This window comes from Artemia sp. Qi Xiang Cuo, chromosome 17 (genome assembly GCF_049724085.1).
Source record: "Artemia sp. Qi Xiang Cuo chromosome 17, ASM4972408v1, whole genome shotgun sequence".
NCBI lineage: Eukaryota > Metazoa > Arthropoda > Branchiopoda > Anostraca > Artemiidae > Artemia > Artemia sp. Qi Xiang Cuo.
The window spans coordinates 3,590,938-3,715,575 of NC_142810.1; the positions used below are offsets into that span (position 1 = coordinate 3,590,938).

At 34.7% G+C, this 124,638-nt stretch overlaps 2 protein-coding genes and 1 pseudogene across 2 annotated transcripts; 2 read left to right on the forward strand and 1 right to left on the reverse strand.

Moving 5' to 3' along the window:
• The first annotated feature begins 21,168 nt into the window (after window positions 1–21,168).
• LOC148941808 (uncharacterized) lies at window positions 21,169–118,944 on the forward strand. Its single transcript, XM_089103632.1, has 6 exons — window positions 21,169–21,302; window positions 27,453–27,628; window positions 40,725–41,009; window positions 82,470–82,656; window positions 114,304–114,485; window positions 118,805–118,944. The coding sequence occupies exons 3-6, from the start codon at window positions 40,943–40,945 to the stop codon at window positions 118,942–118,944; spliced, it is 576 nt and encodes a 191-aa protein (XP_088959758.1). The 5' UTR covers window positions 21,169–21,302; window positions 27,453–27,628; window positions 40,725–40,942.
• On the reverse strand, window positions 33,471–33,878 carry LOC148941809 (uncharacterized). The gene has a single exon (XM_089103630.1). It carries the CDS (start codon window positions 33,876–33,878, stop codon window positions 33,471–33,473), a length of 408 nt encoding a protein of 135 aa, XP_088959756.1.
• Window positions 47,589–48,323, forward strand: LOC148941810 (uncharacterized; annotated as a pseudogene).
• Window positions 118,945–124,638: the final 5,694 nt, after the last annotated feature.

Here is a 124,638-nt window from a genome sequence, read left to right on the forward strand (position 1 = left end):
TAGATTTTATCTAATTCTCTCTTTCTCAAATTTGTTAATTTTTCAATCCTTTCACTCTGACTGCTGACTCTAGACTGACCCAGATTCGTTAGTCCTATCCAGAAGAGAAAGGGAACATTTTCGATTTCGAAACCATTTTATTGAATAATTACAACAATAATAATACTACGCATGTATATTGTGTGTGAGTTTTTATTGTTGTCAATTTATTCCACCATAGGAATTAACGAAAGTTAATGTCTACTGGTACGTGCTATATCTACTTTAGCGGTAAAGTAAGGTCAATACGCTTTATTAAATTTGCTAAAGGTTATCACATATCTCTATCATATTGTATCCCATTCCAGACGAAGCCGCGATCCTTTCGTAATTACCACCGGAATGTTTGGTGTTCTTGTATTATTACCATCAACTCCGCTATCAACTTCTAATAGGGTAAACATTCCACTTGACGTCAACACAAACATATATCCAAATGAGTAAAGTCAAAACTGTTCTTCTCACTCCTTTGAATTCTATTCACAGACTAATAAAACTATAGCAAAAATCCTTTCCTTATATTCCCTCCGGCGCTAATATGTATCCGACTCGCTGATTGGCTGAGAAGGAAACACATGATCTAACTGTTTCCTGAAAACTCATAACATTTGCCTCGAGCATACAACAACAAATACTATTTCTGGATCATAACATTTGCCTCGAGCTTAAAACAACAAATACTCTTTCCTGCATCATAACATTCTCCCCTAGCGGGCACTTGGCCAAAAACAACAACTACTCTTTTCTGGATCATAACATTCTCCCCTAGCATACAACAACAAATACTCTTTCCTAGATCATAACATTCACCTCGAGCGTTCTTAAACACCCCTGGAGAAAGAGGTCATTGACTCTGTCCCCATTAAACTATATAAAAAAGTTGTAGGTGGCAGCAGGGGTGAGCGATCGGAAATATTAGGGCATCTCTACTCATATAAGGTTTTTATAGAAGGGTGTTGTCGTAGAAACTTCAAAAAAGGCTCTTTTGATTGGAAATTCTAAGGGCTAGTGCCCTTTTCAATAGTCGAAAGTGATTGGAGGGTAACTAGCCCCCTCCCCACGCCCATCATTTTCCCAAATACATCCAATAAAAATTTTAAGATAGACATTTTGTTCGGCGTAATTGATTTCAATATAGAAAATATCTCTTTGAGGAGGACACTCCCCCACAACTCTCTGCGCAGGGGTCTTAAGGTATGCCCTGGGGGCATATAGGGCTTTTATAGAAGGCGTTGTCGTAGAAATTTCAAAAAAAATGCTCATTCGATTGGAAATTCAAAGGGCTAGTGCACTTTTTAATAGTCGACAGTGATTGGAGGGAAACTAGCCCCCCCCACGCCCATCATTTCCCCAAACACATCCAATCAAAATTTTGAGATAGCAATTTTGTTCAACGTAGTTGATTTCCAGATAGAAAATAATTCTTTTTGTGGAGGACACTCCCCCACAACCCTCGGGGCAAGGGTTTTAAGTTTATGCCCTGGGGGCATATAAGGTTTTATAGAAGCTCTTGTCGCAGAAACTTCAAAAAGGCTCATTCGATTGGAAATTCAAAGGGCTATTGCCCTTTTTAATTGTCGAAAGTAATTGGAGGGCAACTGGCCCCCTTCCCCCTCTTGCCCATCATTCTCCCAAATACATCCAATAAAAATTTTGAGATAGCCATTTTGTTCAGCGTAGTTGATTTTCAGATAGAAAATATTTTTTGGAGGAGGACACTCCCCCACAACTCTCTGGGCAAGGGTTTTAAGTTATGCCCTGAGAGCATATAAGGTTTTTATTGAAGGGCGTTTTCGTAGAAAATTAAAAAAAGGCTCATTCAATTGGAAATTCAAACGGCTACACCCCGTTTTAATAGTCGAAAGTGATTGGAGGGCAACTAGCCCCCCCGTGCCCATCATTCCCCCAAGCATATCCAATCAAAATTTTGAGATAGCCATTTTGTTCAGCGTAGTTGATTTCCGTATTGAAAATATGTTTTTGAGGAGGACACTCCTCTAAAACCCTCGGGGCAAGGGTTTTGAGTTATGCCCTGGGGGCATATAAGGTTTTTATAGAAGGTGTTGTCGTAGAAACTTAAAGAAAGAGTCATTCGATTGAAAATTTAAAGGACTAGGGCGCTTTTTTAAAGTCGAAAGTGATTGGAGGGCAACTAGCCCCCCCCCCCAACGCACATCATTCCTCCAAGCACATCCAATCAAAATTTTGAGATAGCAATTTTGTTCAGTGTAGTGGATTTCCAGATAGAAAATATCTTTCCAGATAGAAAATAACCCTCGGGGCAAGGAATTTAAGTTATGCCCTGGGAGCATATAAGGTTTTTATAGAAGGCTTTGTCGTAGAAACTTCAACGACAGAAAATATGTTTTTGAGGAGGACATTCCCTCACATCCTCGGGGCAAGGGTTTTAATTTAAGGCCTGGGGACATATCAGGTTTTTATAGAAGGCGTTGTCATAGAAACTTGAAAAAAGGCTCATTTGATTGGAAATTCAAAGGGCTAGTGCCCTTTTTAATAGTTGAAAGTGATTGGACTGTAACTAACCCCCCTCTCAGGCCCACCTTTTCATAGGCAGCGCGCTAGTGCTGCATAAGTAAAGAACAATGTGGGCACAATGTGTTGTTTTTTGGGCTTTTTTTTCTCCATACCCGGGCATTTTGTATCGAAGGAGTCGTCGTAGAAACTTCGAAAAGGGCTCACTCGATTGGAAATTGGAGTGGATAGTGCCCTCTTTAATAGTCCAAAGTGATTGGAGGGCAACTAGCCACCCTCCCCCCACGCCCATCATTCCCCCAAACACATCCAATCAAAATTTTGAGATAGCCATTTTGTTCAGTGTAGTTGATTTCCAGATAGAAAATATGTTTTTGAGGAGGACACTCCCCCACAACCCTCAGTACAAGGGTTTTAAGTTATGCCCTGGGGGCATATAAGGTTTTATAGAAGGCTTTGTCGTAGAAACTTCAAAACAGGCCCATTCGATTGGAAATTCAAAGGGCTAGAACCCTTTTTGATAGTCTAAAGTGATTGGAGGGCAATTAGTCCCCCCCCACGACCAGCCTTCCCCCAAAACCATCCAATCAAATTTTGAGATAGCCATTTTGTTCAGTGTAGTTGATTTTCGGATAGAAAATATTTTTTTGAGGAGGACACTCCCCCACAACCCTCAGGGCCAGGGTTTTAAGTTATGCCCTGGGGGCATATAAGGATTTTTATAGAAGGCGGTGTTGTAGAAACTTCAGAACAGGCTCATTCGATTGGAAATTCAAAGGGCTATTTCCATTCTTAATAGTCGAAAGTGATTGGAGGGCAACTAGCCCCCCCCCATGCCCATCATTCCCCCAAACACTTCCCATCAAAATTTTGAGATAGCCATTTTGTTCAGCGTAGTGGATTTCCAGATAAGAAAATATCTTTTTGATAGGACACTTCCCCACAACCCTCGGGGCAAGGAATTTAAGTTATGCCCTGGGAGCATATAAGGTTTTTATAGAAGGCTTTGTCGTAGTAACTTCAAAAAGGCTCATTCGATTGGAAATTCAAAGGGCACTAGTGCCCTTTTTAATAGTCGAAAGTGATTGGAGGGCAACTAGCCCCCCCCCCCCTTACGCCAATCATTCCCCAAACACATCCAATAGAAATTATGAGAAAGCCATTTTGTTCAGGGTAGTTGATTTACAGAAAGTAGATATGTTTTTGAGGAGGATAATCCGCCACAGACCTCAGGGCAAGGGTTTTAAGTTACGCCCTGGGGGCATATAAGGTTTTTATAGAAGACGTTGTCGTAGAAACTTCATAAAAGGGCTCATTCGATTTGAATATCATAGGGCTAGTGCCCTTTTTAGCAGTCGAAAGTGATTAGTAATATTTTTTGTTGTTGTTTTTGTTTAGACCAGGGCACTTCGTATCGAAGGAGTTGTTTAGGGAACTTCAAAAGAGGCTCATTCGATTGAAAAAAGAAAGGGCTAATGCCCTTTTTCATAGTCGAAAGTGATTGGAGGGCAACTAATCCCCCTTTCACTCCCATTTGCCCATTATGTTTAAAAACTAAATGTTGCCTTAAGATTAAATCAAAATGCACTGTGATAATGCTAATTCCCAATATGGCATCTCAGCAGTATCCCAAGAACGACTGAGGGTATTATGTTCAAACTTTTGAGGCTACTTCTGCTCTTAAAATTTAACCAAATCAAAATAGTGTAAGTGTATCAAAGCTATCAAAGAAAGTAAACAGATTTTTTTGCGAATGATATCAATTTTTCCATTTCAGGTCAACTGGAGGAGGTATGAAACTAAGTTAAACAGTACTATTTATGTCCAGATTTTTAAAATGATGTATGTTGTTAAAAATTGCTGAAAATTTTTCTCAAGCATACAAATAGCAGGCCAAACTATAAAGTCTTAAAAAACGAAAAGATTTAAAGTGTTATTTTCTTTTTCCCTGAAAAGACTATGTCAATATAAAACGAAAAGAAATTAATTAAAAAAACTTTTTCCACAAAATAAGTTTTTCAAAGAACAGTAAAGAAATCAATTAAACAAAAAATGAGCAAAAATAAAATCAAATAATCTACCAAGCTCGAAACTACCACAAATAAGAATCGATAAATAAATGAAACCCAAAACGAACAGAAATTAAAATAAATAACCGAGTCAAACTCAAAACGAGCAGAAATTAACTTAAGTTGGGCTCAAAACCCCTATGCCTTCTCAAGGCCAGATCATAATTTGCACTTTACTGAAAAAAAATATAAATGTTGTTACTTTTATAACTTTAATACATCAAATAATATTAAGATTTTGATTACTAGATATCAGTATATGTATATTAAACTGACAATGCACATTCATTTGTATTTTTTTTTTCAGTAAAGTGCAAATTATGATCTGGCCATGGTAAGGCATAGGGGTTTTTAGCCCAACTTATGTTAATTTCTGCTCGTTTTGAGTTTGACTCGGTTATTTATTATAATTTCTGTTCGTTTTGGGTTTCGTTTATTTATCGATGCGGATTTGTGGTAGTTTCGAGCTTGGTAGATTATTTGATTGTATTTTTGCTCATTTTTTGTTTAAAGGAGTTCTTTACTTTTCTTTGAAAAACTTATTTTGTGCAAAAAGTTTTATAATTAATTGACAATTAAAGATGCCCTAAAACCATACTGCAGAAAAGTAGAAGTGTACCCGATATCCTCTGAAATGATATCCTACGCTAAGTCTGGGAGAATGGCTTACGAGAGGTGCCTGGAAAGCTTAGCAGCTAGAAAATCCGAAGAGGAAAAAGAAGAAGAGTAAAACAGTACGAAAAAAAAGAGCGTCTGGCGTTGACCAAGGGGATTGACAAAGATAAGGAATCAATAGATGCTTTCGAAAAGAAAGATGAGCCTTCCGTTCATGATGAAAAAATTTCTGACTCTTCTGGAAGAAGCTGCTAGAAAGCTGGATAGTGCCGTCAAATAAATCGACCTGATTGGACTAGAAGTTGCCAAAGCTATGCTAGATAGTCTGAAAGTCCAGCATGATAAAGATAAAGAGTTGAAAGCTGTCTTGGACAAAGTTGGGTCGACAGTTAGGAAATTGAACCTCATCTCAGATGTGTCAAAAAAAATCCCTATGAAGGGACCTTAAAAATTACTGCCACGCCTATTGTTTTCATTGTTCGTTTTGTTTTTTGATGTGTGAACTTTTGTATTTGAAATATTTGCAAGTTACATAAATGATACTGCATAAACTTTAATGGCGACTTTGTCCAGGTGTAATGTTTACACGTCTAAGTTGGCTGCTAATGACTGTTAAGTGTTATCATTGTATGCGTTGTGGCTTTGATCTTATCTAACCGAAGGAAAACGTCTGCTGAGTCATGGCTCAACTTTAAAGCGGGCGTATTGACTTTCTGTTTATTCTTTTACCAAATCCCCCATACCCGAATTTGCATTATTGAATTTATTATTATTTTTAAGCGTCGCGGAGGGTGAGGAGGCTCAGCCACTTAGTCAATTAAGTTTGACGAGTAAGATCGAAAAATAAGCTGTACGGCTGTAAAATTTTATTAAAAAAAATATCAACGTGTCATTAACGTAACACTAGCACAGCCACTTGCCAGCAATTTGCCACTAAACTACTACGTTAGGACTCTGCGCACTACTTTTCACACGATTGGTTACCCCAGGGACAAGTATTAGCTATTGAGAATACATGCGCAAGAAAAAAATACATTTGAACGTCGGTTAAAATTTCTTGAAACGCCAAATTGGCCCAAGTGGTCATTGAGAAAAATTTTCAACATAATGTTGAAAAAAAAAATTTCGGTTGCAGAGCACTAAGTTAGTGTTATTCTGTTTTATAAGATTCGGTTGAGGATAATCCAAATATTCGACCTGATGGTTTGAAATCGTGAAAGGGGGAAGTAAATTGTGGGAAAAAGAACTACATGTCTGGATATCTACTTTAAAGATGCCTGAAACCGTATCCCATACAGGTAACAGCAAACACAGATTTTTTCAGTAGCTTTAAAACTTGTTCACTATTGGACTGCTCGAGAAGCTGCTATGGTTAAAAAAATGCAGTACAATAGACTGTTAGAACAGCAGCGACAAGGCAGTCTTTATCAACTGCTTGACTAAACAAGTTAGTCTGTATAGCGGTGTTTAGCTTCTTCTGTGAGCTTCCAAGGATTATTGACTTATGGTTTCTTTTATGTTAACTAGAAGGTCATGACAGGTACTGTTCTTTCGTGTGCTAACCTGGTTACTGAAATGCCGTCCCGATCTGGTCCCTATTTCGGTCTTAGGAAGGTCCCTAAGTCCCTAATTTTGGACGTTGCTGACTGTACGACCCTTGAGACAGTCATTACTAAGTTCATATCGCCTTTGGAAGTGTACAGACTATCATTTCTTAGGTCATAACGCTGTTCGTAGTGCTAGCTACCGCTGGCACCACTTATTGGGGTGTATGTGCGGGGTCACCACTTTTAAAGGCAAAAATGGCGCAAAAAAGGTTGCTATGCCACTTACTCGAAGGGGAGAACCCCTTGTCGGCCCAAATGTTAGTGAGATTCCCGCTCTTACCTTAACGGTTCTGCAAATATCGGGTTTGGTATTACCCTATTTACAGTATACCCTGTCCCAGGGTATGATAATACGATCGAGTGGTCAAATGACCACTTTCTAAAGCCAAATGTACCCACCTTGGGTTACGGCTAGAAAATCTCTACTCTCTCCTTGGAGGTAATAACCCTCCCTGTCAATATAATAATGACAGTGCCTTGTAGCTCTATTCCTACCCTGCCTGGGCTAAGGAAAATAGTACACAGTTTGTAGAAAGTACCTTACTTGTATTCTTCCAAAAGGGTCACAAATACCACAAAAATATATATATCCCCGACTGGGGTCAGAACGCGGACTAATATATAATAATAATTTGTACGGTACTGTTTGTATGGGTGGACCGTCAATTGGCCCAGCCAATCAACTACCTCCTCATTCAAACCCAATTTTACCTCTTAGATTTATCTTTCAATGACTCCCAAACCAGGAAGTATATAAATAACCTTGCTTCAAAGCTTCCCTATTGGAAAACCGCTATCGCTTAGTAACGGGAATTTTACCTGCCTTTTTAAATTATACTATAAGCGAATGTAATTAAAGAAACGAAATTAGGTCATTTATCTGCAAGTAAAAGAAGCAGGGGTCGAACCTCAACACTTCCCCCCGTAAGATGAATGACCGCCCATGAGCTACCTTGGTCCACCTTTAGAAACATAAACACTTAACTTCAACTTTACAAAATCCATTTGCCATCTCTCTTCCACCAGTGTCTGTGCTCCTACATCCACCACTTGGCACTGGAACGGTCGTCCTCGCCACGTGTCTACTGTAGGACCACGATGGTCTAAATCGTATAGCATCCGCCTTAGATTTTGCAAGTTCAAGTCTTCAAGATTCATAGATAATGATTGTGTGCAGCACAATTCAAAACAAAAAATTTTATCGCTCTAACGAATTTAAATTGCAGAGGAGCAGAGAATCAGTTCTTGGCACCGATGATGATGCCAGCCATCATGAAAAATGGGCTGCACTCACCTCTTGATTTCCATCTGTGAAAACAACCCCATCTCTCAATCAAAAAGTAATTTGCTCCTTGGCATAATTTCAAATAATCCAAGGCCGAAAATACACAGGCCAGTGAAAAAGATAAGGGTACTGGAAATGAAGTAAAATTTTTCGCGAACCATGATTCGCCTTTTTTCTGGGTTCCCTCCCCTGTGATAATTAACTTAAGAATATACGTTGATGCTAATTGAAGATGAAACTTAGATACATCTCCCACTGAATACAATTTGCCGGAATTAATTGTCAATTCCCATGAAGAATAACAGCTATGAAAAGGGTTACTGGACAAAGGTTTGGGTGAAGTATGAAGTGACTGAGAGAGAGAGTATCCCCCAAGGACTCCAGATCAGAAAGGCAAAATCTCGGTAAAGGGATCAAAACTTGTCCACCAGTTGTGCATTGAGGAAAATGGCTATCTTTTGCGAGTTCCCGCAGGGGATCTTCCCCAAGGGATTCCTTCCCCTCATAAAGAAACAAACAATCTTCTGCGTCGATAAAACCGATATCAGAGTCCTTTCCAAAACTTTCAAATCCGACTCAACATTTAATATCTCCCAACTGTCCCCCACCCTGGTGTATGTCCTTCATCTCTATTTTGTATCCATCTTGTATTATTCCCGATGTGTCTTTGACCTTTTTTTCCTCCTTATTATTTATGTTTTCAAGGCACAGCCCCTCTAACATTTTATTTTCCCCCCTCTTATTTATGGTATCAAGGCCAAGTCCATCCAACATTTTTTTATTTTTCGCCACTGCAGGCTGAATCTCCAAATTTTGTCTCTTCTTTGCAGTCCTCTTTTCGTCTCTACTTTTCTCAATTCTGTCATTCGTGCAAAATAATAAATCATCGTTAAATCTGATTTTGACTCCAGTGTCCATTACCTTTGACTGCATTAATTCATTGTAGCTCCATTTGATATTTATTTCCTCTCGTCTAGTCTTCTTTATTTTTACCGCAGTAACACATAGTTCGTTATCAAATTGGAACTGAACTCCGACATTTGGTTTTTCATATTTTACCAAAATTTCTCGAATTTTCCTAGGAAAAGAGCGTACAATAAATTTCGTCTCCTTAATCGCTAGTACGATCAGTGCTTTATTCTGGCTAAAGTTTTTTCGCGTCTCACTCTCGTTAAAGGTATTCTCAAGTTTTCCATTTTCCGAGAATTCGGATTTCCGATAACCGATATCTCCAAAGTCTCCGCCTACTAAAACATCAACTGCTAGATGTACTAAGCCCATTTTTATAGTTTTTCTCTGGACCGTACCGCTGTACCTTGCACCTTCTAATCTAACCGATGCATATGGGCATTGGTGCTTATCTCCGTAATAACATAATTTTGCAATATTACTTTTATGGTCTTTTTCTGTCTTTTTAATTAGGTCCATTCGCACAAAAGTTTGCTCACTCCCTGAGTCAATTACCATTTCGGTCAATTTTCCGTTTAATTTTCCTTCTATTTTATGTGATTTCACAAACTCATCCACATTTTCCTGGTTGTGTGCTATAGTCCAATTCGATCTTTTATAGGTTACTTTCTTTTCTTTATTATGGCAATTTTCAGAAAAAGGCTCCGAGAAATCAATTTTTACCAGATTATCATCATTTTGACTATCAAGGATTTCTTTTTTCCGGTAGGACGGCACAGCCTTCCAATTTGTTTTATGGGCCGGTTCGCCTCCCCCCGTAGTTAACGGAGTTTTATATTTTCTCGTAAAAGTGTTTAATGTTTGCTAATTTTTGTTTTCTCCCAATTGATTCTTAGACAAATTATTATGGCTATCTGACAGCCTAGAAGTTAGTTGTGATAAAATCTCACTTTTTGGAATTAGACCTATCATGGTTCTTTTAAACTCTTGAAATATTTCTCCTTTCTCTCTAGCTATTTTATCATTCTCCTTTTTTCGTTCTCTGGCTATTCTATCAGCCTCTTCCTTTCGTTCTCTGGCTATTCTATCAGCCTCTTTCTTTTGTTCTCTATCTATCCTTTCTTTCTCTCTACCTTGTCTATCTTTCTCGTCTATCTTTTTCAATTTTGTCCATACGGGCCTGATGAAGTATTTCATTGGCTTGCCTATCTTTTTCAATTTGATCTATCCTTTCTTGTCTATCTTTCTCTCTTTGTTCCTTTTTTTCTATCTCTTTCGTCATCTTGTTCTTTCACTTCCTTCATGAAATTTAATATTTGTTGTCTCATATCTTTTTCCCTTTCTTTTCTATCTCTCTTTCTTTTTATTCTATGGGCTTCACTCGCCCTTTTAATCTCATCTCTGTCCGACATAATTTCAAAATTTCGTTTGTCATTATTTCTTCTCAATTCCTTTTCTGAATTCCTTTGTTCCATATCTGTACTATCTCTATCCGTATTTTCTTTTATTCGTAATTCCCCGTCCTTTGGCAAAGCCTCTGAGGGGTTATTTTGTTTTGTTTTTTCATATATTCTTCCTAAGTTTTTTTTATATTTGTCTAACAAGGCTATAGCCCATTATAGACCTTCTTATTAATTAATTGCGTATTTTTCTCTTTTTATATGCCACCACAATAGGCTACTGTCTAGGCCAAATTAATCGTCTCTTCGAAAGCGCAAAATTCTTTTATTATCAACTCTGTTAATAATTCCTTTTCTTGCTGCCACCAATGTTCGTAGTGCTAGCTACCGCTGGCACCACTTATTGGGGTGTGTGTGCGGGGTCACCGCTTTTAAAGGCAAAAATGGCGCAAAAAAGGTTGCTATGCCACTTACTCGAAGGGGAAAACCCCTTGTCGGCCCAAATATTAGTGGGAGTCCCGCTCTTGCCCCAACAGTTCTGCAAATATCGGGTTAGGTACTACCCTAGTTAAAGTATATCCTGTTCCAGGGTATGATAATGCGATCGAGTGGTCAAATATCCTGTTTCTTATGCCAGATATACCCGCCTTGGGGTACAGCTAGACAATCTTTACTCACTCCTTTGAGGTAACAACCCTCCCTGTCAATATAATAATGACGGTACCTTGTAGCTCTATTCCTACCCTGCCTGGGTTACGGTAAAATAGTAAACAGTTTGTAGAAAATACCTTACTTGTATTCTTCCAAAAGGGTCACAAATACCACAAAAATATATATATCCCCGACTGGGGTCAGAATGCAGACTAAAACATAATAATAATTTTTACAGCACTGTTTGTATGGGTGGACCGTCACTTGGCCCAGCCAATCAGCTACCTCCTCATTCAAACCCAATTTTATCTCTTAGATTTATGTTTCAGTGACTCCCAACCAGCAAGTATATAAATAACCTTGCTTCACAGCTTACCTATTGCAAAACCACTATCGCTTAGTAACGGGAATTTAACCTGTCTTTTGAAATTATACTATAAGCAAATGTAATTAAAGAAACGAAAATAGGTCATTTATCTGAAAGGAAAAGAAACAGGGGTGGAACCCCAACAAATGCCTTTTGATTGTACCGGCAGGGTCGGATTTACAGCTTTGACACTTCTAGACCCAAGTGTTTTCGTCGCTCCGTTGTTACGAGATTTTCAGGGACATCCATGAAAAATTGGGGGCAGTGGAAGCACTGAACAGAACGCAACTAATGAGCTAAAAGTAATGAAAGAGAGAGGTGATACCGACCTATCACCTGCCATACTTCAGAGACACAAGAAACTTTATAAGTGCCTACGGAAGTCCTGTGTTGTTTTAAAATCAACCCTTTTGTTTTATAAATTCTCTGTGAATAGGCTGCGTGGCGGCAGAGTGCACCTCGTACTTCGATGATAAATTGCATCAGTCCAGTTTCGTTAAGAAACGATCACTCAGTAAAAATTCTTGTGCCCCCTGGGATTATGCGCCCCTAGGACCGGACCTATTAGTAAATCTAGCCCGGTGTACAGACCGTCATTTCGAAGTACATAACGCCTTTGGAGGGCACAGACTAAATACTAAGGTCTTTCCACCTTCAGAGCGTACAGACCACCGTTTCGAAGGCATTACACTTAGGGCGTATTACCCCGTTTTGGCAAAGAGTAAGTTGGTTCTGGCGACTGTTATGAGGATCAGTCTCGATACCTAATTTTGAAAAAAATCCTTTGTACTGATAAAAAAATTATTTTTGTAAAACAATACTCAAAACGCTGTTTTGGAAATGTAACAAAATTACAAAACGAAATGGAAAGTATGAAGTCACAGATTGTCATTGCCAAATTATGAAATTTCTGAGTTCATTCACATCTCCAAAACTAACCTGAGCGAGGACCTCTCAACAATATATACTACTACTGCTAAACTCGCCGCAGCACCGAGACAAACACAGCTGCGCAAGCTCCCCTTCCATCCCAATTGATTCAAATCCTTCCCCTTTACTCCCTCCCAGAAAGTTCTCATTTCCTCTAAGTCTTTCTTTATGAAATCTTCCCACCCAACCGCGGGCGACCTGCTTTCTATTTATCCTTAGACAGCTGTGCCGAAATGGACAATTTTTGGCAGTCTTTCATCCTTCATCCGCAGAACCTGCCCGAGATATCTTATCATTTCTCTCATTGTAGCCCTAAAAAGTGGGATTGAACCACAATTTTCGTAAAACCTACTGTTTGAAATACGGTCTATCAGCCGGGTACCCAGAACAATCAGTAAGCAATTTCCCTGGAAAACATCTGGCAAATCTTTTTCCGCTTTTTGGAACGCCCTTACTTCAGAGCCATATTTGACCACTTGTCATCTCTGTAGCTTCCAATATTCAAATCTTGGTTTGCAGACCTATCTTCCTATTCTTCAAGATAAATTAAATTTTGAGAAAGCACCTCGAGCCTTGGTTATTTCACTTTTAGCATCGTCACTACTCCCACCGTCTTTACTAATAAAACTACCAAGGTAAGTAAAGCTGTCCACCTGATCAATATTTTCGTTGCCCAACGTCATCCTTTCATCCTCACTTATTCCTAACCTTAGTGACTTAGTCTTCTTAACATAAATTTTCAAACCTATTCTAGCACCCTGAACTCGCAAAACCTCTAAAAGTTCTTTCATTTTTCCTCACATTTTCGTCTAGAACGCTTAAATCATCAGCATAATGTAAGTCCAGGAGAGTTTTTTCTCGCCATTTCATTCCATGGTCTTCCATTTCCTTTCCTGTGCTCCTGAAGACAGAGTCCATAAAAATGGTCCTTAAAAAGAGGGATAGAACACAGCCTAGCTTAAATCCTGATTTAATACGAAACCAGCTGCTAACATCATTTCCTACCTTAACTGCAGCAGTTTTATTCTTGTACATAAGCACTATCACGTTAATGTATTTGTCTGGTATACTATACAAGGATAAGACCTTCACTAAAGCTCTTCTATCAACAGAATCGAACGCCTGCCCATAATCTATAAAATCGAAGACTAAATGTGTCTGATGATTCAGGCACTTCTCATTTATTAACCTAAGAGTGAAAATTTTACCGACATATCTACCTTTTCTAAAACAGCACATTTCTAGTCTTATAACTGTCTAGCGTCTCTCAGTCTAAATAGTATCATGTTACTAAGAAATTTACTACCTACTGAGACCTGACTAATGCCTCAATAAATCACCACCCTCACTTTTTTCATATTTATTATACAGTGGTTTAATTGAGGTTTTCCAAAAATCTCTAGGTACTTCCCCTTTTTTCAAAATCATGTTCATAATCTTCAGCAACTTATTTCTAACCTCAGAGCCACCATATTTAAGAAACTCATTTTCCACACCATCAGCACCTGGAGCCTTATTGTTTTTCAATCCTTCTAGTATTGTTGCTAATTATACCTCACAAAACAAATATTCTGTCAGATCCAAAGTATCGCAAACTTTTTCATTTTCCTCTATATCTTTTCCTGTAACTGTATCCCAGTTTAGGAAATTCTTAAAATGCTTTACCCTTCTCTGTTTACCACTTTACTTATCACTAATTGTGCCTCTGTTCCTATCTTTAACTGGGACAAGTCCAAATTGACTTCTCCCTCTTGATTTATTAACATACCAGTACAATATTTTACTAATACTGTTCTAGTCTTATAACCGTCTAGCGTCTCTCAGTCTAAATAGTATCATGTTACTAAGAAATTCACTACCTACTGAGACCAGACTAATGCCTCAATAAATTACCACCCTCACTTTTATCATCTTTATTATACAGTGGTTTAATTAAGGTTTTCCTAAAATCTCTAGGTACTTCCCCTTTTTTCAAAATCATGTTCATAATCTTCAGCAACATATTTCTAACCTCAGAGCCACCATATTTAAGAAACTCATTTTCCACACCATCAGCCCCTGGAGCCTTATTGTTTTTCAATCCTTATAGTATTGTTGCTAATTCTACCTCACAAAACAACTATTCCGTCTCATCCAAGGTATCACAAACTTTTTCATTTTCCTCTATATCTTTTCCTGTAACTTTATCTCAGTTTAACACATTCTCAAAATGTTCTGCCCATCTCTCTTCAACTCTTTCCTAATCATTAATTGTGGCCCCGTTCCTATCTTTAACTGGAAAAAGTCCAAATTGACTTCTCCCTCTTAATTTATTAGCATACCAGTACAATATTTTACTAATATGCCGTCTAGCTTCATCTTCCAGATCCGCGGCTATTTCATCCCTGGCCGTCACTCACACCTCCTTAGTTCATATTTTAATGCTTTTTTCTACTTTCTTTAAGTTCCTTTTATTTTCATATGATTTATCACTCCGATAATTCTTGTACTAGGCCCTTCTCCTCTCTATTAAACATAAATCCTTTGCACTAACATTACTAGCTGTGATCCTAAATTTCTTCCATAAGACAATATAAGCAAAACATGGAGTGAATAACTTTTTATGCTCATTAATTTGAACTATATATCAATGGATAATGTTAAGCACATTCTAAAACTTCTGATTAAATTTTAGATTGCTTATATGAGCACAATAAAGCCATTTGTGTGTACTAGCAGTAGAAATAGTATAAAAAAAGTTGGTAGCTGACATGAACAGTGTTGCTGTGTTATATTATTTCTCGTGAATGTGCTGTTGGTTTTTTTTGTCAAATAATTACATTCAATGTTTTCCCAAGCATGGGGGAACCAGACTTTTCTAGTTTTTTTTTTTTTTAAATCTTCTATATTAAACTGATGATTCATTACGGTTGAACCCAATCCCTCCTCAATAGGTTAAAAACGGGTTCCATCATGAGAATCCTACTGGCAATGAGCATAGGAGTACTACTACTACTACTAACAACTCATCGCAGCACAAAGCCGCCTGAGGCCAACACAGCTACGCACGCTCCTCCTCCACCCCAATCTATTCAAAGCCTCCCTTTTTACACCCGCCCACGAAGTTCCCATTTCCTTTAAATCTTTCTTTATGACGTCCTCCCAACCCAGACGGGGACGACCTGCTTTCCGTTTAGCCCTAGATGGTTGGCCGAAAAGAACAATCTTCGGCAATCTGTCATCCTTCATCCGAACAACATGCCCTAACCACCTCAACCTTTCTTTCATTATAGACCTAGAAAGCGGTACTGAACCACATTTTTCGTATAGTCTATTGTTTGAAATACGGTCAGTCAGCCGGGTACCCAGAACAATACTTAAGCAATTTCTCTGGAAAACATCTAGCAAATCTTCATCCGCTTTTCGGAGTGTCCAGGCTTCAGAGCCATATTTGACCACTGTCATCACTGTAGCTTCTAAGATTCTAATCTTGGTTTGCAGACTTATCTTCCTATTCTTCCAGACTTTTTTTAACTGTGAAAAAACACCCTGAGCCTTGGCTATGCTATTTTTAACATCTTCACTGCTCCCACCATCTTTACTAATAATACTACCAAGGTAAGTGAAGCTGCCCACCTGATCAATCTTTTCATTACCCAACGTCACCTTTTCATCTTCACTTATTCCTAGCCTTAGTGACTTAGTCTTTCTAACATTAATTTTCAAACCATTCTAGCACCCTGAACTCGTAAAACCTCTAAGACTTCATTCATTTTGCTCACACTTTCATCTAGGATGCATAAATCATCAGCATAATTTAAGTCAAGGAGACTGTGTCCTCCCCATTTGATTCCGTGGTCTCCCATTGCCTTTCCTGTGCTCCTTAAAACAAAGTCCATCAAAATAATCCATATAAAGGGGGATAGAACACAACCCTGCTTAACTCCTGATTTAATACAAAACCAGCTGCTAACCTCATTTCCTACCTTAACCGCAGCAGTGTTATTCTCGTACATAGCACTAATCACTTTAATGTATTTGTCTGGTATACCATACAAGGATAAAACCTTTACTAAAGCTCCTCTATCAACAGAATCGAACGCTTGCTCATAATCTATAAAACTGAGGACCAAAGATGTTTGAAAACTTAGGTACTTCTCAATTATTAACCTAAGAGTGAAAATTTGGTCAACACATCCTCTACCTTTTCTAAAACCCTACTGCTCTTCTCTTAAAACTTTGTCTACGGCATCTCTCAGTCTAAAAAGTATCATATTGCTAAGCAATTTGCTACCTACAGAGACCAGACTAATACCTCGCTAATTACCACACTCACTTTTATCACCTTTCTTATAAAGTGGCTTAATTAAGGTTTTCCTAAAATCATTAGGTACTTCCCCTTTTTCAAAAATCATATTCATAATCTCCAATAACTTATTTCTAACCTCAGAGCCACCATATTTAAGAAACTCATTTACTACCCTATCAGCACCTGGAGCTTTATTATTCTGTAATCCTTTTAGTACTGTTGCTAATTCCTCCTCACAAAACAAATCTCCCTTCACATCCAAGGTATCACAAACTTTTTCATTTTCCTCTATATTTTTTCCTGCAACTCTATCACGGTTAAGCAAAGTCTTAAAATGTTTGGCCCATCTTTCTTTAGCTTTTGTCTTATCGCTAATTGCCACCCCAGTCCTATCTTTAACTGGGACAAGTCCGGATTGACTCCTACCTCTCAATTTGTTAACGTGCCAGTACAATATTTTGCTATTATGCCGTCTAGCTGCATCTTCTAAATCCTCTGCAATTTTATCAATGGCCTCCACTTCACACCTCCTTAGTTCATATTTCAATGCTTTCTACACTTTCTTTAAATTTCTTTTTTTTTCATGTGATCTATCACTCAGATAATTCTTGTACAAGTCATTTCTCCTTTCTATTAAACTTAAAGCTTTTTCACTAATATTCTTAGCTGCAGTTCTAGCTTTCTTCCCTAATACACCTTCAGCAACTTCACAAATTATTTTTCTAAAATTATTCCAACCATCTTCCACATTATCGAATTTTAAACTCTCAAGTTTAGTATTCAACTGTTCCTGGAAAGTTTCTCTCAAATTCTCATCCTGGAGTCTACTAACATCATAACATCCCGGGAGGTAATTACCCTTCCGATTTTTCAGCTTTAAATTAACCCTTGACACTACTAGATGGTGATCTTTACTTTTAACATCAATAACAGCACTCCTGTATACCCTAGTATCTTGTATTGATCCAACCAGTCTTCGATTTACTATAACATAATCAATAAGGTTTGCTGTCTTACCATCACGTGAATACCATGTTAGCTTATGAGCCATTTTATGACCAAACACCGTATTGGTTATAACTAGATTGTTATACCTACAAAATTGAAAAAGTCTGTATCCATTACTGTTTTCTTTTCCTACACCAAATTTACCTAAGCTGGGATACCATCTATCCTTATTTCTACCAACATGGGCGTTAAAATCTCCCAGCAATAAAATCATATTTCTACGTGGGACCTTGTCTTTTTGCTCCTGTAACTGTAAGTAGAATTCATCTGAGTAACTAGTATCTCCATCAGTCGGTTCTACAGGGGCGTATACTACTATAACTGATACCTTGAACTTTCTAGTCATAAAATGAGCAATTAGTATTCCATTATTAATACCTTCCCAGCCTAAACAAGACTTAGCAGCTTCCTTATTCATCATTAGCCCTACTCCCTGTCTATGTAACCCATCCTTCCTGCCTGAGTAAACAAATTCTATATCACCTATTTTCATGCTTCCTACCCCTGGGATATGAGTTTCTGAAACTCCTAATAGATCTAGTTCGAATCGTCTGAATTCGTCAGTCAAAATGTCGATACGATAGTCATTTTTTAATGTCGTAACATTCCAAGTTCCAATTTTCATGTTCTTTAAATCATTGAAATTTTTTTTGCCTCAGGAAAAGTAATGATCCCGGATACCAGTGCAGGACGGGTATCACATATCTTCTCAAGTCTACACCGAAGTACTTAAGCTGGTTTAGAACCCGAAAGTAAGAAGTCCCTGGGACGTCCTTGAAGTGAGGTTTTGTGCAATCCTGGGTGCATCTTGGTCACAACATTGTTTTCAGCCCTTGGCGATGCTCTTCCATCAACAAGAGTCGAAAATCCTGCACAGACAATCTCAAGCCTATTACCTCCTACTCATTATATATTCATGCCTACAAATATTATGCTACTATGGGGAGGCAGCCCATAATAGATACATTGGCTAGGAAGAGGTTTTTCAGCCCAAAGACGCCCATAAAAACATACCAAGCCCAGAAGAATTGTCCATTAGTCAGAATCCCACGCGAATGCTGTGTCATTTACTAGGCTATAATTTCCTCGAGGGGCGCCACTCCTCAATTGGGAATAGAGTTGACCGCAAGGTCCCAAGTCTTGCAGGTACCCCAAAAAGGTCGAGGCAGCCCTTTGCAGAGGCCGTTGTCCATAGATCTGGATCTTACTCCCTGCCGCAGTTGTCCTCCTATCGGGGATCCTCCCGCGATGGCGTTCTGCATCACCTTGCAATTTAACCCATTATAGGGAGAAGGTTTGCAAATCATGAAACTTGTGGATAAACAAGTGGGCCCTTTTGAGTGTACATTTGAGGGGCCTTCTTCCCCCTCCGCCTGTATTTATGACCCCGGGCAAGGGTGCCCCAGATTCTATTATGGACCCCCAGGGACAAGGTCCCCCCTTGGTCCATGCCTCCTATGGAGGTAACCTACATATATGTAGAGCGGTCCCCTATCGCCACCTGGGGACATACTGAATGGCCTGGGGGAGGCCAGACAAAATGATCACTTTTATTTTGCATAGGCAATAACTCAGTGACATATTTAACCTACTACTTATAAATATACATAACTCACTGACTAGGCTTATATACGTTATATACAGAAATATATAACTCAGTGACATATTTAGCATACTACTTAAAATATGTCTAACTCACTGACTAGGCCTATATAAGTTATATACAGAAATATATAACTCAATGACACATTAAACCTACTACTTATAAATATCTAGCCTAATTTAATGATTCACTTCAACTAATATCTAATATCTTCAACTAATAAACTAATATCTAGCCTAATTTATTTATTTACTTCAACATTAGCTTGCAAAACTAATGTAAAACCAATATCTAGCCTAATTTAATGATTCACTTCAACTAATATCTAATATCTTCAACTAATAAACTAATATCTAGCCTAATTTATTAAAAACTAATGTAAAAGAAATGGCAGATTTTTTGCTACTGTTTTGCAATGTTTGAAGATGATATGGCGTTAGTAGCAGATTCAAAGAACAAGATACAGCATCTTATTGATAAGACAAGCATGTATTTAGGAAGAAGTGCTTGAGTCTGGATTTGAAAAATTAAGTGTTGGTAGTGTCTAAGAACGGAGGAAAGGTGAAAAAAGAGAAGGGTTGAGTCCGAGGATATGCGTCTGAGACTTAAGGAATAGTTTATAAATTTGGGTTGTAATTTGACTGCAGAGGGTAAGTTTTTAAGTCATTAGGTCGGTTTTTAAAAGCTAAGCGAGTCTCTCATGTCTTAACTGCGAGCCAGGTAGCTATCATTAATGATACTAAGATGTATCAACAAATTATTTGCTAAAATAACTTAAGCAATGCATTAAGTGTACGAAATATGGGATATGAAATTACTACTACATTGAAGATCGTTCAGATGGACAATTTTAAATGAGTTCAATGGCTAAATAGATTTTATAATTTGGAGGGCCATAGGTCTCTTGTCATTGAAAAGTGTAAGACTGGAGGTTAGTACCAGACTGTTAGAAAAGCTCCTGCAGATGCTAGATTTCTGTCTCACAAAAGCAAAATATATATTTAAACGCCCTATATAAGGTTAAGACTAGTTCATGGCTAAGTGCAATAAAAAGCGTATTGGATGAATGTGGCCTGAATGGTCTCTGGAACGAAAGTTTGGGTACGATTTGATAGCAAAGAGAGCAAAGAAAATGTTGCAGGACCAGGAGAACCAAATATGGCAAGAGGAAATTGTGAATTCCCGGTTACTAGATCTATATGCAGCGGACAGAGATTTGATGGGGAGGAGATTTATTTTAGGCCGAGTTGATGAATTTGGCTGTTTGGTAAGTGTGAGACTAAATGCATTACCAGATGGTGAAAGAAGAAAATATATTGATCAAGGAAAACTTGCAATGTAAATTAAGCTGTCAACTTGATTGATATTTTGTTATCCAGTATCACCTGTTGAACACCACTTATTTACAGTCTTAGCTACTTCGTTATCTTGAAATTAAGTTTCAATAATATTATTGCACTTAGAACTTTAAAATTTTCCAAAAATTCATTCAATTTTTCATTATAATTTTTGAGAAAAATGATAGTCCCGGTCTTTGAAACATCAGTGCAAAGATTGCACATCTAAAACATTAAATTTTCTGCATTATCGATTTTTTTTTCTTTATCAAAGGACTTAAATCTTATAGCTTACTGCCAAACAGAATATTAGCTAGATAAAGTCCTTATCAGAGTCCTCAAACCGCTGATCAAAGTATAAAAAAGAAATATTTGCAGGAAAATAACATGAGAAGTCAAATTAAGGTCCTCAAATATTCTTTAAATCCTTTCTTGCCAAAAGAAGGGACATTTTAGCAGCTTGATAAGTCAAAAAAATGTTGTCCGCTAATAATAAATGTAGCCTGAAAACTATGTCACCTATAGTGCACCATAAATAGATGGCATGATTTGCAAAGTAGTCATCTTCAGGAAACTAAAAATTTAGGTTCTGTCAAATTTTGATTAAGAAATAAGACTGACAGACCTACTTCCTTGATTTTTTTCTCATTTTGTACTGGAATTCACTCAATTAATTATATTTATAGGTGTAGGCATTAAATGTAAGTTTCAGTAGTCCTTCATAAAGACTATACATAGACCTACTTCTGAGAAATAAGCCCTATAAATTAGGGTGGAAGACCTACAATTGAATTCCCTATATAATACTTTAAATCTGATCTCCCCTTACCTTTACAGTTGGGCCCTCTTCCCTGATTTGTCTAGATATAGCCCTAAATAATATATAAGCTTGTGTTTTTAGGGTCAATGTAGCCTATTTACACTTCCATAACTGACATACATTGGGACAGTGGCAGATCCAGAGGGGAGGGGGGGGGCACGCTCCCCCTAACGTAGTCTAAAGTATATATATGCTATAAGCCTATGTTAGTATATATAAGCCTATATATAAATAGCCTATATATAAAGTATATATAAGCCTATGTTAGGCCAAGCCTAACATAGGCTAGGCCTATTACCCAAAAAATATAATTGATCATATTTGGGAGACATCATAGACAATAAAGAGAAATATTTGGTATAAATTTATAACCATTCCAGTACACAAGGAGACATGTTAAGAAAACAATTCTTACTTCATAATTAATTAAAAAAAACTTTCTGAAAAATAAGTTTTTTAAAGAAAAGTAAAGGCCATTTTAAACTTAACCTCAGGAGATACAAATACCTGTTAAAAATCAAACTCAAAACAACCAGAAATTACTATTAAAGAATAAATGAAACCCAAGACGAACAGAAATTAAATAAACAATCATAACTAAAAACATACAACAAGTAATAATATAAATGAATAAATAGATCTTAAAGCAAGTAATGCTTGGATTGAATATGAAATTCTAGCTTAAAACGGAAACAAATATTTTGCTATTAAAGTATAAATGAAACTTAAAACAAACAGAAATTAAATAAACATTCAATGTAAAAAAAACATACAATATATATTAATGTAAATGAATAAATAAATCTTAAAACAAATGAAACTTAAATTGAATATGCAAATCAAGTTTGAATTGAATAAAAATAACTACAAACAAGAGTTTAGGTATCATCTCACTGCAGAAGCCTAAAACCTACTGCGTCGTTGGCACTTTACTGAAAACCATTCTTTGAAATATTTTCACTTTTGTAACTTTAAGAAATCAAAAATTAATTAAGATTTTAGGGAATAAATATCAGCATATGTATATTAAATTGGCAATGCGTTTTTTTTTCAGTAAACTCATTTGAATTTTTTTTCAGTAAAGTACAAATTATATTCTGGCTTTTAGAAAGCACAGGGGTTTTGAAGCCTACTCACATTAATTTATGCTCATTTTGAGTTTGACTCTAATATTTATTTTAGTTTTTGTTTGTTTTGGGTTTCATTTATTTATTGATACTGATTTGGGGTAGTTGTATGCTTGGTAGATTATATGATAGTCTGGACGCCAGGTGTTGAAAATGTGAACCATACCATGACGGAATGGGGCTGCTACAAGAATTAGCCTACCCTCCACCCCCTAAAATGACCATGCAGATTCAAAAATACCAATGGCACTTGCTTGCAAGTGATGGAACACTCTAAAACTTGCCATTTAATTATATTTTGGTGTTTCATGCAAGAAAATACAGGTTCCACAAAGTTTGAGGTGCAGTTTTTTGCTCAAATAGAAATTCCTAGAAGCCATAGAATATTTTCATAACAAACTAACACGATTAGTTAAAAAAATGGCACAGTTAAAAAAAAATGGCAAAACTTTATGAATCTTGAACAGTCTTGGAAAGTATAAACAAAATCAAATTGAATATTAGATATATAATGATATTAATTGTTGAAAGATCAATCAGTTCAAGTTTTTTTTCACTGTAATTTTTATTTTCATTTTCAATGCTGTAAGAACTAGAAAATAACAAATTTGTAATATATGAGTAATTCATTTTCAGTGAAGCACCAATGATGCAGAAGGGGGCAGTATCCAAATTTAGCTTGTAGTGAAACTATATTTGTCTTGGCCAATCTTAGAAAGAACTAATAAATTAAACTGAATATTTGATGCATAATGATATTAATTGCTGAAATCTCATCAGTTCAAAATTTTACAGTAATTTTAATATTTATTTTCAATATTAAGTATAAAACAAAAGATTTGTAATATAATTTGTTTTCAGTAATGATGTTTTGCCAATGATGCAGTAGGTTTTAGGCTTCTGCAGTGAGACAATATCCAAACTCTTGTTTGTAGTTATTTTTATTCAATTCAAACTTGATTTGCATATTCAATTTAAGTTTCACTCGTTTTAAGATTTATTTATTCATTTACATTAATATATATTGTATGTTTGTTCGCATTGATTGTTTATTTAATTTCTGTTCGTTTTAAGTTTCATTTATACTTTAATAGCAAAATATTTGTTTTTGTTTTAAGCTTGATTTTCATATTCAATCCAAGCATTACTTACTTTAAGATCTATTTATTCATTTATATTATTACTTGTTGTATGTTTTTGCTATGATTGTTTATTTAATTTCCGTTCGTTTTGGGTTTCATTTATTCTTTAATAGTAATTTTTGGTCATTTTGAGTTTGAATTTTAACAGGTATTTGTATATCCTGAGGTTAAGTTTAAAATGGCCTTTACTTTTCTTTGAAAAAATTATTTTTCGGAAATTTTTTTTTAAATTAATTTTTGTTCGTTTTTATTGCAAAAATTTTCAAGTTTTTTTGGCATGGGGGGGGTGCTTACTGTCCGATTATTCTTGACTTTTAAAAACGGATCTAGAGCTTTCAATTTAAATCGAATGAGGCTTTTATCAAAGTCTATACGATTACCTCTTTGATAAAAACCTTATATATGAACAATAGACAGCGTGCATAACTTGTGGACAGCGATTGACAACTATGAATTTATTGAAAAAATAGCTCCAATAAGGGGGTTTAGACCATTTCACTTGCTGACACAAAGGTATCATTGCTGTTTGGAATTGACCTTAATAGGATTTTGTATGCCAAAGCAATTTTGCATCTACCACAGAGTATGTATTTTAACCTTATAATTGGATAATTATAATAGATTTCCTATGTGTTCTTCCCATACAAAACCCCTTCCCATAAGTTATAAACCCCCCTTGATAAGTTACAGTATGCCCTAGGGCATAACTTACAACACCTACCCCTGGGCCTTGGTGGGCTGTGTTGACACCAGAGTTTTTGTTATCAGAACTTTGAAACTATTTTAGCAAAATGTCCATCTCAAAATTTTTATCTGATGCATTGAGGGCGTGGAGGAGGGAGAGGGTCTAGTTGCCCTTCAGTCTCTTTTGACTCTTAAAAAGTGAACAAGAACTTTCAATTTCCAATCAAATGAGCCCTCTCTAAACTTTATACGAGCATCCTTCCATAAGAAATAATATGAAGGATTCTGAGAATCCTTAAATTACAACCCTTGCCCTGAGGGCTTTGGGGGAGTTGTAATTCTCAAAGACCTAATTTTCAGAACTTAAAACTACGTTTAATAAAATGGCTGTCTTAAAATTTTGATTGGATGTGTTAGGGGAAAAGGTGGGCGTGAGAGGGGGGTTAGTTGCCCTCCAATCACTTTCGACTATTAAAAAGGGCACTACCCCTCGGCATTTCCAATAAAATGAGGCTTTTTTGAAGTTTCTATGACACCACCTTCTATAAAAACCTTATGTGCTCGCTGGGCATAAATTAAAACCCTTGCCGCGAGGGTTGTGTGGGTGTGTCTTTCACAAAAAAATTTTTTCTATTTTGAAATCAAACTACGATGAACAAAATGACTATTTCAAAATTGTGATTGGATTTGTTTGGGGGAATGATGGGCGTGGGGGGGGGGGAGGGCTAGTTGCCCTCAAATCACTTTTGACTATTAAAAAGGCCACTAGCCCTTTAAATTTCCAATTGAATGTGCCTGTTTTGAAGTTTGTACAACAACACCTATAAAAATCTTATATGCCCCAAGGCATGACTTAACTGAGGGTTAAGTTAAAGGGCAAACTCCTGCTGAGGGTTGTGGGGGAGTGTCTTCTTCAAAAACATATTTTCTCTCTGGAAATCAGCTGACCTGAACACCCGTGTGAACTACCCCTTTTTAGTGAAGGTTTGGGGGGAAAGTAGGGGCGTCGGGGGGCGGGCTATGTGCCCTACAATAACTATTGACTGTTAACAACGACACTATCCCTTTGAACTTCTAATCCAATGAACGGTTTTTGAATTTTATACGACAACACCTTCTAAAAAACCTTATATTCCCCCAGGGCATAACTTAGAACCCTTGCCCTGAAGGTTCTGGGGGAGTGTCCTCCTAAAAAACATATTTTCTATCTGGAAATCAGCTACACTGAACAAAATGGCTATCTCAAAAGTTTGATTGGATGTGTTTGGGAAAATGATGGGCATGGGGGGGGGCTAGCTGCCCTCCAATCACTTTCGACTATTAAAAATGGCACTACCACTTTAATTTCCAATCGAATAAGCCTGTTTTGAAGTTTCTACGACAATGTGTTTTATAAAAACCCTTAATGCCCCCAGGGCATAACTTAAAACCTTTGTCCTGAGGGTTGTGGGGGAGTATCCTCCTCAAAAATAATTTTCTATCTGGAAATCAACTACGCTGAACAAAATGGCTATCTCAAAATTTTGATTGGATGCATGTGGGGGATTGACGGGCGGGGGGGGGGGGGTCTAGTTGCCCTCCAATCATTTTGGACTATTAAAAAGGGCAATAGCCCTTTAATTTCCAATCGTTTGAGCCTGCTTTGAAGTTTCTATGACAATACCCTCTATAAAAACCTTATATGCCCCCAGGGCATAACTTAAAACCGTTGCCCTGAGGGTTGTGAGGGAGTGTCCACCTCAAAAATATATTTTCTATCTGGAAATCAACTATGCTGAACAAAATGGCTATCTCAAAATTTTGATTGGATGTGTTTGGGGAAATGATGGGCGTGGGGGGGGGGAGGGGGCTAGTTACACTCCAATCACTTTCAACTATTAAAAAGGGTACTAGCCCTTCAATTTCCAATTGAATGAGCCAGTTTTGAAGTTTCTACGACAACACCTTATATACAAACCTTATATGCCCCCAGGGCATAACTGAAAACCCTTGCCCTGAGGGTTGTGAGGAGGTGTCCTCCTCAAAAACATATTTTCTATCTGGAAATCCACTGCGCTGAACAAAATGGCTAACTCAAAATTTTGATTGGATGTGTTTGGGGGAATGATGGGTGGGGGGGGGGCTAGTTACACTCCAATCACTTTAGACTATTAAAAAGGGCACTAGCTCTTTAATTTCCAATTGAATGAGATTGTTTTGAAGTTTCTACAACAATGCCTTCTATAAAAACCTTATATGCCCCCAGGGCATAACTTAAAACCCTTGCCCTGAGGGTTGTGGGGGGGTATCCTCCTAAAAAAAATATTTTCTGACTGGATATCAACTATTCTGAACAAAATGGCTATCTAAAATTTTTGATTGGATGCGTTTGGGGAACTGAGGGTCGTGGGGGGGGCTAGTTGCCCTCCTATCACTGTTGACTCTTAAAAAGGGCACTAGAACTCTCGATTTCCAATCGAGTGAGCCCACATTGAAGTTTCTACGATGACCCCTTCCATATGATGTGCCTCTGGGAAAAAAAAAAAAAAATAATAAAACATTGGAGCCGTATAGCCTTTACTATAGGCAACGCTACAGCGTTTCCTCTGATATGTAAAATAATCCTTATACAACATATTTTCTATGGGGAGAACCTTTATCCTCACTGTTTTTCTTGTTTTTCTAGTTTTTCAATCACATTTTTCAATATTAGTGTCTATTCTGCAAGTCTTGAAAATTGTTTGTAAAACAGATGCCAAAGAACTATCTAGCTAATCTCACCAGTACTTATGTATTAAACAGACTCTTCTATATAATGCAATGAAACCAGTCAGGAAAAACCCACTAAAGACAGGTTAATTCAAGAGACTCCTATAAAGTCACGCAATGCAAAGCATGGTTTTCATTGTGTTTACAATATTTAAACTGTTGTTTTTTGGGGTTTAGGAGGGGGGGGAGAAGGTACCTAGTTTAGGTTATGTTATGTATTTAATATATGGTATGCTTTTACTTAAGTTTAACTTCATGCTTTCAACTGCATCAAGACACAATCAGGTTTGAGTTAATTCAAAAGAATCACTGTAGCTTGTGTATTTTTAGGGATTTTGTGCTTCTACTCACCTCTGTAATACTGGAGTATTCTATCCCAGTGTTGTTGCAAGTAGAATAAATTTGATAAGCAGTATTTATTTGATTGAGAGGCTTTATTATGGACATGCCTCAAATTCCAGTGGCTGAAGATGTCACCCCTTCTGGAGTTTGTGCTGTTAAGAATGGTAAGTTTTTCAATTAAACTTACAGTAACACAATGAAATTAAAGCTACATTTGCATTAGTAAAAAATTCCTTGTGTTCTTTTGCTTATTAAGTATTGTTCAGGAAAAAAGTTAAAAACTAATATGCAACTGCATATACCCCTGTATCAAACCCGTAAGACCTAAGGTAGATTAAAGTGTTTTGTTATGCAAAGCAAATCAAAGCTTAAAATATTAACTGTAATTTTGTATGTTTGAGGAGCCAATATAACATTTGGCAGAAGAATTTTCTCTTTTTTTAATGCAGGTATGATAAAAAAAAAAGAAAATTACAACCAAAATTGGAGGTTGTTATGTGGCAGCTATATTATTTATCTGAATGATCAACTTATTTTACCAGTCATAATTTTTTTATACTGTTTTTGAAAATTGTGTATAAAGGTGTTTTGTAACTGGCCAAGCCAAACATAAAAAAAAGAACACAATTATATAGTACCTACAAATCAAAGATATACAAACCTTGATAAAATATATTAAAGGGTGCCTTGTTAGAATGAAACAATTATATTTTAATGCAATTTTATAAAAATATGTTAATCTATATACAAAATTAATTAAAAAAAACTTTCCACAAAATAAGTTTTTCAAAGAAAAGTAAAAAACTCCATTAAGCTAAAAATTAGCAAAAATAAAATCAAATAATCTACCAAGCATGAAACAACCCCAAATCAGCATTGATAAATAAATGAAACCCAAAATAAACAGAAATTACAACAAATAACCAAGTCAAACACAAAACAAGCAGAAATTAACATGAGTAGGATTCAAAACCTCTGTGCTTTCCCAAGGCCAGAACATAATTTGCACTTTACTGAAAAAATATAAATGTTTCTACTATTTTCTAATTTCTAATTTTCATTATATTTAATCTTAAGGCAACATTTAGTTTTTAAACATAATGGACAAATAGGAGGGTGGGATTGGGAGGGGGATTAGTTGCCCTCCAATCACTGTCGACTATTAAAAAGGGCATTAACCCTTTCTACTTTCAATCAAATGAGCCCTTTTCGAAGTTACTACAACAACTCCTTTGATATGAAGTGCCCTGGTCTAAAAGAAAAACAAAAACATTTGATGAGATGGATGGATGGAGAGGATGGATGGAGAGGATGAACCGAAAACAGATGGCGAAAGGTGGCCTTGCCCTGTATATTGCCGATCATCTTGTATATAATTTCCGAAGTGATTTGAGTAGAAATGAGGAAGGAATCTTTGAATCCCTTTTTATTGAGATTAATTCAGGTTGTAAGAATTTAGTTGTTGGTTTGGCTATACAGATCCCCTAGTGGATATATTCATTCGTTTATGAAAATTCTAGAAGAGTTTTTGGACTTAGTCCAAAAGCATTATTGCGAACAAATCCTTATGGGGGATTTCAACATTAACCTGCTGGATCAAAATTCTGCTTCGGCTGCAGATTTTTTGTCAATGATGCTTTCTGCGGGAGCTCTACCTTCAGTTTGTATACCAACCCGAGTTACTGAGATGCATGCATCACTTATTGATAATGTTTTTTCATCACTAGATGTCTTAGATAATTCGGTGATGATTAGTGATATTTCTGATCATTTCCCTGCTATTTCAGGGTATAGGACTGCTAATCGATCGCAGCGTAAAGTTTCGCCCATCTAATCTCTCATTTTTCCGTTTTGGTGTCAGTGAGATCAGTTTACTTAAATCTCGTTTGACTGATCAGTCACGGGATAGTTTGGATTCTGAATCGGATTTTAACCGCTCTTTTGATTTCTTTTATGATTCAGTAAAAGAAGGTATCCTAGAAGTTTGCCACTAGAATCCAAAGCCTCATACCTCGAAAAGGATAGTACTGCTGAATCCGTGGATGACTCCAGGTCTCCATAAAAGCTGGAAAAGGAAAAATTATCTGTGGAAACTATAAGGCTTCGTCATCTGCTTCTCATCATCAGCGGTTCAAGGCCTATAGGAATATATTTAATTCTCTGTGTCGGAAGGCCAAGTCTCAGTATTATCACAGGAAATTTTCTGAGTGTGGAAAGGATGTTGGGAAGACATGGAAAATTATTAATTCTGTACTTAAACCTCCTCCCCCTCCGCCTTCAGATCCAACAACGCTTATAGTTGACGGCAAAACTGTCCATGGAGAATAAATTTTTCAGCTAGAGCTTTCTTATTTTTTTGATAATATAGTAAAAGCGACTGCTTCATCTGTGAGCTCTACAACTCCTCGTTGCGATTTCAGAGCCTATCTTTGACCCCCATGTTTAAAGTCAATGGTCTTGAACTCTGTTTCTGAGTTTGAGGTAGCTTAAATCGTTAAAGCACTCAATGATTCATCATCTTCAGGGCCACACAGGATTCATGCAAGGTTTATCCGTGCCGTTCTTCTTACTATTCTGTCCCCTTTGACTAAGCTCGTCAATCTGTCTTTCGTGAATGGAATTTTCCCTGAATCACTTAAGCGAGCTAAGGTTATAGCGCTGTATAAAGGTGGGTCCCGGAGTGATCCTGCTAATTATAGGCCAATTTCTCATCTATCTGTTTTCAGCAAAATTTTTGAGAAGGCTCTGCTATCCAGGCTTCTTAGTTTTCTGGATCTCGAAAAATTTTTCCATGATTTCCAGTTCGGATTCCGAGCGAATCACTCTACAGAGCATGCTTGCGCATCTCTCTTGAATTTCAGTCATTCGGCAATAGATTTTGGTCTTGTTCCGGCAGCTATATTTTTGGATGTTCTTAAAGTCTTTTGATTCCTTGACTCATCATATTCTTCTTTGGAATTTATAGCATATTGGTATAAGATCAAATGTTTCCTCTTGGTTTTAATAATATCTTTCTGGTAGACTTATTTCAATTGATCCGCTTTTTGAAGCCCTTCTGAAGTAGAATATGGTGTCCCCCAGGGATCTGTTCTTGGCCCCGTTTTATTTATGATTTATGTCAATGATCTGATTTCAGCAGTCAAGATCACCAGTCCTCTGGTATGCTGCAATCTGTGTCATCCGGATGTTCCTTCGTGTTCCAATGCTACTTCTAATGAAGATTGCCTCGTTGCTTTTGCTGACGACAGCACTTTTGGGACTCTAGGGAGGACGGAATGTGATGTCAGGTCTAATCTGGTGGCAATATTTGAGAGAGTAGTTTCATGGTTTGAGGCGAAGTACTTGGCCTTGAATGTTACCAAGTCACATTTTCTTATTTTTTCTCGAATTGGTGTAGCTTTCCCTCAAGTGACACAGCTTCAGGTGTCACAAGGCTTCTTGTGTAGACCAAAGAATCGGTTGGTCCGATTTCTTGGTATCCTGCTTGATGAGAACCTTTCGTTTAGACACAATATAGCCATGATTAGGGTTAAGGTCTCACAGAGTTTGGGTGTCATTCGAAAAACTCAAACACACCTTTCCTGGATCTATTCTGAAGCTTCTTTTTTTCTGCCTTGTCCAGTCATATGTCTCTTATTGTCCCATAGTGTGGATGTCTACTTTTCCTTCTAAACGGCGGTAATTTTCTATCATGTATTATAAAACACGGCGTCTGGTTATGGACACAAACCGTTCTTCACCAAGACCGCTTCAAAATCTACAGTCTATCTACATTCTTTCTTGTGTTTCTTTTGTTTTTCATCAGCTTCATGGCAATCTTCCAAAATCTCTTCAAAAAACTCCTCAGTTTATTTCTGATTCAGCTCCATATAACCTTCGTTCGTCACATAATATCTGCAGTCCTCCTACTCCCACTGTGCGGTCAGATTTCAATCCCCTCATCGCTTGTCATCAGGTTTGGAACTCCCTGCCTTCTTCAGTACAGAAATGCCACTCGTTTGGCACTTTCAAGAGGATTCTTAAGGACCATTTAGTTAAGAATCAAACTGAATAATTTTTTTTTTTTTTTTTTTTTTTTTTTTTTTTTTTTTTTTGTGGAGTTGATGTCCCCTGAATGGTTAGTTTGTTTTATGGTGGTTTTCTCTGCGCTATGACTCCCAGGCCTCAGGTATGATTATCATTTTTTATTGGTGAAACTTGTATAGTTCACTAAGGAGTAGCATTCATGAAGATAGGTTAACTTTTATTGCTTTCGCACCATTTTATTACAGTCTAATAATTACAGTCTGTTTCGACGACAGGAATTCGCTTATAGTAATTTTTTTTTTTTTTTTTTTTTTTTTTTTTTTTTTTTTTTTTTTGAGTCTATTTAATATAATTAATTAATTTAGTTTATTTATTCTAATTTTTTCTATAGTTTCTATTTTATTTATATTTTCTTTTCTTCTCCTTCATATGTGAGTAAGTGATCATTTTAAATTTTCTTTTGTTTTTTATCCTTGAGTATGTAATTCATATTGAGTATGTTTTTTATCCTTGAGTATGTAATTCATATGTCTTCCCTCTTTGTACAGGCCAATGAGCCTTTGAGGGATTTATAACATCTAATATTGTATGTGTATTTAATGAAGAATAAAACTTATCTTATCTTATCTTCCAATTGCTTTCGACTATTAAAAAGGGCACTAGCCCTTTCAATTTCCAATCGAATGAGCCCTTTTTGAAGTCTCTACAAAAACGCTTTCTATAAAAAAAATTGTATGCCCAGGGCATAACTTAAAACCCTTGCCCTGAGGGCTGTGAGGGGGTTGTTATCCTCAGACATAATTCCAGACCTTTCAACTACATTGAATAAAATAGTTATCTCAAAATTTTGATTGGATGTGTTTGGGGAAATGGTGGGTGTGAGAGGGGGTTACTTGCCCTCCAATTACTTTTGACTATTAATAAAGGCACTAGCTGTTTCAATTTTCAATCAAATGTCTCCTTTTTGAAGTTTCTACGACAACGTTCTCTATAAAAAAAAACCTTATATTCCCCCAGGGCATAATTTACAAACCTTGCCCTGAGGTCAGTGGGGGGAGTGTCATCCTCAAAAAAATAATTCCTAGACTTTTTAACTACGTCGAACAAAATGGCTATCTCAAAATTTTGCTTGGTTGTGTTTGGGGACTGGTGGGTGTAAGGGGTGTTAGTTATCCTCCTATCACTTTTGACAATTAAAAAGGGCACAAGCCCTTCTAATTTCCAATTGAATGAGCCCTTTTTGAAGTTTCTACAACATCACTATCTATAAAAACCTTATTTATTATTATTATTATTTATTGAAAACCTGTCTTATTACAAAAAGGAAATGACAGAGCACTAAAAAAAAGCAAAAGATCACTATGCGACTTTTACGATGTAACTACTATTGAAGGATTTGGTTCCAAGCATGTTTTAACTACAAAAATGACGGAGCACTAAAAAAAACAGAAGGGCACTATACTCTCTGGGACAAAAGACAATTAGAAAACACAGAAATAATGAAGAAAACAGGCACTTGTAACAAAAATTAAGACGATGAGCTATGACAATATATATAGATGTGGCTAGTGTAAAAGGAGTTGTTTCCAAGCGTGGTTTGAAATCTTTTGGTTGTATTTTTCTATGAGCTTAACAAAAGCTATAGTAGGATCTCCTATGTGAAGTCCAGCTTAACAACACCTATGTGAAGAAGAGCTTAACAACACCTATAGTAGGATCTCCTATGTGAAGTCCATTGATGAGCTTTGAATTGCGTGTCCAAATTGGATATCTTAGTAAATATTTTGCTAAACGGAAGAAAGTTGAACGGATTTTGAATTTATCAATATGTTTAAGAACCTTCGAGAAGGGTGCAATATAGAGGATGTGGGGGAGAGCAACAGTGTTGTATAGGGTTGGCAGATAACGGCGATTAAAACGAAGCTTAGCAGACACTATGGAAGCGTATGAAGCTGATATACAGCGTTTGATGTGTTCTGTTTAAAGATGACAAGTTTGAGAAATTGTATTTCCAATGGGAATGCCGAGATAAATGATTTGGTTAGACGGGTAGATCTGTGAATTTCCAAGTACAATTTCATCAGGAAGTGGGCCTTTCCAATTAAAAAGGACTACACCAGTTTTTTTAGCGTTGAATTCAAGACCAGATTTTAAATGCTCGGTGTGCAGTTTTTGAAATGTTTCAGGAATTTTGTCTAGAGTTTGGCTAAGGTTAAAAATGTCATCAGCATAAGTGACTAAGGAGATATTATGACCAGAAAGAACATATGACATCTGACACAGATCTTGAGCCTCAAGGACGTAGTTATTGAAATAACAAGGTGAGGCAATGACATCTTGCCTTGCTCCTTTCTTAACTGGCACGGTTCTATCCTGTGGCTTTGCCATTTCATCTTTCTCAAGGGGGATTTAAAGTCGGACTCGTAGCTTGGTATACATATCCCTTTGAGCTCTGATGATAGCCGGACTTTCTCCTCTTTTAGCCTCCATATATGCCCCCAGGGAATAACTTACCACCCTTGCCTCTGAGGGTATTATCATCCTAAAGACCCAATTTCTAAAATATTTAACTACGTTGAACAAAATGGCTATCTAAAAATTTTGATTGGATGTGTTTGGGAAAAGGTGGGCGTGAGAGGGGGGTTAGTTGCCCTCCAATCACTTTTGACTATTAAAAAGGGCACTAACCCTTTGAGTTTCCAATTGAATGAGCCCTTTTTCAAGTTTCTACGACAAAGCTTTAAATAAAAACCTTATATGTCCCCAAGGCATAACTTACAACCCCAAGGGCTGTGGGGGGATTGTCATCCTCAAAGATATAATTTCTAGACCTTTTAACTACTTTGAACAAAATGGCTATCGCAAAATTTTGATTGGATGTGTTCGGATAAATGGTGGGCATGAAAGGGGTGTTAGTTGCCTTCTAATGACTTTTGACTATTAAAAAGGGTACTAGCCATTTAAATTTCCAATCGAATGAGCCCTTTTTGAAGTTTCTACAACAAAGCTTTCTATAAAAACCTTATACGCCCCCAGGGTATAACTTACAACCATTGTCCTGAGGGCTGTGGGGGGGGGGGGGGGGTGTCATTCTCAAAGACCTAATTTCCAGAACTTTCAACTACGTTTAACAAAATAGCCATCTCAAAATTTTGATTGGATGTGTTTGGGGACAAGGTGGACGTGAGAGGTGGGTTAGTTGGCCTCCAATCACTTTCGACTATTAAAATTGGCACTAGCTCTTTGAATTTCTAATCGAATGAGACCTTTTTGAAGTTTCTACGACAAAGCTTTCTATAAAAAACTTATATGCCCCAAGGGCACAACTTACAACTCTTGCCCTGAGGACTGTGGGGGGCGGGGGGGGGGCTGGTATTCTCAAAGACCTAATTTCCAGAACTTTCAACTACGTTGAACAAAATAGCTATCTCAAAATTTTGATTGGGTGTGTTTGCAGAAAAGGTGGGCGTGAGAGGGGGGTTAGTTGCCCTCCAATCACTTTCGACTATTAAAAATGGCACTAGCCCTTTGAGTTTCCAATCGAATGAGCCCTTTTTGAAGTTTCTACGACAAAGCTTTCTATAAAAACCTCATATGCCCCCAGGGCATAACTTACAACCCTTGCCCTGAGGGCTTTGAGGGAGTGTCCTCCTCAAAAACATAATTTCTATCTGGAAATCAACTGCGCTGAACAAAAAGGCTATCTCAAAATTTTCATTGGATTTGTTTGGGGAAATGGTGGGCGCGGAGGGGGTGTTAGTTGCCATCCAATAACTTTTGACTATTAAAAAGGGCACTGGCCATTCCAATTTCCAATCGAATGAGCCCTTTTCAAAGTTTTTACGACAACTCCTTCGATACGAAGTGCCCTGGTCTAAAGGGGAAAGAAAACTAATACTTAGTACCAACATCGTTCTTTACTTAGGCAGCGCGATTGCGCTGCCCATGATTTTCAACCTTAATTTCCCTTGGATTATGCTATATTATTCTGTTTTCAGTTTGTTTTTTTTTTTGAAAGCTGTATCCAGGAAGAGGAAGGGGGTTTAAACCCTCTCCCTCCCCCTCTGAAATGTTTGTCTGACTCTTAAACGCGTAGAAATACATGTAAGTAATTGTTGATGCACTTTTTTAAGTTTTTGTAACTGGCTTAGTTATGGGGGTTAAATAGTAGTAGCTACAAATAATAGATTATAGATTAATAGATTATAGATTAATAGATTAAATAGAAGCTACAAATAATAGATGCAGAAGCTTGCTAAAATGTGTTAAAGGGTGCTTTGTTAAAATTGAACAACTATGTTTTAATGCAATTTAATCAAAATTTCATAATATAAATGCAAAATTTTCAAGCTTAATATCCCTTTGAGTTGGCTCTTAGGTTTTCCCTTCCATTCCCCAAGTCTTTTTTGAAAGTTTGCCGTAATGCCTTTTAATCAATTTGTATTAAGTGCTTTTTTACTGTATGCTTGTATGAAATGTGGTTCGTTCATTTTCTATAGACTTTTGCTTCAATCAGAACTTTAGGGAAGACACTTGCCCTGGGTGCAGAAATTTCAGTGGCAAAAAATTTCAAACAAATACTGTAGCATTCATAATTGTTTTAGTTTTGAAATTGATTTTTTTTTTAATAATTCAGAAGGTACAGTTGGCAGTATAAGCAAATTGATTCCAAAATTTTTATTTTCCCATATCTGTTCCCATATAAAGTAAGAAAAGCTCAGATTTAAGTAAATAAAGTGTTTTTCTGTCAAATGAAAATTCTGTTAAAATTCGAATTTATTACTTTTGGGAAACTAATCAAGAGGGGGGTCTAATCAAGATTTTGCCTAGGCACAAGACAGGCCAGAACCACGACTGGTTTCAATTCATCTTTTTTTTTTTTTTTTGTTTTTTAGCTGTTGGTCCATTTTTGTCTAAAAATCTATTGAATTTATTAAAACAAATTATAAACAATGTTTCTAAAAGACAACAGCCTCAGCTCTTTCTAGAAAAATTAAAATCTGTGGCCATAACTGTTTAGCCCAAGATAATTTCTAACACCCTTCAAAACTTCTCATCTTTTCCAGCAAAGTTCCTGGAAAGAAGCAACATGTCCCAATAATATTGAGGATTGAAATTATTTATTACTAGAGGGAAACTTATTTGAAACCAAAATAAAACAAAGAGTTTCAAAGAGCTAAAAAAAAGTTTTTTTTTGGTTTGCAGAATTTTCAATCCTGTTTTATTTTTGCATATTAAATTCATTCAAAAATATAAATGTTTTTACTTTTATAACTTTAATTAATCAAATAATATTAACATCTTGATTACTAAATATCAGTATATGTATATTAAACTGACAATGCACATTCATTTGTATTTTTTCAGCAAAGTGGAAATTATGTTCTGGCCTTGGGAAGCCATAGGGGTTTTGAGCCCAACTCATGTTAATGAGTTGTGACAATATACCCCCGGGGCATAACTTACAACCCTGGGGCTGGGGGGGGGGGTGTCATCCTCAAAGACCTAATTTTCAGTACTTTCTACTACGTTTAACAAAATGGCTTTCTGAAAATTTTGATTGGATGTGTTTGGGGGAATGGTGGTTGTGAAAGGGGGATTAGTTACCCTCCAATCACTTTCTAATCACTTGGAGTGGCTTAATTTTCTGATTTGTTTGGTTTATTGAGTTTTAATTTGTACACATTTGTTCCTGTTTCTGTATGTTTTTTTTTTCTTTCCTTTTCTTTCTTTTTGTTATATTCCATTGTCATGCTTTGTATTTTTGATGGGTTATAAAATAAATATATATATATATATATATATATATATATATATATATATATATATATATATATATATATATATATATATATATATATATATATATATATATATATATATATATATATATATATATATATATATATATATATATATATATATATATATATATATATATATATATATATATATATATATATATATATATATATATATATATATATATATATATATATATATATATATATATATATATATATATATATATATATATATATATATATATATATATATATATATATATATATATATATATATATATATATATATATATATATATATATATATATATATATATATATATATATATATATATATATATATATATATATATATATATATATATATATATATATATATATATATATATATATATATATATATAATTAACCGGATGGATTACAAAACATTAGATATTGAAACCATTATGTGACTTGTTTGGCTTTGCAATAGATATTCCTTATATTTTCGGCACAGTAATCAATTTTTCACCCAAATAAATGGCCTCCCAATGGGTAAGAGCCTTTCACCTTTTTTGGCCACTTTTTGCATGGAATTTATTGAAACCTCTCCTTTGAATACCTTTTCTCTGAAACACCGGTTCTGGGGCCAGTTTTGTCGATGATGTTATCTCTGTGTGGAATCACGGAGGGATAGAACTTAACACTTTTTAGTCTTATCTTAACAGTTTTGATTCCAACTTTCAGTTCACCTTGGAACTGGAAGACAATCATAAACTGCCTTAATAGAAGTCTTAATCTTCAATAAATCACTCAGCCTTGAATATTCGATTTATAGAAAACCTACACATAATTATAGGTATTTCCTTTTCTCTTCCAACCACCCTCCTTGTGTAAAAAGAGGAGTAGTTATATCTTTAGTTGATCATGTTATAAGAATTTGTTCAAAAGCTCATATAATCCCAGAATTGAATTATCTGAAGGACATTTTTTATTGCAATGGATATCCCATCAAGTTACTGGAATCCATCATAGAAAAAAGACAAAAAAAGGCAGAAAAGGATTCATCATCTCCACAACCTCCAACGGATATCATCCCTTTAGTGGGTGATAAGAAAGTCTTTACTGTTTCAGCCTATTTTCCCAAATAAGGTGACAAACTGCAAAGAATTCTAAAAAAACATAACTTAAATGTCACCTTCAAAAATTCTATTAAAATTCAGAACTATTTTAACAGCGACACAGATAAAACGTGCCCTATTTTGTGCAGTGGTGTATATAGGGTTCCCTCTTCTTGGAGCTGTTTCTATGTTGAAAGAACCCACCAGCAATTGAGGGAAAAATTGTTGGAACACAGGTCCTCAATCGACAAAGCTATGGATCTACGTCAAAGGCCTGAGACTTTTGATTCCGCCTTGGCTCAACATGTGTATGACAACCCGCACCATGTCGTTTCATTTGATAACACCTCCATTATTGCCCTGTTAAAGGTCTCATCCAAGTTTTAAGGGAGGCAGTCGAGATAAAAAGTACATTCACCAAAAGGTGGCTCTCAATAGAGACACTGGAGAAATCTATTTAAGTCCCAATTATAATGAACTAATTAATCCTAATCGTTTTTACTTAAATAAAAAAAAATCACATTTTGCATCCTAACCTAATCTTTGATGATGTTTCACCTGGAAAGTGTTTAGTTTTTTAAAAATGTTCTGTATAAATTAAAACATTGAATTCCCATTCAGTACTGTGTTGTTTTATTCAGTTACTCTTTCACCATTACATGGAAAGGGTTGTCAAATTTTAATTGTGCTTTGTTTTATGGTTTGAAATTTTTTTTTATAGTATCCTTGGATTTGTATTAGTAATTTTTATGTTATTATCATGCATTGAGGACAGTCAAGCGGAGGTCTTGACCAAAATATTTGCATTTTAGTCCACATTTTTCACTGGCCTCTATAATCCTTGTTTTTCTCTGTTTTACCATTTTTTGTTTCCTGATTAGCCAGTTGGGCGTCAGAAATTATTTGCTTGCCAAAGTCAATAATATGGCACTTGGTAACATTTAATTCAAGAAGCCAGGCCTCAGCCCATTGACCCTGCAGTTGAAGATTATTTGTAGCAGGGCATGGTCTTCACTGGAAAAAACTTGTCCAAGAAGCTTTAGGTTGTCTGGAAAAGTTGATTTACTGCTGATAATGGAAGGAGCATCATTGATGAAGATATTAAATAGTGTAGGGCCCAAAACACTTCCCTGAGGAACTTCACTCAGAATATACATAGGGGGAAAATGAATACAATTACCAGAGTCATCAAATAACTGCACCTATTGAGATTGCAAATAAAGTAAATCAAGGATTCAGAGGAGGGATTTTTCTTCAAGCTTGACTGTACGTAATTTAATTGCAAGTTGCTTGTGACAAACTTTGTCGAAAACTTTAGAAAAGTCAAGCAGAATCATCTCAGCCGGTCCCCAATATCAATTAACTTGGTGATGTGATCACACAGTTCAAGGAGATTGGTGTCAACCCATCTTTCTGAACAAAAGCCATGTTGTGAACTGTGTAAAACATTATTTGCATCAAGGTGTTTAACAACTGCAGAATTTATTATTCTTTCAAGAACCTTAACAACTTCTGATATCATGCTAATTGGTCAATAATTTTCAGCAAGGTCGTATATACCTTTTTAAATCTAGGAATGATATGTGCAGTTTTCCACATCAGAGGGGAAAGATTTAATGACAACTTGAACAGCAGGGAAAGAGGTTGACACAAAATTGTACAACATTCATGTAGGATACACGGGTAAATGCCATCTGGACTGGAAGATTTATTCAATTTCAGGAGGGTAAGTTCCTTTAGAACCAATGTATCAGTAATCAGAATTGGTCCCTTCTTATGTGATACATCATATAAAGAAGGTGTGGGATAGACTACTGGAATTGAAGGAAAAAACAGATCAGAAATATTGGTTGAAAAATTCAGCTCAGGATCAGCAACTGATTGACTGTTGTGCCGGATAGCTGGGACTGTGTGTCTGCTAATACATTTTTAAGTTGCATAACATATGTAAAAGAAGAGTCGAGTTGCAGCAAAACCAGAGAATATCTTTCTTGGTTCTGGTGTAGATTTCGAATTGGATTCGGAAAGTGGCACTTTTCCTAGTTGATAAAAGTGTTTATTCTGTAATTTTATTACAGAATTATTTATTACAGAATATTATTTTAGAATATCCACTAAATTTTTAAGGTAAAAAATTCAAATATGCTGTTTTAATTTGGATTTTGGTTACAAGTTAAATTCCAAACTTACCTTAATTGGCACTTTGGAGCAAAATTAAGGTCCATACTGGATCTGTTGTACTACAATTTATTTCAGTTAGATAAGGCGACAGTCTTTAAATTTTAGCTTGCTCTTAATTAAAAAAAAATTCATAACTAATCATATTTCAGATCCTATTGGCTGCTGAAGAAGTTTAAATTATGCTTTCAACTGCATCAAGGCACAATCAGCATTGAGTTAATTCAAAGGAGTCAATTTAGCTTGTGTATTTTTAAGGACTTTGTGCTTCTGCTCCCCCCTGTACTACTGGAGTATTCTATCCAAGTGTTATTGCTAGTACGTATTGTAAATTTGATAAGCAGTATTTACTTTATTCAGAGGGTCTATTATGGAATCGCCTCGAATTCCAATGGCTGGAGGTGTCACCTTTTCTGAAGGTTGTGCTGTTAAGAATGGTAAGTTATTCAATTAAAATTACTCTAAAAGAATAAAATTACAGCTTAATTTGCTTTAGTAAATAATTTCTTGTGTTCTCTTGCTTATTAATTACTGTTCAGGAAAAAAGTTACAAATAAATATGTAACTGCATATACCCTCCTATCAAACCCATAAGAGTTAAGGTAGATTAAAGTGTTTTGTTATACAAAACAAATAAAAGCTTAAAATTTTAACTGTGATTTTGTATGTTTGAGAAGGCAATATTACATCAGGCAGAAGAATTTTCTCTTTCTTGAATGCAGGCATGATAAAAAAAAAATTACATCCAAAAGTGAAGGTTGTTTTGTGGCAGCCATAATATTTATCTGAATGATCAACTTATTTTACTAGTCGTAATTCTTTTATACTATTTTTTTAAATAGTGTATTTAGGTGTTTTGTAACTGGCTTAACCAAGCATTAAAAAAAGAAAACAATTATATAGCAGGTATAAATCAAAGATACAGATCCCTGCTAAAATGTATTAAAGGATGCCTTGTTAGAATTAGACAACAATATTTTAATGCAATAAAATATCTTAATCTATATACAAAATTTTCAACCTAAATTTCCCTTGAATTTGGCTATATTATTCTGTTTTTCTTTTTTTTTTTTTTTTTTGAAAAGCTGTATCCAGGAAAAGGGAGGGGACTTTTCTCTTATCTTATTCCATTATGCACCGGTTTTGAATTATGCTTTCTTTCCTGAATTATGCTAGATTTGAATTATGCTTTCTTTCCTGAATTATGCTAGATTAGGACAAATTTTAGAATTCATTTTGTTCCATTGAATTAAAAAGATTTTAGTTTGCATGTCAAATTATTCGTTTTGCAATATAATATTAGATGTGCGTAAGAAGTCCTATTGGGCTTCAATAATAGAGACGAAAGTCAGTTTTTGTGTTACATACGAAATTCTATTGAGACCCACAGGGTATAAACCCTCCTAGAATTAGAAATATAATTCTTTTGGGGCATTTGAAAACCGGATTTGTCTAGTACTTTTTAGTGACAAAAACTGAAAGAAAACAAAAAACAAAGAGCTGAGGCCATTCCAGTGCAAACATAATTCAAACCAGTTTAAACTAAATCAATCATTTTCAAGTCCCCACGCCCGTATTTGCTCTTCTGAAAATTTACAATTATGGAGATACGTCCTTTTGGTAACCGACTGACGATATGCTGTGTGTGGTACTTTACCAAAAATAATTCCTCTCGCGTTCAAGTATTTGGTGATTAACGGAAAGCTCTACTATGACTACCTCTAACGGCAACTACTAACTATTTTGTGTAATGTGTTAACAAGTTTTCTTAATAACGTATATACAGATAGCCCTTAATCCCTTAGTTCTATTATTGATTTATAGAACTAATCTTCCCTCCCCAGAAACTCAGAAAGAGACAGAAAGTCCTATTGAGCTTCAATAATAGAGACAAAAGTCAGTTTTTGTGTTAGATGTGAAATTCAATGGAGATCCCGGGGGCATAAACCGTCCTAAATTTAGAAAAATGCCTCTTTTGGGTCTTTTGAAAAATGGATTTCTAGTATTTTTTTTTTTAACAAAAATTTTAAAGAATTACTACTTCCCCCTCCCCATGTTTTGGTTTGGTTTTTACTCTTGAAAACAAATTAGATTTATGTTTCCTAGGCACCGTGAAGTGTTGTAGCAACCCCTTTTGGCCAGGAATCCAAGGAAGGAATTAAGAAATAATATGAAGAAATTGAAATCAGTTGCAATTATCGTTTTGTGTCTGCCCCTCATCCTAAAAGATAATGACGGATTAAACAAAAACAGACTAATAAAATGTATATGTTGAATTTGTAACCAGTTATATACTATTCTTTGTATAAAGTGTTTAATTAGCATGTAAGGTGTGTAATTATCTATAAGTACATAGCATGTGTAATATCAAATAATAGTATTGCGTGTGTAATTATCTATCCCCAACTTTCAGGATCATGTTGCTGCAACTACTCTTTGCTCAAATACTTGCAAAACTATTGTATTGTGATTTAATATTTTATATATTGTATTGTGATTTTATCTACATCTATATGTATATAAGACAAATTTTCTTGCCCTCAAATGAATCAAAGAAAATGCAGAAAATATATTTGTCTTAGCCTAAAATGCACATAAGGATTCACTATTAGGAAGGCAGACTAGAAAAAATTGCAATGCTGGTTTTTAATATGTTATTACTGGGTGCTAGTAATCTTCATATGCAAAGTCTCTCATTTCATGGAATTAATTTTAAAAAAAGTTTTCCACAAGACGAGTTTTCAAAGAAAAGTAAAGAGCTCCATTAAGCCAAGAATGAGTAAAATTAAGTCAAATAATCTTCCAAGCGTAAAACTACCACAAACCACTATCAATAAATAAATGAAAATAAAAACGAACAGAAATTACAAAAAAAATAACCGAGTCAAACTCAAAACAAGCAAAAGTTAACATGAGTAGGGCTGATAACCACTATGCCTTCTCAAGACCAGTTAACAATTTGTGCTTCACTTAAAAAAAAAAAAAAACAAACAAATGACCGTGGATTGTCAGTTAAATTGACATATACTGACATTTCTTCGTTAAGGTTTTGATAATTTTTCATTTATGAAAGTAAGAAAGGTGAAAATATTTCTAACGTATTTTTTTTTAAGTAAAGCGCAAATTGTGTTCTGGTCTTTTTCTGGCAAATTGTGAAGGCTCTGGATGATTGTCATCCTCAAAGATGTAATTTTCAGGTCATGGTGTTTCATGGTGTTTCAAGTTTCAGGTTATGGTGAACAAAATAAATTTTTAGCTAACTAAAAATTTTAATCAGATGTATTTCGGGATAATACGAGGTATGGGGAGGGGGTATCCACCCTCTGATCACTTTGAATCTTAAAAAAGGCACTAGAACTTCTGATCACTAATCCAATGAGCCCCCTCCGAAGTTTATTCTATCACCCTATCTATATATATGCCTAATATACCCCCTGGGCATAACTTACAACCCTTGCCCTGAGGGCTCTGGTGAGGTTATCATCCTCAAAGACATTATTTCCGGAACTTTCAATTACGTTGAACAAAATAGCTATCTAAAAATTTGGATTGGATGGGTTTGGTGAAATGATGGGCATGGGATGGGTGGTTAGTTGCCCTCCAATCACTTTCGACCATTAAAAAGGGCACTAGCCCTTTCCATTTCCAATCGAATGAGCTCTTTTTGAAGTTTCTGAGACAACAAATGGGTCACATCAAGATTTCTATCAGATGCATTTCGGGAAACCATGATGTGTTGGGGAGAATCCACCCTCCAATCACTCTGAATCTTAAAAAGGGGACTAGAAATTCTGATTACCAATCCAATAAGCCCCTTCCGAAGTATATACGATCACACTATCTATATATTCCTTTTATGCAGCCTGGGCATAACTTACAACCCTTGCCTTGAGGGCTGTAGGGGGGTTGTCATCCTTAAGAACATAATTTCCGGACCTTTCAACTACGTTGAACAAAATGGCTATCTCAAAATTTTTACTGAATGTGTGGGGAAATGGTGGGCATGGGAGGGGGGTTAGTTGCCCTCCAATCACTTTCGACTATTAAAAATGGTATTAGCAGTTTGAATTTGCAATCGAATGAGCACTTTTCGAAGTTTATGACAAGTCCTTCGATACGAAGTGCGCCTAGCATAAGACAAAAAAATTTAAAATAAATAATACATTGTGTCCACAGCGCTGTTTACTTAGGCAGCGCTATAGCACTGCCCAAGATTACTTCCACCTAAAACCCTAATATGATTGGACTAATATAAATCTTTTTTGAATCTCTTTGAGTTTGTTAATACTATACATAACACTTATGCTTTAATTAAACCATTAAACTAAAATTAATTTCCAACGTTATCATCTACTTTGATTTTTATTGTTGTGTATGGGCGTCAAAAATAGCTTTGGTTAATCTAAAAATAATAAATTAATATTTGTCAAATAAAATGTTTTATGAAACAAAGGAATTTTAATGTAGGCTACTGCTATGACTGAATCCAAAAAAATAAAAGAAGAGTTAAATTTTTTTTCCGTAATTTCTCTGCTTTTGTCTATTAAAAAAATTCGGCAAACAAAAACAAACTCCTGGAAGTTTCTCTGCTTGGAACAAACAATGTCTTTTAGATCTATTCATTTGAACTATAGTGTGATTAATTGCAATTTCAAATTTTCTTCTTTTTTCCTTAACAGATGAACGCTTTTTAAATTATTTCAATTTTAAAGTTGGTAAAAAAGGTGGTAATTAACAAAAATTTATTGATGTAATCTTTAGATTATCACTCTTGAGTTTGTTCAAGGCTCTTGTTTTACTGCCCTTTTAAATTTTGCTATCTATTTTTGTTTTTGTTGCTTTCTTGGGTTTGGGAGCTTCTTTGTTTCAGAGTAATTTGTTGAGATTGTATTTTTATAGCATTTTAGGGTTTCTTTTCCTTGTTATATTTATTTGTTATTGTAGGTGTTGAAGGTCCTTCAATAAGTGCTGCTGCAACCCTAATGGAAACCTCAAATTCTTCTCTATAACCAGGACATCAAATTCTCTCTGAGGGTGTTTCACCCAGGATGTCCACAAAACTTCTAGAATTTGACTCCCAGGAAGTGGGTATCGACGACGCAGGTATAATTAAACAAATAATGTTTCTGAATTAGTTGTTTTTAATCAGAAATTTTTTTTCTTTTTTTTTTGCTAAGATAAAGCATGAAACATTACATAAAGCTTTAAATAGCGCTATTGAAAGATTTTACTTCCATAAAAAGTGTTACTAAAAGCGTTAAACACAAAGCGATTGTAAGATTTAACGTTGAGAGCATTATTTAAGTAGGCTAAAGTTGCAATGTTGGCAAAGTGCCGATTGATTTGCCATTCTAGTCTTTATTGAGTGAGTATAAATATGTTTCTATTCATAAAAATTAACTACTAACTACTTGATATGAAAATCTGTGAATAAAACTCTAAATTTGCGAAATCAGTTTCGTAACAATCAAGTTTATCACTCTTAAATTTGTTCCGACCTCTTGTTATGTCTAGTTTTATAAGTTTGTAGACTGGTGAATTATTCAGACAATCTTATTGTTCATTCATCTTCTATTTGTTAATTCTTTTTATTTTGTAGAAGCTGAAGCTGCTTCAGCAATTGATACTGAAACGATGAGAGAAACTTCTAGTTATGTTCTGTCATCTGAGCATCAAAATCGACCTTTGGGTATTTCATTGAATATATCATCTGAATGAGACTTACAGGAACTGGATAGAAATGATGAAGGTATATTTGAAATTATTAGTTGTACTTTAAAATTAAGGATAATTTTGTTGAAAGTTTTTTCCTACCTAACAAACGTTCTTCACGTTTTTAGTATTTAAATAGTATTGCCAAAAGTATTTTCATCATTAAAATAGGTAATTAAATAGTATTCCCAAAAGTCTATAGTAAGACTTAGTTTGTATTTCGGCTCGTAGGCAAGTGCATCAAAGAAATTTAAATGCACAATACTGAAACAGTGTAAGAAAAAAGTAGGTCTTGGGCCTCTCAACATTTTTTTTTTTTTTAAGTTTTCTCAACATTAATCTAAAAACTTTCTTTTTAAGTAACTAGAGTAGAGTACAGTTTGTTTTTTTACTTTGCTCATTTTTTTAAAAATTTTCTGTGCAACACCAATTTTCTGCCGAACATGATGTAGCTTAAGAGAAATAACTTCACTTTTAATTCTATTTCTGAACAGGAATAGTTGAAGCCATTTTCGTTTGGAATAGTTCAAGACTATTTAAGTTACAACTATGGGATATAACTGTAGACTGGTTTAAGGGAATACAAAGACATCAAAAAAGAAGAAAGACAAAATTGAAATGAAAGATAAAAGAGAAAATAAATGAAAGAAGGACAAAATCAAAACTCAAATGCTGTTCATATTCTTGCTCCCATTTTCAGCTCATCTGAGGTTAAAAGCTCCTGGCAGTTATTGCAGCTCTCCATGGCAGTTATTGTGCTCTCTTTCGTCGATTTTTATCCCAAGCGAACGCATAGTTTTTGAAAAGGCTGGGGGGGGGGTGTAAACCACATCACTGAACATTGGTTTTCAGAGTTATTACATGCCCATGGTAATAATTCTTTCATAATTGTATTTTTTAAGTAAAATTGTCATACAAACTTGTACAGAAAGAATTAAAGGAAATGGGAACTTCCTGTGAGGGTGTAAAGAGGGAGGCTTTCAAGAGATTGAGATGACGGAAGAGCCTCTGTAGCTGTTGGCCTCAGGCAGCACAGCTGTGTTGGCCTCAGGCTGTGTTGGCCTGCGGTGAGATATTAGTAGTAGTACTCTAGTAGACTCAGAAAATTACATATATCACGTTTGTAAGTCTTTCTTATAACTGACTTATAAGCCTCTTCCTTATAAGCCGATAATGACTCTGGCCCTCATATCGGTCTGATAATGTTGTTCGGGCCCTAATTGTTATAATGCCATTTTCTTTGTTTTTCTTATTTTATTAATTTGAGTAAAGAAATTTAATTCTTTTTTTTCACTACAGGGGTGATGCATTCTACTTTGTGCAGCTCTGATGGTGTGAGTCATCCAATACTCTTAGGCCCAAAACCAATCGTTATGAGTAAAAAAAACTGACAGAGAAGGCTATTGAAGAACTTACAGTTGGAATCTGGCGATGCGGCTCCTGTGGAAAAGCAGAGAAATCTCTTTTGATTCTAGATCTTCACATTGAAACAGGTTGTGAAGAGCTTTCACCAAAAGAGTGTGATATCTGCCCAGCAGTAGTTTGGGAGTACAGTAATTTTGTTGTTCATTTCATAGAACACCAAATGGGAGGGACAAGGAGATGTGCCATTTGTTTAAGAGAATGTATTGATGATATGAGACAACATCTAGAGTTACAAGGTCACTTTTTGCGAAAAATGTCTGAACTAGACCTGCAGGAAAATGAATCGCTAGTCGTTTCACAGAATTCGTCAGCAAGCCACTACTCAAATTCATTAAAATCGGAATCTGATGAAAAAAGTTTAGACGATCAGAAAACATACTTGCTCAGTAAAAAGAATATAAAATTAGAAAGACATAAAAGTATACAGACAGAAAAAAAATATATGAGTGTAACCTATGTAAGAAAGGCTTTTCGTTTCCAAGCTCTTTGAAAAAGCATCAAATAGTGCATACAGATGAGAGACCATTTGAATGTGATATATGTAAGAAATGCTTTCCTTCACAAAGCCATTTGAAAACGCATCAAATAATGCATGCAGATGAGAGGCCATTTGAATGTGAGACATGTAGGAAATCCTTTCCTTCACCAAGCCATTTGAAAAATCATCAAATAGTGCATACAGGTGAGAGGCCATTTAAATGTGAGGTATGTAAGAAATACTTTTCTTCATCAAGCAATTTGAAACAGCACCTAATACTCCTTACAGATGAGAGGCCATTTGAATGTGAAATATGTAGGAAATCCTTTCCTTCACCAAGCAATTTGAAAGTGCATCAAATAATGCAAAAAGATGAGAGACCATTTGAATGTGATATATGTTGGAAATGCTTTCTTTGACCAGGCAATTTGAAATCGTATCAAATAGTGCATACAGGTGAGAGCCGATTTAAATGTGATAGATGTAATAAATGCTTTTCTTTGTCAAGCTATTTGAATATCCATCGAAGACTTCATACAGGTGAGAAAACATTCAAATGTAATTTATGCAAAAGAACATTTTCAGATAAGTCAGCTCTGAATTAACACCTAACAACCCATTCTAGGAAGAAGTGTGATAGTTAATAGTTAACAATAAAAAATTTGGATGGAATCATGATTTTTGTAGACAGAAGTTGAGATAGACGTTGAAGAATTAAAGCTGTTCCATGCAAGCTAATTCTCAGATCTGAACTAAATCTTTGCTCTATGCATCAGTGAAAATCCTCTGGTTTTTCTTATTATTTGCCAAGTAAGGCTTGATCTCCGAGAAATCTTGTATTTGTAAAACTACAGAAGCAGAGCCAGTGCCTATTTTCTTCTTCCTTAGTGCCTATTTTGCCTTCTAATTTCTAGTGCCTGGGAAATTATCTATTTAAATGGGTAATTTCAACTTAAATAGAATTCTTCAGTGCTCAAAACGCATGATTACTGCGTTTGAGTAACGCAAGAGTACGGTCTGAATGATCTCCAGGACGGAAGGGAGGGTTCGGTGTGATAGATGAGAGAACAAAGGTAAGGTCACAGGGCCAGGAGATTCAAAAGTGGCAAGAGGAGATGGCAAATTCCCGGCTTCTAGATCTATATGCACAGGTCAGAGAGGTACAGGAAGGAGATTTATTTTAGGACCAAGAGGGCGAATTGGGCTGTTTGGTAAGTGTGAGAGCGGATGCGTTACCTGATGGGGAGAGACGGAAGTACATGGATCAGGTAAAACTACCAAGGTAAATGAGGCTGTTAACTTGATCGATCTTTTCGTTATACAACATCACCTCTTCACCTTCACTTAATCCCAGTCTTAGAGAATTAGTCTTCTTGACATTAAGTTTCAAACATATTCTTGCACTTTGAACTCCAAAATCCTCCAAAAATTAATTTGTTTCTCCATTATAAATATTGGAGAAATCTATAATCCTGTTCTTGGATCCATTAAAGCGCAAAGATCGCACATATGAGATTTTACCTTTTCTGCATAGATTATTGTTTTTTCTTGATTAAAGTACCTTACAGTTTAATGCCACAGAATATTAGTGAAAGATTTCTTTCAGACATTCACTTTCTTTCAAGAAGTCAAACAGCACGTTCTAGAGTTCTAATCTCAAGAGCGCTGGTTTAGTATGGTTGATGTAACTAAAAGCTAGTGCAAACTGCATTCAATTAAAAAATAGAAAAACCAGTGCTTTCGGTTGTTATTAGAAAACAGATCAATTTTATGTTGAAACCACTGTCAGTGCCAAAAAAAATCGTACAGAAGACAATAACGATATCTTGTATTTTCTATATTCCTTGTAATCAAATATTCTATACTTCGTAGTCGATGGAATAATTTCAGAGCAGACAAAGGTTGGGAAAAAGCTTCTTGGTTATCATGGGTGCATGCACAGTATTAGACATTGTACATGATTTCTCTGTATTATCTATCAAGGAGTTGACCACAGACTCAGAACTAGCCATTGCAAAATCTTATGCACAGAGTAAAAAGCCGGAAAGCCAGTTGAAAGCTCTTGTTTCTAATACTTAAAATAAAAACAGCTCCAAATAAGTATTGTTTTCAGTAAAGTACAAATTATATTCTGGTCTTTAGAAGTCATGAGCATGGATGGAGGTGTCCCATTTTGATGTAGAATGGGCACTTATTTTGAAAACAGATAGGTTTTTCACTTTTTTGTATATTTGTCGCCTAGGTGTATGTTTCAAACAATTGGATAAAAAAAAAATATATCAGCAAATCTTTGGGAGCCCCCTCTCAAATAAAATTTGGTGTCCACTTGGCCAGTTGATACTAAAAATTTTAGGCTGGTCCAGAAAATAGACTTTTTAGTTGCAGTTGTAAAACTGCATTGAGATGAAGTTTTGTAGTTAAACATTATTTTGTTGTCAACAAAGCAAAAAAATTCTTTTTTTCTGCTTAAAAAAGTGACCTTGGATTCACTAAGATGTTACCTTAAGTGACCTGGCATCTTAAATAATTAAATCTGCTAGAATAATAATTACTGCTTAAAATTGCTTTCGATACTTAAAATATTTAATAGTATATTAACTAGTCTTAGCAAAGATCCGACGTTTAAGATTGAGAATATTTAAAAAAAAAAAAAAAAAAAAATCAAAATTACTCATGGTTCTTCCTTCACTGTTTGTAAGGACTCAGTTCAACTCAGCTTAACCTGACTTCCTTGTGGACGAGATGACAAAAATTTACCATGCACTTTCAACTGAATTGTTTAATGTCCGACTTTTGCCTTTACATCCTTCCCCCCCAAGTAGATAGATAGAATGAAATTCGATGATATAACAAGACTCAAGTGTTGAGTCTTGTGAAATAATAAATATTGTGGGACAAAAATAGTCGAATATTAAGTCAAATTAATATACTACACGATCCACTTACGCCCTCTTAAGGATAGTGTATTTGTTGAGACCATTTTGAGATTTCTTAAATTTTTCGTGGAGCAAGAAACTGCTAAGTGTTTTGAAACGAATACGAAAACAACACCGAAACAACAACTTTTCATTTCTTTTTATTATGTGCTAAGGTAAGAACCATGTCCCACAGGACCTTATTTTTCTTGTTAAATGGTCGGATACTTCAAAATCCTGATAATCATGCGTTTTGAGCTCTGGAGAATTCTATTTGAGTTGAAATTACCCATTTAAATAGATATTTTACCAGGCACTAGAAATTAGAAGGCAAAATAGGCACTAAGACAGAAGAAAATAGACACTGGCTCTGCTTTTGTAGCTTTACAATTGCAAGAGTTCTCAGATAAAGATCGAGCCTTACTTGTCAGAGAATAAGAAAAACCAGAGAATTTTTATTGATACATATAGCAAAGACTGATTCATATCTAAGAATTAGCTTGTAAGGAACAGCTCTACTTCTTCAACGTCTATCTCAACTTCTGTCTACAAAAATAACTGTTCCATCCAAAGTTTTAATTCTTAACTATCAGACTTCTTCCTAGAATGGGTTGTTAGTTGATGTTTCAGGGCTGACTTCGCTGAGAATGCTCTCTTGCATAAATTACATTTGAATGGTTTCTCACCTGTATGGACTCTTTGATGGATATTCAAATGGCTTGGACGAGAAAAGCATTTCTTACGTTAATCACATTTAAATGGGCTCTCACCTGCATGCACCATTTGATGCTCCTTCAAATTGCTTGATCTAAAAAAGCATTTCTTACATATATCACATTCAAATGGCCTCTCATCTGTATGCACTGTTTGGTGCTTTTTCAACTTTCTTTGCGTGGGGAAGCATTTAATACATATATCACATTCAACTTGGCTCTCGTCTGTCTGTATAGTATGGTGCTGATTTAATTTAACTTGTGTAACAAAGCCTTTCATGTACGTTTTACATTCATAATGCCTCTCACCTGTATGTATAATTTGGTGCGCTTTTAAATGGCTTGATCTAGAAAAGCATTTCATACAAATTTCACATTTAAATGGTTTCTCACCTGTATGCACTATTTGATGCTGTTTCAAATGGCTTGAAGAAGGAAAAGATTTCATACATATCTCACATTCATATGGTCTCTCATCTGAATGCACTATTTGGTGGGGCTTCAAATGGCTTGGTGAAGAAAAGCATTTCTTGCATATCTCACATTCAAATGGCCTCTCACCTGTATGCACTTTTTGATGCTTTTTCAAATTGCCTGATAAAAAAAGCATTTCTTACATATATCACATTCAAATGGTCTCTCATCCGTATGCACTATTTGATGCTTTTTCAAAGAGCTTGGAAATGAAAAGCCTTTCTTACATAGATTACATTCATATATCTTCTTTTCTGTGTGTATACTTTTATGTCTTTCTAATTTTGTATTCTTTTTACTGAGCAAGTATGTTTTCTGATCGTCTAAAATTTTTTCATCAGATTCAGGTTTTAATTAATTTTAGTATTGGCTTTCTGACGAATTCTGTGAAATGACTAGCGATTCATTTTCCTGTAGGTCTAGTTCAGACATTTTTCGCGAAAAGTGGCGTTGTAACTCTAGATGTTGTCTGATATCATTAATATAGTCTCTTAAACACATGGCACATCACCTTGTCTCTTTCATTTGGTGTTTTATGTAATGAACAACAAAATTGCTGTAATCACGAACTACTGCTGGGCAGATATCACACTCTATTGGTGAAAGCTCTTAACAACCTGTTTCAATGTGAAGATCTAGAATCAAAAGAGATTTCTCTGCTTTTCCACAGGAGCCGCATCGCCAGATTCCAACTGTAAGTTCTTCAATAGCCTTCTCTGTCAGTTTTTTCACCATAACGATTGGTTTGGGCCTAAGAGTATTGGATGACTCACACCATCAGAGCTGCACAAAGTAGAATGCATCACCCTTGCAGTGAAAAAAAAGAATTAAATTTCTTTACTCAAATTAATAAAATAGTAAAAACACATAAATTGGCATTATAACAATTAGGGCCCGAACAACATTATCAGACCGATATGACGGTCAGAGACATTATCGGCTTACGGGAAATAAATATTGAGTCTTATATTTGCAACTTATCCAGAAGATCGCACCAGATTTTCCTCAGGTAATTTTGCTTGTCCAGTCCTTGGGACAGAGCAATCAGCTAAGTCTGATTGTGGTGATAGAATAGCAGCAGTTGTCATTACACACCTGATGCATCAATCTTCAAAATGTATGGTGATTTGAAAAAAGTCACCAAAACCACCAAAATCGGTATCTTTATCGGACCCAAATAATCCATATCGGTCGGACTCTAATAACAAATGTAAGTGAAAGTCAAACATTCAAAAGGTATTAAAAGATTGGGATCTACATTGTCTTACACTGGTTCTATTCAGTTGCTTTAATTATTAAATAAAAATTAAAAAAGAAACTTTAAGTTAGTTCAATTTCATAGGATAATTAGATTATGAATAATAAAAATTGTCTTTGTCAGCTTCAAAACTTAAGATGTTTGAAAGTTATATAGAGTATGAAAAATAAGCTATATATGCTTCTAAAAGTTTCAACGAATTATTTTCTGGTGAATCTTTATTCATAGTGAACCTAAATATGTAATTTTGCAAGACCTAATTAAAAACCAATAATAGACTCAACAATCAAATGTTTGCTCTCTGGGTATATCCAGGAATAAGTGGGGAGAGGAAGGGGGGGGGGGGGTCAGTTATAAGAAATTTTTACTAATGTGAGACATAGAAGGCTTCAATAAATAATTATCTCGTCAAGATTTCTCCGTGCTGTACATCTATCTTTCTCCATATCATTCGAGAATATTTTTGTATGATTTATTATTTAAGTAATATTAAACTGAACGACCAAACATACACTCCAGGGGTATACCAAAGCAGAAGCGGGCTGTGGGGGGTGGGGAGAGTCAGTTATAAGAAAGACTTACAAACGTGATATATGTAATTATCTGAGTCTACTAGAGTACTACTACTAACATCTCACCGCAGGCCAACACTGTATAAGTAGTTGAAGTGTTCCTTTTTTCTGGGGTCATCCCAAATACGCTAATATGCCGTCGGAACCTATTTTAATATTGTTAGTATTATATGCAGTTTTGTTTTGTTAGTATTATACGGGGATTTTTATATTATTTTTTTGTGACCCATTTGTTAATAAAAACAAAACAAAAAAAAAACAGCTGTGTTGCTTGAGGCCAACAGATACACAGGCTCTTCCTTCATCTCAATCTCTTCAAAGCCTCCCTCTTTACACCCTCAGAGGAATTTCCCATTTCCTTTAATTCTTTCTTTAATTACCATGGGCATGCAATAACTCTGAAAACCAATGTTCAGTGATGTGGTTTACACTCCCCCCCCCCCCCCCGCCCATCCTTTCCAAAAACTCTGCGTTTAATTGGGATAAAAAATGACGAAAGAGAGAGCAATAACTGCCATAGGAGCTTTTAACCTCAGATGAGCTGAAAATGGGAGCAAGAATATGAACCGCATTTGAGTTTTGATTTTGTCCTTCTTTCATTTATTTTCTCTTTTATCTTTCATTTAAATTCTGTCTTTCTTCTTTTTTTATGTCTTTGTATTCCCTTAAACCAGTCTACATTTATATCCCATAGTTGTAACTTAAATAGTCTTGAACTATTCCAAACGAAAATGGCTTCAATTATTCCTGTTCAGAAAAAGAATTAAAAGGGAAGTTATTTCTCTTAAGCTGCATCATGTTCGGGAGAAAATTTGTGTTACGCAGAAAATTTTCAAAAAATCAGTAAAGAAAAAAACAAACTCCCCCTCTACTTTGCTAGTGTAACTCTCTAGTTACTTAAAAAAAAAGTTTTTAGATTAATGTTGAGATGCTCAAGACCTACTTTTGTCTTAAACTGTTTCAGTACTGTGCATTTAAATTTCTTTGATGCACTTGCCTACGAGCCAAAATGAAAACTAAAGTGTTACCATAGACTTTTGGGAATACTATTTAATTATCTATTTGAATGACAAAAACACTTTTGGCAATACTATTCAAATACAAAAACGTGAAGAACGTTTGTTAGGTAGGAAAAAACTTTCAACAAAACTATCCTTCATCAGCCTGAATTTTAAAGTACCACTAATAATTCCAAATATACCTTCGTCATTTCTATCAAGTTCCTCTAAGTCTGATTCAGATGTTATATTCAATGAAACACCCAAAGGTTAATTTTGATGCCCAGATGACAGAATATAACAAGTAGTTTCTCTCATCGTTTCAGTATCAATTGTTGAAGCAGCTTCACCTTCTACAAAATAAAAAGAATTAACAAATAGAAGATCAAAGAACAATAACATTGTCTGAATAATTCACCCAGAAAGAATGAAGAGCCACAGAGCATACAAATACCAGTCTACAAATTTGTAAAACTAGACATAGCACGAGGTCGGCACAAATTTAAGAGCAATAAAGTTGATTGTTACGAAACTGATTTCAGAAATTTAGAGTTTTATTCAGATTTTCATATCCAGTAGTTAGTAATTAATTTTTCTGAATAGAAACATGCTTATACTCGCTCAATAAAGACTAGAATGGCAAATCAATCTGCACTTTGCCGACATTGTGGAACTTTAGCTTGCTTAAATAATGCTCTCAACGTTAAATCTAACAATCGCTTTGTGTTTAACACTTTTAGTAAAACTTTTTATGGAAGTAAAATCTTTCAAAAACGCTATTTAAAGCTTTATGTAATGTTTCATGCTTTATCTTAGCAAAAAAAAAATTTGTTTTTTCTTATTAAAAACTAATTCAGAAACATTATTCGTTTAATTGTACCTTCGTCATCGAGACCCACGTCCTGGGAGTCAAATTCTAGGAGTGATGTGGAAATCCTGGGTGAAACACCCTCAGAGAGAATTTGATATACTGGTGATAGAGAAGAATTTGAGGTTTCAATTAGGGTTGCAGCAGCACTTGTTGAAGGACCTTCAACACCTACAACAACAAATAAAAATAACAAAGAAAAGCAACCCTAAAATGCTATAAAAATAAAATCTCAACAAATTACTCAGTAGCAATGAGGCTCCCAAACCCAAGAAAGCATCAGAAACAAAAATACATATCAAAATTTAAAAGGATGGTGAAACAAGAGCCACAAACAAAACTGAAAAGTGGTAATCTAAACACTATTTCAATAAATTTCGTTAATTACCTCCTTTTTTACAAATTTCAATATTGAAATAATTTAAAATCAAATATTTTTGTTTTCACTTGGCCTCAATTCTTTGTTGCTTGATGTCATTCCAGCGTGCCAATAAGCACTTTCGCAGTAAGGAATTACTTGTAGATTCAAACATCTAAACCTGTATATGTTTTCAATAGTTTCATAGATTATCAATAAGTATACAATATAAATAAATTCTTTGGCCTCCCCCCTCAACAAAATAAATTCTTACATATATACTTGGTGCTTTGTGCAAAATTTCGCTTGGCATGAACTAGTCCGGGTTTACTGCACATCTTATCCATGCCTTGTTTTGTTTTTAAAAAAAAAAAAAAAAAAAAAAAAAAACAAGGAGTGTGACTACGGCAAAAACTAGAAACAACTGGAAGCCGATATAAAGCCCAAATTATATATTTCAATATATAACACAGTGCTATAGACTGTACAAGGAAACCAGTCATGGGGAACCGTCAAACGGGTATTTGCTATCGAAATTGATTGTAAAGCATGATTTCTCATTGCTTACAGCATTTAGACTATTGTTTATACTAAAAGAAAAATAATGAAAGAAAATAATTAAAAACACTTTCTTATTGCTAATCCTGCCTTTTTGGCAGCTAACCTCAAAGGTCTTTATGTGACCTTTATATTTGCACATAAGGGGGTGGGGGTGAAGTATTTGGACAGTTTGAAGTCAGAAAACAATTCTTTCAAAATTTAAAAAGGCGGTAAAACAGGAGCCTTGAAAAAACTCAAGAGTGATAATCTAACGATTACTTCAATAAATTTTGGTTATTATCACCTTTTTCTCCAATTTTAGAATTGAAATAATTTAAAAAGCGTTTATCTGTTTAGAAAAAAAAAGAAGAAAATTTGAAATTGCAATTAATCCAACTATAGTTCAACTGAACAAGATCTATAAGACATTATTTGTTCCAAGCAGAAAAACTTCCAGGAGTGTGTTTTTGTTTGCCGAATTTTTGAGCTAGACAACAGCAGATAAATAACAAAAAAAAAATTCTATCTGTTTAGATTCAGCCATAGCAGTAGCCTACTTTAAAATTCCTTTGTTTCATAAAAAATTTATTTGACAAATATTAGTTTATTATTTTTAGATTAACCAAAGTAATTTTTAATTCCCATACACAACAATAAAAATCAAAGTAGTTGATAACGTTGAAAATTAATTTTACTTTAATGGTTTAATTAAAGCATAAGTTTTCTGTAAGGTATGAACAAACTCAAAGAGATTCAAAAAAGATTTATATTAGTCCAATCATATTAGGGTTTTAGGTGGAAGTAATCTTGGGCAGCGCAATAGTGCTGCCTGAGTAAAGAGCGATGTGGGTACAATGTATTATTTATTTATTTTTTTTTTTTTTTTTTTGTGTCTTAGGCCAGGGCACTTTGTATTAAAGGACTTGTTGTATAAACTTCAAAAAGGGCTCATTGGATTGCAAATTCAAACTGCTAGTTCCCTTTTTAATAGTTGAAAGTGATTGGAGGGCAACTAACCCCTCACCACGCCCTCCAGTTCCCCACACATTCAGTCAAAATGTTATGATAGCCATTTTGTTCAACGTAGTTAAAAGGTCCGGAAATTATGTTTTTGAGGATTACAGCCCTCAAAGCAAGGGTTGTAAGTTATGCCCAGGCTGAATATAAGGTATAAATAGAAAGGTTTATCGTATAAACTTTGGAAAGGGCTTACTGGATTGTAATCAGAGGTTCTAGTCCCCTTTTCGAGATTCAGAGTGATCGGATAGAGGATACCCCCCCCCCCTCCACACACCTCTTGTTTTCCCTAAATGCATCTGATATAAACTTGGAGATGTCCCATTTGTTGTCTTCAAAACTTCAAAGAGCTCATTCGATTGGAAATTGAAAGGGCCAGTGCCCTTTTTAAAGTCGAAAGAGAGTGGAGGGAAACTACCCCCCTCCCTCCCACGCCCACCATTTCCCCAAACCCATCCATTCCAAACTTTTAGATAGTTATTTTGTTCATTGTAATTGAAAGGTCCAGAGATAATGTCGTTGAGCATTACAACCTCACCAGAGCCCTCAGGGCACGTGTTGTAAGTTATGCCCAGGGGGCATATAAGGTACATATACAGAACGGGTGATCGTATAAACTTCTGAGGGGGCTCATTGGATTAGTAATCAGAAGTTATAATGCCCTTTTTAAGATTCAAAGTGATCAGAGGGTGTTTACCCCCTCCCCACACCTAATATTTTTCCTAAATGTATCTGATTGAAATTTTGAGATGGCTAAATAGTTATTTTGTTCACCATAATTGAAAGGTCTGGAAATTACGTCTTTGAGGATGACAAACCCCCACAGCCTTCACAATTTGCCGGAAAAAGACCAGAACACAATTTGCGCTTGGCTTAAAACAAAATACGTTAGAAATATTTTCACCTTTCTTTAATTTAATAATTTAAAAATTATCAAAACCTTAAAAAATAAATGTCAGTATATGTCAATTTAACTGACAATTTAACTGAAAATTTGGTTTTTGGTGTTTTATTAAGTATAGCATAAATTTTGAACTGGTCTTGTAAAGGCATAAGTATTATCAGCCTTACGCCTGTTAATTCTTGCTTGTTTTGAGTTTGACTTGGCTATTTTTTTTAATTTCTGTTCGTTTTTGTTTTCATTTATTTATTGATAGTGATTTGTGGTAGTATTAAATAAAAAAAAACAAGTTTTTTAAACTGAAAGTAAGGAGCGACATTAAAACTTAAAACGAACAGAAATTATTCCGTATATGAAAGGGGCTGTCCCCTCCTCAACGCCTCGCTCTTTACGCTAAAGTTTTTTATTGTTTTAAAAAATAAAGTTGTGAGACAGAGTCAAACTTTAGCGTAAAGAGCGAGGCGTTGAGGAGGGGACAGCCCTTTCATATACGCAATAATTTCTGTTCGTTTTAAGTTTTAATGTCACTTCTTACTTTCAGTTTAAAAAATTTGATTTTTTTATTTAATTTCTGATCTTTTTTAGCTAATGCAACTTTTATTTTGGCTCGCCGTCACTGAGTAAGTAAACAAAATTTGCGTATATATGTTACTTTTCTTTTGCTAAATGGGTGTCTCTAAATTTGTTTCTGACGTAATTTACAAATTAACTTACGTAACGAACTTCTATAGTCGTATATTTTTCTTCAGGAAAAAAATACAAAGTTGCAGATTTTCTGATACGCTGAATCTGACAAGGATTTTCATTAAAAATTTTTCAGTTTTAGGGGATGGTTTCCCCCTATTAAAATAATCAGGTAAGTTATCTCAAGATCTAAGCCTGTGGTGAGTAATACTAAACTTAAAAATATTTAAACTTTTTTAGTCGAAATTATCAGCCCCTTCTTTTGATACATTTATTGACATCAAAGTTCCGTTTTTAAAAGTTTCGCTTACTATTGAGCCGTATCGCTTGTTTTTTTTTATTGTTTTTTTTTTATTACGTTTATGTTATTACGTATATGATGGGGTTCTCCCCTTATTCAATACCACGCTCTTTACGTTAAAAGTTAAAAAAAAATTAATTCACACACCCCTGAATCACAAAGGCCGTTTAATTAGAATAGATAGCTTTTTTGAAAGCACTAAAAAAAACTGTAGCGTATAGAGCGAGGTATTGACTTGGGGGAGAAACCCCTTATATACGTAATAATTTCTGTTCATTTTAAGTTCTAATGTTGCTTCTTACTTTCAGTTGAAAAAACTTGTTTTTTTTTAATTTAATTTCTGATCGTTTTTTAAATAATGTTTGGGAATCCGGCGCCCCCTTCATAGAAATGTCCCTTGCCCCAAAGAAACATCCTCCACGGAAACATTATTCCGATTAACCCCCTCCTCAAGCCCCCCCCCCCACCAAAAAAAATTCTTCCTGAAAATGTCTGTATACTTCCCAATAACCAATACAATATGCAAGCAATGGGCAAAATTGCAGCCCTTCCCCTGGGAACTGTGGGGGATTAAGCCATCGTAAAAGACATATTTATTAGATTTTCGACTATTCTAAACAAAATGGCTGTCTCAAAATTTTAATTGGGTGACTTTGAGAAAAAAATGAGCGTGGGAGGGGGTCTAGTTGCCCTCCATTCTTTTTGTTCACTTAAAAAGAGCTCTGGAACTTTTAATTTCCGTTCAAATGAGCCCTCTTACGATATTCTAGGACCACTGGGTCAATACGATTACCCCTGGGGAAAAAAAACAACAAACAAACAAACAAATAAACACGCACCCGTGATCTCTTCTGGCAAAAAATGCAAAATTCCACAGTTTTGTAGATAGGAGCTTGAAACCTCTACAGTAGGGTTCTCTGATACGCTGAATATGATGGTGTGAATTTCATTAAGGTTGTATAACTTTTATGGGGTCTTTCCCCCTTTTTTCAAAAATCAGCCATATTTTCTCAGGCGCGTAACTTTTGATGGGTAAGATTAAACTTGATGAAACTTATATATTTGAAATCAGAATTAAAATCTGATTCTTTTGATGTATCTATTGGTACCAAAATTCTGTTTTTTAGAGTTTCGGTTACCATTGAGCCGGGTCGCTCCTTACTTACAGTTCGTTACCACGAACTGTTTGATTATGCTTGGAAGATTAGTTGACTTTTTTTTACTCATTATTGGCTGAATGGAGCTAATTACTTGTCTTGTGGAAAAAGTTTTTAAATTAATTTCATAAAAGGAGGAACTTTGCATATGCAAAGTTCATTAAATTATATTATTTTAAATTAAATTATATTAAATTAAATTAAATATATTAAAAATCAGCATTGCAACTTTTCCTAGTCGGCCTACTTAATAGTGAATCCTTATGTGCATTTTAGGCTAAAACAAATATATTTTCTGCATTTTCTTTTATTCATTTGAGGGTAAGAAAATTTGTCTTATATACATATAGTTGTAGATAAAATCACAATACGATATATAAAATATTAAATCAGAATACAATAGTTTTGCAAGTATTTGAGGAAAGAGTGGTTAAAGCAACATGATCCTGAAAGTTTGGGATAGATAATTAAACACGCAATACTATTATTTGATATTATAGATATTACACATGATATTTAATTATATATATTTAAACCCGTTACGTGTTAATTAAAAAATTTATAAAAATATAATTATATAACTTTTTAAAAATTCAAAATATAAATTTTTTTCATCTTTTTTTTTTTTTTAAATCGTCATTATCTTTCATGATGAGGGACAGACACAAAACGATAACTGCAACTGATTTCAATTTCTGTGTATTATTTCTTAAGTCCTTCCTCTGATTCCTGTCCAAAAGGGATTGCTACAACACTTCACGGTGCCTAGTAAACATAAATCTAATTTGTTTTCAAGAGTAAAAACCAAAACATGGGGAGGGGGAACTAGTAAATCTTTCAATTTAAAAAAAAAAATACTAGAAATCCTTTTTTCAAAAGACCCAACAGAGGCATTTTTATAAATTTAAAACAATTTGTGCCCCCGGGATCTCTATTGAATTTCACATCTAATACAAAAACTGATTTTTTCTCTATTATTGAAACCCAATAGGACCTTCTGTTTCTTTCTGGAGTGGGAGGATTAGTTCTATAAATAATTTACAGAACTAAGGGATTAAGTGAATCCGTAAACACATTACACGAAATAGTTAGTAGTTGCCGTTAGAGGTAGTTATAGTAGAGGTATCCTTTACTCATCAAATACTTGAATTCAAGAGCAATTGTTTTTTTACCACACACAGCATATCGTCAGTCGGTTAACAAAACGACGTTTCTCCATAATTGTGAATTTTCAGAACAGCACATACGAGTGTGGGGACTTGAAAATGATTGATTTAGTTTAAACTTTGGTTTGAATTATGTTTGCACTGTAATGGCCTCAGCTCTTTGTTTTTTGTCTTCTTTCGATTTTTGTCAATAAAAAGTATGCTACAAGAAAAATCTGGTCTTCAAATACCCCAAAGGAAGTATATTTCTAATTCTAGGAGGGTTTATACCCCGTGGATCTCAATAGAATTTAATATGTAATTCAAAACTGACTTTCGTTTCTTTTATTGAAGCCCAATAGGACTTGTTATGCACATCTAGTTTTATATTGCAAAACAAATCATTTGACATTCAAACTAACGAATTCTGAATTCTGAAATTCTGAAAAATGAATTCTGAAGGTTGTACAAATCAGTCATTTTTAATAAAAGTAAAAAATTCTGATCAACACAATATCAATCCCTTTTCTGCTTGTTTCAAAAACTTAATTCTTCATGTTAGTTCATGAAAATAATAAATCGATTTAAATCTTCATTGAGAAAGAAATATAAAAAGTATAGTTCTAAGCTGTATTCTCTGGCTTCAAGATATATAGAATTAACCATCCACCTTTCAATAAACACTTTGAGAGTTGTTGTTAAACTTCAAAACCGGTTTAGCAAATGCCTGCATACTGGAATAAGATAAGAGAAAAGTCAAGATTAAGATTAATTAGGATTTGTTAAGAGTCAATCAGAACTCATATTAAAAGAAAAAAAAAACCATGAATGTGAATTGGCAATTTAATATATTCTGATATATATATTTCTGAGTCTTAATAACTTTGGAGGTATTGAAGTTATGAAAAGTAAAATATTAAATTTTTATTTAATTTTTTTATTCTGGTTAGGAAACACTGCATTTTCTTTCACTGTTAACATTTATATTGCAACTGTTTCTTGAGTTTTAATTTTAACAAAGCATCCTTTAACAAGTTTTAGAAAGGTTCTGCATCTTGTATTTGAATCTAATATTTAATTGGATTCTGTTTTTTTTTAAGTATAACTAAGAAATTTACAAATATCTACACACACAATCAGGACCGTATTCAGGATTTTTATTTGGAGGGAGGGGAGGGGGGTTAAAAAAACTTAAAAAATGAATAAAAAATTACTTAATTATGTTTTTGATCCGATTGTAAGTCATAAAAAAAATTTCAGGGGGGAGAGGGAGGGGTGTTACCCCCCTTCCTGTCTACAGCTTTTCAAAAAAAAAACTCGAAACCCGTTAAGGCCGGTGGTATTTCTTCTGATGAGCCCTAAATGGAAGGTTTTACTTGGAAATATTTTGCTAGATTTAAGGTGCTTTTGCTGGTAATTTTACAACGACTTACATTTATTGATGACAACTTTGCATGGATTTGGACTTTTCCTCTAAGTAATTACCTCTTAAACATACATAGATTAATATATTTTTATAAAATTACAGTAAAACATTGCTGTTCAATTTTAACAAAGCATCCTTTAACATATTTTAGAAAGGTTCTGCATCTTTTACTTGTGGCTACCATATAATTGTGTTGTTTTTTTATCTTTGGTTAGGCCAGTTACAAAATACCTAAATAAACAATTTTAAACAACAGTATAAAAGAATTATGACTAGTAAAATAATTTTATAATTAATATAAATATTAAGGATGCCACATAATAATCTTCCCTTTTGTTTGTAATTTTTCTTTTTTCATGCCTGCATTAAATAAAGAGAAAATTATTATGCCAGATGTTATGCTTCCTTAACCAACATAAAAAATTAAAGTTAATATTTTAAGCTTTTATTTGCCTTGTATGACAAAACACTTTAATCTACCTTAGCTCATTAGGGTTTGATACAAGAGTATATGAAGTTGCATCGTTGTTTGTAACTCTTTCCCTGAACAATATTTAATAAAAAAGATAACACGTGAAATTATTTACTTAATCAAATGCAACTATAACTTTATTCTTCTACTGTAAATTTAATTGAACAACTTACCTTTCTTAACAGCCCAAACTTCAGAAGGGGTGACATCTTCAGCCACTGGAATTTGAGGTAAGTCCATAATATAGCCTATGAATAATTTTAATACTGATTTTAAAATTTAAACTAACATCAATAACACTTGAATATAATACTTCTTTTTTACAGGGGATGATTACAAGCAAAAAGTCCATAAAAATAAAAAAGCTACCGTGACACCTTCAAATAAAAAAAAAGCTGATTGTGTCTTGATGCAGTTAAACACATTAGTTAAACTTACTAGCAATATTGCATTTGGGGGGAAAGAAGGATGGGGGGGGGGATAGTGACCCTCTGATCTCTTTTGACTGTTAAAAACTGAGCTACAACGTTCAATGGAGTGGCTTTTCTTAACTTTGAGAAATGATACCTTCTCAATCCAATTCAAAATCTAATCTAGGACCCAGGAAGATGTTCTCTGGTTTTTCTGCAGCTCTACTGATATTTTTGTTTTACATGTGGCTACAATTTTCCAGGGGGAGAAGTTCAGACGGGGGGGATTTTATACGTGGTGAGGAGGAGGAATGGTCAGGTGGAGAATTTTCTGCCGAAGATGAATTGCCTGCATGGATAATTTTCTTTAACTATAGTTGTAAATAATATACAACTAATCTTTTGTCTACCATCTTGTTAAAATTAATTAAAAAAAAACTTTCCGAAAAATAAGTTTTTCAAAGAAAAGTAAAGGCCATTTTAAACTTAAGCTCAGGAGATACAAATACCTGTTAAAATTCAAACTAAAAACGGCCAGAAATTACTGTTAAAGAATAAATGAAACCCAAAACGAACCGAAATTAAATAAACAATCATAGCAAAAAACATACAACAATTAATAATATAACTGAATAAATAGATCTTAAAGCGAGTAATGCTTAGATTGAATATGAAAATCAAGCTTAAAACGAAAAACAAATATTTTGCTATTAAAGTATAAATGAAACTTAAAACGAACAGAAATTAAATAACAATCAATGCGAACAAACATACAATATATATTAATGTAAATGAATAAATAAATCTTAAAACGAGGGAAACTTAAATTGAATATGCAAATCAAGTTTGAATCGAATAAAAATAACTACAAACAAGAGTTTGGGTATCGTCTCACTGCAGAAGCCTAAAACATACTGTAAATTATTTGTATCTCCTAAGCTTAAGTTTAAAATGGCCTTTACTTTTCTTTCAAAAAATTATTTTTCGAAAAGTTTTTTTTTAATGAATATTTTTTCATTTTTGATTGCAAAAAGTTTCAAGTTTTTATGGCATGGGGGGAGGGTGCTTACTGTCCGATTATTCTTGACTATAAAAAATGGATCTAGAACTTTCAATTTTAATCGAATGAGGCTTTTACAAAGTCAATACGATTACCTCTTTGATAAAAACCTTATATATGAACAATAGACAGCTTGCATAACATGTGGACAGCAATTGACAACAATGAATGGATTGAAAAAATAGCTCCAATAAGGGGGTTTAGACCATTTCACTTGCTGACACAAAGGGATCACGGCTGTTAGGAATTGACCTTAATATGAATTTGTGTGCCAAAGCAATTTTGCATTTCCTATGTGTTAGATTTCCTATGCGTTCTTCCCATACAAAACCCCTTCCCATTAGTTATAAACCCCCCTTAATAAGTTATGCCCCAGGGCATTACTTACAACGCCTACCCCTGGGCCCTGGTGGGCTGTGTCGACACCGAAGTTTTTTGTTATCAGAACTTTGAACCATTTTAACAAAATGTCTATCTCCAAATTTTTATCTGATACATTTAGGGCGAGGACGAGGGAGAGGGGCTAGTTGCCCTTCAGTCTCTTTTGACTCTAAAAAAGTGAACAAGAACTTTCAATTTTCAATCAAATGAGTCCTCTCTAAAGTTTATATGGGCATCCCTGCCATAAGAAATAATATGAAGGATTCGGAGAATCCTTAAATTACAACTCTTGTCCTGAGGGATTTGGCGGAGTTGTAATCCTCAAAGACCTAATTTCCAGAACTTAAAACAACGTTTAATAAAATGACTGTCCTAAATTTTGATTGGATGTGTTTGGGGAAAAGGTGGGCGTGAGAGGGGGGTTAGTTGCCCTCAAATCACCTTCGACTATTACATAGGGCACTAGCCCTTTGAATTTCCTATCGAATGAGCCTTTTTTTGAAGATTCTACGACAACGTTTTCTACAAAACCTTATATGCCCCCAGGGTATAACTTAAAATCCTTGCCCTGAGGGTTGTGGGAAATTGTCCTCCTCAAAAACATATTTTCTATCTAGAAATTAACTACGCTGAACAAAATGGCTATATCAACATTTTGATTGGATGTGTTTAGAGGAATGATGGCCGCGGGGGGGGGGGGGCTAGTTGTCCTCCAATCACTTTCGACTACTATACAGGGCACGAGCCCTTTGAATTTTCGATCGAATGAGCCTTTTTTGAAGTTTCTACGACACCGCCTTCTATAAAAAACCTTATATGCCCCCAGGTCATATCTTAAAACCCTTGCCCGGAAGGTTGTGGGGGAGTGTCCTCCTCAAAAACATATTTTCTATCTGGAAATCAACTACGCTGAACAAAATGGCTATCTCAAAATTTTGATTGGATATGTTTGGGGAAATGATGGGCGTGGGGGGGGGGGAGTAGGCTACTTACACTCCAATCATTGTCGACTATTAAAAAGGGCACTAGCCCTTTAATTTCCAATCGAATGAGCCTGTTTTGAAGTTTCTACGACAACGCCCTCTATAAAAACCTTATATGCCCCAGGGCATAACTTGAAACCCTTGCCCTGAGGGTTGTGGGGGAGTATCCTCCTCAAAATAAATTTTCTATCTAGAAATCAACTACGCTTAACAAAATGGCTATCTCAAAATTTTGATTGGATGTGTTTGGGGGAATGATGGGAGTGGGGGGGGGGAGTTGACCTCCAATCATTTTCGACTATAAAAAAGGGCACTAGTCCTTTAATTTCCAATCGCATGAGCCTGTTTCGAAGTTTCTACAACAACGCCTTCTATAAAAACCTTATATGCCCCCAGGGCATAACTTAAAACCCTTGCCCTGAGGGTTGTGGGGGAGTGTCCTCTTCAAAAATCTATTTTCTATGTGGAAATCAACTTCGCTGAACAAAATGGCTATCTGAAAATTTTGATTGGATGTTTTTGGGGAAATGATGGGTGTGGGGGGGGGGGGAGGGGAGGTAGTTACACTCCAATCACTTTCGACTATTAAAAAGGGCAATAGCTCTTTAATTTCCAATCGAATGAGCCTGTTTTGAAGTTTCTACGACAACGCCTTCTATAAAAACCTTACATGCCCCCAGGTCATATCTTAAAACCCTTGCCCTGAAGGTTGTGGGGGAATGTCCTCCTCAAAAACATATTTTCTATCTGGAAATCAACTACGCTGAACAAAATGGCTATCTCAAAATTTTGATTGGATGTGTTTGGGGAAATGATTGACGTCGGGAGGAGGAGGCTAGTTGCACTCCAATCACTTTCAACTATTAAAAAGGGCACTAGCCCTTTGAATTTCCAATCGAATGAGCCTGTTTTGAATTTTCTATGAAAGCGCCTTCTATGAAAACCTTATATGCCCCCAGAGCATAAATTAAAACCCATGCCCTGAGGGATATGGGGGAGTATCCTCCTCAAAAATATATTTTCTATCTGGAAATATGGAAATCAACTACGCTGAACAAAATTTTGATTGGATGTGTTTGGGGAAATGATCGGCGTGGGGGGGGGGGAGGGGGGCCATTTACCCTCCAATCACTTTAGACTATTAAAAAGGGCACTAGTTCTTTAATTTTATATTGAATGAGTCAGTTTTGAAGTTTCTACAACTATAATGTCCGTAAAAACCTCATAAGCTCTCCGGAACGACCACAAAACCCTTGAAGTGAAGGGGGTTGGGGATTGTTCTCCTCACACACATATCTTCACTCAGGAAATCAACTACGCTGAACAAAATGACTATCTTAGAATTTTGATTGGATGTGTTTGGGGAAATGATGGGCGTCGGGGGGAGGGCTAGTTTCACTCTAATCACTTTAAACTATTAAAAAGGGCACTAGCCCTTTAATTTCCAATTGAATGAGCCTGTTTTTAAGTTTCTACGAGAAAGCCTTCTATAAAAACATTTTATGCCCCCAGGGCATAACTTAAAACCCTTGCCCTAAAGGTTGTGGGGGAGTGTCCTCCTCAAAAACATATTTTCTATCTGGAAATCAACTACGCTGAACAAATTCGCTATCTGAAAACTTTGTTTGGTTGTGTTTGGGGAAATGATGGGCGTGGGGCGGGGGATGGGGGCTAGTTACACTCCAATCACTTTCGACTATTAAAAAGGTCACTAGCTCTTTAATTTCCAATTGAATGAGCCTGTTTTGAAGTTTCTACGACAACGCCCTCTATAAAAACCTTATCTGCCCCCAGGGCATAACTTAAAACCCTTGCCCTGAGGGTCGTGGGGGAGTATCATCCTCAAAATATATTTTTTTTCTGGAAATCAACTACGCTGAACAAAATGGCTATCTCAAAATTTTGATTGGATGTGTTTGGGGGAATGATGGGAGTGGGGGGGGGGGGAGTTGACCTCCAATCATTTTCGACTATTAAAAAGGGCACTAGCCCTTTAATTTCCAATCGAATGAGCCTGTTTTGAAGTTTCTACAACAACGCCTTCTATAAAAACCTTATATGCCTCCAGGGCATAACTTAAAACCCTTGACCTGAGGGTTGTGGGGGAGTGTCCTCCTCAAAAATCTATTTTCTATGATTGGAGCTGCGTGTTCTCCTATTCTCCATGTAAGAGAGGTAGAATCATTCCTAATTTTAAACCCAGTTTTTTTGTGACAGTAGAAAAATACTTACGATTTGGGCTATATATTTTTCAACTAGGGCACATGGTGAAAGGGGAGAAAAGCCATCTCCATCAATAACATAAAGAAATAATTTAGAATGTTTGGTAGCAGACTATAGTCACAGCTCTCCTGAAGGAAACATCCAAATGAAACATAAGATTATTTTACTCCTTATTTTATATTCTTTTTTAGTATAAAATTCATTACTCTTACAAAAACCATGTATTCTCTCCCCCAATAGTTCATAGTTCTCACGCTAGCGCTGCCTAAGTAAAGAACAACGTGGGTAAAATGTGTTGTTTTTTGGTTTGTTCTCCATACCCGGGCACTTCGTATCGAAGGAGTTGTCGTAGAAACTTTGAAAAGGGCTCATTCAATTGGAAATTGGAGTGGCTAGTGCCCTTTTTAATAGCCGAAAGGGATTGGAGGGCAACTAGCCCCCCCCCCGCCCGTCGTTCCCCCCAACACATCCAATCAAAAATTTGAGATAGCCATTTTGTTCAGCATAGTTGATTTCCAGATAGAAAATATGTTTTTGAGGAGGACTCTCCCCCACAACCCTCAGGGCAAGGGTTTTAAGTTATGCCCTGGGTGCATATAAGGTTTTTATAGAAGGTGTTGTCGTAGAAACTTTAAAACAGGCTCATTTGATTGGAAATTCAAAGGGCTAGTACCCTTTTTAATATTCGAAAGTTAATGGCGGCCAACTAGCCCCCTCCCCCCACGGCCAACAGTCCCCCCAACACATCCAACCAAAATTTTGAGATAGCCATTTTGTTCAGCGTAGTTGATTTCCAGATAGAAAGTATATTTTTGAGGAGGACACTCCCCCACAACCCTCAGGGTGAGCGTTTTAAGTTATGCCCTGGGGGCATATAGGGTTTTTTATAGAAAGCGTTGTTGTAGAAACTTCAAAACAGGCTCATTCGATTGGAAATTCAAAGGGCTAGTACCTTTTTTAAGAATCGAAAGTGATTGGAGGGCAACTAGCCCCCCCCACGCCTATCATTCCCCCAAATACATCCAATCAAAATTTTGAGATAGCCATTTTTGTTCAGCGTAGTTGATTTCCAGATAGAAAATATATTTTTGAGGAGGATACACCCCGACAACCCTCAGGGCAAGAGTTTTAAGTTATGCCCTGGGGGAATACAAGGTTTTTATAGAAGGTGTTGACGTAGAAACTTCAAAACAGGCTCATTCGATTGGAAATTCAAAGGGCTAGTGCCCTTTTTAATAGTAGAAAGTGATTGGAGGGCAACTAGCCCCCCCCCACGCCCTTCATTCCCCCAAACACATCCAATCAAAATTTTAAGACAGCCATTTTGTTCAGCGTAATTGTTTTCCAGATAGAAAATATATTTTTGAGGATGACACTGCCACACAACCCTCAGGACAAGGGCTTAAAATTATGGCCCGGGGGCCTATAATGTTTTTCTAGTCGGCTTTGTCGGTGAAACTTCAAACCAGGCCGATTCAATGAGTTCTTCGTAGGACTAGTGCCGTTTTTAATAGTCGGTAGTGATGGGAGCGGATCTAGCCCCCCCTCCACGCCCTTTCCTCCCCGGCACACATTGAATAAAAATTTTGAGCTAGCCATTTTGTTCAGCGTAATTGATTTCCAGATAGAAAATATGTTATTGAGGATGACACTGCCTCACAACCCTTAGGGCAAGGGTTTAAAGTTATGGCCTGGGGGCATATAAGGTTTTTATAGAAGGCGTTGTCATAGAAACTTCAAAACAGGCTCATTCGATTGGAAATTCAAAGGGCTAATACTCTTTTTAATAGTCGAAAGTGATTGGACGGCAACTAGCCCCCCCTCCACGCTCTTCATTCCCCCAAACACATTCAATCAAAATTTTAAGATAGCCATTTTGTTCAGCGTAGTTGTTTCCAAATAGAAAATATGTTTTTGAGGAGGACACTCCCTCACAACCCTTAGGGCAAGGGTTTTAAGTTATGGCCTGGAGCATATAAGGTTTTTATAGAAGGAGTTGTCGTAGAAACTTCAAACAGGCTCATTCGATAGGAAATTCAAAGGGATAGCACCGTTTTCAATAGTCGAAAGTGATTGGAGGGCAACTAGCCCCCCAATCCCCCACGCCCATCCTTCCCCCAAACACTTCCAATCAAAATTTTTAGATAGCTATTTTCTTCAGCGTACTTTATTTCCAGATATAAACTATATTTTTAAGGAGGACACTCCCCCCCCACCATCCGGGCAAGGGTTTTAAGTTTCGCCCTGGGGGCATATAAGGTTTTTATAGAAGGCGTTGTGGCAGAAACTTCAAAACAGGCTCATTCGATTGGAAATTCAAAGGACTAGTACTTTTTTTAATAGTCGAAAATATACGAATATAAAAAGTTCGTTACGTCAGTTAATTTGTAACTTAGGTATATTTATTGCTAATAAAAACATTTGTAAATAAAATTAAAAGTTTTAGGGCCCTTTTTGTGTAACCAAAAAATTGAAGGGTAACTAGACCCCCTCCGCCGCCCATTTTTTCTCAAAATCGTCAGATCAAGGTTTCGAGAAAGCCATTTAGTAAAAATAAGTAAAATTAATATGCAAATTTCATTTTAACTATTCATGTACGGTGAGAAAAAATCAAAACCTGCATTAATACAAACACGTTCAGACATTAAGTAAAAAAACAAGTTTTTTTTAACTGAAAGTAAGGAGTAACATTAAAATTTAAAACACACATAAATTATTCCGTATATGTAAGGGGTGTTTTTCTCAACTACTATTTAATACAATAGGTTTTATAAAGCTGTAGTACATGTTTTATGCTTGTATGGTATCCCCATTTATATGCATCATTTTGATGGATTTTGTATTCAGAAGCACAGGAAAGGCACTGGGAGGTCTTGCAATCAAATGGGGAGAAAAAAATTCATGAACTTAGATTATGCTGAAGATTTAAGTTCTTAGATGAAAATATGAGCAAAATGAATGAACTGTCAGAGGTTTTGCGAGTTCAGGGTGCTAGAATAGGTTTGAAAATAAATGTTAAGAACACTAAGTTACTAAGGCTAGGAATAAGGGAAGATGAAAAATTGACGTTGGGTAACGAAAAAATTGATCAATGTTTTTTTTCCATGTACAACATTATATATTGCAATACAATATACAGTAATTTTTTTAATGAAAAAGACCATGTCACTAAAAAACGAACAGAAATTAATTAAAAGAAATAATTTCAACAAAACAAGTTTTTCAAAGGAAAGTAAAGAGCTCCATTAAGCCGAGAATGAGCAGAAATAAAGTCAAATAATCTTCCAAACGTAAAACTACCACACATCACTATCAATAAATGAATAAAACTCAAAACGAAAAAATCTTAAGCCTAACTGGCCCGCAATGACAAAAAACCAACAAAGAGAAAAATATATAAAAAAAAAAAAAAAAAACGAGACTTTGGCCCTTGGTGTGAAAATGAAAAAAAAGAAACCAAAAAAAAATGTATATTTAGCCTTCATACAAACCATGCGTCTTCAGAACAAAAGACACAAAAAAATAACAAGATAAAAAAAAACAAGATAAAACTAAAAACCAATAAAACCACTCACCAAAAAAAACAAAAAAAAACAAAACAAAAATGTACAATCGGCGCAAAACGATCCCCGCAGGGAAAAGATGCTAATATTTAGTTACTTCATTGGGGACACCAAAGTAACTTAGAAAAAATAAAAAAAACTGTAAATTATTCCGTTGAGAAATAATCCTTTTGTTAGCTATTACTGAAGCAAATAGTTTTGGTCTAGCAGTTAAAATAGTCCCCTGGTGATTATTTAAAATCTATCCTCCCTTATTGACTGTTGATTCACTCTTTAGAAGGTTATCATAAATTCTGTCAATATTTAAATTACCTGTATCCCTATTTATGGAAAGGTTAGCAAACATATGTTTTTTAATTTCTATGGCTTCCCTGGCCCATTGGGTGTACCCCTTATCATTAGAAATAGCCAAGGCTTCATCAAATTTTACAAAATGATCTGGTTGAAGCCAAATATGCTCTGCTAAAGCTGAAACGAAAGTTCCTGTAGGCTTGCTTAATTGTAGGGTTTTTTTCTATTGAGTTTCGGTGTTCAATAAACCTTTCAACAAATTGTTGGTGAGTCCTACCAATATAGAACTTCCCACAAGAACACGGAATTTTATACACCCCACTTACTAAATTTCCCTGAGTTAAATCCTTACCAGAACTAAAAAAACTACCCATTGGCCTCAGCGATTGGAAACATGTATCAATACCAAATTTACGTAAAACCCGTGAAAGTTTCTCACCCAAACCAGGTACATATTATAATGAAATGAAGCTTTTTGATACAACTAAATCTAAAAACTGAGAAACCTCAATAACCATACTATTATGTTTAACCCGTCTATTTTGAATTATTTTATCAATGAACTTAATTGGATAACTATTACAAAACAAAATATCACTCAAGTAGAACAATTCTGAATATAGAAATTCCTGGGAACAAATTCTAAAGGCTCTATCCACTAGTGAAATTACAACCCCCCTTTTCACAGATATAGGCTGGCAAGAATGAAAATTTAAATACATATCATTGGGCGTTGGTTTTCTGTAAATCGAGAAAAGTAAATGGGGATCCCTTTTAATTAATAAAATATCAAGAAAAGGTAATTTATTATTATCATTAAACTCAACTATGAATTTGATATTATTATCAAAACTATTTAAATACTTACAAAATAGGTCTAAGGAGTCCAATCCATGTTTCCAAACGCACACCACATCATCCATGAACCTACCCCAGAAGCAAGGGGAGATTCTAAAACTATTTATAGCGGAGGTTTAAATGGCATATATGAATAGATTTGCAAATAAAGGAGAAAGAGAATCCCCCATAGGTAACCCAAAAATTTGCCTATAAAACTCGCCTCTAAAACCAAAATAAAAAGAAAATTAATTTACCAGAATAATTAGTCTCATAATGACATCAATATCCAGACTAGCTAACGTCACATCTTGTATTAAATCTCAGTGTTTTTATAAATTACTTTTTAAAATATCCTCACACCTTTTTAAATCACAATTTGAATACATGGACACAACATCAAAACTGCAAAGAATTGAACTCTCCTCCAGCTTGAAATTTCGAAATTAATTAGTAAGATCAGTCGAATTTTTTAAATATGTTTTTTTTGTTCCCAAAAGTGGACGCAAAGCTACCGACAACCCTTTTCCTAATTTTGAAACAGGTGCCAGAAAAGTTGACACAATGGGACGGAGGGGGGGATCCAGTCTTATGAATCTTAGGTAGACCATAGATCTTGGGTGCCGAACAACCCCTAGGATAATATTTGTTATAAAACTGTGGGGTAATGTGAAAATTATTTTTCATTGACTCTAATTCCTTTCTTGTTTATTTTACATATTTATCTGTAGGATCAAAATCAAGTTTTTTGTATGTAATAGTGTCCGAAATAATGGAATTCATTTGATTTATCTAGTCTTCAGTGTTCATAATAATGATTGTATTTCGTTTATCGGCTCTGGTGATAGTAAGGAATTTATCCTTTTTCAAATCAGAAAGGATTTTAATGTCATTTTTTTGTGAAATATCCTTAACAATTAAGTTCATATTAAAGGTGTTCAGTTTTCTTACAATCTCAGCTCTGAGTTTTTGAGCAGTATCCACCCTATCTATGGAAGCCATAACTCCTGACGCCACCTTTGAAACTATTTGCGAAAAGTATACTTGTGTTGGAAAACATAACTTAGAACCCTTCGACAAAACAGCTTCCTGTAGAATATTAAGCGGCTTCGAAGAAAAATTTTTAACTGCTGGACCCAGACAATGACGATAATAAAAAACAACTGAATCTTGAAAATTCTCAAACAAAAGTTTATTAAATTTGTCAATCAGACGAACCTTGGACAAAGGAAAATCATGGCGATAAGATCTAATGGCAACTTCATTAAGTTTTATAAAAAGTTCATACGTAAGTTTATTTATTAAAAAGTTTTAATCATAATCTAAGACATTAGAAATTTTAAAACGTCTCTGTTTTTGTTCATAAATTACGAGATTTAAATCTATTAGGCTTAATTTATTTTTTAATTTTGTTTCATTTTCAGTTCCAAAATGGGTACATATTTTAAAAGATTTCGGAATCACTGATTCATTCTTGCTATTTTTTAAGAAAATTTGTTGATTTAATAGATTTGCATGTTTTTTAATTAAAAACAAATAATAATTGACGGAAGCGGCTAATTGTTGCCCGCACAATTGACGAATGAGAAAGGTCTTAAGCCGAACTGGCCAGCCATGAAAAAAAACAACAAAAAGAAAAATCTCTAAAAAAAAACCAAACAAACGAGACTGTGGCCAGTGGAGGGAAAAGAAAACAACAGAAACAAAACAACGCGGATAGTTCGCCTGTATACAAACAAGGCGTATTCAGCACAAAAGACACACAAGAAGAACAACATAAAAAAAAAAAAAAACAAGATAAAACTAAAAACCAATAAAACCACCACCAAAAAAAAACAACAACAAAAAAAAAAAATGTACAATATGTGCAAAATGATCCACGTAGGGAAAAGATGCTAATATATAGTTACTTCAGTGAGGACACCAGAGTAACTGAGGAAAAATAAAAAAACTGTAAATTACTTTAATTATTCAGTTGCCAAATAATCCTTTTGTTAGCTATTACTGAAGCAATTCGTTTTGGTCTAGCAGGTAAAATAGTCCCCTGGTGATTATTTAAAATCTTTACTCCCTTATTGACTTTTGATTCACTCTTTAGAAGGTTATCATAAATTGGGTCAATATTTAAATTACCCGTGTCCCTATTTATGGAAAAGTTAGCAAACATATGTTTTTTAATTTCTATGGCTTCCCTGGCCCATTGGGTGTACCCCTTATCATTAGAAATAGCCAAGGCTTCATCAAATTTTACAAAATAATCTGGTTAAAGCCAAATATGCTCTGCTAAAGCTGAAACGAAAGTTTCTGGAGGCTTGCTTAATTGTAGGGTTTTTTCTATTGAGTTTCGGTGTTGAATAAAACTTTCAACAAATTGTTGGTGAGTCCTACCAATATAGAACTTCCCACAAGAACACGGAATTTTATATACCCCACTTACTAAATTTCTCCAAGTTAAATCCTTACCAGAACTAAAAAAACTACCCCTTGTCCACAGCGATTTGAAACATGCATCAATACCAAATGTATACAAAAACTGTGAAAGTGTCTCCCCCAACCAAGGAAATCATTGCCATGAAATGAAGCTTTTTGATGCAATTAAATCTAAAAACTTAGAAATACCCATAGCCACACTTTCATGTTTAAATCATCCATTTCCTATTTTTTCCTCAATAACATTAAATTTATAACTATTACAAACAAAATATCCCTCAAGTATAACAATTCTGAATCCAGAAAGTCATGGGAACAAATTCTATAGGCTCTATCCACTAGTGAAATTACAATCCCCTTTTTCACCGACATAGGGTGGCAAGAATGAAAATTTAAATACCTATCATTGTGCGTTGGTTTTCTGTAAATCGAGAAAAGTAAATGGAGATCCCTTTTAATTAATAAAACATCCAGAAAAGGTAATTTATTATTATCCTCAAATTCAACTGTCAATTTAATATTATTATCAAAACTATTTAAATACTTACAAAATAGGTCTAAGGAGTCGAATCCATGTTTCCAAACGCACACCACATCATCCATGAACCTACCCCAGAAGCAATGGGAGATTCTAAAACTGTTTATAGCGGAGGTTTCAATGGCATATATTAATAGATTTGCCAATAAAGGAGAAAGAGAAACCCCCATTGGTAACCCAAAAATTTGCCTATAAAACTCCCCTCGAAAACCAAAATAAAAAGAAAATTCATTTACCAGAATAATTAGTATCATAGTTACATCAATATCAAAACTGGCTAACGTCGCATCCTTTATTAAATAAAATTTATTTTCTAATTTACTTTTTAAAATATCCTCTCAACTTTTTAAATCACAATTTGAATACATGGACACAACATCAAAACTGCAAAGAATTGAGATTTTCTCCAGCGTGAAATTTCACAATTACTTAGTAAGATCAGTCGAATTTTTTAAATATGATTTTTTTGTTTCCAAAAGTGGACGCAAAGCTACCGACAACCAATTTTCCTAATTTTGAAAAAGGTGACAGAAAAGTTGACACAATGGGGCGGAGGGGGGATCCAGTCTTATGAATCTTAGGTAGACCATAGATCTTGGGTGCCGAACAACCCCTAGGATAGTATTTGTTATAAAACTGTGGGATAATGTGAAAATTTCACTAGTGGATAGAGCCTTTAGAATTTGTTCCCAGGAATTTCTGGATTCGGAATTGTTATACTTGAGGGATATTTTGTTTTGTAATAGTCATCCAATTAAGTTCATTGATAAAATAATTGAAAATAGACGGGTTAAACATAAAAGTAGGGTTATTGAGCTTTCTCAGTCTTTAGATTTAGTTGTATCAAAAAGCTTCATTTCATTACCATATGTACCTGGTTTGAGTGAGAAACTTTCACGGGATTTACGTAAATTTGGTATTGATACATGTTTCCAATTGCTGAGGCCAATGGGTAGTTTTTTTAGTTCTGGTAAGGATTTAACTCGGGGAAATCTAGTAAGTGGGGTATATAAAATTCCGTGTTCTTGTGGGAAGTTCTATATTGGTAGGACTCACCAACAATTTATTGAAAGGTTTATTGAACACCGAAACTCAATAGAAAAAACCCTACAATTAAGCAAGCCTCCAGAAACTTTCGTTTCAGCTTTAGCAGAGCATATTTGGCTTCAGCCAGATCATTTTTTAAAATTTGATGAAGCATTGGCTATTTCTAATGATAAGTTGTACACCCAATGGTTGAGTGAAGCCATATGAATTAAAAAAAACATATGCTTGCTAACCTTTCCATAAATAGGGACACGGGTCATTTAAGTATTGATCTAATTTTTGATAACCTTCGAAAGAGTGAATCAACAGTCAATAAGGGAGGATAGATTTTAAATAATCACCAGGGGACTATTTTACCTGCTAGACCAAAACTATTTGCTTCAGTAATAGCTAACAAAAGGATTATTTCGCAACTGAATAATAAAAGTAATGTACAGTTTTTTTTATTTTTTCTCAGTTACTCTGGTGTCCTCACTGAAGTAACTCTATATTAGCATCTTTTTCCTACGTGGATCAGTTTGCGCCGATTGTACATTTTTGTGTTGTTGTTGTTTTTTTTTGGTGGTGGTTTTATTGGTTTTTAGTTTTATATTGTTTTTTTTTTTTTATCTTGTGTGTCTTTTGTGCTGAAAAAGCCTTGTTTTTATACAGTCACCACATCTGCGTTGTTTTGTGTTTGTTGTATTCTTTTATCTCCACTGGCCACAGTCTCGGTTATTTGATTTTTTTAGAGATTTTTATCTTTTTTGGTTTTTAGAAACTCAAAACGAACAGAAATTACAATAGAATGTCGAGTCAAACTCAAAACGAGCAAAAATTAACATGAGTAGGGCTGATAACCCTTATGCCTTCTTAAGACCAGAACACAATTTGCCCTTTACTGAAAACAAAATACGTTTGAAATGTTTTCACCTTTTTTACATACATTTATGAAAAATTTATCAAAACCTTAACAAAGAAATGTCAGTATATGTCAATTTAACTGACAATCCACGGTCATTTTTTTTTTTATGTAAAGCGCAAATTGTGTTCTTGTCTTGAGAATGCATAGGGATTATAAAGAGGCATTGAAAAGCGGATGAAGATTTTCTAGATATTTTCCAGAGAAATTGTTTACGGATTGTTCTGGGTACCCGAGTGACTGCTCGTATTTTGTATTTAACAGTAGGATGTTAAATACGCTGTAAAACCGTATTTAACAGTAAGGTGTACGAAAAGTGTTGTCCAATCCCGTTTTCTAGGGCTATAGTGAGAGAAAGGTTGAGATGACTGGAACATGTTCTGTGGATGAAGGATGATCGATTGCCAAAGATTGTCCTTTTCGACCAACCTCTAAGGGTTAAAGGGAGAGCAGGTCGTCCGCGGTTGGGGTGGGAGGATGTCATAAAGAAAGATTTAAAGGAAACCGAAACTTCCTGGAAGGGTGTAAATAGGGAGGGTTTGAATAGATTGGGACGGAAGAGGAGTGCGCGTTGCTGTCTTCGTAGCTGTTTTGGCTGTTTGGCTTGGTGCTGCGATGAGTTGTTAGTAGTAGTAGTAGCATTGAATATTACAAATATTTTAATAAAAAATAATAAATTATTGAAAATATCAGTGCTGGCCCGGAAGCATTACGGTTTCTGCTAATTTTTCATGTGAAGATGTTCTGGCGGAATTATCCAGAGGCTATTTTTCCCATGTTTTGATTTCTGGGATATGAATTCGACAGACGGGGGCATTTCTAGAGTGATCGAGAAATCGATTAGAAATTAAAGTCTTATTCAAATGAAAGAACGCTAAGAAGAATTTTTCAGACTGATTCGTCTGTAAGCATTTTACAGTGAGAGGGAGTCTCAGCGAGGATGGAACTGTCGGGAGAGAATTTGACGGGGGACAGTTTGACTTATGTAATTTCAGCAAAATACTTTTTCGTGAGTGAGAAGGTTGCCCCCTCAATATATGAGGGGTTGCCCTCTCCTTAACACCTTGCTCTTTACGATAGAGTTTGACTGTTTGTACCAATCTTTTAATTGCGTTTACTAAAACACGGTGGCTCTTTAATTAGAATATTAAGCTTTTTTAAAAGTGCTAACTGCTTGGGTGTAAAGAACAAGGTAATGAAGAGGGGACAATCCTTCATATACGGAAAAAATCTTCCAAAAATAATATGAAGATTTTGTTTTAATGTTTTATGTACTATGAGCCAAATTTGAACATGCATTAGTTGAAAAAAGTTCAGAAATTAGATAAAAACAAAACACGTTTTTTAACTGAAAGTCAGGAGCGACATTAAAACTTAAAACGAATAGAAATTATTCAGTACATGAAAGGGGCTGTCCATTCCTCAGCACCCCGTTCTTTACGCTAAAATTTTTATTAGTTTAAAAAGTAGAGTTGTGAAAAAGAATCAAACTTTAGTGTAAAGAGAAAGGCGTTGAGAAGAGAACAACACCTTTCATATACGGAAGAATTTCTGTTCGTTTAAGTTTTATTGTCGATCCTTACTTTTTGCTGAAAATAGCCAGTAGTTTATTTTTCTTTATATTGAGGCTGAGCCCGTGTATTTTCAAATCTAAATTTTTCTGGTAAGCATTTATGTCATCGAACCTTGTTTTTATATTATTCAATGTTTATAAAAAATTGTGAAAAACGCTCTTTAATTACAATTTTTGTTGCTGAACTTTGGCATAAAGTTCAGAACTAAAGTCTTTATATTTACATAAAGTATAAAATATACTGTTTATATTTCTTTCTGAATTAAGATATAAATCTATTAATTGTTTTCCTGATTTAACACGACGTATTAAGCTTTTAAAACAAGCAGAAAATGGAATTTCAGAATTTTTATTTAAGAACATTAATTTATTAAAAATGCTCTACTCGGACAAATTACAATTTGTTTTGCAATATGAAACTAGAGATGTATAACAAGTCTTACTTGGCTATAATAATAGAGACGAAAGTCAGTTTTTGTGTTTGATATGAAATTCTATTGAGATCCAGGGGGTATAAATCCGCCTAGAAGTAGAAAAATACTTCTTTTGGTGCATTCGAAAATCGGATTTTTCTAGTACTTTTTATTGACAAAAGTTGAAAGTAGGCAAAAAATGAAAGAGTCGAGGCCACTCCTGTGTGATATGGAGATATATCATTTTGAATTTCGACTGACGATATGCTGTGTGTTGTACTTTCCCCAACACAATTGCTCTTGCGCTCAAGTATTTAGTGAGTACCGGAAAGCTCTACTATGACTACCTCTAACGGCAATTACCAACTGTTTCGTGTAATGTGCTTACAGATTCCCTTAATACTAAGATAATCCTTAATCCTTTAGTTCTCTAAATTAATTTATGGATAAGTTCTCAATATTAAAAAAATGTTTGAAATAAACTTGAAAACAAGTGACAAAAAAAGTGGCATTTTGATAAGTAATATTAAATTAAAGTCACAAATATATTCATTCGGATTTTTTTTTTTCTTTTGTTCCAACTTGATTTTTGTTCAAACTTGATTTTTATTATACCAGACACTAGATGGTGTTGATAGTTTTTTTTTGTCAAAACTGTTGCCAGTTCCCAATTGTATAAGTTAACCCTGCACTTTGGGCATATCCCACAAAAGACTTACCGTCAATGTTTTTTTTTTTTTTTTCGTAATTTATCCGCTGTTGTCTAGCTCAAAACATTAGGAAACAAAAACTCTTGGAACAAACAATGTCTTATAGCTCTTGTTCATTTGAACTAAAGTTTGATTAATTGCAAATTCAAATTTTCCTATTTTCTTTTTTTTAAAAGAGGAACGCTTTTTAAATTATACCAAAAATTTGTGAAAAGAGAGGTAATAAATGAAATTTATTGAAATAATGTTTAGATAATCACTCTTCAGTTTTGTTTGAGGGTTTCGTTTTGCAACCGTTTAAAAATTTTGTTATCTGTTTTTGTTGCTTTCTTGGGTCTTGGGGGCTCATTGTTTAATTGGTTCAGTAATTTGTCGAGACTGTATTTTCATATATTTTAAGGGTTTCTTTTCCTTGTTATTTTTGCTTTTTATTGCAGGTGTTGCAGGTCCTTATAGAAGTGCTGCCAAAACCCTAATGAAAACTTTAAATTCTTCTCTATCAGCAGAACATCAAAATCTCCCTGAGGCTGTTTTACCTAGGATTTCCACGTTACTTCTAGAATTTGACTCCCAGGAAGTTGATAAAGATGGCCAAGGTATAATTAAACAAAAATTGTTGTTGAATCAATTTTTAATGATAAAAAAAGCATTTGTTCCAAGGATCTTTTTTTGTTAAGATAAAGCAAAAACTTTACATATAGATTCAAATGGCGTAACTGAAAGTTTTTAATTTGATCAAAATTGATACTAGCGTTAAACACGAAACGACTGTAAGATTTAATGTTGTACACCCTATTTCATGTAGGCTCAAAGTTTTACAATGTTGACAAAGTGCCAATTAATTTGTCACTCTAGTTTTGAGTGAGTATGAATCTGTTTCTAATCATAAACATTAACTACTTGATATGAAAATCTGTGAATAAAACTCCAAATTTCTGAAACCCGGTTCGTAACAATCAAATTTATCACTCTTCAATTTGTTCCTGCATCTTGTTATATATAATTTTCTAAATTTGTAGACTGATATTTGTATGCTCTGTTGGTTTCATTCTGTCTGGATAAACTATTCAAACAATGTTATTATAGATTGATTTTCTATATGTTAATTCATTTTATTTTGTAGAAGCTAAAGCTGCTTCATCAATTGATACTGAAACGATGAGAGAAACTACTTGTTATATTCTGTCATCTGGGCATCAAAATCGACCTCTGGGTATTTCATTGAATACAGCATCTGAATCAAACTCACAGGAACTGGATAGAAATGATGAAGGTATATTTGAAATTATTAGTGGTACTTTAAAATTCAGGTTGATTAAGGATAATTTTGTGGAAAGTTTTTTCCTGCCTAAAAAACATTCTTCACGTTTTTAGAACTTAAATAGTATTGCCAAAACTGTATAGTAAGGCTTAGTTTACAATTGACTCGTAGGCAAGTGCATCATAGGAGTTGAAAATGCAAAGTATACTGAAACAGTGGAAGACTAAAAGTGGGTATTAAGACTCAACTTTAATCTAAAAACTTTCTTTTAAGTAATTATAAAGTTACAATAGCGAAGTAGAGGTGATTTTTTTTCTTTGCTGATTTATTTGTAATTTTTTCTGCAAAATACCTCCCGAATATGACTAACATGATGCAGCTTAAGAAATTTTCTTAAAAACAAACTAAAAAAAACAAGTAAAGAATTAAACTTAAAAGTATATTAATTATTGCATTAAAATAGTGACTGGCTTGTTAGGCACTTGTTTTTTTTAAGCAGGGACTTTCTTTTTCTTCGGAACTTATACAGCCATGCTGTATAAATAAATTTTAAGTTCAATTCTATTCTATAAATACATAAATAATGTAAAACTATTAGCAACCGATATAGAGAAAGATAGACGTACAACATGGAGAAAGCTAGACGAGAAAATTATTTATTGAAACCTTTCTATTTATCACATTTGCGAGTTTCTTATAACTTCTCCTCCCCTTCTCTCCCCACTTACGCCTGGATATACCCAGAGAGTGAACATTTGATCGTTCAGTTTAATATTAGCTTTTTACTTAAATCTTGCAAAATAATATATGACATCATTGTATTTTTCTTACGTAAATGACGTCATTGTAATTTTTACTACGTGATGTCATTTGCATAAAACCTAAATTAAGGCTCTTGACAAATTTCCCTTGTTAAAAAATATACAAATATTTTTTGCAATTACCAGTTTTTTGCTCTTTACGCAATTAAATATATATATATATATATATATATATATATATATATATATATATATATATATATATTTTTTTTTTTTTTTTATATATATATATATATATATATATATATATATATATATATATATATATATATATATATATATATATATATATATATATATATATATATATATATATATATATATATATATATATATATATATATATATATATATATATATATATATATATATATATGATCCACACTACATGTTTTAGTAGAGCCAGTGCCTATTTTGGCTCTAGTGCCTGTTTTAGTAGAGCCAGTGCCTAATTACAGAAGTAGAGCTAGTGCCTATTTTCTACTTTTCTGGTGCCTATTTTGCCTTCAATTTCTACTATCTGGTAAAATATCTATTTAAATGGGTAATTTCGACACAAAAAGAATTCTTCCGAGTTTAAAATGCAAGATTATCTGGATTTTAAAGTATCCAAACTTTAAAAAAAAAAACAAGGTCCTGTGGGGCATGGTTCTTACCTTAGCGCACAAAAAAAATGAAAAGTATTAGTTTGTAAATAAATTAGGTTCAAAAACGTCAAAAAGCTTTATCTTCAAATGGTTTGACAACTAAGAAAAAATTGTAGTCTTACCGACATAAATCGTTAATAGCCAATTACATTGTGAAATTAGTACATATACGAGCCATATTATTATTTTTGAGGGGGGCTCTCGAAAATTTGCCTGTAATATTTTTCATTTTTTTAAAATCTTATTGTTTGAAAAATACACCCAGGGTAATAAATTTACAAAAAAAATGTAAAACCAATTTGTTTATCAAAAATAAGTGCCCATGCTGCATGAATATGGGACCCCCCCCCCCTCCTTGCTCATGCCTTCTAGAGACCAGAATATAATTTATGCTTTCTTGAAAACAATCCTTATTTCGAGGTAGGTGTTTTTATTTCTCGCAATATAAAAAAAAATCGCCATCATAACCAATATTACTGAAAATATATCGGAATATGGATTCACCATATATGTATGTGCTGACAGTCATTCCTGAAAGTCTAAATAATTTTTTTGAAAATCTTCATCATGCCCTGAAAATTTTGACTAATTTTTCTATTCTGTTTCTAACGTATTGTTGATACACCCTTTTGAAACACTCTCTGCAAACTGTGCATTTTGATTGAGTTAAGATTCCCTCTTGATATTACCTAAAATTTTCATCTTATTTTACTTAGCTTTAGTAGCAGTCCCAATAGAAATAGCAGTTTTTATAATAGCGTGTGCATGTTGCATTTGAGTATTGATAACCCATCTCATCCTTCCCTGAAATCTAAACTTAATACCTTAAGCCACTTCTCAGTTAAGCCCTTTTGACAATCTGCATGAACATATATTCCCTGAAAGTCTTACTTGACTGCCATTGACTTTTTTGGGCACCAAAGGTTAAAATTGCCCCCGTCCTGATAAAAAAAAATACTATGTGTAAACGATGGGTGAACTGCATAGGTAACAATCCTTGCCTCGATGGCTGTGGTTGGAAATTTCAAATTATTTGAATAAAACAGTATTTTGAAAAAAAAACTATATTTAAATATCAATATTCTCAGTGTGGTACAAGTGAAGTTTTTGAAGTGATCGGATGATTTATATGTAGAACCAAAGATACTGCTTTTTATTTCTAAAATAAGTAAGAACTGGACAGCCATTGTTACAAAAAGCATCTGAACCGTCTTCTGTTGAATTTCTTTCATCTGAAATAAGTCTTAGTGTTTGTAGAATAACACGTTAATACAAGCGGGTATTTGCTTATATTAGTCTTGCTTCGCTTGCATATTTAATAGCGACTCAATCTTCTGTTCTTCAAGTTATTGTTGGGTTCTAAGAAAAATTTCATTTTATCTTTGAATCATCTTTTTAATATCCAATCGCATTCGAATGGCTCACCAAATTGATAGACTATTTGAGTCTTTCATCAGTTTGAGACTATCACAAGTCCTTAAATACTTCAACAAAATTCATACAAAGATCAACAGACTCAGGATTTTTCTCTGTAGAAAATTTCATTTTTTGCAGAGGAGGGAAGCCGATTTTTGGGCCTTACATGAACAAACGATCAAACATTAAACAAACAAAAGACAGGTTCTTTCAACTGAAAAGTAGGAGCAGTACTAAAACTTAGAAGAACAGGAGATATTCTGTATATGAGACGGGCTGCTCCCTCCTCAATACTTCGCTTTTCATCATAAAGTTTGACGTTTTTTTCCCAGTTGCTTAAGACAGTCTCATGAAATATGAAGGTCGGGCCGGTTGATTAGAATTAAAAGATTTTTTTAAATAACTTAAAAATTAAATGTGAAGATCAATGGATTGTATTTAGGGCAGCCCTCGTAATATGTTTTACTAATTATTTTAGTATTAATTTTTAATGTTGCTCATTACTTTGGGTTGAAGAAAGTTTTTATTTATTTAGTTCAATGAAGGGTGGACGTATTCCTAAAAAACTATTTACGCTTGAAAAATGATTAATGATCTTAAAAAATGATTTAAACAATCTCTCATATAAGAGATTGCTTATTATTAGCTGAATGAAGTTCATAAATGTGTACTAGTAGTGGAAAAAGTATAAAAAAAAGTTGGTAGCTTGCAAGAACAGTGTTGATGTGTTATGTTGTTAAATCTTGTGAATTTGTTGTTAGTTTTTCTGTTGAATAAATACATTCAATGTTACCCCCAACATGGTTAAACACAACTTTTCATGTATTGGAGGTTTATATGCGGGGGTCACCACTTTTAAAGGCAAAAATGGCGCAAAGAGTTGCTATGCCACTTACTGGAGGGGGAGATCCCTCGTCGGCCCAAAAAATTGGGATTTCCGCGGTTACTCCAACGGTTCCGTATTTACTAGCGTCATCGGATGGTCCAGGGCCACTTTATTAAGCCAAGGGTTACCGATAAGATTTCTAACTATCTCTTTAGACTCGACCTAGGCTGGAAAGTTAAAAGAAAACATAGTATAACAAAAAGTCTTACTGCATTCAAGTCACGCTATACAAGAACTGAACTTAAAAAGGGAATTCTTTCTTACAGCCCGCTCCGCTAGCCGCGTGTCTGCGACGGGGTACGGGGTGGTGATGAGTTTTTCCAGCCAATCCTAGGACTTACTAACTTACTGGTCAACCTCCCTAACTGCGCCATTTCTTACCTCGTGGTCTATTAAGCAACTTCGCAATTAAGAGGACCCAAAATGGCGTCACAAAATAAAAGGAAAATTAATAATTATTACTCGGGGAAGGAAAATAATTAAAGGGCCAAACGAAAGGAATCTGGGAGTGACATTTATCTGAAAAAACTGGGACCAAGGGTTCCAACACATCCCTCCTAAGATAAATGGTCCGCATCCCCGGTGGATTGGCTGGAAACTTAGACATAAAATAAATAACATTAAACTCAAAATCACTAAACTTGTATCTTCTCTCTTCCACCAGTACCTGTACTTCCACCAGTGTCTGTACTTCCACCGCTTGGCTCAGGATTCGTCGTCATCCCCACGTCTCTATTGTAGAACCACCATGGTCTAGATCGTCTAACATCCGCATTTGGTTTTGAAGATTGAAGTCCCCAAGATTCGTAGAAATTCATTGTGCACAGCACAATCAAAAACAAAAATTTTCTTGCTCTCACGAATTTACATTTGAGAGGAGCAGAGAATCAGTTCCTGGCACTTTCGATGATGCCAGCCTTCGTGAAAAATTGGCTGCACTTGCCTCTTAATTTCCATCTGTGGAAACAACCCCACATCTCAATAAAAAAGTAAATTGCCCCTTGGCATAATTTCAAATAGTCTAAGGCCGAAAATACACAGGCCAGTGAAAACGATAGGAGTCCTGGAAAACGAAGTAAGAATTTGAGCGAATCTTGAATCGCTTTTTTCTGGGTCTTGTCCCCTAAAATAATTGAATGAATAATGCTCGGCGATGAGGGATGAAGATGAAATTGAAGACTGGAAAGACAAGATTTCAGTAAAGGGATCACAACTTGTCCGCCAGTTGTGCATTGAGGAAAAGGGCAGTCTTTCACGTCTTCCCGCAGGGGATCTTCCCCAAGGGATTCCTCCCCCTCATAAAGGAACAAACCCTCTTTTGAGTTGATCAGACCAATTTTAGATTCCTTCCCAAATTTCTTCGATCCAACCCAAAATTCAGTACCTTTCAATCTTTCCGTAACCCCTTGTTGACAACTCAATTCTATGTCAGGATTATATGTAGTTTCTCTCAATATGTCATGGGTCTTCTCCTCCCTCCTAAGTTTTTCCGTCTTATTTTAATTTTGCAATTTTCCTTGTGGGTCTTGGACCTCTTTTTCTCCCCTATTATTTATTTTAGCTAGGCACAGCTCAGATAATTTTTATTTTTCGCCACTGCAGGCTGAATCTCAAAATTTTTTCTCTTTTTCACACTCCTCTTTTCATCTCTACTTTTCTCAATTTTGTCATTCGCGCAAAATAATAAATCATCGTTAAATCTGATTTGGACTCCAGTGTCCACCATCTTTGACTGCATTTCTTCATTGTAGCTCCGTTTAATATCTTTTTTCTCTCTTTTAGTTCTCTTTATTCTTACCGCAGAAACAAATGTTTTGTCATCAAATGGGAACTGAATTCTGACATTTGGTTTTTATATTGTACTAAAATTTCTCGAACTTTCCGAGGAAAAGCGCGTACAATAAAATTCGTCTCATTTTTCTCTGGTGCAATCAGTGTTTCATTTTGGCCTATACTTGTTAGCGTCTCATATTCATTAAAAGTGTTTTCAAGTTTTCCATTTTCTGGAAATTTTCCCGAAAAATCATTCTCGCGCGTCTTTTTTTCAATATCTTGTGGTCTTTTTACTTCCGCATCCCATTTTTGTGGATTATCAACATTTTGAACCCGAGTATCAAGTATTTCGTTTTTCCGACAGGGCGGCGTAGCCTCCCAATTTGTTTTATGGGCCGGTCCACCTCCCCGCCTTGTCAACGAAGTAGCATATTTTTCCGTCGTAGTGTAATTTTGTAATTTTCCCACTGTTAAAGAAGTCGCTTTTAACGATAGGAGATTTCCGATATCTCCAAAGTCTCCTCCTACTAAAACATACAATGCTAGAGTGGGTACTAAGCCTACTTTTATCGTTTTTCTCTGGACCGTAACGTCCTTTTTTGCAATTTCTATTCTTACCCAAGCAGATGGGCATGGGTACTTGTCTCCATAATAACATAATGTTGTAATTTTATCTTTATGGTCTATCCCTGTTCTATTAATTTGGTCAGTTCACACATAAGTTTGATCACTGCAAGAATCAATTGCAATTTCAACTAATTTCCCGTTCAATTTTCCGTATATCTTATGCGACTCTGCAAATGCGTAATTTTTTTCCCTATTATGGGTCATGGCCCAGGCTGTCGTTTTATGTGGTGTATGGGCATATGTATTGGGGCAGTTTTTTGCAAAATGCCCCGTGGTACCACAGTTATAGCAAGTTAATCCTTCTTGCGCTGCGTTATAATGCCTATCTTTGTTATACTCTTTATTTTGAAATATATCTATCTCCTCAATTCTTTCTCTTATTTCGGTCCACCTATTCGCCATTTCCGCCATTTTTTTGTTAGTTTTTGGGTTCTTTTCTTTCAAATATATTTTCAATTTTCTGTGGGTGTTTTCTAAAAATTGTTCCATTACTGTTTTATTTACCACTTCCGTCAATTTGTCTTTTATCTCTTCTGGGTCCTCATACATTCTATAATTTTCTAACTCTAGCCATTTTAAACACATATCTTTCAATTTGTACCCGAATTCTGTATATGTTTCGTTGTCTCGTTTTCTTTCGCTTCTAAACCTTCCTTGAAAGTGCTCGGGGGAGAGTTGAAACTTTTCAAAAATGGTTTGTTTTAGTCTTTCAAAATCTTTTGAGTAGTCCATTGGTAATGCTTTATATGCAAGTTGGGCTTTGTAGTTAAGGAGGGGCTGTATTCTTGTTACCCAATTTTCTCTCGGTAATCCGCTTAATTCCGCCGTTTTTTCAAAATTGTATAAGTATAAATGTACATCTTCATTTTCTTTCATTGGTTGAAGGTTTATTGCCTGTTTTCTCTCTATTGTAGACGATTTCTGAGGCTCTTGGTAATTTTTCCCTGCAATCATTTCCATTATGTATTTTCTTTCCTCTCTGTCTGCCTCCTCCTTTTTTTCTCTGGCTATCCTATCAGCCTCTTCCTTTCGTTCTCTTTCTTCTCTATCTTTCTCTCTTTCTTTCCTATCTTCCTCCTCTTTTTTTTCTCTGGCTACCTCTCTTTCTCTCATGAAATTTAATATTTGTTGTATTGTATCTATTTGAGTACTCCTTTGCGAGCTTTTACTGGAAATTGAGCTTCTACTACTCCTGATACTTAGCCTACTATGACTCTCACTGTCTTTATATTCTCTTTATTCGTTTTCTGACTCTGTTCGTTCTCTATCCGTATTTTCTTTTATTCGTAACTCCCCTTCATTTGGCACAGCCTCTGAGGGGTTAGTTTGTTTTGTTTTTTCATATATCCTTCCTAAGTTTTTTTCGTACCCCCTCATTTTACCGCGTCTACTTCTCTCTGATTATTTTATCTCTTATTCAATTAGTCAATCTTGGTAAATTCAAAAACTGTCACGCAAAAATTATGGTACGCAATAACTATTGTCAATTATCAGCTCCGTGTAATAACATTCAAAAAATTTTCCAATAACCGAAATATCTTGACTTCATTAGTGATTAACGACTTCTTTCACAACAAGCAGTTGTACGCGAGTGAAATATACCTTCGAAAAACGAATTAACAGGGGTTGGACGAGAAAACAATTAGAAAAACTGCGCGAATATTCCACTAGTGAATTAGCTGGACTAAACTCAAACAGGGGAAGTACCCTGTAAAACAAATCACTTATCCTCCCCGGATACTCGTATTCCACATATAATCTCCTCCTGGGCAGATTACTCAATTGGACAGGTACCCCCCACCTTCCTTGTCCAATGTGCGCACAAACTGACAAATTTTCCTAATTTGCCGTCCTCATTACTCTTATAACCTTCGTCACTGAAGATTATATCTAAGTCCGCCAATTCACTCAAATAATAACCCAACTTTCAACGATTTCTTATCTGTCCTTAAACCCCGTAATACTTTTAAATACGGAGATTTCCCCACTGTAAACTCAACTCATTAATTTCACGTTATTTATTTTGATATTTGTCTAACAAGGCACACAGCCCATTATAGACCTTCATAATTCTATTAATTAATTGCGTATTTTTGTATTTTTATATGTTACCACAATAGGCTACTTTCTAGGCCAAATTAATCCGTCTCTTCGAAAGCACAAAATTCTTTTGCTATCAGTGCTGTTGATAGCTCTTTTTCTAGCTGCCACCACTTTTTGGAGGTTTATATGCGGGGGTCACCACTTTTAAAGGCAAAAATGGCGCAAAGAGTTGCTACGCCACTTACTGGAGGGGAGATCCCTCGTCGGCCCAAAATAGTGGGATTTCCGCGGTTACTCCAACGGTTCCGTATCTACTAGCGTCATTGGATGGTCCAGGGCCACTTTATTAAGCCAAGGGTTACCGATATGATTTCTAACTATCTCTTTAGACTCGACCCAGGCTGAAAAGTTAAAAGAGTACATAGTATAAGAAAAAGTCTTATTGTATTCAAGTCACGCTATACAAGAACTGAACTTAAAAAGGGAATTCTTTCTTCTAGCCTGCTCCGCTAGCCGCGTGTCTGCGACGGGGTACGGGGTGGTGATGAATTTTTCAAGCCAATCCTAGGACTTACTAACTTACTGGTCAACCTCACTAACTGCGCAATTTCTTACCTCGTGGTCTATTAAGCAACTTCGCAATTAAGAGGACCCAAAATGGCGTCACAAAATAAAAGGAAAATTAATAATTATTACTCGGGGAAGGAAAATAATTAAGGGGCCAAACGAAAGGAATCTGGGAGGGACATTTATCTGAACAAACTGGGACCAAGGGTTCCAACATAATTTTTTCTATTTTTTGGTTGTTTTAGAATCCTCTATATTAGACTGCTGCTTCATTATGGTTGAACCCTCTCATCACCCCCGTCCTCCCAACCCTACCCCCAGGTTAAAAACGGGTTCCAGCATCCTAAAACGGGCTCCATCATATGAACCCCAGTAGCAATTAGCTGATGAGTAGAGGAGAGTCAAAGAATGGAGATATATTGTGCTAATGTTTTGCAGAGTTTTTTTTATTAAGTTGTTTCTGCTCAAATGGTCATGAATAAGAACCATACAAATTGATTCATTGCAAAACATAGCTGAATGAAGTTCATAAATGTGTACTTTATGGTAATGTGTATAATAATTAATGTTTTATGGCCGTCCTAATAGCGGTAATGAAGATTGATCGCGTCAAGTTTAAAATTATACCTTAAAACTGTGAACTTACACCTTATAAGTTCTCCGATAGCGCCGCTTATAGCGCTAAAGATTGAGCCAACAGGGCTTGCGCCACCCTCAATTAATGGGAGAAAATAAGGTGTATAGCCATATAAATGTGACCTCTTTTCTTCGAGCGATCTGAAGATCAGATTCCCTGGGAACGTCCTTGGAGATTTTGCGAACTAATTGCCTATTACTAGACTAGATGCAGACATATAAAGTGAAATAAACACTGGTAAAAAACAATAGATTTATTGGGACTTACATATTTAGGTGCGCAGCAGTGAGTCACTTCAAACGACAACAATGGTGACAGAGATATAACAATCAAAGAATTGCCCAGATGATACGCCGAGTAATTCTGTCTAAGCGGTCCTGATTCTCAAATACGAATATCTTCAAAAAGCACTTCTACCCCACTATCAAACATAGTTTTTTTTGTCTTGCACTATAAGGACTGGCTCACGATTGGCTCAAGTGGCCCAAGGATGCGAACCCTTCGTCCAATAAATTGTTTTAAATATTTCTGATGATTCGAACGTTCACACGGCTCTTATAGTTTAAACTTCCTTAGAAATATTGTGCGTAGCATCTTTTTTATTACTAATTATCTTAGCGAAATTCAAACCGACTTGCGTCGTTGTTTGACTAAAGCTAAAATGCAATTTCTCTTTTTGCTGATTAAGAATTTAGACTCTTGGAAGCGGTATTTTGAACTCAATTAGGGGACGTTTTAATTTCTGTCAGAATCATCTTTAGAAGGAAAGAATCTTTGTATTTTAAATATATCGCATTTCGCTCACGGTGCATATTACCCTTCCCATTAATTAATGACGTCCCGTCATTAGTACTTGCTTGCCTTTGGGCTTTTAAAATGTTCGCAATTTATTAACTATTTCTTCTACATAATTCTTTTATATTTATGTTATGGCTTAATCAGGAGTGCTAAAAATTTTCTCTATTACTTTTCTTATTTTATTCTACGTTCCTATCTAAAATTCATCTACCGGACTAAGATTATTCATGGTTCTAGGCTAGCTACTATACTAAAGATTTTTTTTCTACATCTAACGCTGATTACTTTTACATTTCCAACAAGGTTGGGGCTATTCTACCTTTACATAAGATTTTTTTTGAATTCACTTTTTACAAGGCTTTTTTCTTGATTTTGCTGTCTATATGGCACACTACTTTCTATCTACGCTACATTGAATGAATAGCTCGACAACGCAACATATAACTTTATCTGGACATCTAACACTACATACAAGAACAATTTAAAACAAACAATTTTGGGTTTACCATATTCACTGGTAACCTTAGAACACTTTCACTGGGGATGTTTGCTACGCAACATTAATGATAGTATATTGGGATTTTTTGAGTTATCAAAGTTATTAAGAAGTAACAGATGTGTAAATTCACATCTATTTCATCACCATTCGAGTCCTTAACGTACTCAATCCTTCTGTTGTAAATTATTGTCCTTCACTCTTTTTGTCTTGGCAAAATTTTTCAAGCACTTACGTTATGGTTTCTTCAAGGTACAGTTCAAGCACGATTGTGTTGACACGATAAGCTTCTCTAATTGTCAACTGGGAAATGATGCTTCCAACTACAGGTGTGGGAATATGCTATCAGAGTTCATTCTCACCTGCTTTTTGACAGTTCATAGGGTGCCTTATCATAAAGGGGTCGAACACTAGGAGTGCGTTTATTTTCTTCTCAGCATATCATTTTTGGGATATTTTGATGCACATAGAGAATTTATTCTCGTCTAAAATTGTTCATTTGTGTCTCTTATAAAATTGTTAGCTCATGGCTTGCGTCTATTAACTTTTGCGGTGCTTCCTAGGTTAATCACGGGGGAATTGAAGTTTGGATTTGGAACAGGTCGCCATCAAACTATAGTGACTCCTTCAAAATATTGTCTTTAGCTTGTGGGAGGGGTATATTGTCACTGAGGGGTTGGTCACTGGGGTTAATTTTGGTTTCCAGGTCCATTTTTCGGAATTTATCTTGTAACAGAGATATGAACTTTCCACACAGAGGGGATAGGATGGATTCTGAAAGATGGTCAAAAGGGATTCGACGCGTAAGTCTGTGACACATAAATAGTTTTTAGGGTCCTCAAATATCATAACTATACGGTTATATGGTATATGAGTCCATAATGATTATCAAGGGCGATATTTATGCACTTATCTCTTGTACTGATCGATGGGGTTCTCAGAATTTATGTGATTATATAGTTCGATAATGCACTAGATACTGAGATTCAAATATAATGTTACCTGATACGTAATATGGTTCATGGTCGAGGAAACAACGATCAAAAGGTAACTATAATTTTCGTAGACGTAGCTGGGATGGAAATTGGCTGGAGTCTATGGTGAGTACTCTTCGTTGGTTGAGGTATGATGAAAATAGATGCTACTAGGTTGTATCTGCACTGGGCAACTCATTGTAATGCTCGATATCCAATATGTCAATCCACTTCCTGTAATAAAAATAACGAGGCAGAATCACACGTTCTTTAAAGTAAATTAAATAAAAAAAACAAGATTTTTAAACTGAACGTAAGGAGCGACATTACAACTTAAAACGAACAGAAATTATTCCGTATATGAAAGGGGATGTCCCCTCCTCAACGCCTCGCTCTTTAGGCTAAAGTTTTTTATTGTTTTAAAAAATAAAGTTGTGAGACAGAGTCAAACTTTAGCGTAAAGAGCGAGGCGTTGAGGAAGGGACTGCCCCTTTCATATACGGAATAATTTCTATTCGTTTTAAGTTTTAATGTAGCTCCTTACTTTCAATTTTAAAAACATGTTTTTTTAATTTAATTTCTGATCGTTTTTTAGTTAATGCAGATTTTATTTTGGCTCGTCGTCACTGAATAAGTAAACAATATTTGCATAAGATTTTTCATTTTCTTTTGCTAAATGGATGTCTCTAAATTTGGTTCTGACATAATTTAAAAATTAACTTACGTAACGAACTTCTATATTCGTATATTTTTCTTCTGGCAAAAAATACAAAGTTGCAGATATGAGCTTGAAACCTATGTTATAGGGTTTTCTGATACACTGAATCTGACGGTGTGATTTTCATTAAAAATTTTTCACTTTTAGAGGATGTTTCCCCCCTCTTTAAAAAATCAGGTGAGTTTTCTGAGGCTCGTAGCCTTTGATGAGTAATACTAAACTTAATAAAATTCATATATTTAGAATCAGCATTATAAGCCCATTCTTTTGATACATTTATTGACATCAAAGTTCCGTTTTTAAAAGTTTCGCTTACTATTGAGCCGTATCGCTTGTTTTTTTTTTATTGTTTTTTTTATTACGTATATGTTATTAGGTATATGATGGGGTTCTCCCCTTAGTCAATACCACGTTCTTTACGTTAAAAGTTAAAAAAATTTTAATTTACAAACCCCTGAATCACACAAGCCGTTTAATTAGAATAGATAGCTCTTTTGAAAGCACTAAAAAACTGTAGCGTAAAAAGTGAAGTATTGACTTGGGAGAGACGGGCCTCATCTACATCTTAATTTCTGTTCATTTTAAGGGACTGTTCATTCAATGTTGCTTCTTACTTCCAGTTGAAAGTACTTGTTTTTTTTAATTTAATTTCTGATCGTTTTTTAAATAATGCTTGGAAATCTGGTACCCCCTTCATAGAAATGTTCCTTACCCCACAGATACATCCTCCACGGAACGATTTTCCAGAGTCACCCCCTCCTCCCGCCCCACTCCCCCCCACCAGAAAAAAATTCTTACTGAAAATGTCTGTATACTTCCCAATAACCAATACAATATTTAAGCAATGGGCAAAGTTCATAACTTGCAGCCCTTCCCCTGGGAACTGTGGGGGATTAAGTCATTGTAAAAGACATATTTATTAGGTTTTTGACTATGCTAAACAAAATGGCTATCTCAAAATTTTAATTGGGTGAGAAAAAAATGAGCGTTGCAGGGGGCATAGTTGCCCTCCATTTTTTTTGGTCACTTAAAAAGGGCACTAGAACTATTAATTTCCATTCCAATGAGCCCTTTTACGATATTCTGGGACCACTGGGTCAATACGATCACCTCTGGGGAAAAAAAAATAAACACGCATCCTTGATCTTTCTTCTGTCGAAAAATGCAAAATTTCATACTTTTCTAAATAAGATCTTGAAACCTCTGTCGGAGAATTTTCTGATACGCTAAATATGATGGTGTTATTTCCATTAAAATTCTATAAATTCTAACAGGTCTTTTCCCCTTTTTTTGAAAATGAACCAAATTTTCTTAGGCGCGTAACTTTTGATGGGTAAGATTAAACTTGATGAAACTTATACTTTTGAAATCAGAATTAAAATCTGATTCTTTTGATGTATCTATTGGTACCAAAATTCCGTCGCTCCTTACTTACAGTTCGTTACCACGAACTGTTTGATACTCATAGTACAAATAAGTCACGTATCGATTGGGTACATGAATTTTACGCTATGAGACACAGTTAAATATATACACTAATATTAGTACAGAAAACGAAATTTTTATCGTGTTGGTTATAAAAAAACGACATAATTCCCATTGGGAAATTCAATACATAGAAGTTTCTTCTAAGTTGTTATAGCCTAACGACGATATAAAAGGTTAATTCTTTAACTTTAAGTGTGGTTTCTTATTATACTTTCTAATATACACTACTACATACACTTTATTTTAATTTCTTTCAACATTTAGCTAATTTTACATTAGATTTAAAATAATCATTTAAACAGAGTTTATGCTACATGGTTAATTTTGAGGTCTAATTTTACAACATGTTTCATGCCTGCATTGTTCACGCACGTCCGTGCTGTTTAAAAAACGCATGTTGCAGCGTCTTAGCCAATCGGTTTTAGGTAAACAACCTTACAATGAGGGAAAAAAACATAGCAAGGACAAGTGGAGACATTTAAACCCACTCGCTTTTTAATGTCTTCCCCTTTTCTTACCTTAGACGTTCTCATGGGGCTCCGGGATAAACTTCTGCATTTCAGCCGTTTCCCCGTGGTCTTCTCTTGGTTTTTGTCTTCTTAGTCTCAGGATTTTTCCGTAATTAAAAGTCAGTAGGGTTCTTATGGTCAGGGAAGTCGCGAATACGAAACATACGGCCAATAGTATGTTCCACCAGAAATTGGTCGATTCTTTGAGTTCATTCGTGTTTCTATCTAGTCTTGTTACTTGTTGAAACGAGGTCTCGAAGGGTTTGGGGTCCAATTTCATAAAGATCTTCCTTGCGTCATGGCTTGCTAGCAATGAATTTTCATGCTTGAAGATTACTCCATGTTTTACAATATCTTGGGCCACTGCGTGAACAACGAGGATTATGATGATATTTTTAAGCCTCATCTTATTTTTTGTTTCTAGAATTAATTTATCATTAATTTTACCAGTTTTTTTTACAAAATTTGTTTGTTCACTACTTTGTTATTATTATATTTTTTCAAGAGCACTTTAATTTTTAACTTAGGTTATTTCTTTATTATATAATCATTTTGTGGGATTGGCCAAAGAAAACTGATTTGTAGGCGTAAAACAGAATAAATATTTTAGGATTAGATAGGTTAGGAAAGTAAAGTTAGTACTTCCGAGCTTTATTCTGGTCGTGATATACCTCTATGACTGGTTGAGATATAACCTTCAAGCTTAGCTAGTAATCGCTATACAATTTAATTTTACATTATATTTCTCGAGTAAGAAACAAATGAATAAGCAAGCGTGCAGCACATAATTACACTGGTATCCTATTTTATGTGTAGGCCTAAAATAATTATAATCTGCACTAAGACAAAATATTTCATATATATGGGATAAATTTCTTCCACAGTTACCTACTAATAGGTAGTTTTGAGTTTAGAATCTTCTCTATTAATTTTCTTGTTATTATTTTTATAGGCGTCTCTTTTTCTTTGGTAAGTTTTCATACGTTTCAGAAATAATTTACTACCAAGGGATTTGAAATACATCTACATTAATTAGGGATGTTTCCATCTGTCAGGTTTTTTAACCGTTCTTCCTGACTGTGTCGTTATTTTCTCCTCTGTTTCTTTCGGTTTTTTCTTTTTCGGTTATGCCTGCGAAATAAGATCAAACTTTTTTTGTTTTTTTTTAAAAAATTATTTCCCTTTTAATTTAGTTTTTTTAGCGTGTGCGGCTGCTGAAGTCGGTCTTGATTTTCCTGTTTCTTTAACTACTATATGGTCTGATTCGTCGTCAGACTCTTCGGAACTAGTTTCTGACGAATCCGGATTAGAACTTTTAGACGTGGCACTTTTTGAGGTATCACTTGCCCTTCCTTCGTAAATTTCTATTCCTCTGGAAGTAGAAGGTTTATTCTCTAAGTCCTCGTCTTGAGGTTTCAACTCGGGAGATTTGAAAGATTCTTGAGACCTTTGGGAGGAATCAATAGTTTTTGCGGGGTTCCTCCACTGTTTGAAGGCCATGTCCTCAGGGGGGTGGGGCATTTTTTGCACTAGGGTTTCCCTCCATGAAGTCCACTGTTTAGGCTTGACCTTGGACACAGTTATATCATGATATTGTCCTTGCTGGTCTTCCTTGGGAGTTTTATTCTCGTGCAATGTACTTTGACTCGTTTTTATCGGGAAATTTATTAAATCCATTGCTTCTCGCAGATTTGTTTTAGTTGAATCTTTGGGGGGAGTTTTCTTTACAGTAATACCGGGGGTTTCTACAGCTCTGTTTAATTCTTCCTGTAAAGAAAGGGGCCATTCTATTGGTGTTGCAGGGGAAACTATATCGTCTGGAAATCTTTTGGGGGGACATGGGGTCGAAATTCTATCTGGGAAAAATTGGGTTCTTGGAGATATTGTATAATCTAATTCTCCCGCGCTCTTTGGTGATGAACTTTTTGAGCTTTTTGGCGTTTTTATTCTTACTGGTATTAGGGATATTTTCTTTGGAATAACTAGATTTTTCATAGCTAAAAATTCTTCTAAATTTTCCTCATCACTGTCATTCTCGAAATAGTCTTGCTTGAAATTAAAGGGTTTTAGCTCTGCCAATCTTGATCTAGGGGGCTCATTTTCTGCATCTGACGAATCACTAGAGGAAGGATGAGATACCCATCTCTCTGTAAATTTGGCCCTTTTTATTCGGCAAACTTGCGCCTTGTAAGTTCTTCCACTATTGGGGTTCACTACTTTAAAATTATAATCGTTATCGTACTTTTTGACTATTCTGTACGGTCCAGAATGTTTGTTGGAAAGTTTTTTGCCTTCCGTTTTTGCTTCGTTCTTTAGGTAGAAACAGTCTCCTTCCTTGAAATCTATACTCCCCTTGACTTTGGGTTGGTTTCTTAGCTCTTGGTTTATTTTACATTTTTCCAACTCTTGCCTCACTATTTTATAAGTTTCCCTCATCCTATTTACGAATTCTTGTATATAATCTTCCGAGCTATTAAAGACAGGGGCCTTTCTATCGGTGTTGCAGGGGAAACCATATCGTCTGGAAATCTTTTTGGGGGACATGGGGCGAAATTCTATCGGGGAAAAATTGGGTTTTTTGAGATATTGTATAATCTAATTCTCCCGCGCTCTCTGGTGATGAACTTTTTGAGCTTTTCGGCGTTTCTATTCTTACTGGTATTAGGGATATTTTCTTTTGAATGACCAGATTTTTCATAGCTAAAAATTCTTCTAAATTTTCCTCATCACTGTCATTCTCGAAATAGTCTTGCTTGAAATTAAAGGGTTTTAGCTCTGCCAATCTTGACCCAGGGGGCTCAATTTCTGAATCTGACGAATCACTATAGGAAGGATGAGATACCCATCTCTCTGGAAATTTAGATCTTTTTATTCGGCTAACATGCACCTTGTAAGTTCTTCCACTATGGGGGTTTTCCATTTTAAAAGTATATTCGTTATCCTACTTTTTGACTATTCTGTACGGTCCAGAATATTTGTTGGAAAGTTTTTTGCCTTCCGTTTTTGCTTCGTTCTTTAGGTAGACACAGTCTCCTTCTTTGAAATTTATACTCCCCTTGACTTTGGGTTGGTTTCTTAGCTCTTGGTTTATTTTACATTTTTCCAACTCTTGCCTAACTATTTTATAAGTTTTCCTCATCCTATTTACGAATTCTTGTATATAATCTTCCGAGCTATTATAATACTGCCGAGATTCAATAATCTCATTATATGGGATTCTAAAATCACGACCAAAAAGTAAATAAAATGGATTATCTTTAGTTGTTTCTGAATAAGCAGTGTTGATTACGTTAGTTAAATAAGGTAAGAATTGATCCCAGTCGTTCCTATTGCCGTTTTTATAAATACTTAATACGTTCGAAAATATTTTATTCCTATTTTCTATTTTAACATTAGCTTTTGGGTGGTACGGAGCTGTCACCATTTTTTCTATATTAAGAAAACTCATTAAGTCTTTTGTTACTTTTGAAACAAAATTGCTCCCGTTGTCACTCAAAGTTTATTAGGAATGCCAAATTTTAACGATAATTTTGCTAACGCCTTACTTATGGCGTAAGCACCTTGGTTCTTCAATGCTTTTGCAAAAGTAAATCCTGAAAAATGGTCTATGACTGAAAGAATACAAGTATGGCCTCTGCTGGAAACAAGCACGGCTCCACTCGTTCCGTATAAGTCAAATGAAATAATATTGAAGGGATGAATTGCTACCGGGACTCTTCCCATTGAAAGGTTAGGGTAAGCCTTGGGGATTTTTCTTAAGTTACATGCTTCGCATTTACTTAAAAATTCTTTAAGTTTTGTCATTGCCGACGGCACGTAAAAATATTGTTTTAATTTATGGAAAGTTTTCATTACTCCTAAATGTCCACCTATATCTGAATGGAAACATTCAAATGCAGGTGCTATTAAGTTTTGTGGTAATACAGGTATTATTGAAGTTTGGTTTCTATTTGTCTCAGCAGCCACGACTCTACATAGTATTTCTTCATCAAGATCATAGTAAAAATTATCTATTTCTTTTATAAGAGTTTTGAATTTATCAGGTAACGTATCGTCATTCACAAAATAATTAATAAGCGCCGAACACATATCGTCCTTTTTTGCTTTCTTTTTATATTTTCTAAAGACAAGGGACAATAGTTAACCCTATATTCCTTTACCGTGTGCTTGACTTTGTTTTTCTTACTTCCATGTTTGCTCTTAGCATTGATAGCGTTAACTTCATTTTCCTCAGTTTCCGACGGAATATTTTCTGGGTATCTACTCAAAAAGTCACAAGCTGCGTTTTGTTTACCTTTTAAATTTTCAAATTCGAAATTTAGGTCTTGGATTTTCATAATACATCTAGCTATAATTCCCGTGGGGTTTTTAAATGAGCGCAGGTACTGCAAGCTTTTATGGTCTGATCGTAGTATAAATTTTCTACCAATCAAATAGTGTCTAAATTTTTCCAAGTGGTGGATTATAGATAATAATTCTAAGTCTGTGACGGAATAACTACTTTCGCCTTTTGATAAAGTTCTACTCGAATAGTGTATAACTTTTTCTATTTTTTTTTTTTATTAGAAGGTCCTTGTAAAGGATCAGGGTTTTGTATGGGAATTATTTGCGAAAGAATAGCCACAATGCCTTTTGAACTAGCAGCGGTTGTGACCACAAATTGTCCGTTTTCGAAATCAGGAAGTGATAATATTGGTTCCGAAGTGAGTGCCTTTTTGAGAAGATCTAGGGAAGTTTGAGCTTCCTGGGACCAGGTAACATTTTGGGAGTTCTCTTTAGTTAATTCCGTAAGGGGTTTCGCAATTTGGGCGTAATTGCGCACGAATTTTCTAAAGTAGCCAGTAAGACCTAATATTTCCCTTAATTCTTTCATAGTTCTAGAGGGTTTGAGGTTTTCAACACATTTTATTTTATCAGGGTCTGGGGACATCTCTCCTTTCGTTACTACTACTCCTAAAAATTTAATTCTAGGTTGAAATAAATTTACTTTTTCAGGCCGGCATTTTAAATAACGTCGTCTGAACTTCTCGAAGACCCTAGCTATCGTTGCTAAGTGTTGTTCAGTGTTTTCCCCCGCTCACATGACAGCTTCAACAAAAATGAATTATATTCTTTAATCCTCTTAACAGGTGTAATAGGTGTCTACTTAGCGCGCTTGAACTTGTTTTAAGTCCAAAAGACACTCTTAAGTATTCATATGAACCACATTCACATGTTGAAAATTCAGTTTTATGGACATCTTTTTTGGCTATTTTCACTTGGTGGTAGCCTTGGGTAAGCTCCAAAGAAGTAAAAATTTTGTTTTTCCTTGAAATAGAGTCAAGAGTTTCATCTATTCTTGGTAAAGGGAATTTATCGCGAACTACTTGTTTGTTGAGGGCTCTGTAGTCTACTACAAGCCTAAGGTCACCATTCTTCTTTGGTACTAAGATCACTGGTACACTATACGGACTTATACTTGGGCGTATAATTTCATTTTTTTCTAATTCATGGATTTTATTTTTTTACCACTCTTTGTTCTTACATGGCACACGATATGGCTCTTTTATTACGGGATTACCAGTCTTTAAAATTGAGTGTTCATAAAAAGGTATTATCCCGATGTCATCTTCAGATGCAGAGAATACATCCTTAAAATTCCATAATTTTTCGCATAATTTGTTCTTAAGTTCCTTGTCCGTAATATGATCCATATTAAATTTGTTTAGAAATTGAGATTTAGTTAAGGGATATTTGTTATTTGAGGTTTTAATGCCGTTAACTAGGTTTGTTTTAGAATTTTCCCATCTATTTAAATCATTATCCGTTAAAACCTGGATTTGAACTAAACACGTCCCCTTTTTTATTGTAATTGTATCATTTTCGTTGTTACTAGTTACCCAAATAAAACCCTCTCCTCTGTCGTAAGATATAATCTGTTCCTCACATAGCAGAATTTCGGAAATTTCGTTTGATGTTGTCGCAAACCATATTTCGGATTTGCTAACCACTGACTCAATCATCTGTGATATTTGAATTTTTTGCATCGTTTTTGGGGGGGGGACTTTTGTTTTCCTTATCGCGAATCCGTAATATTTCTCTTTATTTTCATTGTTTATTAGATCCATACTGGCGCTATTTTGCGCCATTGCGGCATCTTGCAGCGTCACGTTGGGTTTTACTATGTTTTTGCATAATTCCGCTATTTTCTTAATTTCGTTTGACCTGTAATGTCGCATATCTCCTATTTTTATTTTCGCAGATTCAATACCCTTATTATTTAAATTTACTTGATCTCTGCAATGTCTTTCAGAATAATTGAACAAATTTCTAATTATGCCTTGTCTTCCTTGCGAGACATGAGGTTCAAAAGATTGCGACATTATACCGTCAGAAATTTTGTTTACTGTTACGTTGTCATCGTATCCTCTGTTACGATTTCTTAAGGTAGAAATTTCTTCCCCTATCTTAGCTGGGTAGACAAGCCTCTCGGTTGCTACGTCTAACAGTACTCTATTAGACCTTAAAAAATTTGAGCCTATAATTGCTTCGTACGGAAAGTTATCGCATATTATAAAATTTGTCTTAAAGATCCTGTTGTCCCTTTTTACGTTTAGGCAAATTGAACCCCTTGTATCCTGTTTATGCCCTATCACACTGCTTAAATTGGGATTATTAGGGTTCCTCTGTCGCTTAATATGCAGAGGCAACATATTAAATATGCATGAGCTTATAATATTAACTGTAGCTCCACTGTCAACTAAAGCCTTAAAGTAAACGTTTTCTACACAAAAATCATTAAATATAGGTAACTTGTTATTAATATCACTACAGGACGGCACTACCATTGTTTTGGACCTATTAAATATTCTGGGCACCCTCGGGGTCCAATTTATATTTCTGAGGGGCCTGAAACGTTTCCCTGAGGATTTATTTCATGTCTCGGTGCCTGTAATAGATATTCAGGCATATGAGGTTCCGTAGGCATATCTAATTGATTTACATCTGTCTGCCTTCGCCATATATTATTATTGTAACTTGGATGTCCTGTTTCAGTGCCGTTTGTTGGCGCTGACTGCCAATGCCGTTGGCTTGCAGAATTTTCATTTCCCATCGGCAAATTTTCGTGATTTCTATATAGCATTCTCGTATTATATTGGCTTTGGCGAGTATTTGGGTTTTCAAATCGGTAATTAATTTGTTTGTAGGGGGGAGGGGTATAAAAATTTTGTTGGTACGTGTTATAAGGTACTGATTGGCGCAATCCCCCCTGGCTATAGCCTAGTGCACGACCGGTGCTAAAATTTGTTCTTCCAAACAAATGGTTGCCGTAATTTTGCGTATTACCGACAGCAACTCTTGGAATGCGAGTGGGGACATAACGGAACTCCCTCGCGATATGCCCAACACGATTACAATTATAGCACCTTATTATTGTAGGGCTATTTTCGTAATTGGATTGTTTGATAGGCTGAAAACGTACTGTTTTCTGCCTAGCGAGTTCTTGCGTTTTGTTCCTTTGTGGTACTGGGGAGTTATCCCTTGAAAAGAAATTGGGGGATGCCTGATCACCCTTGAAGTTTATTTTCGCATTTGAATCGCCTAGGCTATTTATTTTTGCTTTACTATGATTTGCGACCATCATATCGTCTTCGATCAATCGCTCTACCTCCTGAACTGCGAGATCCAACGTCTGAATATTTTTGGATATTACCACTCTATATAGTTTTGGGGGTAGCCCTTGCAAAAAGGTATTTAGTATAACTTTTTCATACAGTTGCCCCGAACCACTTCCGTATTTTGCCTCTACAGAAATGCGTATATTATCAAGGTATTCTCTTATATTTTGTGAAAAGTCAAAGCTCACTGTTCCGTGTTTTAATTTATTTATGGAACTGGTTTCTATAAATCTATCTTTAAATGCTTTTAACAATTTATTAACCGTATTTATTGGCAAGTTGGCGTTATTGCCTATGGTATGTTAAATCTGTTTTAGAAAGGTTAAGGCCTGGCCTTTTAATCGTAGTAGGAGCATGTCTTTTAACGCTCCTAGATCTGTTTTTGTTAGTTGTACAAACTGGGCCAATTGGATATTGAATTCGTCAATATCTGAATGACCATTGTACTCTGGTATAGATTTCGCTATTTCTATATTTTTCGCAACCAATTTCTGCACTATTAATAACTCGTTAAGGTCGTCCGCCATTTTTTTTTTTGAATCAATTCAAGATAAATTTTTTTTTTTCACTTAACCTATTTTGGGGGAGGCTATTATCTCCTATGAGATGTCCAAAGGGTTTCCCTGTAGTAGCTTAGCGGCAATAGGCCTAATTACTTTACTTATATGTCTGTATCTCTCCAATAGTTAAATTCGAATTACAAAGTTTATAGCGTAATTAGTTCGCGATTTTTCTTCCAATTTCCGACTGTGCCATTTGTAGCAATAAAAGTTTTATGGCCGTCCTAATAGCGGTAATGAAGATTGATCGCGTCAAGTCTAAAATTATACCTTAAAACTGCGAACTTACACCTTATAAGTTCTCCGATAGCGCCGCTTATAGCGCTAAAGATTGAGCCAACAGGGCTTGCGCCACCCTCAATTAATGGGAGAAAATAAGGTGTATAGCCATATAAATGTGACCTCTTTTCTTCGAGCGATCTGAAGATCATATTCCCTGGGAACGTCCTTGGAGATTTTGCGAACTAATTGCCTGTTACTAGACTAGATGCAGACATATAAAGTGAAATAAACACAGGTAAAAAACAATAGATTTATTGAGACTTACATATGTAGGTGAACAGCAGTAAGTCACTTCAAACGACAACAATGGTGACAGAGATATAACAATCAAAGAATTGCCCAGATCGTACGCCGAGTAATTCTGTCTAAGCGGTCCTGATTCTCAAATACGAATATTTCCAAAAGCACTTTTACCCCACTATCAAACATAGTTTTTTTTTTGTCTTGCGCTATAAGGACTGGCTCACGATTGGCTCAATGGCCCAAGGATGCGAACCCTTCGTCCAATAAATTGTTTTGAATATTTCTTATGATTCGAACGTTCACACGGCTCTTATAGTTTAAACTTCCTTAGAAATATTGTGCGTAGCATCTTTTTTATTACTAATTATCTTAGCGAAATTCAAACCGACTAGCGTCGTTGTTTGACTAAAGCTAGAATGCAATTTCTCTTTTTGCTGATTAAGAATTTAGACTCTTGGAAGCGGTATTTTGAACTCAATTAGGGGACGTTTTAATTTCTGTCAGAATCATCTTTAGAAGGAAAGAATCTTTGTATTTTAAATATATCGCATTTTGCTCACGGTATAAATGTGTGCTAGTAGTGGGAAAAGTATAAAAAAAAAGTTGGGAGCTCGCAAGAAAAGTGTTGATTTGTCATCTTGTTAAATATTGTGAATTTTTATTTAGCTTTTCCGTTTAACAAATACATTTATTGTGTCACCCAACATGGTTGAACAAAACTGTTCAAGTTTTCATTTTTTTTGCGTTTTTAGAATCCTCTATTTTAGACTGCCGCTTCATTATGGTTGAATCCCCACCCATAAAAAAAATGGATATATATTGTGCTAATGATTCAGGATGATATAGTTTAAGTAGCACAATCAATGAACTAGCAAAGGCGTTTTGTTGATAGTACAATCGTGTATTGAGACAAGAAGCACTGCAGTTTCTGACTTTGAACAATTTAAGTTTCGATAATATCCAGAAACTGTTGGAAGATGATTTTGTCTTAATGTCAAAATCAATGAACAAGCGCTTGCCTCCTGTTGAGAGGACAAGCATGTATTTAGAAAAGAAGTGCTACAAATATTTAGTGAGAAGGGTTGAGTCTGAGGATATTCGTCTGGGACTTAAAAAAGAGTTTATAAATTTGGGTTGTAATTTGGCAGCAAAGGGTTAGTTTATTAAAATATAGATATATGTTTTCAAAAGGGAAGCGTGACTCAAATCTTAGGCCAGACCTTTGGAAAAGCTCCTGAAGATGTCAGATTGCTGTATTGCCAAAGCAACATATTAATTTAAAGTCCTGAATAATTTAAAGAATAACTATTTGTAATAAAGACAGTAAAGAAGAAATGTGGCCAGTATGATCTCTGAAACAAAAGCCTAGGTACGGAGTGATAATGGAGAGAAAAAAGAAAGGGTTGCAGACCAGGAAATTCAAATATGTCTTGTGGACAGATTAGGCTAAGTTTAAAACATCATTTTACATTGAACTCCAAAATCATTGAAAAAATGATTTATTTTTCCATTTCAAATATTAGGGACAATTATAGTTCAGTTCTTCGACCCAAAAAAGAGCAAAGACTGCAAATCTAAGACTCTACAATTTCTGCAGAGATTATCAATTTGTGCTTCATCAAAGTGCTTAGATCCTATAGTTAACTGTAAACAGAATATTAGAGAAATCTGTTGACTATCTCATCAGAGTCCTTAAACCACTGATCAGAGCATAACAAATAAATGCTTGTAAGAAGTAAAATTAAGGTCCTCAGATTGTCTTTAAATCCTATCTTGTCAAAATATGGAACATCTTAGAGATTTAATAAAAGTCAGAAAAATGTTGGCGGCTTTTATTAAACGTAGTTTGAAAACTATGTCAATGTGAACTGCAAACTATGTTAACTCACCAAAAATAGATGGCCCGATTTGCCAAACAGCCATTTTTAGTTACACAAAACAGCCCTGTTTAGAAAGATGACTGACCTGCTTGATCCTTTTATTCCAAACTGTATTTCAGACATTTGGGTTCATTTTAGGTGTAGACATTAAAAGCAAGCTTTGTTAGTCATTCATAAAGATCATACATAGGCCTAGGCTACTTCTTTGAAAGAAGCACTGAATAGGCTAATGAGAGTGGCTGGCCTACAATTGAATTCTCTGTTGGATACTTCAAAGGTGTTTGTTCCTAACCTTTACAGTTATGTCCTCTCTCCTAATCTATCTAGGTGTAGCCAAGTAAGGACATCCGCCCTAGCCTATGTCTAATATTGGGGTAAAGTTCATTTATGATGCAAATGACTGTTATGTTTAGATTCAGGATGCAATTCTGGGTAGAAATTTAGAGTTGGTGCTGTTGACAAGGAGACATGTTAAGAAAACAATTCTTACTTCAGAATATGTATAGTGATCCTAGTCAACACATTATCCAATGGGACCTTTATCATCAAGTATTTCCTCTAAAAATCCTTCTTTTTTAAGCTTAAAAGAAAAAAATTACAATAAAGCTCCATGCTGACAAAATGCGTAAATCTTTTGAAATTGCCACTATGAATTGTCATTTGCCAAACAAGATTCCAAAATTTTTTTGAATCTCTTACAGTCTGTGCATACCTTATAAGAAACTTAAGCTTTACTGAAACCATTAATCTTAAGGTTTGATTTTCTATATTTTTATCAGTTTTATTCTGCACTGAGGACGGTCAAGCGGAGGTCTTGACCGAAATATTTGCATAATTTTTCAATTTTTTCACTGGCTGTTAATTGTCCACGTTTTATTCCTTTTTCACGATTTGATGTTTTATCATGATTAGCCAGTTTGGTCTCAGAAATTATTTACGACTTGCTTGCGGGGAGCTTTTGACCAAGTCTGTTCTTAATTATTTTGATTTGTCTAAAAAACACGCCAACCTTATTAATCAACAAGAATTTTTACAGTATTGTAGAGTAAAGAGAATTCTTCCAAATTTTCTTTGTTTCCAAAACAAATCTCAGGAACTGTATTTGCTTAGTTCATCTTATGGCTCACTATCAACTAACTGACATACAACAGTAAATTTTGGCTATGGTCTCTCTGTTTCAGGTGACTGAGTTGTAGCCAGGGCCATCATTTGGGGGTGGGCAAGAGAGGCAGTCATGTCCCTCCCCCAATAATGCAAAGAAAAACTTATGGTAAAATTCTAGTTTAGCTACTTTTTGTTATATTTGAAAGGGGATAGGTTAGGAAAATGAGACTGTCAGTAATGAATCCAGGGCCAAAAACATACTCTGGGAAGGTATTGCCAAGGTTCTGTGTTCTCTTCTGATTTCCAAGTCTTAGAAATTTGTTTACTTTGCAGGTATTACATACCAATTGAAATTTTGTCAAAACAATATTTTGGTATATGTTTAGAATTGTGGCTCCTGATAAGGAGACATGATAAGAAAACAATTCTTACTTTAAAATATGTATAATGATCCTAGTTAACATATTATCCAAGGGGAGAACCTTTATGAATAGGATGAATGAATGCTATCTACAGAACAACTTATTTGGCAATTCATAGTGGCAGTTATAAAAGGATTAAAGTATTTTGTCAGCATGGAGGTTTATTGGAGGAAATTTATTGTCAGCATGGAGGAAAGACTTGATGATAAAGTTTCTCCCCTTGGATAATATGTTAACTAGGATCATTATACATATTTTAAAGTAAGAATTGTTTTCTTAACATGTCTCCTGGTCAACACTACCAATTCTAAATTTATACCAACTGCTAAAATAAGGATGAATTTCCCCACCCCCCCAAAAAAAAGGTTTAAGCTTGGATTAGTCTGAACATTATGGACTAAGAATTGTTGTCTTAAAATTTTTTATGATTTAAAGCATGGATCATTGTTTTATCATATGGCTAATTTTAAGGTAATTTAAAGCTTTGTAGGTAAATTTCTGGTTTGCCCTATGATTTAACTTGGACAAAAGTGGAAACCTCATTTGATGTATATTTTTATGCTCTTTCATAATTCAATAATTTGGTTCTTTTGCAAGTGGCATCTTGAGGTCTTAACGGGGTCCCAAAGGTATTACATTTTGGTAACCATGCAAAGAAGTTATAACCTAACCTGCAAAATACTTGATTTTCAATTAAAACTATTTTACCATTATTTCAAGTTTATAAAATGCATAAACAAAATTAGTGCTGATTTTGTCAATAAAAAATTTTAATGTTGACAATTCAGGGTTTATTTTTGCACATTAGGGGGGGGTAAAGTTTAAGTTAAATTTGCAATTGGACTTATAATGTAGCTAGGATGAAAGTGAAAATTTAATTTTAAGCTTTTTTATGCTTTTTAAGAATTAATATAAAATGAATTAAGGGCCCATTTAAGGGCTTAAGATGCAATTTGCAAAAGAAGCAATTATTGAATTATGAAAGAGCATAAAAAAGGCATCAAATAATGTTTTCACTGTCATCCTAGCTAAGTTATAAGGCCACCTAGAAATTTTGTATATATAATACAAGCCCTTGGGCTTCACACATACCAACAATATTTTTTTCATTTTCACATTGGGTCCCAATCTAGCCCATGTCCACTGCCTAGCATTCAAGCTTCTCTCTTCAGGATAGGTGCCTAATGTCTCCAATCAATTTCCAAATAGTATCTTTTCATTGCCTCAGCTCAGTCCAGCATTCTGAGCAAATTTAATTTTTCACTTTTTTTAAATATAGTGGCCCATCCTATAAGATCTGTGGATTATCATCTGTGCTTCCAGTTGCAAAATTTTAATTACTTAATACACAGAATTTCGACATAAATGGCTTACTATCTGGGCTTTATTTTTTGCAAAACTTTCTGAGCTTATGACAATTCGAAACAGTCAAACCCAAGACGTAAACACAGACAGTCAGCTAATATTTAATTCATTTTTTGCTAGTACAACTGTATTAACTTATAAATGGGTTCACTTGTCTAACAATCTAGGCAGACAGACGCTTTCAGGTTTTAGATTCATATTTCCCTTGCAAGTCCCAGCAACTTGTTGATCCAACTAATATAGAATTAAGTTTTTGTCAATACAAATGTCTAAGTTTATAAATTGGGTCACTTGCCTGGGAGACACATTATGTCTTTGGGGGCCCTCACTATTAGGCTTTAAATGCTTGTTTGCCTGACATTCCAAGCAAATTAATGGTCCTATGGCAATTCTAAATTCCTGTTCAACCTTCCCAAGACCATTGGCAGGTATGCCTTGTTTTTCTCTGTCCTATGTCAATTTAAAATTTTTGGTCAACATGTCAGAGACTCTAGGCAGACATGCCTTTCCAAAAGGCTTGAATGCTAAGCAATGGACATAGAATAGATTGGGAACCCATGTGAAAATGAAAAAATATTTTTGGTATGTGTGTAGTGCATGGTTACTGCTAGGGTAATGGTCTACCCATTCATGGTTTTAGGCATCTTTGAATAAGCTCTAAGGCAAGAGGGGAATTTGGGAGCAGTTTTTGTAGGCACCCACGAGTGTCTCTGGCAAGTGAACCAAAGATTCAAATAAATTGTATTTGTCCAATAAGAGAGTTGTACTTACTCCTGTCATTTAAAAATTTGCCTCTCAATTACTCAGACTATCTGTTTTGGCTTTTTCTACAATTAGCCATGTCTTGATGCCTATTGCAAAATACTTTATTTTCAATTCAAAACCATATAGAAGGGATACCAATAGAAGGGAGAACCCTTCTATTGGCATCATCCATCTTTTAAAATTAAAATTTAGGTAAAAATACATATTAATTAGACACCCTAATTAATATAAATGGGCTTATTTTTTTTTGGTCAATGTATTTAAGATTCCATAACTGACATATTTTGGGACAAGGTGAACATAGGTTTGGCCTACCACCAATAGAGGAATAGAATTGAACTTTTTCAGGAGATTCTAGACAATATAGAGACATTTTTTAGATTGCTAGTTTTATGCTGTTGTTTATTGTTTAGTTTGCATTTTCTGTTGGTCATCATCAACACTTTCTAGCCTAATTGTCTCATGTAGCCCTTGGGTGTAAAAAGAAACCAACCAAACAATGACAAAATATTACTTTATAATATTTAGAATATTCCTATTAGTCCAATTATTATGTTCTCTTCTATTGGTATAATCCATCTGTTAAAATAAAATTTGGGTAAATATTTAGGTGTAAATTTATGACCATTCTACCTCATAGGTAGATGTATTAAAAAACAGTTCTTACTTCATAATGTGCAAAATAATCCTAGTTAACATATTTTCCAGCAGGAGAACCTTTATCTTCACAACTTTCCTTATTTTTCCAGTTTTTTTAAAGAAATTTATAATTTTTCAGAGTAACATTTTGTACAATTTTGAAAAATCTGCTAAATGCCCTATCATTTAAGAAATTAATTTATATGTGTTGCAATTGAAAACACAGTGGCAGAAGTATGGAAATATACATACTACGGCACATTTTTACAAAAAAAAAACTGCTACTTGCCTAGAATGTAGTAAACATGTGATAAGGGAAGTTTTGTTAATGCTAATTAAATAAAACAAAATAGGTTTAAAATATAATAGTTTAGAAAAAAATTTTGGCAAAATATTTGAACATTAGGGGGGGGGGGTGGGTATGGCAGAGCACAGATTAAAGACAAAACCAAAATGAGGTACCTTTTTTGCCCCTTCAATACCAAAAAACTGAATTTTAAACCTTTGTCATAGAGTGAGCAACTCACTAGCCCGCAAAAACCTGTTTTTTGCATGACATATTTGAAATTCAACACGCAGTCTATCGCACTTTTTTACTGTATTCTAGACAATTACCAAGAAACTTCTAGAAAGATAGTGCAGAAAGTATTCTGACATCTACAACTAAATTTGTAGGGTAGCACATCTGTCGGCATAAAGTTGAAAACCAAGAAAATGCTTATCGAAAGCATAGTTTTTTTAAAAATTTTATTGTAAAACTAAAAAAAAAGTGAAGATAAAGGTTCTCCTGCTGGAACATATGTTATCTACAATTATCCTGCATGAAGTAAAAATTGTTTTTTAACATGTCTTCTTATGGGGTGGAATGGTCATGCATTTACACAAATAATGAAAACAGTTTCAGATCAAACTGGTTGCTTCAAATCATTAGCCTACACAAACATCTTTTCAACATAAAACCAATTGAGTATGATAACATTCAATAACAAGGAATTATAGTACTAGGTCAATGTATAAAAATATTGGGAGGGGGGAGAGAATGCATGGTTTTTTTCACTGTTATGAAATTTACATTTAAAAATAATATAAAATAGGGAGTAAAATAGTCATGTATGTTTTATTATGATGTTACCTTCAGAAGAGCTGTAACTCTAGTCTGCTACCAAACATTCTAAATTGTTTCTTTATGTTATTGATGGAGATGGCTTTTCTTCTTTTTCACCATGTCCCCTAGTGGAAAAATATAAAGCCCAAATTGTAATTGTTTTTCTACTGTCCAAACAAAAACTGGTTTTAAAATTAGGGATGGCTCCACCTCTCTTAGTTGGAGAATAGTAGAAGGCGCAGCTCATTGCCCTTTTTATGTTCTTTTCAAATATCAAAATAATTCTACTTGCAATTCTTGATTAAAGCTTTTGAGTGGACCCTACAATGACATCTGACTTCAACATTTCTATCAAAATTGTGTGGTTTGACTTATTCAAAGTGGTTTTCACAAGTCCGCTAAAGATAATTCAGCCAACTTTTTTAACATGGTTTATATGATATATAGCAAGATGGTAGACAAAAAAATATGCAGCTAGGTGTATAGTTTTATATTATTTTCAACTATATTTAAGACAAGTCTCCGCCTAGAAAAATTATCCCTTAAGCCAATTAATCCTCTGCAGGAAATTACCCTCCACCCATAACCCCTCCTCACCCTAGCTACACAACTACTCCTTCTGACGTTTTCTACCGATAATAAATAAAAAACAATAAAAATAAAAATATTATCAGATGAAGCAAAAATAGTGAACATCATCAGGGGTCCGAGTTTAGATTTTAAATAAAACTGAGAAGGTGTCACTTATCCAAGTTAATAAAAGCCTATATTCTTCTGCAATTTCTATTTGGAAATATTATGAGACTAAAGTAAAGATATGCTGTTTTTGAGCTTTCATTGCCTCCTAGAAACGAGAGATGGAAAAAGATTCAATTCTTAAGCAACTTTACTGAGTAAGCTGCTGAACTAGCTGCAAAATATGCAACTGCGCTCTGGTTTAGTCTTCAAATGAGAATATCTCCTTAACCATGTACTAAATTTTTCAAAGTAAAAAGAATTTACTTTGAGAATTTACAAAGTAAAAAGAATTCTGCTTCTTTACTTTGAAATTTGGATTGAGTTAAATTCTAAATTTAAACTTTGTTTACAGTTAGATATGGAGACAGCTTTTAAGTTATAGCATGCTCTTTATTAAAAGAAAAAAAAATCAGAACTTATCATATTTCAAATCCTATTGACAACTGAAGAAGTTTAACTTATGCTTTGAAATAAATCATTACACAACCAGCTTTGTAGTTATTTGAAGGAGTCACTGTAGCTGGTGTATTTTTAGGGACTGTGTGATTCTACTCAGTTATTGTAAAGTCGAAATAACCAAGTATATCCAAGTGTTAGTGCCAGTAGTAAACCTTAAATACGTGGTATTTGCTCAATTTGGGGTCTCTGTTATTGAAGTGCCTCAAATTCCAATGCATGAAGATGTTTCCCTTTCTGAAATTTGTGCTGTTAAGAATGGTAGGTTTTTTAATTAAATGTGCAGTAACAGAATAATAATAATAAAGCTTTATTTGCTCTAGTAAATCATTTTTTCTTTTCTTTCTATCTTGCTTATTGAGTACTGTTCAGGGAAGAAAAAAACACAAAAAAATATGTAACTGTATAGGCCCTAGTACAAAGACATTAATAGCTCAGGTAGATTAAAGTGTTTCGATATATAAAAAACATAAAATTTTAATATATTAAATGTAATTTCGTCTGTTTGAGGATAATTTTTTCATTCTTGAATGCAGGTATGATAAAAAAAAATTAAAACCAACAGTGAAGGTTTTTATGTGGCACCCATAATATTTATCTGAAGGATCAACTTTCTTTACTTGTCATTTTTTTTATATTCTATATTAGAAATTGTTTTATTTAGCTATTTTTAAACTTGCTAAACTGTATATATAAAAAAAACAATTAAAGTATATAGTAGCTACAAATCAAAAATACAGAATCTTGCTAAAATGCATTAAAGGATGCCTTGTTAGAATTTAACAGCAATATTTTAATGCAATTTTGTTAAAAATTTCATAATTTAAATGCAAAGTTTTCAAGCTTAATATCCTTTAGATTTGGCTATATTTTTCTTCGCATTTGTGCCTTCTTTTCATTTTGCGCAAAATGTTTTTTTATTATATTCTTATATGAAATGTGGTTTTTTCAGTTTCTATTGACTTCTGATTCAATCAAAGGTGTCTTTAGAGGGCTAAAATAAAATTTCAGTGGCACAAAATTTTAAATAATTAATGTAGCATTAATAATTTTCTTTTAATTTTTAAATGTTATTTTCATAAAAATAAATTGTAGGGCAAAGTTGCCACTAATTACAAGTATATTAAATCCAAATTTTTTTTTTCCATATCTGATTATGTATAAAGTAAGAAAAGTTCAGATTTTAATAAATACAATATTTTTCTGTTAAATAAAATTATGTTAAAATTTGGCATTAAAATTGTTGGGAGACTAATCAGGGGGGGGGGCTAAAAAAAAGGTTATATTTGGTCAAAAAAGGGCTGAACCACCACCGGCTTCAATTGCTCTTTGTTACCAAGTTATATTCAATATTGCAACTGAAGTGATCATATTTTTATTTTTTTTTTTTTGCTAGTGGTCTGTATAAATTTAAAAATCTATTTAATTTATTAAAATGAATTTATAAACCATAAAAATATATAAAAAAATGACAGCCTCAGCCTTATAAAAGAATTATATAAAGTAAGAAAAGTTCAGATTTTAAGAAATAGAATATTTTGCTGTTAAATAAAATTCTGTTAAAATTTGGCATTAAATTTTTTGGGAGACTAAGTGGGGGGGGGGGGGCTAATCAAAAGGTCATATGGGCTCAAAAAAGGTCAGAACCACCACTGGCTTCAATTGCTCTTTGTTACCATGTTATATTCAAGATTGCAAGTGATAATTTTTTTTTTGCTAGTGGTCAGTATAAATTTAAAAATCTATTAAATTTATTAAAATTATTTCATAAACTATAAAATATATAAAAAAAAGTTTTTGGCCATAACTGTTAAGCCCAAGATAATTTCTAACCCCTTTCAAAATCAATTCCCACATACAAAAATTACCCATGTTTTCCATTAAAGTTCTAAGAAAGAAGCAACTGCTTCACATACCTTATTCACAAAAAATTTCAATGTAAAAACAAAACAAACAACTTCAATCCACTCCAGAAGATATTTTTAATATTTTTGTGGAAGGGACTCTGCGAATTTGGTTCCTTCATATAGTTGGGCAACAAAGTTCACACCTCTACTCCAACTTGTCATAATGACAGTGCACTTCTATGGCTGTGGTACATTTCTGACATGAGTAAATTATTTTCAGGTAAAGGTTTTGGGTATGAATCATATTCTGCAGCAATTTGAAATATATTATGTTGTCTTTGTCCAAGTGGTTCTGAATAATCAATACACAATTTAACTTTCAAATTGGAGCATAGATATTTTAGAAACATTTAGAACTTTCGCCAGTTGGAATGAAGCACTTTTAGATTGTTAATATTAAAATAGAGTTTTTACTGCCATTCTATGTAATTGTACTTAGCTTTTATTATAGATAAAAAAATTAGAAAAAAGTACGAATCATTGATATAAATTTTAAGACGCAACGGTCTAATATAAAGTTTTAAGAGCTTTATCAGGAATAAATGGCTTAAGTCTTTTTAGAATACCTGTCCCTGGGAAAAATTTGATGTTAAGTGCCCTCACATGATCTTTCCATGTAATCATTTCATCAACCATTATTCCCAAATACTTCCAATTGGTTGCACTTTCAATCACTACATTTCCAAATGAAAGTATCTCATTTGTTTCAAAATATTTTATATTTGAAAAAATCATGTATTTTTTCTCTATTATACCCATATGTCCTTAGCCCTACTCGTTTTTCTGGTATTTTTTCCTTGTGTTGAGTTTGAATTTATTATCCCTTGTAATTTCTTTTATTTTTTTAATTCATTCATTTATGTTGGCTGTTATGGTTCTAGTCGTTTACCCCCCCCCCCCCTCCGGAAAACATAACCTCTCTCCCGGAAAATACACTCCCCCATGGAAAGTAATACCACCGCCCCACTTTCCCGAGGAAAATATCCCCCCGCGGAAAATGCCTCCGGTAAATACCCCCCCCCCCGCGGTAAGTGCCTCCAGTAAATACCCCCCCCCCGTGGAAAATGCCTCCGGTAAATACCACCACCCCCCCACCCCCGTGGAAAATACGGCTATCCAAATTTGAGAATTTTATTTGAGTTTCATTTTTTTATTTACATAGGGGGAAGGAATTTTTTGTACTTGTGTATCATGCGCCCCTCACTCAAGTGTACGCTGTGTAAAACTCAATACTAAACCGGTTTCTCTGCTAGTTGACTCAGCCTAGTATGAGACAAGACTCAGAGGAGTGACAGAATATTTGGGAAATATTTAATTTGTGCTCTATGTTTGCGCATAACAGGGAGAAGGGGTAAAGTGTTTGGACTATTTGAAGTCAGAAAATAATTCTTTCTAGGCATATGGCCACTAAAAAATTACAGACTAGTCTCAATGATTAAAATTTGGTTGAGAGTCGTCCAGTTACGAAGTGACAGGTTGCTTAAGGCAGCTTATGAAGATTGACTCTCGCAGGGGAAAAAATGAACATGGCCAAAAAAAAACACATTTTAGAAAAAACAGGGTTTTCTTTTGTTTGGAATGAAGGTAGTGGACCAATGGATATAAATCCAAAATAGGAGAATGAGATTAAGATAGTACTAGAGAATCAAATGATCAAAAAAAAGAATGATGAGAGAGAAAAGCCAAAAACATTATTTAAAGATCTTAAAATGGTTTGTACGCAAGAGTCCTACCTTAAGCAGAATTGACCATCTAGATATTTGACGTTCTGGATGCGGCTCAGAGCTTTTTGCCTGGCAAATAGTGCAAGATTTAAAAGATATTCTAAGAAAAATGTTCCAATGAAGACAGATATGTTTACCCGCTTTTCAGAGTTAAAGAAGATTATATCGTGCATTACTCGATGCTTACAAGTGTCTTAAATAGTACGTAAGTAAAAAAAAAATCCCAGTATAAAGTAAATGTAATGTTTCATTTAAATGTTTTTTCCATGTGTTAAGTGTTTTTTCCAAGTGGTAAGTGTTTATTATTTTCAATGACCATATTTCCAAGTATTAAGTACTATTATTAGGTTAATGTAGTGTTTTATGATGATCACCGATCAAAGTTTGTTATTTATGCCTTTCATTTGTTACTTTACTATGTTCATGGCCATATATTTGGCTTTAAATTACACTTATCTATCAATCTATCTAATATGCTTAATAATTGCAACTAACTCATTTTGCAGTCAGACCCACTCTAATTTACCCCCCCCCCCCTAATATGTAAATCTATAGCCCAGATTTGTTTCTAAAGTAATTAAACAATCGGTTTGTTCTTGAGTTTTACACAGTATAAACTTGAGTGAGTGGTGCATAATACACAAGTACCAAAATTCCTTTCCCCTACGGAAATTAAAAAAAAAAAACTCAAATAAAATTCTCTAATTTGGACATCCTTATTTTCCACGGGGGTTTTTTCCGGGAGGGGGGGGGGGTAAGCGCTGACCGCCAGTAGTTCTATACTTCAAAAATTATTTGACTTTGTTTCTGTTCATCTTTGGATTAATGTAGCCATTTACTTTTCATTAAGACAGTTTTTAAAATTAATTATAAAATGAAAAACAGTTGGATCTTTTATGAAAGCTTTGCTCTTATGCTTTATATCCCTTTTATTCATGTTTCGTTTTAGGAGTTGAAGATGCTTTACCTAGTGAGAGTGAGGAGCTCTTTGATATTTCAAACATTTGTTTGTCTCCTAAGCTTGAAGATGTTCCTTTGAATACTTTTCCTAGCATTGCAGGACAATATAAATTGGAAGCTGACGCCTAAGAATTGGAACACACCAGTTTTGACCATGAAGGTATCTTTCAAACATTTGGTTTTGTGAAATCATGAATATTTAATTTAAAACAAACTAGAGTACATGGAATAAATTTTAGTATTTTAAACTGATCTTTTTATTAATTTTTTTTTATCTTATTCCGGTAAGCAGGCATTTACTAAACCGGTTTGGAAGTTTAATAGCAACTTTCAAAGTGTTAATTGAAAGGCCTTTTGTGAAATCCGTACATCTGGATGGCCAAGAATAAAGTTCTGATCTATATTGTCTATATTTCTTTTTGAATTAAGATATAAATCTGTTAATTCTTTTCCTGATTTAACATCACTGATTAAGCTTTTAAAACGAGCAGAATATGGACTGGTGTTGTGAGAATTTTGAATCGGAAATTTTGACTTTAAAACATTAATTTATTCAACGTACTAGATCCGGACAAAATTAAGGATTCATTTTGTGTCAGTGAATTAAAAAGGTTTTTTTTTTTGTAGAACGACTTGTTATGCTATATAAAACTGGAGATGCATAACAAGTCCTATTGGGTTTTAATAATGACAAAAGTGACAAACCTGACAAAAGTCAGTTTTTGTGTTAGATTTAAAATTCTATTGATATCCAGCGTGTATAAACCGTCCTAGAATTAAAAAAAAATTATTTTGGGATATTTGAAACCGGATTTTTCTAGTGCTTTTCATTGACAAAAAATGGAAGAAGACAAAAAAACGAAAGAGCTGAGGCCATTCCAGTGTGAACATAATTCAAACCAAAGTTTAAACTAAATCAATCATTTTCAAATCCCCTTGCCCGTCCTTGCTCTTCTGAAAGTTTTAGAATTATGAAGATATGTCTTCTTGATACCTATCTAACGATATACTATGTGTGGTACTTTACCAAAAAAATTACTCTTTTGGTCAAATATTTGGTCTGTAACGGAAAGCTCTAATGTGCCTACCTGTAACGGCAATAACTAACTAGTTTGTGTGATGTGTTTACATATACCCTTACTAACGTATATACGGATAACCCTTAGTTCTATAATTTTTTTTATGCATCTGTTTTCTATATTAAAAAAAATCATTTGAACTTAAAGTGAAAACTTGTGACAAGAATTAGCATTTTGATAAGCAATACTAAATTAAAATCAAAAATATATTTATTATTATTTTTTCCTTTTTTTTCAAAAATGATTCATATTTTTTTTTATTTATACATATAAAATAACTATTATTTTTTGTGATTTTCGGCCCACTAAAAATATTTTTTGAAATATCACTTCATAATTAAATAATATTTCTTTCAAGATGTATTATTATTTATTTTTTGGGTTATTTTTACCATACCCCAGGTCACTTAATTTTAAAGGATTTGTCGTAGAAACTTTATTTTCGAAATTTATTTTAAGGCAAATAATAATAATTCCACTCCCACGATTTACCCAAAAACATCCAATCAAAATTTTAAATAGTCATTTTGTTCAGCGTAGTTGATTTCCAGATATAAGTCATGTTTTTATGGAGGAAACTACCCCACCGTTCTCAGGGCATGGTTTTTAAGTTTTGTACTGTTGTCATATCAGATTTCTTTTTTAATTCGTTATTGCATACAATACAAAAAGGGCTTTTGTGAGTTAAAATCGAATTGGATTGGGCCATGTTTAAGAGACAAAAGTGATCGTATTGGACTTCTCACTATTTCCAAGTACACCATTAATCAAACCATAGAAAATCAAACTTCTTAGATTGAAGTTTGTTTAAAAAGAGGTTTCCGTTCTGGTCAGAATTTTTTTGATGTTATTACCCCCCTCAATGCCCTCAGGACGCGAGGTGTGATTTATGCCCTGAGGGCCGATAAGGTTGTCAGGCCCTAGCCCATTTCCCTTAACTCATTCAATCACAATTTTGAGAGGGCCATGTTGTTCCGCGTAGTTGAAAGGTCCAGAAATAATGTCTGAGGATGACAACCCCCCCAAAGCCCTCAGGTCAAGGATTATAATTTATGCCCTGGGGCATATATGGTTTTTATAGAAAACGCTGTCGTAGAAACTTCAAAAAGGGCTCATTCGATTGGAAATTGAAAGGGCCAGTGTCCATTTTAATATTTCGTAAGTGATTGGAGGGCAACTAACCCCCCCCTCTCGCCCACCATTTACCCGAACATATTCCAACAAAAGGTTTAGATATCAATTTTATTCAACGTCGTTGAAAGGTCTGGACAGTCCTTCTGTGGGGCTGCCAACCTCCCCCCCTCCCCCAGTCCCCGGGCAAGGGGTGTAAGTTTTGTCCTTGGGGCATATAATGTTTTTATTGAAAGCCTTGTCGTTGAAACTTCAAAACGGCTCATTTGATTGGAAATTGAAAGGGCTAGTTCCTTTTTTTCATATATGTAAGTGATTGGAGAGTAACTAACACCTCTCTCATGCCAACCATTTCCCCAAACACATCCAATCAAAATTTTGAGATAGCCATTTCGTTTAACTTAGTTGAAAGTTCTGAAAATTGGATCTTTGAGGATGACAGCCCCCTCACAGCCCTCAGGGCAAGGGTTGTAATTTATTACTTTGGGAAATATAAGGTGTTTATAGAAAGTGTTGTCGTAGAAACTCAAAAAGGGCTCAATCTATTGGAAATTGAAAGGGCTTTTGCCCTTTTTAATAGTATAACGTGATAGGACGGCTTTAAATTTTTATAGTTAAGATCGATGTGGGTACAATGTATTATTATTTTTATCTTTTTTTTTGTTTTGACCAGGGCACTTCGTATCGAAGGATTTGTCTTTAGAATTTTGAAAAGGGCTCATTCGAATTAAAATAGGAAGGGCTAATGTCCTTTTTAATAGTCGAAAGTGATTGGAGGGCACTAGTCCCCCTCCCAAGCCCACCCACCAATTTGCCCATTATGTTTAAAAACTAAACGTTGCCTTAAGATCAAATCAAAATGCACTCTGTTAATGCTAATTCCCAATAAGGCATCTCAGCAGTATTCCAAGAACGACTGAGGGTTTTATGTTCAAACTTTCGGGGCTACTTCTGCTCTTAAAATTTAACTAAATCAAAATAGTGTAAGTGTATACAAGCTGTCAAAGAAAGTAAAGAGATTTATTGCGAATGATATCAAGTTTTCTATTTCAGGTCAACTATAGGAGGTATGAAACTAAATTAAACACTACTATTTGTGTCCAGATTTTTAAAAGGGTGTATGTTGTTAAAAATTGCTAAAAAAAAAAAAATCTCCAGAATACAAATATCAGGCCAAACTATAAAGTATTAAAAAAAAACGAAAAAATTTAAAGAATTATTTTCTTTTTTCCCGAAAAGACAATATCAATATAAAACGAAAAGAAATTAATTAAAAAAAAAACTTTCCACAAAATAATTTTTTCAAAAAAAAGTAAAGAACTCCAGTAAGCAAAAAATGATCAAAAATAAAATCACATACTCTACCTGGCGTGAATCTGCCACAAATCATCACCGACAAATAAAAGAAACCCAAACGAACAGAAATTACAATTGATAACCGAGTCAAACTCAAAAAGAACAGAAATTTACATGAATGGGGTTCAAAACCCCTATGCCTTCCCAAGGCCAGAACATAATTTGCACTTTACGGAAAAAAATACAAATGAATGATCATTGTCAGTTTAATATACATATACTGATATTTAGTAATCAAAATGTTAATATTATTTGATTTATTAAAGTTATAAAAGTAAAAAAAAATAAATGTTTTCAAAACTAGCACCAGTTCCCACTCGTATAAGTTACCCTTGTACACAATTTACCTGTTTTTTATTTGAACTAAAATTTGATCAAGTGGAAGTTCATATTTGACTTTTTTCTTTTTCTTAACAGATGAACTTTTTTTCAGATATTTCAAAAATATTAAGACAAGTAAGTAATTAACAAAATAAATATAAATAATTTGTATATTATCAATCTTCAGTTATGTTTGAGGCTCTCGATTTGCGAACATGTTAAACTTTCCTCTGTGTTTTTATTGCTTTCTTGGGTGTGGGAACCGGATTGTTTGTGAGTAATTTATCGGGATTGTATTTTTATAGATTTTTAAGTTTGGTATTGTAGGTGTTGGAGGTCCTTCAACAAGTGTTGCTGAAACCCTAATCGAAACTTCAAATTCTTCTCTATCACCAGAACCTGAGTCTGTTTCTTCCAGGATTTCCACGTCACTTCGAGACTTTGACTTCCTGGAAGTTGATCGTGATGCCCAAGGTATAATTAACCAAATATTGTCGTTGCATCAATTTATACTTAAAAATAAAAAAAAAATTCTGTGGAATTTTTGTTTTTTATGAGATAAAGAAGGAAATGTTAACCAGATTCAAATACAGTCACTGAAAGTTTTTAACTGCCTTAAAAGCATTATTAAAGTTAAAAACAAAATGATTATGAGATTTAATATTGTTCACCCTTTTTTATGTAGGCTAAAAGTTGAACAATGTTTACAAAGTGCCATTTAATTTGTCACTCCTGTCTTCAGTGAGTAGAAATCTGTTTCTATTCATTAACATTAACTACTGGATCTACAAATCAGTGAATAAAATTCTAAATTTGTGAAATCAGTTTCATAACAATCAAATTTATCACTCTTGAATTTATTCCAACCTCTTATTATATCTAATTTTCTAAATTTGTAGACTGGTATTTGTTTGCTCTGTGGGTTTTATTCTTCCTGGGTAAATTATTTAAACGATTTTATTGTAGATTGACTTTTATCTCTTAATATCTTTTTATCACAGGCAGCGCAATAGCGCTAAGAACGATGTTGACACAATGTATTATTTATATATTATTATTTTTTTGTTTTTTTTTGTTTTAGACCAGGGCGTTTCTTTATAAAAGAAGTTGTCCTAGAAACTTCAAAAAGTAGTAACTCGATCTGAAACTGAAAGGGTTAGTGCCCTTTTGGACAGTCAAAAGTGATTGGAAGGTAACTAGCCCCCCAAGTCCGTAAATTTCCTGACATATAGATTTTGAATTTTGAGATAGCCATATTGTTCAGCGTCTTGTAAAGTTCTGGAAATTTTATTTATAAGGGCGACACCCCCTCCCCCCCCCCAGAACCCCAAAAGCATGGGTTTTAAGTTTTGCCCTGGGGGCATATAAGGTTTTTATAGAAAGGGTGTCGTATAATTTTTGGAGGTGGCTCATTGGATTGGTAATCAGAAGTTCCAGTGCCCTTTTTAAGAGTGCCCTTTTTAATTCCATCCAATTGGAATTTTGAGATAGTAATTTTATTTAAATTAGCTCAAAGATTATATAACAAGGCTATTGGGGTTGAAACAAACCGCCAAACCCTGGGGGAATGGATTTAAAGTTATGCCCTGTGGGAATTTAAGATTTTAATGGAAGGGATGATTGTATAAACTTTAGAGGAGTCTCATTTGGTTGAAAATTGGAAGTTATAGTTCCCTTTTAAGTGTCAGAAGTGAAGGAGGGCAACTTATCCCCTCCCCCCGACTACCCCTCATTTCACTAAATGCACCTGATTGAAATTGTGAAATAGCCATTTTGTTCAAAATAGTCTAAACAATATTAAGAGTCAAAAGAGATTTGATAGCACCACGCCCCCCCTCCATGCCCCGCCGGTCCCCCTCCCCCGCCACGCAAAATAGTAAGATAGTAATTTTTTGTTCAGAATAGTTGTAGGGACAGGACTTTACTTCTTTGAGGA

Coding starts and splice junctions, on each gene's coding strand:
- LOC148941809 (XM_089103630.1), bottom strand. CDS start 33,878: ATGGCAAAGCCACAGGATAGAACCGTGCCAGTTAAGAAAGGAGCAAGG.
- LOC148941808 (XM_089103632.1), top strand. CDS start 40,943: ATGGAATCGCCTCGAATTCCAATGGCTGGAGGTGTCACCTTTTCTGAA. Junction 41,010..82,469: donor AGGTTGTGCTGTTAAGAATG/GTAAGTTATTCA, acceptor TTTATTTTGTAG/AAGCTAAAGCTGCTTCATCA. Junction 114,486..118,804: donor AATTTGTGCTGTTAAGAATG/GTAGGTTTTTTA, acceptor GTTTCGTTTTAG/GAGTTGAAGATGCTTTACCT.